General features: G+C 33.6%; 2 protein-coding genes and 1 long non-coding RNA gene across 3 annotated transcripts; 1 reads left to right on the forward strand and 2 right to left on the reverse strand.

Annotated features, from left to right (window-relative positions):
* The first annotated feature begins 17400 nt into the window (after positions 1-17400).
* LOC129941703 (MAPK regulated corepressor interacting protein 2) lies at positions 17401-79896 on the forward strand. Its single transcript, XM_056050405.1, has 5 exons — positions 17401-17520; positions 17716-17797; positions 42979-43094; positions 77030-77098; positions 77165-79896. The coding sequence occupies exons 1-5, from the start codon at positions 17469-17471 to the stop codon at positions 77344-77346; spliced, it is 501 nt and encodes a 166-aa protein (XP_055906380.1). The 5' UTR covers positions 17401-17468; the 3' UTR covers positions 77347-79896.
* LOC129941704 (uncharacterized) lies at positions 17412-18698 on the reverse strand. Its single transcript, XR_008780912.1, has 2 exons — positions 18349-18698; positions 17412-18261 (listed from the first exon to the last, which is right to left on the reverse strand). It is a non-coding gene; the product is annotated as an uncharacterized LOC129941704 (long non-coding RNA).
* Positions 79897-117586: 37690 nt separating the features above from the next.
* On the reverse strand, positions 117587-132848 carry LOC129941721 (mpv17-like protein). Its single transcript, XM_056050421.1, has 4 exons — positions 132368-132848; positions 132183-132274; positions 118735-118847; positions 117587-118363 (listed from the first exon to the last, which is right to left on the reverse strand). The coding sequence occupies exons 1-4, from the start codon at positions 132497-132499 to the stop codon at positions 118056-118058; spliced, it is 645 nt and encodes a 214-aa protein (XP_055906396.1). The 5' UTR covers positions 132500-132848; the 3' UTR covers positions 117587-118055.
* Between the last annotated feature and the right edge of the window lie 11331 nt (positions 132849-144179).

Below are 144179 nucleotides of genomic sequence, written 5' to 3' on the forward strand. Positions count from 1 at the left end.
TTGGTGCAGTTTAGAGGGTCTCCTTTTTTCAGGATCGGGCAAACAATACTGAGGTTCCATTCATCGGGCATGTTTTCTTCCGACCATATCTTACAGATAAGTTGGTGCATGCTCCTAACCAACTTATCTCTAGCTGCTTTAAAGAGCTCGGCATTCAAGCCATTCACTCCAGGGGCTTTATTAGACTTCAGCTTAGATATGAGAATCTTTACTTCGTCTAAGTCGGGAGGACGGGATTGTTGGGTTTCGTAGTCTATGTTGAATGGATCATCCTGCCTGACAGCGGAATTCAGTTCGTCGTCAACAGTCTGCAGAAGTGGTCCTTCCATATCCTCAGCATTGACTGTGGTTCCACTATGATGTTTCCACTTTCGTCTTTGCAGCCTTCGGTTCTAGGTTTATGTACCTGTGAATTTCGTTTCACCTGTTCATAAAACTTTCGAACCTCATTCCTGCTTTTATACTTCTCAACATCTTCGACCGCACGCTTCTCATGCCCTCTCTTTTTCCTTTTGAGAAGTCGACGTTCCTCTTGCCTCTTCTGCTCATAGAGCTCATGAGCAGCTCTCGCCCTTTTATGCAGCACCGTTTTGCGTGCCTGTTGTTTGGCTGCATTTGCCTGCCGACATTCCTCATCAAACCAGGGGTTCCTTGTTCGTGGCTGTTTGAAACCCAGCACATCAGAGGCGGCTTCTCTGATTGCATCTTGACAATGTTGCCACTGATTTTCGATACATTGTGTTGGCGGCAGAGAACTTCGATAGAGGTTACTTGTAACTCGGTCAGAAAAGGATTTGGCGATCTCTGGCGATTGTAGACGTTCGACGTTGTACCTTCTCCCAGCACCTCCCTGTTTTGCCTTGGGTCTGGAAATCCGAAGTGCAACCTTGGCTACAACGAGGTAGTGGTCCGAGTCGATGTTAGCTCCATGATGCTGGAAGCGTGTCTGGCGTCTATTGCAATATGGTCAATCTGGTTGACGGTAGATTGATCTGGAGAAGTCCAAGTTCCTTTGTGGATGTTGAGGTGTGGAAAAAGCGTACTGGCTACCAAGACGTTTCGCCCCGTAGAAAAATCTATGACCCTGAATCCGCTGTCGAAAGTGTTGTCGTGCAGGCTGTTCTTCCCGATTATTCCACCAAAGATGTCTTCCCCTCCTAACTTGGCATTAAAATCGCCCAGGACTATTTTAATATCGTAGCTAGGACACTGCTCATATGTTTTGTCTTGGATCTCAAAGAAAATATCTTTGGTGTTGTCGTCTATCTCTTCTGTGGGGGCGTGCACGCATATCAGGCTAATGTCATGCTTTTTTTAATAGATCTTATTTGTAACGACGACCTTCATGACTGATTTTCTACTACCGTTATCTCTTATTACAATGAAATTATTATTTACGACCGAAGACGCAAACGTTAAAGCTGGTGTAAAATGTACTGGTTTGATATTTGAAGGGGAAGGACTTTGAACACAATGGTTCAAAATTTTCGTTCAGTTGATGCAAAGCCAATATCAATAGAAAAGAATTAAGTTTGTATTATTATTTTTATTCAAGTTTGTTACAAAGTTTTAAGTAATGTGGTAGTTAAACTTATAAATGAGTTAGGAATGGCGGATAGTTTAAAATCATCAAACAATAATATTGTAATATGTATACACTCTTTATCTCTTTTAATATCGTGTTATAGTAGAATAAAATAAGGGGCAACATATAGTGCTTCGTTAAGCATCTAGTGATTAAGAGGAGAACTCGCTTCGTTAAGCATCGAGAAAGATCTAGTAATTAAGAGGAGAACTAACTTCGAGAACATTCAGCGCATACAAGAACCTCGAAGGGGCAACATCTAGTGATTAAGAGGAGAACTAGCTTTGTTAAGCATCGAGAACAACCTAGCAGTTTCTTGAACCGATTTGAGGTATATAAATAGGCGCTCATTAAGGAAGCGGGATGAATTTTGGTTGTGAACTGCGATAAAGTAAAGACTGTTTAAAAAGTAATAATTAAGTAAAGACTGTGTGAGAAAAGTATTAATTGAAAGTGAATAAGTTTGGAACAATTTAAATAAAGTAAAATTGTGTTTTACTTGCAAGTGTGAATATGTTTTAACTGTCGGACCAAGCCGAATATTACAATATAGTACTTGTAATTTAGCACTAAAAATCCGTTGCACCAATATTTTTGGTTAGCCTGTCTTTCTCTAACACAAATAGGTTCGACGGTTTTCTAACACGTAAACATGAAGCATTTGCACATGAAAAAAACATCGATTTTCCAAATGTAAACCACAAATCGACATTGTTTGGCCCCGAGACTAATTTATACATAGTCATGACAAAAGCTAAATGAATTGGAAACTGTAACCTTCTGAAGTGTGTGCTAGAATCTGACGGTATCATTTGAATAAGTGGCAACAGGACCACTTTTCCTTTAAACTTCCCAGTTAAAATAGTAGCTTCAAGAATATTTTTGGTATTATTTTTGATGACCAAACGCTAAACGTTGCATTATTGAGGTGGAATCAAATTAGGCAGGAGAATAATAGGTGAACCAACCTTTAAACGAAGATTATGTGGTGGCATTCCAGGAACATGTATCTAAAGAATTAAAAAAAATCTTTTGGAAAGTTTACATTAACAAGAGTATCGATGGATTTAAAAGACATCATATCGCCTGGTAGCATCTGTTGTATCTGGAAGTTAATTTCGATAACATCAACATTTTGGGCTGCCAAGATAGCCCAATGACTGAGCCAGTTATAATTCAAATAATTACATTGTATATCCCTAAAAATACTCTGCATCAATTCATTTCTTTTTCCTGAAGAACAGTGCAGAAATTGTCTGTCAGTTTAATACATTGCGTATTTGGTTGCAGTTCTATTTACCGTTCTCAATATCTAGTAATTGTTCGGAAAATATTTAAGCTCATGGATCATTTGCAATCGATTTAATTTAAATTGCAATACAATAATATTTCGATCATAAATTGATATAAAAGCTTTCCTATCTTTCGAGTTGGATCAAATTGAACACGGTGTACAAATTTGATTAAATTCGGTTAAACGTCACGCGTAATTTAGATATATTAGACTAATTATAAAGTGTAGAATTTCTGCTTTGGAAAAAGGTGTAATTTATAACTCACGCATAACGTACCAAGTTTGTAACACATGAATTTTAACGAACTAAGTACAATCTTTGTATAATGAAAACCAGGTAATAATAAATTTATTACCTGTGCTCTCATGGTGGAAGTCGAATAGGGCGGCATCTACATATTTTTTGTGGAACGTCTAGCGAAGACATTAATGGTGAAATCGATTGCAGTCGGGAGACTTATAAATGTTATAATTTGCAATAGAGAAAGACTATAGTGAATTAACGAAAGTCTGAGTGCGAGGGGAATACACAGTTGTTTCTTTGTGTTTGAATTTTGGTTTGGTTATATTTTTACATACGCAAAACGGTAGAATTTCTATCCAAAGATGATAAGACAAGCGCAGGTTGAGATATTATATTTTTGATGATTTGAGGATTGTATTAGGGAATTATAAGTTGAACTATTATAGGCAAGTAAATATGTAGTTATTGTGTTGTTATGAAATAACAGATAATAAATATTTTTTTTTAATTTGATCGTGTAAACCTTTGTAACATTTTGTTTTCAAATCGAGTATTAAGAAGTTTAAATCTTCAAAGTCTTAGAACTGTTATGGCCTTTTCAGAATTAAAGATCAATCTTAAGAAATATTAGTTATTTTTATTTGATCTCTCAGTTTTCGAATGAATCTTAAAATTAAAATTATATAATGACAAACTTAGCTTATATATAAAAAAATAAAATTTATTATATTATATATTATACAGAACGATGTTTTTTTTTTAATAAATAAATTTGTGCAATTGAAAAGCTGGTTACACAATTATTGACAACTTATAGTAAAAAAATAATATTATGATGCATGTTAAATTTTGCACACATATAAAAAGATAGTAAACATACCTACCTGTTATCGCATAATTTAAGGAAATTTTAGCTTGGACGTTTTTTAATGGTAGTGAATTTTTTAAATGGGATGAGGAACTTATAACTTCCGGTTAAAAAGTGTTTCAAGGACAAATTTGGAGAAAGTTTTACTTAAGTTCTTATGATATTATGCTATATGTAGTTATTTATTATAATCTATCTAAACGGTGATTTTTTAAGAGCTTGAGAACTTTTTTTAAAAAAAACACGCATAAAATTTCCAAATCTCATCGATTCTTTATTTGAAACGACGCGGCTGCGTCTCAGGTGGTACATTTGGAAAGTCCAATTTTGGGTAACTTTTTCGAGCATTTCGGCCGAAATAGCCCGAATTTCTTCGGAAATGTTGTCTTCCAAAGCTGGAATAGTTGCTGGCTTATTTGTGTAGACTTTAGACTTGACGTAGCCCCACAGTCTAAAGGCGTCAAATCGCATGATCTTGGTGGCCAACTTACCGGTCCATTCCTTGAGATGAATTGTTCTCGGAAGTTTTCCCTCAAAATGGCCATAGAATCGCGAGCTGTGTGGCATGTAGCGCCATCTTGTTGAAACCACATGTCAACCAAGGTCAGTTCTTCCATTTTTGGCAACAAAAAGTTTGTTAGCATTGAACGATAGCAATCGCCATTCACCGTAACGTTGCGTCCAACAGCATCTTTGAAAAAATACGGTCCAATGATTCCACCAGCGTACAAACCACACCAAACAGTGCATTTTTCGGGATGCATGGGCAGTTCTTGAACGGCTTCTGGTTGCTCTTCACTCCAAATGCGGCAATTTTGCTTATTTACGTAGCCATTCAACCAGAAATGAGCCTCATCGCTGAACAAAATTTGTCGATAAAAAAGCGGATTTTCTGCCAACTTTTCTAGGGCCCATTCACTGAAAATTCGAAGTTGTGGCAGATCGTTCGGCTTCAGTTCTTGCACGAGCTGTATTTTATACGGTTTTACACCAAGATCTTTGCGTAAAATCTTCCATGTGGTCGAATAACACAAACCCAATTGCTGCGAACGGCGACGAATCGACATTTCACGGTCTTCAGCAACACTCTCAGAAACAGACGCAATATTCTCTTCTGTACGCACTGTATGCATTCGTGTGGTTGGTTTAATGTCCAATAAAGTAAACTGAGTGCGAAACTTGGTCACAATCGCATTAATTGTTTGCTCACTTGGTCGATTATGTAGACCATAAATCGGACGTAAAGCGCGAAACACATTTCGAACCGAACACTGATTTTGGTAATAAAATTCAATAATTTGCAAGCGTTGCTCGTAGTAAGTCTATTCATGATGAAATGTCAAAGCATACTGAGCATCTTTCTCTTTGACACCATGTCTGAAATCCCGCGTGATCTGTCAAATACTAATGCCTGAAAATCCTAACCTCAAAAAATCACCCTTTACCTTAATAGTATAAGTTATCAAGGATGTAAGGAAATGCTTTCTTTTATTTTAGTAAACCTACCCATGACATTTTTAAACTTACTTAAACTTTGTTTGGATCTTTATTTTTAGAAAAATATTAGACTTTGTAAATTTGGGGTAATTTTTCTATATATTTGAAATAAACATAAAGTTTTACTACTGTTTTAAAATATAGGTACTAATAATAAAATTAAACTCCGAGAGAAATTTACGAAAAAAAAACAAACATTTAATGGTGATATAGATAACCCGAGATAAGTTATGTTGGAAAGGCAGTTTTAAGCTTCAAGTGTCAAAGGTTGTAAACAGAATTGGAGAGAACAATAGCTTGGCCGCAAAGATTTGGTCGGAACCGTTTTTTTTCTCTTCGTGCAGTAGGTAGAGGCAATTTTAGAAAAAAAATCCTATACCTAGACTATTTAAAAATATTTACTATATTTTAGGACTGAATAATATACATACCTGTTGAAAAATTTTGTTTTCAAAAATGTTAATGCCATTTGATTTCTCATAAAAAAGTTTGTAAGTTTTCGTGTTTTGTTAAAAAAGTTATTAGTTGAATTTTAATACAAATTTTAAAATTACCAACATTATTTTGCATATGATGAAATAGTTTAATTTCAAAATATATATTAACGAGAATTGTTACCAATTTTAGTAGCATTTCTTAAAAGTTTTTATTTCTTATTACAAATTATATGAATGAAATTAATTTGAATTCAACATCTTTTATTGTTCACGAGATATCGAGAACCAAACATCAATTTTTACCAAATGTGTGTACTATTATTTTTTTTTATGAAAAAACAGACTGTTGGATTTTTATATAAAAGTTACTGAATATCGAAAACAATATTTTCTGTGAAATAAAATAAGTTTGAAGCCAATATTTTTAATTTTTGAAAAGCTATTTGATCCGAAAGTAAATTTTTACCAAGTTTTAATATTATTTTTTTTAGAGTTTTATTTTTTGTAAAAAAAACTGTCAATTCGATTTTTTTTTTAATTTTATCGAATGTTGAAAACAATATTTCTTATAAGAAAAAATTAATTTGAAGCCTAAATTTCAAATTTTTGAAAAGATATTTGAATCGATATTCAACTTTTACCAACTTTCAGTAATGTTTTTTTTTTTTAAATTTTTATTTCTCATAAAAAAACTGTCAATTTGATTTTTCTCAAAATTTTATGAGATGTCAGAAACATTATTTTTCGTTGCACAAAATTGTTTTGGAGATGAAATCATATTTTAGTCGTAAAATTTTGGAGATGACAATTTTTTTTTCATTTTTTTTTTGATTTATAAAAAAACTGTTAAATGGATTTTTTTCAAAAAATAGACTTCTTTGATATCACGTTACAATATATTATATAAAATTTAATTCAAGTCTTTAGAGTTTTTGGTTCGTAAGATATTTAGGGTTAACCAAAATTTTCACCTTTTTTCAAACTTCTATGGTAAAAAAACCACCAGCGCAATTTTCTTGAGAGCCATTTTTGCATCTTTCTGTCTTATTATCTGTATAACAACATTTATTTGAAATCGATATCTCTTCTGGTTCTTGAGCTATGGACAACGAAAAAAACGTCGCGAACGTACGGACGTACGAACGTACGTAGGTACACACGCACGCACAGACATCTTTCTAAAAATCTTTTATTTCGACTCTAGGGTCCCTAGAAACGTCGAGAAATGTCAAAATTTTCAATTTGACAAATCGGTCCCATTACAATAACTTCCTATGGGAAGTTAAGAAACAAAACAAATTCATCGGCCTTTATATGGAAGCTTTGTATATGAAAACGTATACAAGGATAGACTCAAATAGAATGAAGGAAATTGTGTAGATATTTTGGGTGGGAAAATAATTATCTCCCTTATTCTGCTGGCTGCTTATGGAAATCGAAATAATATATTTCTCTCGCTCCCCCGAAATGTCACCACTTTCGATACTAGCACCAATCGCTCGGCATCCGGTCGTCCTAAAAAATGTTGCTCATGAGAGTACTATAGATTTCATATACAAAGATGCTATTAAATTGTGGCTGATATGAAACGTTTGTAAGTTTGACATAGCGCCATCTATTGAATACTTACTCAATCCAGTCAACAAATATTGCCGTCTTTTGGAGCGAACAGATATTTGTGACTGTCAAAAAATAGGCAAATAATTTGCAATAAAATAATATTGCGATCATAAATTGAGATGTAACCATTGAATAATTACAAATAGAAGTAGACACCGAACATTGCTCAAACGACCATGCGACTTATGAGCACCCAGTGAGTACTATTAGTAGCTTGAATATCATTTTCATGAAACTGGTTTTTGTATATGCTAATTTAAATGCTCAAAAGGTTTTTGTATACAAAGTCAAAAGGGATTAAAAAAGTCCTTTTGGGATCTTTTTTAAAAAGGACACTAATATCAATGTGTACACGTTGAAAAAAACAGTTTTAAGAATAGGCAAGGTATACCTACATCTTTGGAAGAAAAATGAATTATCAATCCAGACATATTATGTATGTTTGTATATGTATTTCATTTGTGTTTATCATATATGTAGATGACTTTTTGTTGTAAGTTTTTGTATTTTATTGAGTGCGGTTTTGTCTAAGGGTAGATTGAAATTTGTACTTAAATTAAAAATGTATTGTGATTATAAGGATTGTTTAAATAAAAAAAGTTCAGGTGTGCCGCGGTTTCGACTGCCACAAAACGAAGGTCTAGCCAAAATTTGGCTAGTAAACTCCGAAAATAGCTATTCCGAAAAGCTAATAAACAATGAGCCAATTTTTATTTGTGCAGACCATTTTAATAAAAGTGAAATATGTTTGAACAGCATAAGATCGCGATTGAATATGGATGCAGTTCCTTATAATTGCAAAACCGCAAATTTGATGGCAATACAACAAAATAAGAAAGTTTATAATGGGAATGTAACGTAAGTTAATTTAAATCACAAAATAAATATTTTCTTGAATATAAAAAAATTGATGTTTTGTTCTCGATATCTCGTGAATAATAAAAGACATTGACTTCAAATCTGTTAATCCCGAGCAGCTAGGAATGACTACTGTCAATAGTGTTGTTCCAGATACCCTCCTTACTGACCTTGAAGTTCCATCACATCAGCCTTTAGATGCTGATAATGTAGACAAAGAATGCCATGATAATAACAATTCTAAAAAAATACGACAGCGTAAACGAAATAAGGGCTTGCCTTATAAATCGAAAGCCGGAAAAGCTATCGGAGGAAGAAAACTAAAGCACTTGTCTTCATGTAGAAACAACTGCAAGGACAAAATTTCCAATGAAAAACAAAAACTCGTTTTTGAAAAATACTGGGCATTTGGGAGCTACAACGCACGAGTTTTATTCATGAACTCAATGATCACCGTAAAAGATAAGGCCTCAACGAAAACCCAGAAACCAAACACTGTTTACAAAAATAGGCAAATTTCTATTGATTATTCAATTGAATTTGCAAAAGAAAAAAGAAAAGTTTGCAAAAAATGTTTCTTGGATTGTTTTGGTGAAACAAATTTATTTATTAGAAGCGTAATTGCAAAAAACATTGTATCGGATGGTCTAAATTTGCTGGACAAAAGAGGTTCATCAACACCTTCTAATAAACTGCCGTTGAGTTTACTTGATGAGATAAGAAATCAAATAAATAGATTTCCAGCTTATGAGAGCCATTACTGCAGGCGCGACACGACCAAGAAATATTTGCAGCCTGGCCTTACTATAACAAAGATGTACGAGCCTTATTGTTCCGAAGTGGACACCCCAGTCAGTTTATCAAAGTACTCTCAGGTTTTTCGAGAACTTAATCTAAAAATAAAGAGTCCTAAACTGGATACCTGTGGAACTTGCGATAGATAGGCTACTATAATATCGATTACCCAGAACCCTGAAGAAAAGAACACCCTAATGGAGCTTCAAACGCTTCATCAAAAAAAAACTGATGCGGCATATAGCTGCAAGAGACAAGACAAAGTTTTGGCCAGAGAAAACCCAAACACAAAAGTGTACGCTTTTGATTTGCAGCAGTGCCTCCCTACACCTTTCCTAAAATCCAACATAGCTTTTTATAAGCGTCAGCTGTGGACATACAATCTCACAGTGCATGATGTTTCAACAAATAAGCCCTTCTGTTATATGTGGCATGAAGGTACAGCAAAAAGAGGAGGAAATGAAATTTCATCTTGCTTATGCGAACATCTTTTAAATGTTCCAATCAATGTTAGCAATCTGATTTTATATATCGATTCTTGTGCGGGGCAGAACAAGAATTTACACGTGAGTGTTATGTTTATGGCAGCTTTAGAAAGAAATCCCAATCTTTTGATAATTGACCATAAGTTTTTAGAACCTGGACACACTCCTTTAGAGTGCGATGTCGATCACTCAGTCATCGAAAGAAAGAAAAAACACACATGTGTCAAAATACACCATCCAAAGGATTGGTAAAATTACTAAAAATTATTCAAAAATGGTTTTCGACTAGAATGTCTCGAAAAACAATGATATTGAGTCCAGAATAATTTTATTTTAGAGTTTTGACACAATGTTGCAACTTAATTTAATGTGGTTTGTAAAAATATTCAATTTACAATTTTTTTTCAAGCAAAACAAAAATTACTTAAAATCTTCAGCTTTACATTCAAAGTATTTAAAGTTGATCAAAACATTGATATACAACATAAATCGGAAAAGGTTCAAGAACATATCTTAGGTATATGTTAGTACCTTACTGTATTGAAAATTATAAGTAGGTATGTAGATAAATATTTCACCAAAAGTCGGTTAACTTTCATAACTTTTTTAGATAGGTACATTTGTAAATTTCATTTAATTAAAACAACTCATCTATAAATATAATTATGTATGTCTTATTCAAGGTTGGCACATCACATTGTTATAAAAATAAAGCGAGGTATAATAAGAAGACAACTTATTTACCACTGACATGTGACTACAAAAACTGCTTAACGTCAAAACTACTTCCATGCAACCGTCACCCTAAAGCAAAACAATATCACAAAAAAATACGTAAAAACAAAAACAAAATAGAAAATTAATTCTTAAAGCCATGTAGGTATATGTAAGTACCTACCACAAAATGTATATAAACAAATTTAACAATGCAAGATGAAATTGTATGTTATTCGTGTACGCACAGTGCACTGGTAAATGGTAACATGATCCAAAATGGCTTTAAGAATCCTTTTTTACTCTACTTCGATTATATCTTTTTTTCTTCACTCCAAAGTTTTTTGCTTTAAAGCAAAGAAATCTGCCAAAAATACTACTAAAATGGTTGAAAAATCTTATAGGTACGCCCCTTACTTCTGTTATATATATATACATATATACCTCCATACATACATATGTATGTTCCTACTAACCTCCATTTGTGCAATTACCTACCTAACATTAGCCTAAACAATATACCTACCTACCTATGCTTATGTATGTACATTGTAGAAAGTATGATTCGTCCACTATCCCTATTTTCAGAAAAAAAAGAAATTTAAAAATAAACCCATCCCAACCCATATCAAACTAACAACGAAATTGAAGAAATACTCACAAAACATCATCATTTTCGTTTTATAAATGAGAACGAAATTTAAAAAAGGAAAACAAACCTTCAAAATACATTTTCTGTAGCGAACGTGATTTGGCCTTGAATGCCACACACATGTATACCTACACAGTTGTTATTGTTGTTTTTTATTCTCTTTCTCGACAACAAATTTTGAGTAAATTTCCCATGAGAACCAAATCTGTTAAATTGGGTGTTGTATTTGATAGACTGAGATACAATAACTCGCCGGCGATACTAGCGACTTATGAGCATTTGAGAAATAAGTGTCGCCATCTAGAGCAGGATTTTCCCGGTGTCCCTTCTATTTGTAATTATTCAATGATGTAACCTATATCAGTGGCCACAAACCATAACCGCCTAAGTCGAGTTATGACGAAAATAAGTTTTGTTCATAATCCTGTTTAAAATATCAAGATCTATACACTCTCAATTTTTTACGTGTGTATCTCTTTTCAAACAGAAGTTATAAGCAAAAAACCTAACAACCTAAGTTACTTTTCAAAAATGTTCATTTGCCCTAACAACTTAACTCAAGAAAAAAAATGTTTTTATAACGTTGGTTTCATAACTCAACTAATGTTCTTTAAGTATCTTATGTTTGCTTTGCCATACAAACTTATCTTTAGATAGGTTAATATTACTTTCTTATTTTCTTAAAAAATGAATAAGGAATAAAAACTTAAGTCAAGATAAGAAAATTATTTTCTGCCCATAATTAAGAACTGCCGTTATTAAATTTTTCTTAAGTCAACATAGGCTGTTATGCCCCAAATAGAAGAAAAATTAAATTTTCTTAACTTAAGATAGGCTGTTATGGAAAATCACGGTTATGATAGTTGTTAGATTTAACTTGATTTAAGCTCTTTTGGCAAACCAGAACACATTTCTTTTAAAATGATAAATCGAGTTTGGCCGTTATGGCATATTTGAATTTCAAAAATCGCACAGTTTACTTAGGCTCCTCTGCCTTTACCAATTTAATATTAATTTCGCGAAAATCCGAGTCATAAGTTGATTTATGTTGTTGTGACTAGTCATATCTGCAGTGAAGAGTAATAAAAAGTTATTTTTAAAGTGAAAAGTTATTGTAAAAGTGCGTGTGAAATGTCTAATAGAGCAGTGAAAATGGTGCAATTAGCGAGGATGCTTTCTGAACGTGCTAAAGCCAAAGGTAAGTTCGTCCTATTTATATTTAGCTGTCATAAATTAATATTCCCGAATTCGAATTTTGTATTGTATAAACATTTATTTCTTTATCTACTAAATTACATTTTTTTGAGCAATGTACTTTTGAACTCTATATAAATAAATCCACGTATATTTTTTTTACCAAAATAGTAGATAATAAGAAAAACGAGCATTTATTCGTAAGATTTTTCCGGAGTAAAGAAAAAGAATAATTGCAGTGGTCCTTTTCTGTTTCAATCTTTCGTTTTTACCAATTGTTCACTTTTAAGTGCATTCTTTATCAATTTTTTAATAAGCAAATGAATAAATTAACGCTTTTAACCTTCTAAGTTCACGTGAGTTTTCTGTCTAAAGTGACATTTTAGAATAAAAATAAAAATTGGAAATTTGTGAGCATGTCATTATTTTGATATTTAAATATTTAGTTAAAAAATAAAATAAAATACCTATGAGCAGTATGTTAAATTACTTTTTCTTTGAAACAATTTATCGGAAACTTTTCTACGATTTTGTATATATTTTTATAATAAATGTATTTGTGACTGAAAATCTAAGGTATGGTGAAAAAATCGTAGAAAACTGTGCGATAGCTATTGTAGAATAAAACCTACCTATTACCTACCTATTAATATGATGTTAGGTATGTATGTATGTATATAATACTTATTACGTTTATAAAATCCATAACAAATTAAACGTCTCATAGAATACCTTAAAAATGCCAGATTTTTCGTTTTTTACCTCAAATATCTTCAAATCCTGACACAAAAACAAATAAAATACACATATGTATATGTATTTACATAGCTGTAGGCAGATCACATTATTTATATTATTGCTAAAATGATGAAGTTCTCACTCTTCCATAACTTTTACTACAATTTGCTTCAGAAAACGTTCGGGGTTTTGAAAATGGAAGATTCCAGGGCGAAACGGAAACGTCTCGTGCAAACAAGAGTAATCAAACATCAACAGAACAATGCACAAGAAATGAAGAGTTGAATTACGACCTATTGCCAAATTTCGAACCGAGCGTACTGAAGGAAACACAATCATCAATAAACGGGCTGTATTTTGATGTTGGCTTGCTCCAAAGTAAGAAAAATAGTAGTTATAGTTACCCTTATTAACGTCTTTTAAGAAACGTTATTTTTTAGAAGAAAAATTATTAGGTATAAAATGTTGAGATATACGTAAACATAATTATTATTTCTATTTAGGTAAATTTAAATTAACTAACAACATTGAAACTGATTCCGAATGTGATGATAATTTTTTGGATAAACCTGAATGGATGAATAATTCTGATGATTCAGTGATAGATCCAGATTTTAACTTATCTAATACGAGTAAAACAAGTGATTCGAAATCTGAGAATGATGAAGAAGTTATTGTTTTGGGAGCTCAATTAGAAGAAGCTTTAGCAACACCAAAATGCAAGAATAAGAAAAAACTTCGTAATAGTGGGCAGTCATATCAATCAGTCAAAGGAAAAACAGTTAAGGCCAGATCCTGCAAGGCGTTTGGTAATTGTCGGAGTAAATGCAATGAGAGAATAGATATTGAAAAAATTAAATTGCTGTTCAAACACTACTGGTCCCTAGGAACTTATGACCAAAGAATTCTATACATTGGATCTATGATAAACATAGGGGATAAGAAATGTGACACCTTGGTTAATGCAACTAACCGAAAGCGAAAACGTGAGCATACTATGAAGTATACGCTGGAAGTCGACGGAAATATTTGGAATGTATGTAAGAAACATTTTGTCCAGTGCTTTGGAGAAACTGATAGCTTCATTAAATCTGTTATAAACAAAAAAATTGGCTGTCCATCAATTCCATTTAAAAATAGGAGAGGAAATCATACTCCTGCTAATAAGTTTGACGTAGCCGTAGAAGAAGAAGTGAGGAATCATATTTTAAGGTTTCCAGCGGATGAAAGTCATTACAGTCGAAGGGACACATGCAAAAAATATTTACCAGCTAGCCTCAATCTCTCATCTATGCACCGCCTCTACAAATCAGAGTCCTCAAATCCGGTAAGTCTGTCCAAATACTCCCAAATTTTCAAAACGATGGGCCTTAAATTTAAAGCACCGAAAGTAGACACGTGTTCTACTTGTGATACGTATGTTTCGAAGATCAAAGTTGCTGAATCTGAAGACGAAAAGTGCATGTTGATTCAACAAAAACAAGAACATCTTAATAAGGCCGAAATGGCATATGAAGCAAAACGCAATGATAAAATAGAGGCAATCAATTCTAATTGCATACAAACTTACGCCTTTGACCTCCAACAATGCCTGCCAACACCATTTTTAAGAAACTCTATAAGCTTTTATAAAAGACAACTATGGACCTTTAATTTAACCGTGCACGATTTAGAGTCAAATTACGCAAAATGTTTCATGTGGCATGAAGCTATGGCCCGTCATGGAGGAAACGAAATTTCATCTTGCATCTTTAAGCTACTGAAAAGTTTACCGGAAGAGACTAAATGCATAACATTCTACAGCGATTCATGCTCTGGCCAGAACAAGAATTCATTTGTCGCTGCAATGTTTATTGCATTTTTATCTAGCTCGGAAAAAATTGATTACGTCGATCACAAATTCCTGGAACCAGGACATACGCACATGGAATGCGACAGCGACCATGCCCTAGTTGAGCGTATGAAAAAGAAAACAAATGTCCAAATTGAAACACCTAGTGATTGGTATCAGTTCGTTAATACAGTTGGATCCAAGATTGAAACAGTTGAGATGAGGAACGAAGATTTTTTTGATTTTTCAAAATTTTCTAAATCTAAATTTTCCTGGAAACGAGTTGATGACGATGGTAATAGATTTAATTGGCATGAAGTTCGGTGGCTGCGATACACAAAACGCAGCAATCAAGTGGAATATAAAAATTCTTTGGATAAAAATGAGTCTTTTAAAATTTTAAAAGTAGGAAAGAGAGGAGCTTCTGTAAATGTCCAAATTTCCAACGCAATAGACTTACCAAGTATTTCTCAAGAAAAAAAAAAGAGATCTTATGAGTTTAAAACAATTCATAAGTCCTGATTTTCATTCCTTTTATGATAATCTTAAAACAAATATGGACGAGCCAGATACCCATCCTGATTTAACGGAGCCTGACAACGCAAATGATTCAAACGAACAGCGATTTTAATCACAAAAATGAAAAAAATTAAATAAAATTTAAAAAAGAAAATGAAATATAAATATAATAATCATATATTTTTCTTAAAATTTAATTTGTTTGTTTATTGAAATGGTACATAATAAGTAACGTTAAAAATTTGTTCCAAAAACAACTATTTCTTGACACGTAAGTTCAAATCTAGGAAAAGTACCTAACTTAAAATATGGTTCCTTATTGGTAAGGAAAAGAACTTAACTCAACATAGAAAATCATATACCACATTGTAACACAAAGATTATCGACCTAAGTTGACTTAAGAAATTTGAATTTTTCTTCCTTAATATGCCAAAATAGCCTAACTCAACTTAAGCTTTTTGCTTTTTTTATCCTAAATATGCCACAAAAGCCTAACTCGAACTAAGATTTTTATTTTTTTCAAGTTCAATAAGCCATAACAGCTTAAGTGTTTTTTTCTTAAATTACTCATTAGTTGTCTTTTATAAAAATAGTTTAATCTTAATTTCTAAAAAAAGTGTTAATTTTCTTCAATTTTGCATTAAATTTTTTTTGAAATTCCCATAAAATTTTTGACAAACACGATCTAAAACTTCAAACTGCTCTCCTGAAAAGTATAAAAAATTGACTTAGGCGGTTATGGCTTATGACCACTGATATTATCTTTCAAGTTGGATCAAACTGAACTAGGCGTACAAATTTGATTAAAGTCGGTTAAGAAGTTTAAGAGTCCATCGCGGACAAACAACGTTACACGTAATTTAGATTTATTAGACTAATTATAAAGTGTAGAATTTTGTATTAAGATCTCCACCAAAAGCTCCTCTATCTTGTCACCGAATTTATTGTTCCCGTAACATAATTCTCATACAAAAATTGTAAACTACGATTTTGTTGAGAAATTCAATTTCATTTAAATTTTGAAGATAATCTTATTTTGCAGTTATTCATATTTCAAATACTAAAATAAAAGTATTATTTTAAATTAGGCTCTTTGGATTTTGTACCAATTTTGTGAGACGTGAATTTTAACGAACTAGGTACAATAAATTCTGTGTAATTCTTAACGTTTTTTAAAATTTCCTATGAAAACTTAAAACTTCATAAATTCAAACTATAGAAAAAATAAAATATCAAATACACAAACCTCATTCCTAAACTCCAACCCATATTGTGTTGCTCAAAGTAGCTCTTTTTGACATAATTCTTATCAGTGACATCACGTTTTTTTTTGTCCCCAAAAACGAACCAAAATGAGAATGAAGTGACATTAAAATGTGACACAACAGCTGTTGCCGGAAAATGTATTTTCAATTCCCATTCATGCTTCGTTATTCCTATTTTTCTTTTAAACTACCCTTCCTAATTTTACACTCTTTTCTCATATCTCTCAATTTTATTCTCTATTTTATTTTTTGCATTTCTTTTTCACTTCACTACTACTAACTTAGAGCAACCTCGTGTACTATGTATTCTATAAGTGCTATGTGCACCGTACACCGTACCCCGGAATAAATCCCATCACTTCAACCGAATACCGAACCGATACCAAATGTCAACATAACAAACCAAATCAAAAGTAGGTATTCTCGAATCCGAACCGAATCCATGAAGTTTTTCATCTTCCTCCGCTCCATTCATTCGTCGTTTAGATTTGGACTGCCGCTGTTCGCCATCGCCATCGCTACCGTTCGTTTAGTCAGTTATCGTCCGGGATTCGATTTTTCGGTTGTTCTGTAAAAAAAATATAGAATTAAAGAAGAAAAAAAAAGCATTTTCCAATCTCTTATTTTTGTGAGTTTCAAAAAACGAAGATTTTCTCCCTCTATACCTCTTCTTCTCTTATCAAATGTCATTGCACCAAATTTTCCACGAATAATTTTGTGTGTGGTAAAAAGTAACAAAATAAAAATCGTTACATTCGGTCAGGTAGAATATTCATAATCAAAGAAAAATCTGCAATTTTAATTTCTCTTTTGAAAAAAAAAACATAACAAATTCAGTGAATATATAAATTAAATAACAAACAAAAAGAAAATGTATACCGTTTCAAAGGGTCCAAGTAAAATTGTTGCAAAAACACGAAGAGGTGAGTTTCATTTTCCTTACTACAAAGTGGGGTGGGTTGGGACTTGAGGGTGGTGAACTTGTTATGTCATAGTGGAAAATGCCAAAATGCAATGCGGTTAATTTTATTATTTTTCCTTTTTATATTGTTGTTGTAATTGATTGTGATTGTTGTTTTCTTTTTTTGATTTTTGAATTTATTTATTTCATTTGACAGGTTTGGCGCAAAATTATGAAAAATTTGAAACAATCAAAGAAAGTGGCAAGAAGTCATCAGATCTTCAAAGTCCGGAAGCCTAGTAAGTCAAATTTCTTCACAAATTTTTGTTGTTTTCGTTCTTCCTCCTATGTACCTATATCGATGGCAGGTATTGGTTATAAATGGGGGTTGCTTTTGAGGTTAGTTTAGCGGGTTATTTCGTAATAATGTGAAATCTTCGTCGACACATTACACAGAATTAAGAAAATAATAAAACAAAAGTCGTTCATCTATTCTTTCGTTTTCATCGTCATCGTCATCTCCATCTTCATCTTCTGTGATGTTATGTGAGCGATGCCAAGACCAAAATGTTAAGTATCTCGTGATTTTTTTCCTTTGCTCTTATTGTTCGTAAAGAATAAAAATTTATTTGTTATGAAGGCAAAGCCATTTTCTCGATTGATTAATCAAACTCAAGTGAGAGATGTGGGGCTTCAGAAGTATACACTTGTACGGTCCTTCGTATGAGATGAGATTCGTTCTAATTTCCATCAACCGAGCAAACTATAAAAGATGCAATGCAAAGTAGCTTAGATATTATTAAACACATGACAGTAGGTTTTAGGTAGAAGATATCATTTGATACCATACATCTTTCTGTGCTAATTGATAAGATGACAAGATGAAGCCTAGAAAAGATAAACTAGTTCGAAACTTGTTGTTCAGTTGATGGCTATGAGCTTATGACTTATGAGTTACTGTAGGAAATGTGCACATGGCAACTTAGAAACGGGTCAGGTTTATTTATGACAGATAAATAGTAAAATAAAATTAAGGTTTGTTTGATTTATTGATAAGGAAAATAGGTGTGTGCAAGGTGTTAGCATTTACTAACTTCTGCAGCTAAGTGAGGTTACTGTTACATGCGAGGTAGATAGGTATTTAACATTATGAAACTGTCAATTATGGATTAGGTATCTACAGTTATCTATTATCTTGGGGGTGAATTTATTCGAATAACGCACGCTTGCGTTTATATTGATTGGAAAATGGAAATGGAGGTGGTCATTAAATTTACTTCATTCAACTTCGTAAAGATACGTCCATCCTGATGAAAGAAAAAGTGAACAGGAAGCACTTGACACATTTGAATAACCTACAATTCATTTACCTTCCTATATAACATTCCTATAGGTTTAAAAGAAAAGAATAAAATGTCACTTTGCATTTACAAAAACAACAATTTGTTTCTATGGTGAATTTTGGTGAATTTTCGATGTTGTTGTTTTTATTTTATTATTTGAAATTGCTTTGTTTCTAATTTAGAAGGAGGAAGTGTGAACTGACCTTTTAAGAAAATACTTTCACATTTTTTTTGGTGAAGTTATTTTAAGCAAGCAAATAATTGGTTTTAATTTGCATAGATACTAAGTGTTGAATCGGTAGCATATGTGAACTTCTGTTTTTGAATAAATAGGTAGGTAAATATCAACTAATTTATTTACTGCTTCGAATTAAAATAACATAGCTTTGAAAAATCTGTTTGAGCAGTCAAACAGGTGAATATTAAAGCACTTATTCATTGAAAATTTGAAACTATGTCTATAGTAAGGAACTTAAGTGTTTACGTAGACTGACAGCATTAGCCAAAATAATAGGAACAACATTAAATAAGTAAAGCAGTAAATCAAAAGTATTAAGAATACATTTTGATGGTAAATGTTTAATTATTTGTGAATTCTTAAAAGTAATATTTGCTGTGAAGATTTTAAATGAAATTTGTATCGTGTTTAATAAAATGCTAATGGTCAAAAAAATAAGAATCTTCAAATAAACACAATATTTGGACAAAAATGACAATTTAATGTTAAGTATTTAGTATTTTGTTGAAACATCTTTAATTTATTAACTTCCCATAGGAAGTTATTGTAATGGGTCCGATTTGTCAAATTGAAAATTTTGACATTTCTCGACGTTTCAAGGTCCCTAGAGTCGAAATAAAAGATTTTTAGAAAGATGTCTGTGCGTGCGTGTGTACGTACGTTCGTACATTCGTACGTCCGTACGTCCGTACGTCCGTACGTCTGTACGTCCGTACGTCTGTACGTCCGTACGTCTGTACGTCCGTACGTATACAGATAATAAGGCAGAAAGATGCAGAAAGGGCTCTCAAGAAAATTGCGTGGGTGGTTTTTTACCATAGCAGTTTTAAAAAAAAGTGAAAATTTTGGTTAACCCTAAATATCTTACGAACCAAAAACGCTAGAAACTTGAATTTAATTTTATATGATTAACTGTAACGTGATCTCAAAGAAATATATTTTTTGAAAAAAATCTATCTAACGGTTTTTTTTCTAAATCAAAAAAACTGAAAAAAAAATTTGTCACCTCCTAAATTTAACGACTTACATATGATTTCATCTTCAAAACAATTTTAAGCAACGGAAAATAATGTTTTTGAAATCTGATAAAATTTTGATAAAAATCGAATTGACAGTTTTTTTTATAAAAAATAAAAATCTAAAAAAAACATTACTTAAAGTTCGTAAAAATTAAATATCGATTCAAATATCTTTTCAAAAACTTAAAATTTAGGCTTCAAACTTATTTTATCTTATAAGAAATATTGTTTTCAACATTCAGTAAAATTTTGAAGAAACAAAAAATAAAAACCTAAAAAAAAAATTAATAAAAGTTGGTAAAAATTGATTTTCGACTCAAATATCTTTTCAAAACTTTGAGATATTGGCTTAAATTTACTTTTATCTTTCAAAAAATATTGTTGTCAACATTCAGTAAAATTTTGAACAAAATCGAATTAACAGTTTTTTTTATAAAAAATTAAAAACCGAACAAAAATTAACAAAAGTTGGTAAAAATTGATTTTCGACTCAAATATCTTTTCAAAAATTGTAGATATTGGCTTTAAACTACTTTTATCTTTCAAAACTATTGTTGTTTACATTCAGTAAAATTTTGAAAAAAATCGAAATGACAGTTTTTTGTACAAAAAATTAAAACCTAAAAACATTAAGCAAAAGTTGGTAAAAATTAATTTTTGACTCAAATATCTTTTCAAAAATTTGAAATATTGACTTCAAAATTATTTTATTTCACAGAAAATATTGTTTTCCATATTCAGTAATTTTTATATAAAAATCTAACAGTCCGTTTTTTCATAAAAAATTAAATCTACATAAAATAGTACGCAAATTTCGTAAAAATTGATAGGAGTACATATAGACAAACTTTTAAGCAAGAAAAATCGACAGACGGGATGGGAAGTTATCAGTGTGGGTCGCATCCCAGCCTCTTTTTAATTTTAATTTAGTTGTATCCCAACACAAAACTAACACGACTTTTTCCTTTTTTTTCTTCTCAAAAATGTTTCACTACTTATTTTGTCAACCTCACTCTTCTAAGCTTCTCTCAAAAGTGCCATATAAATATCGAACTTCCCTCATCCAAAAGGCCACGACAAGTATGCCATCCTACTCTGACCTTTTGTTATGATCTGGTTTTCTCTTTCGGTCTAACTGCGACACCCGGCTTTTTCGCTGGGTTGCATGTCGATTTCAAAAACTAGTCAAACCTTTGTGGTCTCTTTCACATTGGTGATTTGAACACCAACTTTGGCTTAATGGACGAGTTCGGTTCTTATCCGTCGTATCCAATTTTTTGAGAGTTCGCGAATAAAATCCCCCAGCCCAAACCGGCCCAGTTTAATAACTTGAGGAAAGCGTTTTCAACAAAGATTGAGAGGCAGAATCCGATAGTTTGAAATTTAGACTATAAACCCTTAGACTTTCGTGCAGACAATTTTAGGGGAAGGGAAAAACACATGGCAAGGTGACCTTACTTAGTATTAGTATTCCGACACTTTACGCTGGGCATTAAGCCATACTAATTTTAGGTTGGTGTGCAAATTATACAAAGGATGCACACTTTCGTTTTTTTTCCTTGTGTGGACCACCTGTCACACACTCAATAGGCCGTCTTCGTGACTCATCCGTCACACAGTTGTGTATTTTGTGACTGCCCGTCACAAATTTCTACAGTTAATGAAAATGTGGACTCTCTGTCACAAAACCGCATTACAACTAAAACCTATTTTGTTTGCTTTTCCAAAACATAATAAGAGTAGGTCACTGACTGATGGAAAGCAGGATTCTACTGAACTCTTAAAACTCGACGAAAGGAAGGTCAAAAAAGGAAAAAGGATATGAGATAGGCTAGTGAAACTTGTTGTGGTAAATTTTACCGCAACAATACTTTCTTACAAAAATAAAAACCTTAACAAAAACATTAAGCAAAAGTTGGTAAAAATTGATTTTCGACTCAAATATCTTTTCCAAAATTTGAGGTTATGGCTTCAAACTATTTTTGTCTTCTAAAGACAAATTTAAATACAAACTAAATTGATAAAAACAAATAAAACACAAATTCAAAGCAACAGACACTTCAGGTAAATATTGTGTAATATCGCGTAAAATGTTATTGAAAAATGATTTATAATTTTGACCAAGTTAATGTTTATGTTTGATTTGAGAACAATTAAGTGGTGTTTCTCATCGGCTTTGTTGTTCTTTTTGATGATTAAATGAAAACAGTTTTCTTCAGAATACACCTATATTCCAATTAATTGATGCTTTTCAATAAGGAGTTGAAATTCTTCAACATTTTAAAGTAATTGAAAAGCTGTGTGTAGAGCTTATAAATTTTGCCAACTCTGAAAGTAACCGCCAAGTTTTGACATTTGGGTAACGAAAAAACATTCCACGTACATCGGTATATTAGATTATGCAGTGCGTAAATGTCTCTAAGAATGTTTTAAGTGCAGTTATTTGTATTTTAAAACCAACTTAGACAGAATTGCTCGTACTAATAATTCCAAATCTGTAAACTGAGTGACTGTAGTACACTTACCATTAAATCTTAATAAAACATAACTTTTCCATGACGAGTTCGCTTCACTTAAGTAAAAAAAAAAAACAATTTCAAATCGATATTATGAAATGTTCCTATTATTTTGACCATAGCTGTAGGTATTAGATGAAGAATATGAAATATGATTTTTTTTTTGTATCGATAGTTGTCATGTGAAGATAAAATTATTTATGAAAACATGATAAGTACCTTTGTTTAAATTCTAAAATGATGTTATGTATTTATTATTTTATACAAAATCTACATTAAAAGAGTTCTATTTTATTTCTACAAGTCATTTATTGTAATCTACCTATTTTTCCACTTTTGTTATCAGTAATATTCTAAAGAAATCGAAGAGACAAACCTCTTTTAAAACTATCAAAGTAAACAAAATTTCAGGGTTATCTGTTTTCATATGTTTTTGAGATTGAATAAATATCTACATTACATATGTACATAGAATATATTCAAGATTTGTTTATTTATTTCACCAGTAGAATATTTTGTTAAGATACTTTAAAAAAAGGAAGTTTTGTTTGCGTAAGCAGAGATTTGATTTATTAGCTGTCATTTAAGGTGATTTTAAGACCTTAAGATTGGTTGGATGGGTCGGAAACAATCGTGTTAGGCAGAACTAAGAAAAACCATTATTCAAATGAAAAATAACGGTAAAACGATTCAGGAAATCGCTAATGATATAGGACGATCAAAAAAATTGGTTTACAACTATAATGAAATCCATCATACAACCAACCCTATTCAGAGAAAGCCCCCTCCTAAAAAGCCAACACCTGCTGATGATCGTATTATTGCTTCTAATGCCAAAAAAACCCATTTCTTACATCAAAAGGAATTCAAACCAGAGTGATGGAAGACCATGGCATATCAGTGAGTAGCAGAACTATATGCAGAAGGCTAAATGAAAAAGATTTGATTGGATAAGCAAGCCTCTGGTCTCAAAGAAAAATATTAAATGAAGACTTGAGTTTGCTCGAAGCTATGGAACCAAACTTTTTTCATTTGAGAAGACTGTCTTATGAAGTGACGAGTCAAAATTTAATAGACTCGGATCAGATGGCAAGCGTCATGTTTGGTGACCACCAAAGCAAGAACTCAATCCGAGGTACACAGTAAAAACTGTTAAGCACGAAAGTGGTTCCATTATGGTATGGGCATCATTTTCATGGTTCGGTGTGGGACCCATTGTAAAAATAGACCACAGAATGGATCAAATATTTGTATAAGAGCATACTTGAGAACCACATGGAGCCGTTTGCTGATGATAATATTAGTGATCAGTGATCAGCAAATAAATGTTCTTCCCTGGCCAGCGTTGAGCCCTGATCTGAATCCCATAGAGAATCTATGGGGCGATGTGGAACATCAGATTGAGCAATAAAAACGAACATTTTGACAGATCTTAGGGAAACAATCAGAGATGCCAGCGGTTAGTGGAGAATATTCCTCGCCGGTTTCCCAACAAAATATTGAGGAACGAAATTATCTTCCGTTCTTTTTACGTTTTAAAAATTGACAACCTAAATCTTGTGCTAATTATGTGGCTACTCCTAATTAAACATGATCTCCTATTTTGCGAATTTCTATATATTTTTATTAGAAAATAATTGTTTGTTAATGAATTTAATTATGCAAATAAATGAAGTTTCCACAAAGTAAAAAAAGCATGATATCTTTTGTCACATATTTTTGAAGTCTTGTGTGCTATTTCTTTGTCCAACACTGTACGTCCAGTATAATTTTGTGATTTGCATTGAAATTCGTCCTTAAACTATGCGTTTGTTGTTTTGTAAACATCATTTTCCTCTTCCTAGGTTCCTACGCTCGTTGCTAATAACACTCTTTGTGTTACTCTTATGAGAAAGCTAATCTCTTTACTAGGCAGTTCGTGATTCTATGTGTACCATATTTTTCAAGAGTGACAAGAGTCTTTTGAGATTTTAACAAACTTAAAACCGCTGGCCCGGATGGTGTCCCCCCTATTTCGAGGATCAAAAACTTCGTAAGAAGTACCGATTCGCTTCAATAGGTCCACTGAAGATCTCATGATTTTATCTCACCGAACAGTGGAGCAAATCTTTACATCATTTTGGAGAAAATAAGATTATTGCACTTGATATTTCAAAAGCATTTAAAAGGGTTTGTCATGAGGCTCTCCTATTAAAAATTCGTGCTTTAGGTTTTTATGAATCCCTCCTTCATTGGATTAGTAATACTTTTCGGATCGTTCAATACAAGTAGTATTGGATGGATTCAAGTCTGAAAGCCACAAAATAAATGCTGGTGTGCCCCAGGGCTCTGTTCTATCTCCAACACTACTTCTCTTTTTTATTAATGGTTTCCTTTCTGCAACTTCTAATCCAATACATTGTTTCGCTGACGTACTCGTAACTTTTCACCCTCTTCTTCGGATTTGGAACTAAAAAATAAATTAAAATAAATTAGGCGGTGCAACATTCCGTTGAGAACTAGGGCCCAGTGAATTACAACTCTCAACCATTCCAGTGAGCGAGTAATGCTATCAGGGATGGAGGGGAACTACTGTTTTTAAGTCGAATACGAACGGCAAATTTGATAAAGCACTTTTCATGACAAGAATTACTCTTAGAGAACTTGTCACTTCCTCGCAAGAGGCAGTACAAGTGAAAAAACTTTTTAGGTGGCACAGGCGGGGATCGAAACCAAGACCTCTCGCATGACAGTCCAACGCACTTTTTTTTTATAATTAATTTGTATTTCTTAAAACTATCATAAAACTAGCCTAATTAAATATAACTTAGAACTAACTTACTGGTCTCATACGGACACTCCAAGTTAAACAATAACTGTTAATTCTAATGCCTTTCGGCCCTAAGATCTATTTAACTTCAATTCAATTTTATTTATTTTTCTATTCATTGGAAAATTTCGAAAAAAACTAATATCAATATCCTTTTTAATTTTTACTTAAAAACTACTTAAAACTTGAAGCTAACTTAAACTACCTATTCTACCTATAAACTACTTAAAACTAGTACAACCACAGCAGCAAATCTAACTATCTAACATTTTTGTTTTTCATATTTTTTTTTTTTTATTCCATGCTTTTTTTTTTTTTTTAATTTTAATGTTCTTTTTTTTTATTTTTTATTTTTTTTTTTGTATTTTTTGTATTTTTTTTATTGTTTTTTTTTTTTTTCTATTTCTTCTTGTGCCACCATGCCTATTCTACTTAAAACTAAACCCTAAACATAAAACAAGTATGTAAGCCGACCAAGGCTTAAAACCCCATCCCGACTACCCACTATATAGTGCCGATTAAAGCCACCAAAACTGGTTCTCCTTCTCCTGCTTCACCCTATCAGTTCGGTCGCCCTCGGACACAGCCCTACTGATCCGAAGGATCCCGATTGTACAAAAGTCGCCTATCCACGGTTCGTCGTCTGACGTGGTAAATTAATGGAACTGCCAATCTATCCTGTATCTGACCGCATTTGTCTAAAAAGAGGAATGCATCTGGTGGAATAAGGCCGCTCAAGCGTGCACTTTCAAAATACTCGTCGTTCGGATAGAACGCCCCGAAAATTAAATTGTTGGTCGAAGCTCTTGCAATGTGACTTCGAACGAGTTTTATCACAAATTGTCAAATCTGTTGATTCGAGCCCCATTCTATAGGACCTCGTTGGAATAGTAGTGCCCGTAAGAAGATTCGGCTGTTCGATATAAGCCGGTACAGCGTCGTAAACAATGCCGCTCGAACACCCGAAACTTCTCCATCTGGGAAGGGGCAACGCTGAACCAAACAGGACAATCATAAACGATCATCGGCCGAATGAGGGCCATGTAGCAATTTACCTTTAATCTGGGCTCAAGCCGACTGCTAAAAAAACAGTAGTTTCGTCAGAGCGGCATTTATATGTCTGTCAAAATATAAATACTGATCTAACCAGATACCGAGATACTTCACTACACTTTTGCTCGCTAATGGCTGCCCGTGAAGATCAACGAAGACCATTTTGTTTCAATTCTTGCACGTATCCCTCGTGGCCCCAGCCAACGGAGTCCGGAACAGAATTGTCTCCGATTTCTGAACATTTATTTTCAGTTTCCATTCGTCGCAAAATCGCTGAATCTTATCGAAATCACGCTGCAAGAGAATTCTAATAACCTTAACCTTTCGGGCCGTTCTGTACGCAATTAGATTGTCGTCGTACGCAATACCTATCAGATCGCTGGTGTAAATGCTGAAGAGAATCGGCGAATTCACCGCTCCCTGTTAAAGACCATTTCTAATTGCCACTTTTGACAAAAAACTTTGTACCGTTAATCATATCATAAAGTATCTAGAACAAAGGCTTGCTTATGCCAAGCCTGCTCAGTTTTAGGTAAAGACCCTCTAACCATACGGTGTCAAAGGCCTTTTCCAAATCTACCAGAACAGCATCTGTGCATTGTTCTTTTGATTTATCCTATTGGTTATCAGAAACGAGTTTAGACGCAGCATGAATTGTGTCATGACCCGCCTTCAACCCGAACTGTTTATCCGGAATTATTTTGTTGTCCGCAGCCCACTTAGTCAGAGCCCTATTGATTATCTTTTCGAAAACTTTGCTGATGCTCGGAAGAAGACTAATCGACCGAAAATTTGACGGATTGGAGTTGTCCAACGCAGTAACCATCATACCATGCGTACTAAAAACAACGAATGTGGAACTGCATCGTCAAAATATGATAAGGTCATTAAATTCCGTTCTAAACAGAATTGTACTTTGGGAAAAAAAACCGTATGCAATTATATGCTTTGACAACCTTTGGGCTGGTTCTCCTGCAACTTCCTTTAGCCTTTTGGATAGTATTGAACGTAAAACATTTAAATTGGTTGGTGAACATCGTCGTAAAGTTTCTTGTCTAAACCTTTTTACCATTATTTTAACTGTTTATCCTCTAAAGAAATAGCCAGCTGCATTCCTCACCTTAATGGCTGAAACACATACACGCTTCAGCTTCGGCTCCGCCTGCCGTTTACGAATTCAACCATAGCCATTTAATGCATGCTATCACAATGAAGCTTCGACTTCGCGCTTCATTTGACAATCGTAAGAAAATAACGTAATGTTACTCAATGTGACTCCCAACGGAAGCTCTTTGTAAAAGTCATCGTCATTATACAGTGGGGAAAAAACCGTGTGGAATTATATGCTTTGAAAACCTTTGAGCTGATTCTCCTGCAACTTACTTTAGCCTTTTGGATAGTATTGAACATATATATATATATATCATCAAAAGTTCATTTACTTTGCTTGAACACTATCGTAAGGTTACTTGTCTAAATCTTTTTACCGTTATTTATCCTCTAGAGAAATAGCCAGCTGCATTCCTTACCTTAATGGCTGAAACACATACACGCTTCAGCTTCGACTTCGTCTGACGTTTACGAGTTCAACCATAGGAATTCAATGCATGTTATCACAATGAAGCTTCGACCTCATGCTTAATTTGACAATCGTAAGGAAATAACGTAATGTAACTCCAAACGGAAGCTCTGGTTCAATTTTGCTAAACATTTGCTTTGTCTGAAAGCTCAACTGCTGTAAAAAAAATTTCAACAAACAAATTATTTGCTCTTCAGAGGGATGTAATAACAGAAATGTCATTCAAAACAACCTCGAAGCAGGCCCATCGTAACGTAGACGAAACCGAGGCGTGTTTGTGATTCAGCCATAAACAGTTCAACCGTAATACTCGCGCTTCTTATAATACTCATTAGTTTTCCCGCGAGTCCAAATTCTGTCGTACTGTCATATACAGAGATTCGTTCTTTAGCCGTACTACGTGAATATGGAATGCCTTACCACACTCTGTCTTTCCTAGTCTTTGCAATATTTAAGAATTCACATCCAATGAGCAACGACATCTTCTTTCAAACCCTCTTTACATTTCATAGTGTTCGCTTATTATAAAAAATATGCTTAACAGTGTACATACAAAAATTGAAAGAATTTCAAATGACATACAAGTACCCTACCGATATAACAAAAACAATTAAACTTTTACTTCAAACGAACAGTTCTAAATTATTCGAAACATTGAAGGTCGAAATGACATCGTTCATTGAACTATCCCAATTACAGAGGGGTGCAGTTCTGTCAAAATCAATCGAGAGACAGAAGTTCCATATTATTTGTTTTCGTATTATCCTGTTTTCTTATTGTGCATAACAAGTTTTTTTAAAAATGTAGAAGGTGGCGCAAAACTAATCATTCAATTTTTGTTTGTAAAACTTTCCTTTTCAATATATTTTGAGTGTTGAAAATCTTTATCCAGACCTTTGTAATTGTGCCTATTTAGTTTAAAAGATCATAATAATTTGTTGGCTTAAAATCGTCCTTGTCGTTGTGGTTTATGGTTTATGTAGTTTACAAACGTCAAATTTGATTGATGTAAGACGCCATTTGCTATAATAATAAAGAAAACATCTTCTGATAGAGTGATTTATTTTGCGCCACCTTGTGTTACATTACATTTAGAATCTTGACACAAACAAAAACCATGTTGCTAAAAGATCGAACTTTTTCCATGAATAAAATTGATATTCAATTGATTCGTCAATTTGGGTTGCAAAATTGAAGTTTGTTTTCTTTTCAATAAAATTGACACGATTTTTGTTTTGTGTTAATTTAGATGCCTTCATTTATATTTTGTTTTGAACATTTTGTGTTATTGTGTATAATTCTGTTGAATAACTGAATAAAAATGACGTTCGAGGGGCTTGTCTGGCTTTTGTTTTCTTTTCAATTGATTGCTCTTTATATAAATAAATCAGTTTGACCCATTAAAATACCGACTGCGGTATGAGCAAAATCATTTTAGTAACGAAAACAAAATAAGTAAAACAATATTATATTGAAGGGTGATCAAATATTTTTAAAAGGTCAAACACATAACTATTGGGTTTTTATATTTTAAAACCTTTTAACAATTATTTCATTTTATTAACTTCAAATAATGTACATATTTAAAATATTTTCGTCAAAGCCTTTTAAAAGAATTTGCAAACTTTTTAATTCGAAAACGACTAAACTAATACATCTAACAAAATATATCCAACTATTAGGCAAATTTAAAAATATCTAATAAATTAAAATGATCGTGGGTGTATACAAAACTGACACAGCAAAGAACAAAAATAAATGATTAACGACTAACGTTCGACATAAAAAATACTTAATAGAAAACTAGCTGTCAATCTAAATGAGTAAAACTTAGAATAAAGAATTGCTTCATATTGTCTCAGATGAAAATTTAGTATCATGTTGAGTCACTGTTCTTTGTAAAGGGTGATTTATTTGAGGTTAGGATTTTCATGCATTAGTATTTGACAGATCACGCGGGATTTCAGACATGGTGTCAAAGAGAAAGATGCTCAGTATGCTTTGACATTTCATCATGAATAGACTTACTAACGAGCAACGCTTGCAAATCATTGAATTTTATTACCAAAATCAGTGTTCGGTTCGAAATGTGTTTCGCGCTTTACGTCCGATTTATGGTCTACATAATCGACCAAGTGAGCAAACAATTAATGCGATTGTGACCAAGTTTCGCACTCAGTTTACTTTATTGGACATTAAACCAACCACACGAATGCGTACAGTGCGTACAGAAGAGAATATTGCGTCTGTTTCTGAGAGCGTTGCTGAAGACCGTGAAATGTCGATTCGTCGCCGTTCGCAGCAATTGGGTCCACATGCAAGATTTTACGCAAAGATCTTGGTGTAAAACCGTATAAAATACAGCTCGTGCAAGAACTGAAGCCGAACGATCTGCCACAACGTCGAATTTTCAGTGAATGGGCCCTAGAAAAGTTGGCAGAAAATCCGCTTTTTTATCGACAAATTTTGTTCAGCGATGAGGCTCATTTCTGGTAGAATGGCTACGTAAATAAGCAAAATTGCCGCATTTGGAGTGAAGAGCAACCAGAAGCCGTTCAAGAACTGCCCATGCATCCCGAAAAATGCACTGTTTGGTGTGGTTTGTACGCTGGTAGAATCATTGGACCGTATTTTTTCAAAGATGCTGTTGGACGCAACGTTACGGTGAATGGCGATCGCTATCGTTCAATGCTAACAAACTTTTTGTTGCCAAAAATGGAAGAACTGAACTTGGTTGACATGTGGTTTCAACAAGATGGCGCTACGTGCCACACAGCTCGCGATTCTATGGCCATTTTGAGGGAAAACTTCGGAGAACAATTCATCTCAAGGAATGGACTGGTAAGTTGGCCACCAAGATCATACGATTTGACGCCTTTAGACTATTTTTTGTGGGGCTACGTCAAGTCTAAAGTCTACACAAATAAGCCAGCAACTATTCCAGCTTTGGAAGACAACATTTCCGAAGAAATTCGGGCTATTCCGGCCGAAATGCTCGAAAAAGTTACCTAAAATTGGACTTTCCGAATGGACCACCTAAGACGCAGCCGCGGTCAATATTAAAATGAAATTATCTCCAAAAAGTAAATATCATGCACCAATCTAACTTTTCAAATAAAGAATCGATGAGATTTTGCAAATTTTATGTGTTTTTTTTTTAAAGTTCTCAAGCTCTTAAAAAGTCACCGTTTATATGAAGAAGATGGCAACTTTAAAAGTCTTATTATCCTTTTTTTTAAAGAAAAGCTTTTTTGCCATAATTTCTTATCGTATTCACCATGGATGTGTTAAGGGTGTAGGTTTTGTAAGCTTTTAGTGGAAGCTTCAACCAATTCCTAAATCCTTTGTATTCAAAAGCTTTTAAAATTTGCAACATGAGTCTAGAAGAAATTACCTAAATTCAAACAAAGAAACTTAGTTTTGTATACGTAAAATATTAAAAATAAATGACTAACGACCAATTTAAATTTGACATGAAAAATGTTTATAGAAAATAAGCTATCTAATTAATAAGCAAGAAGATAAAGTATTGCTGCATTTTGTCTTCCAATTCATAATTATATTAATTTCTAATTATATTCTCCACGGATGTGTTAAGGGTAAAACATTTTTAGTAGAAGATAAGCTGTCAAATTAATGGGCGAAGACAAATTTAGTATTATGTTGAGTCACTGTTCTATGTAGTTGAAAAAGGTGGTAACTCTAAAAGTCCTAAAAACTTTTTTGTTTTAAAAAATCCTATTGTCATTATTCTTATTTAACTCACCACGAATGTGTTAAGGATTCAACTTTTATTAAATGTTAACATTTTTTTAATTTTTTTATTAAACTTTATTTAGCTAAAACAAGCCACTTTTAACATATATTTTGGTTAGTCTTTTAAATGTATCTATATTTAATTCATTCTTCATTTCATTTGGTAAGCTATTAAAAATAGATAATCCTTTATGCATTAACATATTCTTAGTTCTTTGGTTTCTATAGTTTAATAATCTAAAACCATTTGCATTTCTTAGTTGATAAGAATGGACTTCATTTACAAAAGTTAAATTTTCACATAGATAGTTTGACAAAAGGTTAAACTTCATTTTATAAACAAATAACAAAACATTAAAGATAATTCTTTGGTTAATACTTACTTACTTACTTAAGGTGGCGCTACAGTCCTGTGTGAACTAAGGCCTCACCCAACAAACTTCTCCATCTAGCTCGGTCCCTAGCTAGATGTCTGCAGTTTCGCGCTCCAAGTTGGGTGAGGTCACCTTCCACTTGTGCGCGCCACCTTATTCGCGGTCTTCCTCTACTGCGCTGTCCTGTGGGTGCGGATTCGAAGACTTTCCGGGCCGGGGCATTGGTTTCCATGCGCTCTACGTGACCCAGCCATCTTAGTCGTTGGACTTTTACTCTTCTGGCTAAGTCTATGTCGCTGTACGTACAGCCCGTACAGTTCGTCGTTCCATCTTCTCCTCCACTCCCCTTCGATGCATACGGGACCGTAGATCACACGAAGAACTTTTCTCTCGCACCGACCCAAGGTGCTTTCATCCGCTTTTGTCATGGTCCATGCTTCTGCACCGTATAGCAGGACGGGGATGATAAGGGTCTTATATAGCAACACTTTGGTCTCTCGAGTGAAGACTTTACCACTCAATTGCTTTCTTAGCCCAAAGAAACAGCGGTTAGCAAGAGTTATTCTGCGTTTGAACCCAGCGCTGGTGTTGTTTTCTGGGTTTACAGCGGAGCCTAGGTAGATGAAGTCCTTGACTACCTCAAAGTTACGTCTGTCGATGATGACGATGATGACCAAGACGTCGGTATTGTAGGTATGTCCTTTCTTGACGACATCATGTACTTTGTTTTTCCCTCATTAACAGTTAAACCCATTTTTGCCGCCTCTGCCTTAATACTCACAAAAGCCCTATTGACATCACGCTGAGTTCCTCCGATTATGTCAATGTCATCTGCATATGCTAGTAATTGGACAGACGATGTATATGCGATGTTAAGTAGACTGATTCCTCTATAGTTGGTGCAGTTTAGAGGGTCTCCTTTTTTCAGGATCGGGCAAACAGTACTGAGATTCCATTCTTCGGGCATGCTTTCTTCCGACCATATCTATTTTTTTTTTTTTTTTATATAATTAGCAAACACTAAAAGGGTTTTTTATACCTTTAATATGCCAAAGACACAGTGTGAGCATTAGGAAAAGAGGGAAGGGTTGGATAGGAGGTGTCGGTGTACATCGGTTTTAAATTTCTGAACATTGCAATGACAGGGAAAGATAGAGCGTGGCAAGGCGTTCCACATTCGCGTAGTACGGCTAAAAAAAGAATCTCTGTACTTCATAGTACGTCCGAAGTTGGGCTCAAGGGTAAACTGATGGGCATTCCTAGAAGCGCGGGTATTACGGTTAAATCGTTTAAGGGGAGGAATGCAACTGGCTATTCCAATAGAACACAGTCCGTTAAAATAACGGTAAAAAAGGGTGAGGCAAGAAACCTTGCGTCGATGTTCGAGTGATGTAAACGAGTTGATGATGTTAATGTCACCAATCATTTTAAAAGCTCTTTTTTGAATACTGTCCAAGAGGCTTAAATAAGTTACTGGAGCACCAGCCCAGAGATGAGAGTTATATTCAAGTTTCGGACGTATATAGGTTTTGTAGATTGTAGCCAGATCAGGCGGAGAAAAAAATTTCTTGCAACGTCTCAGAAAACCTAGACATCTTGCGGCATTTTTGGCAACATCGCGTATGTGATCGCTCCACAAAAGGTGGTTGCTGATGCACATTCCGAGGATGTCAAGATTTTCTGTTTCGTTGATGCAAGTGCCACTCATAGATAGTGGCAAAGACGGTTTATCTCGCTTTAACAAAGCAAGACAGCATTGCGTTTTCGAAGCATTAAATTCCACACGATTTTTTATTGTACAATGCTGTGTAGGTCGGAATTTAATGAGCTAATCATATTTTGCCGTTGCAGTTCCACATCCGAAGAGGAGGGTTGTGAGTCTGGAAACGAATATGAAAAGCTAAGAGTGCTATCGTCAGCGAAACAAAGTATTGGATTAGAAGTAGCAGACAGGAGATCATTTATAAAAATGAGGAAGAGGGTCGGAGACAAAAAGGAGCCCTGGGGCATACCAGCGTTTATTTTATGAGTTTCAGACTTGAATCCGTCCAAAACAACTTGTATGAAACGGTTCGAAAGAAAATTTCTAATCCAAAGAAGAAGAGATTCGTCGATACCGAAAGCACGCATTTTCGATAAGAGAGCAAGATGCTAAACTTTATCAAATGCCTTTGAAATATCAAGTGCAATAATCTTACTTTCTCCAAAACGATGTAAAGATCTGTTCCACTATTCGGTGAGATGAACCATGAGATCACCAGTGGACCTATTGCTACGAAAGCCGTATTGCCGGTCATTAAGAAGCTTCCGTTCCTCAAGATATTTCTTAAGATGATAATTAATCAGCGTTTCCATGACCTTAGAAAGAAGGGACGTTAGTGCTATCGGTCGGTAATTTGTGGGAGAAGAAGATTCGCCTTTTTTTGGAATTGGCTGAACAAATGCAGTTTTCAAACTACTCGGAACGAGCCCAGAAGAATAGGATAGATGGAAAAGCTTACGCAGTGGTTTTGCTAGCGTGGAAGAACACCTCTTCAGTTCGAGTACGAAAAAAGATTGGTCCCATAGAATCATTTACGCGTTCAAGAACTGGGGGAGTCATGACACTATCTGGTAAGGTGGAATTTTCGGCGAACTGCCTTGCAAATAAGTTGGCTTTATCAATAGAGCTAACTAAAGGAGTGTCATTGACAACAAGCGTAGGAACCGAGGAAGAGGAAGAATTCCTCATGTTTTTTACAAATGACCAAAAATTCTTACTGCCTTTGGGACATTGCAGTATTTTTCGCCGTAATTTTTGGTCATGTAAAAATTTGGTCCTTCGAATATAGGCGTTGCAGGCCTTCCTGGCTTGCTTAAACTTTTTCCGGTTTTCCTCAGTTGGGTTGGCTTAAAAATACCGGAAGCTCACCTCTTTCTCCTTGATAACCTCTTTGCAGCTCGAATCGAACCATGATTTAACCTTGGGTTTAATACTTTTAACCCTATTCGGGATAAACGTTACCATTCCCAAATGAATCATACTAGAAATCATATCTGCACTGGAGTCTACGTCGCTACCGAGGAAGCATAGCGACCAGTTAAAGATCTATATATAAGATGAGTTGGTGCATGCTCCTAACCAACTTATCTCCAGCTGATTTAAAGAGCTCGGCATTCAAGCTATCCGCTCCAGCGGCTTTATGAGACTTTAGCTTAGATATGGCGATCCTTACTTCGTCTAAGTCGGGAGGACGGGATTGTTGGCTTTCGTAGTCTATGTTGAATGGATCATCCTGCCTGACAGCGGAATTCAGTTCGTCGTCGCCGTTATACAGTGTGGAGAAGTGGTCCTTCCATATCCTCAGCATTGACTGCGGTTCTACTATGATGTTTCCACTTTCGTCTTTGCAGCCTTCGGTTCTAGGTTTATGTACTTGTGAATTTCGTTTCACCTGTTCATAAAACTTTCGAACCTCATTCCTGCTTTTATACCTCTCAACATCTTCGACCGCACGCTTTTCATGCCCTCTCTTTTTCCTTCTGAAAAGTCGGCGTTCCTCTCGCCTCTTCTGCTCATAGAGCTCACGAGCAGCTCTCGTCCTTTTATGCAGCGCCGCTTTGCGTGCCTGTTGTTTGGCTGCATTTGCCTGCCGACATTCCTCATCAAACCAGGGGTTCCTTGTTGGTGGCTGTTTGAAACCCAGCACATCAGAGGCGGTTTCTCTGAGTACAACTTGGCAATGTTGCCACTGGTTTTCGATACATTGTGTTGGCGGCAGAGAACTTCGAGAGAGGTTACTAGTAACTCGGTCGGAAAAGGATTTGGCGATCTCTGGCGATTGTAGCCGTTCGACGTTGTATCTTCTACCAGCACCTCCCTGTCTTGGCCTGGGTCTGGAAATCCGAAGTGCTACCTTGGCTACAACGAGGTAGTGGTCCGAGTCGATGTTAGCTCCTCGGAAAGTTCGTACATCCATAATGCTGGAAGCGTGTCTGGCGTCGATCGCAATATGGTCAATCTGGTTGACGGTAGATTGATCTGGAGAAGTCCAAGTTCCTTTGTGGACGTTGAGGTGTGGAAAACGCGTACTGGCTACCATGACGTTTCGCCCCTCAGCAAAATCTATGAGCCTGAATCCATTGTCGGAAGTGTTGTAGTGCAGGCTGTTCTTCCCGATTATTCCACCAAAGATGTCTTCCCTTCCTAGCTTGGCATTAAAATTGCCCAGGACTATTTTAATATCGTAGCTAGGGAACTGCCCATATGTTTTGTCTAAGAGCTCGAAGAACATATCTTTGGTGTTGTCGTCTTTCTCTTCTGTGGGGGCGTGCGCGCATATCAGGCTAATGTTGCCGAATTTAGCCTTGATGCGTATGGTCATGAGGCGCTCATTGATGCACCTATAGCTCAAGACTTCTTGCCTAAGTCTGGCTCCGATGACGAATCCGCATGTAAATAAGCGCTGTTGGTTTTCGTGGTAGCAGTCACCATAGTAGATATCGCAGTTTTTCATCCTCTTTTTGCCCGGCCCATCCCATCGTATTTCCTGGATGGCGGTGATATCTGCTTTATATCGTTCTAGGGCCTCCGCTAATTCTTCGGCCGCACGTGGTCTGTTAAGGGACCTAACATTCCACGTGCATATCCGAAGTTCGTTGTCCTTTTTCGTTTGCGTTGGTTGTCAACAGTAAATCCGTCCGTATCCGAGGCTTGTTGGTGCTTCGCAACTATGAAAGCTTTTACGTGGCCAGGAAGTCACCCCGACGCACAACCTCCAACCTGGAGGGCCAGATCCTAAGTATAACTCCAAGGATGGGGAGCCGGATAAAACCGCTCCTTACAGGTCTGGGCTTCGAATAAGTCGAAGAAGCCCTATAAGGTGTTCAGTAAGTAGTTCAACCTTACTGGAACTGTAGACGCCACCGTTGATTCCATTTCGGGAATTCCTCCGCTGCCGTCTGGATAAGGAGAGGTGCCTTAGTGGAAACACCTCTCCCCACCTCTCTCGTTTGCTGGCCCCAACAACTTTCCACTGGGGTTGGAACCCAATCTCCAGTTGAGGTACTAGGCACCCAATGTTCACCACGTGGAGGTGAGAGTAGGAGTTGATAGACAGAGGTTGGTTTTAAGAAAAACCTGTGGACGCTTGTGCTCTCTTGAATGCACATGTCTACCATTTGAACATCTCTTTGGTTAATACTGAGCCAATATAATTGGCTTAACATGTCTTCTATGAGCGTCAGTCTATTGCACAACAAAATTACTCTCATTCCTTTATTTTGAAGTTTTTGCAAGCGATTTCAGTTAATTTCAAAAGCTTAGAAGAAAGCGATCCTTCCATTTTTCCAGCTATAATTTCAAATATTTCCAATCCATTTCCATGATATTTTCCAATTTTTCATTTATTTGTCAGCTGTTTCCAAAAATATGACATTTCCTTCCACTAAAACTAATTGTTTTTCTCTGAAAAAAGTATCTTAATGTTTGTAGTTATAGTTTAATATTAATGTTGGTTTCAAGTAAACAAAACTAGTTTTTAATGGATTCCATGAGTTTTTTTTTTTAAATGCAGAAAGAGAAGAAGCAAGAAAAGAAGCTAATTATTTAAATATTCAAAGAAAAGTATTTAGAAGTGGGTCTTCGCCTCTTGATGTTCCCCCCAAAGAGTAAGTATTTAATTATATTTTTCCAAATTGATTTTTTTTAATGATTTTTGTTCAATAAGGTTTATAAAATTGTTTTGGGAAGCATTTGTGTACATTTTTGAAGAAATAAAAGATGATTTCAAACGAGAAAACCTGCCTTCAATACTCAAGCTTGCAGCACCGCTACATTGCGATTTTTAATGAAAGGTTCGTACCAAAAGAGCGTTGGGCAGGGCTACCGAATCGCTATGGCTCAACCAACGGTATCGAAGGGTTTGAGTGAAACTCTGGACATACTGGAGAAGAAACTTTGCCCAAAATACAAACCGTTTTCGTTTTTATTTTTTTTATTTCGTTAAATATTCAACAAAATAAGTAATTGATATCTTTAATTTAATATATTTAAAAAAACACAAATAAAACTTATTTTTGTTTACATTTTGTTGCAATCCGCCACTATCACGCCTGTCGCTTTCAAAACCTACTAGAAGAATGACATTTTATTGGAAAGAACTTTCGCTTTCCAAATGGAAAGCGAATCGCTTTTGAGAATATAAAAACACAAATCCGCCATTAAAAGCGATCCGCCGCGCTTTTTGGAATCGGCCCTCTGGTTTCTAATCTCAGTATTAACTGTTTAATATATCTTTCCAATTAGTTTGTTGATTACTCGAACTATCAATTTTTCTTCTAACAAAGTTGTTTTTGCGGTCTCCAAGGCAGTTTTAAAACGGTTCCTTCTGATCCTGAAAAAAGGAGACCCTCTAAACTGCACCAACTATAGAGGAATAAGTCTACTTAACATCGCCTATAAAATCTTCTCTGCCGTAATATGTGAACGTCTAAAGCCCATCGTCAACAAACTGATAGGTCCTTATCAGTGTGGTTTTAGACCAGGAAAGTCCACAGTTGATCAAATATTCACATTACGGCAGATCCTGGAAAAAACTCAAGAACACCAAATCCACACCCACCATCTTTTCATCGATTTCAAGGCCGCATATGACAGCATCTACAGGGACGAGCTAGTCTAGTTTTGGCATCCCTGACAAACTCGTCCGTTTGTGCAGGATGACCATGGAGAATTCACGCTGCTCCATAAAGGTTGGAAACAACTTAACAGAACCTTTTGATGTCAAAAAAGGCTTTGGACAAGGTGATGCGCTGTCATGCGATTTTTTTAACATCGTGCTTGAAAGAATAGTGCAGAGCTCACACGTCAACACTAGAGGCACTATCTTTCAAAAGTCTGTCCAATTACTGGCATATGCTGATGACATTGACATAATCGGAGAACCCAGCGTGATGTCAATGGGGCTTTTGTGAGTATTGAGGCAGAAGCGGCAAAAATGGGTTTAAAGGTTAATGAGGGCAAAACAAAGTACATGCTGTCGTCTAGAAAGGACATACAACACCGACGTATTGGTCAAAACATCACAATCGACAGACGTAACTTTGAGGTGGTCAAGGACTTCGTCTACCTAGGCTCCGCTGTAAACGCAGAAAACAACACCAGCGCTGAGATCAAACGCAGAATAACTCTTGCCAACCGCTGTTTCTTTGGACTAAGAAAGCAATTGAGTGGTAAAGTCCTCTCTCGAGGGACCAAAGTGTTGCTATATAAGACCCTTATCATCCCCGTCCTGCTATACGATGCAGAAGCATGGACCATGACAAAAGCGGATGAAAGCACCTTGGGTAGCTTCGAGAGAAAAGTTCTTCGTGTGATCTACGGTCCCGTATGCATCGAAGGGGAGTGGAGGAGAAGATGGAACGACGAACTGTACGGGCTGTACAGCGACGTAGACTTAGCCAGAAGAGTAAAAGTTCAACGACTAAGATGGCTGGGTCACGTAGAGGGCATGGAAACCAATGCTCCGGCCCGGAAAGTCTTCGAATCCGCACCCACAGGACAGCGCAGTAGAGGAAGACCGCGGATAAGGTGGCGCGCACAAGTGGAAGGTGACCTCACCCAACTTGGAGCGCGAAACTGGAGACATCTAGCTAGGGACCGAGCTAGATAGAGAAGTTTGTTGGGTGAGGCCCTAGTTCACACAGGACTGTAGCGCCACCTTAAGTAAGTGTAGTTTTCTATTTTATGATTAAATAGCATAAGCATCAACCAATTCTTAAATCCTTTATATTCAAAAGCTTTTAAACTTTTGAAACATGAGTCTAGAAGAAATTAACTAAATTCAAACATAGAAACTTAAACTTTTAAACTTTTGAAACATGAGTCTAGAAGAAATTAACTAAATTCAAACATAGAAACTTAATTTTGAATAGAAAAAATAATAAAAAGAAATTACTAAGGAACAACTTTAATTTGACATGAATAATGGTTAATAGAAATTAAGCTGTCAAATTAATGAGCAAATCCCAAAATGAAGAATTGCTGCATTTTGTCTTACATGAAAATATATTATAATGTTGAGTCACTGTTCTTTGCAGCTGATAAAGATGGCAACTTTAAAAGTCCTAATATCCCTTTTTTCACAAAAGCCTTATGTCATAATTTCTTACTATATTCACCACGGATGTAAGTTTTGTAAGCTTATGGTTGATGTTTAGGCATCAAGCAGTTCCTAAATCCTTTATACACAAAAGCTTTTGCACCTTCCAACATGAGCCTAGAAGAAGTACACTCAATTCAAAACTAGCAATTTTATTTTTTATACAAAAAATAAAAAAATTATAATGGTCAACTACCAACTTAAGTTTAAAATGAAAAATTTTTAGTAGAAGGTAAGCTGTCAAATTAATGAGAACAGGAAAATTTAGTATTATCTTCAGTCACTGTTCTATGTAATTGAAAAAGATGGCAACTCTTAAAGTATATATAATATTTTTTTGTTTTAAAATAATTTACCACGAATGTGTTATGATTCAACTTTTATGAAAATTTAGCATAAGCATCAACCAATTCATAAATCCTTTACATTCAAAAGCTTTTGAACTTTGCAACATGAGTCTAGAAGAAATTAACTAGATTCAAACATAAAAACTTAATTTTGTATACAAAAATAATAAAAAGATATGATTAAGGAACAACCTTAATTTGACATGAAAAATGGTTAGTAGAAAATAAGCTGTCAAAGTAATAAGACAATCCTAAAAGAATGCATTTTGTCTTCCATTAAAATATAATATCATGTTGAGCCATTGTTATTTGTAGATGAAAAAGATGGCAACACTAAAAGTCCTGATATCTTTTTTTTCAAAAGCCTTTTGTCATATTTTCTTTTTGAATTCACCACGGATGTGCTAAGTATGTAAGTTTTAAAAGCTTTTAGCATACAAATCAACCGATTATTGTTAAATTTTGTATATACAAATGCAATAGGTAACACATTGCAACATGAGTCTGGAAAAAAATAACTTAAGATAAGGAACGAAATTTAGATTTTTTGTGCCGAAAACCACACTTGAATCAATAATCCCATTTATGCCAGCCATTTTCAATACCCTACTACAATTTGGTGACTTCATTTATCCAAACTATCAAAACATAGATAAGATACGTAAACATAATGTAGATGCAACATATTCGTCGGAAGGCTTATACATGTTTGAAGTCTAGACGCTTATATAAATATTAAACATCAGGCGTATTTTAAAGGCAATGCAATTAAGTTTAAAATATTTTTAAATGGAATCTTTAGCAATCAAATTAAATTAAGAGGTAATAGTATCATCATATTATATTATGAATAATTACATGTCAAATATTTAGAGACACTGTCAAATCCAACGCACTTTTAAAACATTTTATTTTTAGTTTCCGACAATGAAAATGTTGAAGTGGTCTGTTTTCAAAATCTATTTTTTTTTGCGAATATATAATACAACCTTTAATATTTATTTATGTATTTATATGTTATGCACCTCCTGTGTGTCTGTGACCAATGACAACGGGGCCTGTCATAATTTTAAGTGATTTGTCATTTTCATATGATTATCTAACAAAAATGTATTCATTGTAAAATTCATAAATAAATTTCAAAAATATTTTTTCTAAGAAACAAAAGACAAAAAAAAAATATTTTTTTGTTTTCAAAGATACCGCATGTACATTCATTCGTTTCAAAAATGTGCGAGTTGCTGTCTCAGATAAATAAATCTTGACTAAATCATCATAAATGAGGTGACAGTTCATGACATTTCACAGGCAATGCTCGTATGTTAGCTAAACGTCACTAAAATATCAGATAACAATGATGACCTGCTAGACAAGTTTATAAATAAAATAAATACACAGGATGTGAGGTTATTGAAAAGTCAAGTGATTGATGTTTGAGGGAAATGTTTTTGAAAAAATTTGTAAGTTCTGATTATGTATTTTGTATCAATGTTTTTATGGGATTTCTGAAACCTAAGTTGAATAATTTAGGTCATTAAAGATAATCTTTATAATAAAAAGGATTAAGTCTCAGTCGTTGCTAAGCACAATTATTTTTATATATGTAAATGTTTAAATTTGTATTATTATATGCATAGTAAAATTGATTTTTTTCCAGTGACCAATGAAACACGATTGTAAATAATTTTGTTCGTCAGTGCTTTTGGTGCTAGTGCGTTGACAGCTTTGAAAGTTTTCATTCTTCCCTGATACTATATTATAATGTGCTATATCTGTCACAATATGTCAAACCAAAAATAACGTCATCAAAAATAATCAATCTTTTTGTCCAGTGGAATAAAAAGAGGAAAAAACTGGTGTTTTGACAGATTCAAATGTAAAACAAATTGATTTATTTTATCAATGAAAAACCACATAACAATTTACAATTCAAATATTGATATAAAACATTTTGAGTTGCTAAAAAAAGTTTCATGTCAAACCTATATTTTTAATTTGTTTCAAATTTTTTGTTTTTAATATTTTGAGTAACGAGTAATAAAATTATAATTCCTTATAGATCTTTTATATTTAACTGACACTTAAACAACATTTGTAAAAAAAACCTTAAAATTCGAAACCTGTTTACAACTTTTTGCCATTTAAATAGTTCTGAAGATTCACAATAAATATTAAAAGAGTGCTAACTTACCGTCAAAAAATCCCCAAAGAGAGATGATTTAGAAATATTTTGTATGTGTGTTTTGAAGCTGTCAAAAGTTGTTGTTTTACTATCAATTTCATATATTTTTTTGTATGTTTTCAGTGTGCCCAAAGCGGTGTTTCAAACGTCAAAAAAATCCAACCTGCATAGCATGAAACCAACAGAAGAAGAAGTTCTAACCCCGCAACATGAAGAAATAATTCAATACATAAATGAATGTGAGTAAAGACAGTATTTTTAATTTGCAGCCTTAAATTTATTTACAAAGCAAAAATTTATCCAATTGGTAGGATCTTACAATATTGTCAAAGCTGTCAGTGAAAAACATGGTAACGATGTCTTGAAAATGTGTTTTAATTTTACTGATAGTTTATAGTAAGATCATTGTCTGTAAATTAACTATAAGAAATAATTAACAAATTATTAGCTTACTTACAAATGATTGACAATCACCGTGTAATCATGTGAAAAATTACTATTAGAAATTCTTTCTGACATTGGATAATTTTAAGACGAGAAATTGTAAGATATTTGATAAAAGTGTAAACAAACAATTTTTTGACAGCCATTATAATCTTTAATCTGACGATTTTTGGAAATAAATAAACTGTCAGGTGCGTTTTTCAATTACGATTGTTGTAATTGTCATACAACAAACTAACTGTTTACTCGGTTGGTAGAAAATCTGTCAATCTCTTATAGCCTTATACAAATAAATTGTCACCATAATTCTGACAATACATTTTAAAGAATTGTTAGATTTTCCGCCAACTGTCAAAACACAAAATTGGATTATAGTGCATTGTTAGGTCTGACAATATTTAAGATGTAACAATAGTGTAGACTTAGCTTTATTCTGGTTCATGATGACTTGCTACTTGCTACTTGCTACTTGCTACTTGCTAGTCAAATAAAATCTCTCAAAGCCTAATTTTTTATCGGTTAAAAAGAACTTATCTGATAATAGTGTAAACAAAAAAACTAATTTTTTGACAGCCATGTTAACCTTTATAATTGTCTGACGTTTTTGGAAATAAATAAACTGTCAGATGTGTTTTTCAAACATCAAACGATTTTTAACTTCCCATAGGAAGTTATTGTAATGGGTCCGATTTGTCAAATTGAAAATTTTGACATTTCTCGACGTTTCAAGGTCCCTAGAGTCGAAATAAAAGATTTTTAGAAAGATGTCTGTGCGTGCGTGTGTACGTACGTTTGTACGTCCGTACGTCCGTACGTCCGTACGTCCGTACGTTCGCGACGTTATTTTCGTCGTCCATAGCTCAAGAACCAGAAGAGATATCGACTTCAAATAAATTTTGTTATACAGATAATAAGGCAGAAAGATGAAGAAAGGGCTCTCAAGAAAACTGCGTGGGTGGTTTTTTTACCATAGCAGTTTAAAAAAAAAGGTGAAAATTTTGGTTAACCATAAATATCTTACGAACCAAAAACGCTAGAGACTTGAATTAAATTTTATATAATAGATTGTAACGTGATACCAAACAGGTATATTTTTTGAAAAAAATCAATATAACGGTTTTTTTTTAAATCAATAAAACTGAAAAAAAAAATTTGTCACCTCCAAAATTTTACGACTGAAATATGATTTTATCTCTAAAACAATTTTGTGCAACGAACAATAACGTTTTTGACATCTGATAAAATTTTGAGAAAAATCTAATTGATAGTTTTTTTATAAAAAATAAAAATCTAAAAAAAAACATTACTCAAAGTTCGTAAAAATTTAATATCGATTCAAATATCTTTTCAAAAACTTGAAATTAAGGCTTAAATTTTATTTTATCTTATAAGAAATATTGTTTTCAACATTCTGAAAAATTTTGAGAAAAATCGAATTGACAGTTTTTTTTAAAAAAAATAAAAACCTAAAAAAAAAATTTATAAAAGTTGGTAAAAATTGATTTTCGACTCAAATATCTTTTCAAAACTTTGAGATATTGGCTTTAATTTACTTTTATCTTTCAAAAAATCTTGTTGTCAACATACAATTAAAGTTTGAAAAAAATCGAATTGATAGTTTTTTTAACAAAAAATAAAAACCTTAACAAAAAATGTATAAAAGTTGGTAAAAATTGATTTTCGACTCAAATATCTTTTCAAAACTTTGAGACATTGGCTTTAATTTACTTTTATCTTTCAAAAAATCTTGTTGTCAACATTCAGTTAAAGTTTGAAAAAAATCGAATATACAGTTTTTTTTACAAAAAATAAAAACCTAAAAAAAAATTATAAAAGTTGGTAAAAATTGATTTTCGACTCAAATATCTTTTCAAAACTTTGAGATATTGGCTTTAATTTACTTTTATCTTTCAAAAAATCTTGTTGTCAACATTCGGTTAAAGTTTGAAAAAAATCGGAATGACAGTTTTTTTACATAAAATAAAAACCTAAAAAAAAAATTTATAAAAGTTGTTAAAAATTGATTTTCGACTCAAATATCTTTTCAAAACTTTGAGATATTGGCTTTAATTTACTTTTATCTTTCAAAAAATCTTGTTGTCAACATACAATTAAAGTTTGAAAAAAATCGAATTGACAGTTTTCTTACAAAAAATAAAAACCTAAAAAAAATGTATAAAAGTTGGTAAAAATTGATTTTCGACTCAAATACCTCTTTAAAAATTTTAAGTATTGGCTTTAAATTAATTTTATCTCATAAGAAATATTGTTGGTAAAATTTTAAAAAAATCGAATTGACAGTTTTTTTTTACAAAAAATAAAACTCTAAAATAAAAACAATACTAAAACTTCGTAAAAATTTACTTTCGACTCAAATAGCTTTTCAAAACTTAAAAATATTGGCTTGAAACTTATTTTATTTCACAGAAAATATTGTTTTCGATATTCAGTAATTTTTATATAAAAATCCAACAGTCCGTTTTTTCATATAAAAAATAAAATCTACAAAAAGAGTACGCAAATTTGGTAAAAATTGATACGAGTACATAAAGACAAACTTTTAAGCAAGACAAATCGACAGACGGGATGGGAAGTTATCAGTGTGGGTCGCATCCCAGCCTCTTTTTTAAAATGTCATACAACAAACTGACATTAGTGGTGTATTTACTCGTTTGGTAAAAAATCTGTCAATCTCTAATAGCTTTTTATAAATAAATTGTCACCATACTTCAGACAATACATTTCAAAAGATTGTTAGATTTTCTGCCAACTGTCAAAACACAAAATTGGATTATAGTGCATTGTTAGGTCTGACAATATTTAAGATCTAACAATAGTGTAGACTTAGCTTTATTCTGGTTCATGATGACTTGTTACTTGCTAGTCAAATAAAATCTCTCAAAGCCTAATTTTGTATCTGTTAAAAAGAACCTATCTGATAATAGTGTAAACAAAAATACTAATTTTTTGACAGCCATGTTAACCTTTATAATTGTCTGACGTTTTTGGAAATAAATAAACTGTCAGATGTCTTTTTCAAACATCAAACGATTTTTTAAAATGTCATACAACAAACTGACATTAGTGGTGTATTCACTCGTTTTGGAGAAAATCTGTCAATCTCTAATCGCTTTATACAAATAAATTGTCGCCTTAATTCTGACAATACATTTTAAGAGATTGTTAGATTTTCTGCCAACTGTCAAAACACACAAATTGATTATTATACATTGTTAAGTCTGACATTATTTAAGATCTAACAATAGTGTAAACTTAGCCTTATTCTGGTTCACACTAGATGAAGTGACCTTCGTTAAACCTAACTTCCTGCGTCATGATGACTTGCTACTTGCTAGTCAAATAAAATCTCTCAAAGCCTTATTTTTTATCTGTTAAAAAGAACCGCCAAAATTACACAAAACTGTATAAATATACATTTGATGTCTGCTTGAGAACTTACATATGTACATGCTTATGTGCCTTCCTATAATTATTATTTCTGCTATCAATTTAGGTTGCCATTGCCATAACGTCACAGCGACAACAGCGCGGTGGATGGCGTTACGTATAATCTGTTTACTACCAGCATGCAAGCATAGGATTGTTGTTGACGTAAAAATTTGCTTTTCCCCCCAGCTGATCACATGATAGCGCGAGATTCTGTCAAATTTGCTATTTCATCTGGTGGTGTATTATGGTAATGTAAAGTGACGTGCATATTTCAACTCTTTTCACTCTCTGTTGGGGAATTTTTGAGGAATTCATTTTTAGCGATTTTAAAATCAAAACAACACAAGAGGCATCATCATGAATATAAAATGAAAACAAGAAAATATAATGTGGCCATGGCGCTGCGCTGTGGTTGTCTACCTCTGCTAGCTGACGCGATGACGGACAGCGACAACCGGGTGAAAATGACATTTATTCCTTTAGGATTTAAATTTTGTTGTCGCCACCTCTATTTCATTCTGTGATTAAATCTCAGTATATTTTTTCTTGATTGGTTTTTAATTAAGAAGTGATTTTTGGTTTAGTTTTAAGACTTCATTACATTAGGGGTCTTCTCTTTTTTGCATTGAAGCTTGAAGTCGCCACTTTGACTGTCACTAATGGATGTAAGTGCACGATATGACATCTGGTATGTTCGTTTTTTGTTTTTGGCACAATGACAGCACTTAGAGCAGCTGCAATTATTGTCATCATGTGGTAGACGCATAGTTTAATGTCTTTCAGCATCATGCAATATTTAGAATTCAATGTGAAATAATCAGATATAACTTAGTTTCGTGTAGATCAATTACAAGATATACTCATAAGTATGGAAAATTGTGATTTATAACGAATTTTATGCCACTTAATAAACCACAGAATTTTTGTATATCTACCGAGTGCCGACCTCCCTTTATATGTTTATACTATTACATTAGCTGGAGCGTAATAATAATGATTAAGCGGCTATTTTTATAATTTGTAAATTATTAAGTACATTTTTGTCATAGGTACCTAAGTTAATGCACTTATTATTATTTTCAATAACAACCACACGCGGCCTTAAGTGACAGCAGTCAGCACGAGTTCCTTTTTAGTAAGTTAATAACAACAATTGTCAAGAGGGGCCATTGACAATTGAAAAATAAATTGGTTAGCTAATCAATAGAGAAAAGCAAAACATGCTATACAAAGTATATGAGCAGCTATTACGAGTATTATTGTTAATATGTTGGGTTCTTACGATTTGATTATAATAAACAAAGGTTTATAGTTGAGTGTTTTAGAACATAGTAAATACAAAGCAATTTAAAAATGGCCCTCTAATCGCTATTTGTTCACCTGTCACTTTTTAGGCTGTCATCATTTGACATTTGAAAAATAAAAAGTAAACCATTACTAAAAATGAAATTACATAGATATATACCTATATAGAGAGATTTCAGAAACTTGCCAAGCATAACATATTCATAGTATTTTTCGAGACCAGATAAAACTTATTAAAATTTAGTATCGCAATATTTTTGACAGCAATTGTTAAGAATTTAACTTCAATCCTTAATATATAAATAAAATGTAATGTATAAAATTGTAACTAAGATTAATCATTTAACAGTTTGTAAACCAAGACTAAGTCAGCCATGTTTCGTAGATAAAGTGTAAAATTTTATTAAAAAAAAACTAAATTTCTTCAAGTTGACGTTTATTAAAATAAACCAGCGACCTAGATGATTGCGAAACTTAGTGAAAAATTGCGAAGTGTACACAATTGATATATCTTACAATATTTGTTACCCTAATCCGATAACATCATTGGTAGATATGTAATTGTTTGACAGTAAAAATGTTGTGATGCATGATAATAAACACATCTGTCAAATTTCGGAAACGTTAAACGACAAAAATTAACAGTTCTGACGATATATCTTGTTTGTACAGGATACCTTATACCTTACAATTTGTTCTCTAACAATTAATCATTGTCAGATATGTACATTTTTTGACAGGTTTAATTATAAGATTTTCATGGTTGTAAGACATAGGCAAATTAAGTCGAATTAAATTGAAGGTAACCCAAGTTTCTAGTATGTGATTGGTTAGCTGTCAAAAAAGTTACCTTGTTCAATCAAGGCAACTTTTTAGGAAATACAAATCTGCTTTAGCATAGAATCAAGTCTAACTTATTTTTAAATGTCAGCTGATAATGTTTCTTTCTTCAGCTGAAAGTTGAGCTTTATACCCCTTTGTTTTTTTTTGTTTTGTTTCATGTACCTTGTTATATTGGAATTTAGTTGTTACAATGAAAAAAAAAAACAATTTAAATGGAATTGTATCTTATGTAAGAAGTTTTTTTTTGACAATAATGTTGAAGGTAGTTTCTATGTCGGCTTATTGCGAAAAGTCATTAAGTAACATTTTATTGATTTGGAGATAATCGAATTTTCATTTTTTAAATATTAAAGATTAGTTAAACAACTACTTGGGTAGCAGTTTTGTTATTTAATTTATGTTTTTTGGATTTATATATATGTCTTATACCTCAGACAGTTATGTTTAAAATTGAAAATATTATTTTAAATATAAAAAAACATAAAAACTAGAACCAGGACGCACTTAGTGACTTTTTGCACTCTTTATTTTTTGAAAAACAACATTTTTGTATACGCTTGTAAGGAAAGTATTAAACGAAACAATTGAGAGAAATCGTTAATTTTTGAGTTGTTTTTATTATTTTATTAACATTAGGTACTAAAGGATTACAAATTAAAAATTATTCTTTCATGATTTCATCTTCATCATCGTCAACTCCAGGTTCTGGCATGCAGTCCCTTTTGTTGGAAGCTTCCGAAAGGGATTTATACCACGGATGAAGCTCCTGTGGAATAATCCCTTTTTCGCAAAGCTTCACAAGATCTTTTTTCTTTTCTTTGCTTAAAGGCAGCAACGTCTTGTAACAAGGCTGAATTATTTCCTTTGTTATTCGTGGTTGCCGACCTCTCGATGATGTATGAATTTTTTTGTAGTTTTTTCGTCATAGTCATAGCTGAATTATATAACTGACGGCATAGATTTGAAAATTTGAGCATTTTTATGCGAAGCCAATTTACCTTCTCCCCGTTCTCATCTTTAATTCTATTTGAAATTAGTTTGGCAGACAAGGCTTTCAAATCGTAAAAATCAGTATAACGTAACTGCTTAACATGGTAAGGGTTAACATCCTTCCTTTTTCGAGAGCTTCTGGCGGATCTCATGATGTTCATCCAATCCGTAACAGTGTAACATGATCTATATTTTTTTTTCATTTTCTATTGCTGAGTGCATGCTGTCGACCTCCATTTGAGAATGTCCGGACTCGAGGTATTTCTGTTCAATTACATGTAAATCCGTCGTCTGCACCATAAATTGAAACAGAGCTGCAAGGTGCTGATTTCTGTTCTGACCCGCACATGTGTCAGAAAATAATGACAAATGAGTAACTGTTTTTGGCAACTCATCAATCCACTTTTTATGGCCGACCCGACTTCACAACTACCTCTTGTGCCATCCAACTCTGTCTACATAAAGCAGTAGGCCTCATTTGGTAACTTCGACTCGTAAATAGTTAAGTTGTAGACGCATAATTTACGAGTATAATAAAGCAAGGACTCTTCTCCTGATGGTAATTGCAAAACACTTTGCAAGTCGACGGTGGCTGATAGGAACCCGGGATCAGTATTTGATCTAATTTTGTCCACTTCTTTTGCATTCTGAGCGTCAGTCTTCCTGTTGATGTGGTCTTCAAATGTTTTTGTAGTTTCCATAGTTAAGGTTCCATTTTTTTTAAGCTCGTTAAACTTGTTGAACAATGCACATTGGACCTTCCGTGGAACGAAAAAAGACAAATTATATTCCTTACAAAAAACGCTTCTATAAACCGCTGACGAAACTGTATTAATGTTGTTTTCTGCACATTGAATTTCATATACATAGCTGAAACATTTTCATTATGCTTAGTTTTGAATCCAAGTATTTCCTGTTATTTTCTTTTCTGCAGTAGTGGGACTCCACTGCAGGAAATGTTTCAATATGAGATCTGACAAATTTCAAGTCATCTTCTTTGGTTTTATTGTGAGGAGTTTTTTTTCCTCTTTTATCACATCCTGTGAACACTCCATCAGAGCTGCATGAAAAAGCCAAATTTATCGGTCCATTACTAATGCATAACGGTTTTTCGAAAAATGCCTGACAAACTCTTATTTCAAAATCGTCCTTTTGAAAATGATACGATCTGCTTATTTTCCTTCTTTTGGATTCTACATCGCATTTTCTTCTCCGAGGATCATTTTGCTTCACGTATTTTAAAATAAAGTCTTTTTGTCTTTGATAGTTCGCCAAACTCCAGTACCGAATGCAAATAGCTGTTCTTTCTTCTTCAGAAAAATTGTCGCTGCATTTAAAGCGACATTTACTGCAGTCTATGGGTTTTGTATTTTTGATTAATTCATGGCCGCTTTTAGTTGTATAAGGAACACAATCGTAACGACGTTTTTTAATGACATTTCTCTCCCAATTGCCCTCATCTCGGATGCCCCACCTTGAGTTCTTTCCCCTTTTATTTCTCTGTATTGAAGAAGGTCCTGAAATTTCCATTCCTTCAGGAACATGGTGCTCTTGCACTTCTATATCAGCCGTCATTGATGTCGAGGAAGTCATACGAGGTTCGCCTTCGAGGTCTGATTCAGAGTTGCTGGATTCATTATGATGTTCAGGATTCCAAGTTTCATCCAAGGATTCTTGGTTTTCTGTTGCATACGAAACGTCTTCAGCAAAAAATTACAGGAAGACTCATAATATCAAATGATGGACTCAAGTCAATTATCTGGTAAGCTTTTTCGTTAGATTCCGCATGTACAGTAATGTTATTATTTTCCTCCAGGATATTATTGTCGTTATTTTGTTTTATTTCATCTTTAACTTTATCCAGGTTCTTTGTAATCTAAAAATAAATACACCTACTTAGGCTGATTGGCAGAGAATTTTCTCTTGCAAATCTACACCGGTCAAATTGTATGATTAGAAAAGGTAACTCATCTCTGAGTATACTAAAAAGTTGGTGCATCTTTATTCGTAATACTTTTATTTTAACTAATATCTCGACAACGATTCATCATCCTTATAGTAAAAATATTTGACAGGCATATTTTTGCATTAAAAAAGAGCTTTTTTTTATCTCGGCTGACTGGCCTAATAATAACACTAGGCAACTAATTTTGGCATTGATATTGTGGTGACCAAATTAACTCATATAACATTTATTATAATATTCACTTAGTTTAAAGTTAATTCAGTTTTCTCATAGACCTCGATGTACTTATAACAAAAATTTCGCAATATCTCAAGACAATCTGAAGTTTAAAATACCTACAATGTACCTATGTTTAGTTGCCCAGTGTACTAGATACCTTACATGTACATACATTATTTTACAATATCGAATAGGTACTATTTATTCTTTTATATTAATACAAAATAATAGCTTTGATAATCATGGTAACTTATTGTAGCCTTATTTTGTTGTTGTTTCTCAAAAAGATCCAAGATTTCTGACCTCTACTTGATTTTCTTTCCATGATTTATTCTATTTATAAAATTAATAATGAATTAATTATTTTTGTTTTACACAACACAATACAACAAGTATGCCGAACCTTTTACATTAAAATTTCACCACTTAATCTATAAGAAACTGCTAAGAACTTCCGAATGTGACTAAGTTTACCGACAATTGCAACAATCTTGCTTTGAATTCGAATAGAATACGTATTTATTGACAGTTATCCAACGGGGTTTTAGTTTTTTTAAGCAAACACATGTCTCATGGCCAACTTTTTCAGTGCAAAAAATCATTAAATGCCACTTAGTGAGTTTTCGCACTATGTAATAATCGGGATTTTATTGCAAAAAGCCACTAAGTAACTTAATGACTTTTTGCACTATAAAATCATTACATTTTGTACTTAATGAAACCATTTTTTACAATTTAAAAGGATTTCTGTTGTTCTGATGCTTTTTTAGCGTATTTAATCGATAGCTATGATTGAAACTCACAACTTTGCATTTTTAGATTAAAATCCATCAAAAGGGTACTTAGTGACTTTTCGCAATAAACTGATGAAAATAAAGTTTCAGGTTTGTAATCTTTGGTGTAATATTGCGTTTAAGAAATGTAGTTAACTACACACGAACTGCTCATTGTTTTTATTTGTTCATTTCACTGACTTGAGCGACGATGTGTGAATGGGGTTTTCCATTGGTAAAATAAATCTATTTTTTTCTTGATCTAGATCTGTCAAAACACATACTCGTATTTCCCTTGATTTTGCATCACATGATTTTTATTTACAATCAAATCCGCCGATCTGGATTGTTCGGCAGATTAAAGGGCCTTGTACATGAGAGCGAACAAGAAATGAACGAATGGACAAACAAACGTGATTTTCAACATTTCAAAAAGTCAATTTCAAACAAAAACTCATTGGAATTATATGAATCCAATTGACACTCATGTTAGGATACTAAAATTTGCATTTTGTTCTCTAAAACAAGACAATTTTGTAAAAACAATTTGGTAGTAACGAATTGCAGTGTGGTTGATACGAACTGTCAAACTCTATTCGCGTTCCACATACCATCCACACTGCAACGAATAAATTGCTCGCGCTCAACTTCACCTCAAACTTATACCCCTCTTATTTTGTTCGTGAAAAGGGTAATTATAAATTGACATTTCGTCGCGGTGTACGAATAGAAATAAAACTCATGTAAAAGAAGAGTCAAAATATGCGAACATCCACAGTTTGCAGTTCGTAGCTCATGCGCAAGATGCTTAACCCCTCTTTGCACCGAAACTAGTGCAATATTTAAAAAATGCATATCTGGGAATTTGACAGCACTCGTTAACACGTACACGAAGTTAGATCTATAAAATGACAAAAAGAAACAATTCCAATCGTATTCCATGCGTCACGACAAAAATCAAATCAATTTTTGAATTAAACCTCAATTCATCAATGGAAAACCCCATAAGTTACGTAAGAGGTATCTTACTTTTTGTAATATAACTTATTGGTTTAGTTTTAAACGTCATTTTATTATTCCATATTCCAGGAACATTTTATTTTTATTTTACTCTTTTGACTTAAGTATTATTTCTTGGTATAAACTAGTATAAAAAAAATTGCAACAAGGTTTTTTTTTAAATAAGTCTGTTACAATTTAAATAGTTTTGCTGAAAATAAGAAGAATTATAAAGACTTCCAGTAAATTCTTATATTTAGAACAAAAGTTTCATGACATAACTTATTCTTGAAACACTTGTCAAATCTCCCTTTGTCGGTCCAAGGAATAAATTAAATCCAGGCTTCTGTCAAAAAATAATTTTTTTTCGCAATAAAGCGAACTGACAGCTATTGAAACCAAGCATTGGCATTGTTTTGACAGATTAGTTATAACATTGAAAATAACAAAAAATATGTCATTCAGTGAATCTAAAATCATATCCTAATTGGAAACAAGAATTTGAGGCTAGAGTTAATCATTGAAAATGAAAGTGACAGATGGGAAAACAAGGAAAATGAAACAAACAAGTTCTTTGTATATATATTTAAGTTTATATACAAGGACAAGTTTATGTTCTTAATGTATAATCATGAATCAGCTGTTCATTGAAAACGATTTTTTCATCATTGCAATATTAAAAATTCAAGTAAAGCCCTGGTTTGAATAATACATTTTTTTGTAGTAGAAACAATCGACAACTCATCAACTTTATTTTGACACAAAACATAACAAATTTGACTATCTTAATCGCTTTTAACACATAACACATCCGAGTACAAAACCACTTAAGACTCTTTGCCTGGCTGCTGCCATTCTTTACCAATCTAAATAAGCCATTTTTTATTTTATGTTGGCACAACATGCTGGAACCGAGAAACAGCCATATTGTTTTTCTATATTTTTCGGGATTTTTCGGATGAAAAGACAACACCGACACATACATACGTATAAAGAAATTTAATATTTTAAGTTGTAAAATTAAACGAACATGTAAGCCAACTAAAATACAATAAAGTTTGTTTGAGCTTAAATTGCGTTAGTATTTAATTTCTTGACATAGCCCCTTAGATTTAACCAAGGTTAAAATTAATATTGTGTTTTATTTCGTTGATTGCTCTCATGTGAATAGACCTTTACTATTTCGCTATGGCATTGATTCTATTACTGACGAAACAAAACATTATTGGTTTACATCGTCAAACATGTTTGACATATCGGTTTGATTGACTCGAAATTTGAATTTGAAAATGTAAAAGCAAGGAAATCAAAATATTTTCGAAACTTTCCAGTCAATCGAATATATTTCCAATTGTTCAATTATGGTCTTAACTTTTACTATGAAAAGTGTAACGTTTGAATTTAAGCCTATCCCTGACACCGGCCGCCATAACGTCATGTTTACACGTCAAAGATTCTCATCTACTTTTTCAGATGCATGTTCGAAAGTAAATAACATTCTTACGGATGCTTTACATCCGCACGTTTACATGAAATAAATCTTTTCTTATTCTTATTTTTAGAATCTTTTTCTAGAAATTCATTTCAAATGAATTAATTTTCTCTTAGACACAATTTTAACCATGACATTGTGTCCAAGGCATTTTTATTTTAACGATAAATTGTTTTATTTTTAGTGTCTTATTTAACATTGGATTTCAATCAGAAAAAAAACATTAATTTTTACAGGCACGTGTTTGAAGTTTTACATCCGAATTATAGTAAATATCGTTGTAGACCTATGATTTTAAATAGCTTGTATTTATTTTCTATGTTATGTATGTTATATACATAATGGGGGTCAATTAAATTTACTGATAAGATTTTTTATAGACAATCATTTTATGATTAAACACTTCAAGTGTAAATGAATGAGTTCGATTGTTGCTAATGGGAATTTTATGAAAGGCCTATTTAAAAATTATACATATTTGTTTTTAGGGAAGGCTTGAGTTATTAACTGAACAAATATTATGTCCATCCATATTCTGTAGGTAAACAGGTTGATTTTATATATTTTTCTATTTTTTGATAAGAAACCAAACGCGTTATAGTTTGCGAAGTATAGTTTTAAACTTTTGAAAGTTGTTACAAAACATTTTATAGAAATGATAGTTCCATTCTATTTCAAAAATTTAATTTTCTTGTAAGTTTATTAACTTCCCACAGAAAGTTCTTGTAATCGGTTTTATTTGTTGAATTGAAAATGTTGACATTTCTTGAGGTTTTAAGGTTCCTATAGTCTAAATCAAAGATTTTTAGACAGATGTTGGTGTGGCGTGCGTGTGTTCGTCGTCTGTATCTCAAAAAGCAGTACAGATATCGACTTCAAATAACTTTTGTTTCACAGATTATAACATCGCAAGAGAAAAAGGATTTTGAAAATAATGAATAATAAATCATACTAGCGACTTCAATTAAGTTTTATAATATAAAATATGACGTGATATTAAATCATTTTAATTTTTTTATAAATCAATCAACGGCTTTTTATAAATTAAAATTAAAATTTTACGACTAAAAAATTATATATCTTACATACTTAATTTAGTGGGCACTACAACACATCGTGCTCCTGTGCCTCATGTAATAGATCCCGCCAACTTACTCGATCGAGATCTAATTTGCTTTCTTTAGTTTCTAATACCAAGCAGACGTGTATCGACCTCAACTTGATCTCTGCACCGGAGATGAGGTCTGCCTCTGCTTCTGGTTCCCTCAGGCTTAGCGTTTGATACCCTACGAGCTGGAGCTTTGATATTCATGCGCCAAGTCCTAGACGTTTAATCGTTGAACAAGTAGTTCAAAAGACCAATGGCAAGTATCTGTACGTACCGCTCATACAGTTCGTGATTGTATCGTCTCCGCCAGATATTATTTTGCCTGTCGGCACAAACAGGTTCAAATATCGTACCTAGAACCTTCCTCTCGAAGATATCAAGCTTCTTCAACCACCTGGGAAAGAGAATACGCTTTTGTATCATTCAGTAAGACTGCGATGATCAAGGTTTTGTACAGTGTCGCGATATGGCCTTATTCCGCAATTGCTTACTTAGGCGAAAGAAACAGCGATTAGCAAGAATTATTCTACGTTTGATTTCAGCGCTGATGCCATTTGCAGCAGTGCCCCGATAGATAAATACATTTACCACTTAGGAGTTGCATATATGCTCACTTTCTGACCGAGTTTACGATGGGAATGGACTCAATTCGATGACGGTAAATACTTCTTTTTGCCCTCGTTAATCAAAAGATACATTTTGATCGATTTCGATTCAATACCGGAGAAGGCACCCGCAACTGCTTCTTTGGTTCTTTCCATAATGTCGAAGTTATTTTGTGGATTTTTGAAATATTGTGCATTTGGTAATGACTTAAGTGTTTCGCACCACTCTCTCACGAACAATATTGAAGCGACAGTGCATCGCCTTGTCGAAGTCCTCTAGTGGTTTCGAAGGTTTCGATTGAGTCTCTACCAATTTTGACGCAGCACCGAGAATTCTTCAACGTCATCCTTATAAGTCGAATCAGTTTCGCATTGATACCAAAACTCGACATGGTATTGTATAGTTCGTTTTTGTTGACACTGTCATAAGCTGCTTTGAAATCGATGAAAAGATGATGCGTATCGATGTTTTATTCTGAGGTCTTCTCCAGGATCTGGCGTAGAGTGAAAATTTGATCAATGGTATATTTTCCAGGCTTAAAGACACACTGATACTGTCCTATCAGTTTATATGTTAGTGGCTTCCGCAGTTCACATAATACGCTAGACAGGATCTCGTAGGTGATAACAGGCTGATGCCTCTGTAGTTGTTGCAGGGAATTAAGGCGGTCACCTTTCTAATGGATCGGACAGTGCCTAAATTCCACTCGTCGAACATACTTTCTTCCTACCAGATTTCGGTTATGAGTTGGTGCATGTTCATTACTAGATCAACTCCCGCGTGCTTAAAAAGCTCCGCCTGTAAATCTTCATCAGTGACAGCTTTGTTCGACTTTAGCCTGGTGAATTCCAGATCATAAACCAAATGGATTTGTCGAGGCTGTTCGTTGGCGGGATCGTTGGCTTCATCTTTATTAAGGAACTGGGCAAAATGATACTTCCAAATGTTTAGCATCAGCTGAGTCTCCACTAAAGTATTTTTATTCTTATATTTGCATTCTCTAGGGCATCTAGTGAATCCCTTTGACTCGTCTATAAGAACTTCGCCATTGTTTCCTACTAAAGTATGCTTTGATTTTCTCGACTTCACACTGCTCATGAGTCCTTTTCATTTTTCTTAACAAGAGGTTCTCATCCCATCTTTTATCGATATTGAGCTGACGGGAGGTCGATGTACTCCTTTTAAAGTTAAATCTTACAGATTAATTTTAACTACATATTAATTAATTTATCATTTAAATATTGCTTAATAATTAGGCTTATATCTAAATATAATTCAAATTCATTAAATGACTTCATGCATCTAGAAATTGGTTCATTTAAATCATAATTAATTCTATGATATGGTATATAAAACAATTGTCTTGATCTTATATATCTTTAAGGAACATACAAATTTAATAGATTAAGCAAATCGAAGCATTTTATGTCTTAAGGCAATATAAGTCATGAACAAACATTACACAATTAACAATTCGCCGATTTTCTTAAGAGTTCAGACCAATTAAAGCACATCTTGCAGAATAACAAGGCATTGAATCTAAATTCCATTTAAGTTGTCGAACTACAAATTTTGTAAAACGATTTTTTGAAACTGTATAATGAGGATCCCATACAAGTATACAACTAAAGCATATTCCAAATGAAGACGTAAAAAATATATATAGACGGATTTTATTGCATATGGATTCGAAAATTCGGCACAATTTCTTTTAAGAAAGCCCAACATTGAATCTGCTTTAGCAATAACAAAATCATCCATATGCCCAGAGAAATTTAATTTGTCATTGAATATTACACCGAGGTCCTTAATCTTCGAAACTCTACATATAAGACAATGTTTGAAATATTATAATTATAAATAATAATAGTATGACATCGAAAAAAAGACATACAACTACATTTATTGATGTTAAGCAAAAGATGATTGCTTTGAAACTAATCGTTTATAGTATCAATATCATTCTGTATCAATACACAATCATTGATACTTTTAACAGTTGCAAATATTTTAAAATCATCCGCAAATAATGGACCATTTGTAAAATTCAAGTAAAATGGTAATACATTCATGAAAATCAAAAACAACAATGGACCAAGATGGCTCCCTTGTGGAACACCAGATGATCATATATTGTTTTTGTTGAAAGCGAGTTCAAAATGTTCACAACTTGTTTTCTATTAACCAAATAGCTTGAAATCCAGTTAAGAAAAGTTGAAGGAAAACCGAATCTATTGAGTTTTAGAACAAGAAGTGGTAAACAAATACTATCAAATGCTTTCCAAAAATGAGTACAAATTACATCAACCTGAAAACCAGATTCCAAGGCATTTGACAAACGTTAAGTAAAAAACGACAAATTAGTCGTAGAAGGAAAAACATTCTTTAATTAAATAGGATGGAATACCATCCGGACCTGGAGTTATACTTGAATTAATATTTAAAATCCCTTCTTAAACATCTTCTAATGACAAAAAAGGTGTCCTAAATCCAAGATGGAAACAGATTAAGGATAATTTAGACTGTCTGGAATAATTACAGGTGAATGATCCACATAAACATTCTCAAAAAATGACGCGAATAAATCACATGTTGTATTTAAATCTGAAGAATATTGATCATTATACTCCTTATTATTAAAAATAACCGAGTTCTTCTTCTTAGAATCTATGAAAGCCCAAAATGATTTTGGGTCTCTTGATATCTTTGATTGTGTATTCCAGATATATTGTATGTATAAAAATGTATTTAAGAATTCGTACTCGCGTCCCATCTGGTTGGTTTTCTAAAACTTTTTAAAAGTTTTATTTTTATATTTTTAATATTATGGAGTCTTTTGTTACTCCAAGTTAATCTTGAATTACATCTATTTTTGTTGTTTTTTTTTTTGGAATAAATCGACAAAATCCATCAAATAGACATTCTAATTTTTTTTTTTTAAATATCATCCAAATTTGTTCCAAAAAGATATAATGACCAATCTATTGATAAAAAGTAATCATTCAAGTTATCATATTCTCCTTTTAAAAAATTGAAAATATTACAACGGAATTGTTTAATTGAACTAATAACAGCATTATTATACATTCTTAAACTTTAGCATATCGCTTTATGATGAATAATATTTTTCACAATTGGAAATAAAGATTCTTTAACTTCTTAAGCTAGGTTTTTATACAAAAATCCAGATATCTTTGGATATAATTGCTCATACAATTTACTTGAATTAAGTTAAGAGACAAAATCGAATCAATAAGTAAAATTTCAAAATCTTTTTTAACATTATAAGGAATCAAGAATTTATCATCTCCGAAATAGTTCCATTGAATATCACATAAATTAAAATCTTTCCAAAAAAAATTCAATGTTATTTAAATGCATTTCATAAATGCTGCCACAGTCTGTATGCTTCCGTCTTGGCTTTATTTACCTTAGCACATTCAGAGTTAAGGCTTTCATTGGTAACAGCTCATCCGTTGTGGGGTTCGTTGCAAACTCCAAGGATATTTTGTCGGCAAAGGCATTGGCAATGTAGAAGAATAAAGGTTTTGACATCTGATGTCATTTTTTAGAAAGATCGAATAAACAGTACTAAAGGTTGGTAAAAATAAATTTTCAACTAGAATATCTTTTCAAAAATTCAAGAAATTGGCTTCAAACAATTTTTATTTGATTTTTGAAATACATTGAAAAAAAATTTAAAATAATGTTGAAGTTCTTAGAGCAACATATTTCATAACTTGATGTAGCAAACAAATTAAAAGGCCCGATTACAGCTCAGACCAATTTAATCTCTTAAAAAAGTACCTATTTTTTTGTTTGTTGGACAGGAAACTCTTAATCTTGCGAATTTTAAAAGAAAGTATATTCTTACAGCGTATAAGAATTGTATGAATAAATAAACTGAATTTAACTAAAATGTAGTTCATATTGCAAATATTGTAGCAACTTTATATCCCAGACTATACACGTGACTTATCATAGATTTCATTCGAACAACCGGTAAAAAAATAATAAAACTTTTCATAATAATAGCATAAGGTGATAAGTTATAAAGTACAAATCTAAAAATATAGCAAACACTTATTTAATTGAAATTTAATGTTTTTTTGTGTATAAAATGATAAAGAAAAATCTGTTTTCTTATTTCTTCCCATTAACAACTAATCATTAAGGGCTAATTGCCGTGAATACGTAATTAGACTTATGTAGTTACGGTATAGGTGTTTGTCATGAGTTGAATGTCTAATGAATAAATACGTCAATAGAGCGTCATCAAATTTTCGTTCAGAACACAAAAGTTCTACCGACACACAACGACAAAATACAAGGTAAACGTTTTCAAAATGACGATGACGAAAGTGAATCTGAAAATTATAATGAAACAAATAGTGACGTTACGAAATAAACTGGACTTTGATCTTCACCCATAATAAATATCTTGTATTTGTAGCTGAGAAAAATACCTGTAATTTGTAACCACTTTTCTGAGAAGCATTTGTCATAGTAGCGCCTTCCCTTGTACAAACATTAATGAATAAATTAATTAATAATGTAAGAAAGGTTTTGAGAAGGAGGCATACAATGTGTAAATTGAAGAATCTTAATGTTAGAATGTAAAACAAACAAAAATTAAAAATAGATACAAAATGAGATGGCAGATACATACTCGTAACTATTGATCCAAATATAATTTGTGTCAACAAATAAACAAACAATTTGAAATTTATATTTTAAAGAAGATATGTCGTGTAAGAAGGGTGTTTTTTTAGAGCTTGAAAATTTTAAAAACATTGTGGAAATAATTTTGTTGTTTTTATAACCTATAAGATTATTTCATGGCAATTATACCCGTGTTTGTTGGCATTCTATAAATAGTATAGCAGAAAACCCATCGGAAGTAGACAGATTTTTGTTTTTAAAAATTAAAATTTAAAATTAACTTCAGCAAAAAAAAAATAACTAAGACTAATAAAATTGACAATTTTTAAAAAGATATGCTAAGAAAACATCTAGAAATTGAGATTCTATAAAAAATAAGGAGTTTGTTTGTAGTCTGCTACATTAACATGTGGTGTTAAAGTGAGCTTGAAGCTTGCCTCAATTCCTTATATACCCGAATCGAGTTGAAATAAGCCGATTCCGGGCGGCGATCAGATTGGAATCAACATTTTTGAAGAAAAACCTGTTGAGAAGTTGGTTTTACAGATAATGCATTATGGTCTATTTATATGCATGTTTTCTTATATGGTGCTGAACTATTCAGTTCTTCATTGTTTAATACGAATTAAACTATCTCACTTGCACTTCATAAGAAACATCGAAACACCTTTTAACCATTTTTAAATCTTCTTGTGCCGTGGAAAAACAAAAAAGATTTATATAATCTAAGCTGAGATAACCCTTTGGTGGAAACCTAGCAAAACTTAATTATCTTTTCTATTGATTTCTCTTGCAAAATAAGCCCAGTTTGTAAATTTTCATTAACAAAACTAAATAATAACAGATTGATTTTCTCCCCCAATGGAAAACACATAATTCCAAATGCACAACTACTCAACGAACACAGCCATCGAGACCCAAATGCAATATCAATCGTTCCAATATTTGAGAACGAAATCACAGAAGATCCATTCGAGATTCGTATAAATGTCAAAAAACCATCCGTAGTTAAATTCTACTTTAACTTTTATCGGCAGTATTCATAATGCGGATATTGTTTTTGTTATTCGTGTAAAATCCTACTATACTATTGATAAATTTTCAAACAAAACACGGGTTATGTTATAAATATGATTTCCAGAAAATGATAACCACGGAATCGTTCAATCGGAAAAAAATGAATAACAGTTGGTAAAAATTGATTTTCGACTCAAATATCTTTTTAAAACTTTGAGTTATTGGATTTAATTTACTTTTATCTTCCAAAAAATATTGTTTTTAACATTCAGTAACATTTTGAAAAAAATCGAACTGACAGTTTTTTACAAAAAAACTGGAAACCGAATTAAAATTAACGAAAGTTGGTAAAAATGGATTTTCAACTCAAATATCTTTTCAAAAAATTTATATAATAGCTTGTAATTAATTTTTTCTTATAAGAAATATTGTTTTCAACATTAGGACAAATTTTGAGAAAATTAGAATAGACAGTTTTTTTTACAAAAAATAAAAACCTAAAAAAAAATTTATAAAAGTTGGTACAAATTGATTTTCGACTAAAATATCTTTTCAAAAATTGTAGATATTGGCTTTAAACTACTTTTATCTTTCAAAAAATATTGTTGTTAATATTCAGTAAAATTTTGAAAAAAATCTAAATGAGAGTTTTTTGTACAAAAAATTAAAAACCTAAAAACACATTAAACAAAAGTTGGTAAAAATTGATTTTCGACTCAAATATCTTTTCAAAAATTTTAAATATTGACTTCAAACTTATTTAACTTATTAAATATTGTTTTCGCTATTCAGTAATTTTTATGTAAAAATCCATTAGTCCGTTTTTTCATAAAAAATTAAATCTACATAAAATAGTACGCAAATTTAGTAAAAATTGATACGAATACATATAGACAAACTTTTAAGCAAGACAAATCGACAGACGGGATGGGAAGTTATCAGTGTGGGTCGCATCCCAGCCTCTTTTTTTGTAAAATATTCGAGGTTACAATTTTTTTCAGTTTTTTTGATTTATTAAAAAAATCCGTAGTTGAATTTTGTCTTCAAAATTTTATAAGTTTTCTATCACGTCACAAAATATAGCATTCAAGTCGCTAGCAATATTGGTTCGTGAGATATTTTGGGTAAGCCAAAATGTTTACTTTTTTTAAATTGTTATGGGTTACAAAATGTATTTAAAGTAGAAAACTCTTGCTTAAAAGTTTGTAGGTTTTCGTGTTCGGTTAAAAAACTTTCAGTTGAATTATTTTTAAGAATTACCAACAATATTTTTCATATCAAGAAATAGTTTAGTTTGAAAATCTAGTTTCGTGAAATAGATTTTTGGTCGAAAACATTTTTTTACCAATTTTAGTAGCATTTCTTAAATTCTTACAAATTGGAAAGAATGAAATTAATTTGAGAGATATCAAGAACCAAACATCAATTTTTACCAAATTTTACGTACTATTTTTTGTAGATTGTATTTTTTTATGAAAAAACGGAGTGTTGCATTAAAAAAAAAACTACTGAATATCGAAAACAATATTTTCTATGAAATAAAAAGAGTTTGAAGACAATATTTTTAATTTTTAAAAGCTTATTGATTCGTTAGTAAATTTTTACCAAGTCTTAATATTGTTTTTTTTTAGGTTTTTATTTTTTGTAAAAAAAAACTATCAATTAGATTTTCCTCAAAATTAAACTGAGTGTTGACAACAATATTTTTAAAACATAAAAGTAGTGTAAAGCTTATATCTCAAAGTTTTAAAAAGATATTTGAGTCGAAAATAAATGTTTAATAACGCATATTTTCTCGAATAAATAAAGATCCCATATAATATGAGCTAAATAGGTACAATTTATCTTCTCTGAAGACTTGTAGCAACCATATAATTCACAGTAGCTCTATGTAGCTCATATTATATGGAATCTCGATTTATTCGAGAAAATATGCATCAAGACATGGAGTAATGGTCATCTTCTGATGAGCCCAACCATTGCATCGGGGCGAAACGCATATATGAACACCATGCTGGTTTTTCAATAAGGACGGGTCGATGATGAAAATGTCAATCGTGACATTTGCTGTGTGGCACGTAGCGCCGGCCGCCCTGCTGGGACTACATGGTTCAGTTTGGGAAACAAGAAATTAGTTATCAGCGTTATGAGGCGCTCGTTGTTGATGATGCATGCCTCACTAACTTTGCTTCCAAAAAAGTACGGACCAATTGTGCCGCCGGCCCAGAATTCACACCAAACGGTAACGTTTTAAGGATGTATTATCACCTGTTGAACCTCGCGTGAGTTGGTGTCGTCCCATATATGGCAATTTTGCTTGTTAACACTGCCATTTATCCAAAAATGCGACTCGTCACTGAAGATGATTTTTCGGCAAAAATTTGGGTCCTCTTCAAACCGAACAAAAACATGTTAATGAACAACCGGTGGCGGCAGCGTTGCCTATGGTCATAAACTTTGAGCTTCTGGGTATGTTGGATCTTGTATACGGGTGTAGGCCCAAGTCGACTCTAAGTTGAAGTCTGCGAAAGGCCGAGTTCTTGTGCACGGTGAGGAATAGACTGCTTCCTGTTTTGGTGTACACTTTCACGGAACGCTGCGCTGTTCTCGGTCGATCTTGCACTCCTTGAAAGTACGGGTGTTTACTGCTTGTTAACCGTCACAAATTTGGCCACCAAACGTTGAAGAGTCGACTTTACGGTAGACGTGGGTCATCACCAAATGGGCGCAATGCGAAAACTTTTGCTTTAACAAACACTCGTTTTTATAATAAAGTTTTATAATTTGAATGGGCTGTTCAATCATATTTGACAAATGTCACCAAAACAAAATGGACGCCATGGGGCGCCAAAATCTACTCACGCCAATTTAAAACCCTTTATAATCCACATCAGTTTATAATGAAGTCAATATCAATCTAAATCTTAAGCATCTTGAGATCAATGGCATAATAAAAACACTTCGAAATCATTAATGAAAATAACAAAGAGGGTTGGCCCAAAATGGCTACCTTGTGGTACACCAAAAAGTTTTTTATTTCAGTTGATAATATACAAATACATTACCATTTTAACGTAGTGCCAACTTCCAATCAAATAACTTTTAATCTAATCAAGAAGATTAAAGTGAAACCCAAGAAAATCAAATTTATTCGTCAGCATAGAGCAAAACTTTGATGAGGGTTCCCGCAAAGATAACACCACTCGGTAAAATATCAGGAATATCATCAATAAACAGAACGAATGTCATAGGGAACTCCTGCCGTTGTTTCAAACCACTCTGACAGTTTAGATCCATCCCATACAGCTGCGTTTGAAGATTTCAGAAATTGAAAATACAGCATCAAAAATTTTAGTGATGCTCCTATATTTTAGAGCTTATAAAGCAAAGCCTGTCTGTTTACTGTGTCGAATCCAGCTTTGAAATCAACGAAACAAACATAAAGTTTTTTGCTTTTTTCAATCTGATTTCTAGCTAAGGTAATCAACGCAAATATGTGATCTATAGTGGTGAACCCAGAATCTTGAAATATGCTGAGAAGTTCTTTCAGTTCAGCTAAATAATCTTTCATAAAGAGTTCTAGCAAATACCTTTCTAAGCGAGTTGAGAATGGATATTCCCTTGTAGTTCTCAGGATGATTAGAATCTTCTTTCTTAAATATTGTGAAAATGAGAGCTTTAGCAAAAATTTGAAGGAACACAAGCATTCTCATAGAGGCGGTTGAAGAAATCCAGAATGTAGGCCTTTAAGCTGTTGTTCGAATTTTTGAAAAACTCTACTGGTATTCCATCGCTTCCAGGTGTTTTGTTGTTTTTAATTTTCGTGAGAGTTACTTCCAATTCACTTTATGCTATTGAGCAGTCCAGGTCTAAAACACATGTATCCCGATACGCAAAGCTGAAAGTATGAAGATTCTCTTTAGCCGACAACAGAGAAGAACTTTGTACCCGTCAGCTTTGTTCTGTATCCATTTTAGTTTCTGGAACTCTCTGAAACACTTTGTTGTGCTCGTTCTTCGAAGTCTGTTTCAACAATTGGCAAGTGAGCCGAGAAATTGGCCAGTAGCACCTTAAAATATCTTATTACATTGCCCCATTCTCCAAACGTTGCACATAGGTCAATAACTGATTTTCCGTGACAGCTGATACATGTAAATTCACCATATTCATTACCTTTTGTCACCCCATTCAGCACAAAAAATCAGAAAAATTCAGATAGTAGTTTGCCGTTCCTATTAAGTGTACCAGACTTGGAATTTCTGGTACTTTCGAAAATAAGTTGATTTTGTAAGAAGTGCACAGATGAATTCTGATAGTTACCAATTTGAGCATTGAAATCCACAATTGTCATAGTATTTTCCAAGAAATAATTGGTCATGAAGTTACACCAGTTATTGCAGTTTAAATATACCGGAATAATATGGTCTTTTGTAGCATTAAAAAATCGTTGAAAACATTTAGAATTTTGTATACTGGACTTGAAAAAAGACACAATTTTAAACCAAAGTACTGGACTTATATTATTAATAAATTCAACACTTATATCCTTTAAAATACAAAGTATACAAAATCATAAAAACACTTAGAAACTGGCATTAAAAAGATCCACCCAGTGAGTAACTTCTGATGATGAAACGCTTTAAGCTAAAATCATATCATATTAAATTTTTCATAACTTTCTTCTTCTTTGTTTCTCGATTAACTTTCTTTTGAATTCTTCATGAGAGCAGACAAGAAAAATAAAATAAACATCAATAAATTCCACTCAGTGGTCAAGGAAATTTCATAAAAATTCTCCGCCGTTTTTATCATCCCACAATGCAGTAACAGAATCAACAATGCAAACACCTTCTCCCACATTAACCCTACATCCATCCAAGTTTTCACTTAAACATCAAAATTTCATAATGTAATGTTTTTTCTATTTTTTCTTATTTCCTCTTCCTTGGTTTTTTCCCTATTTGGTGTCTCTCATCCTTGCTATGCCATCATTATTATTATGATCATAATCTTTTCTTTGTGTCCTTGGAATAACAAACCATCATCAGACACAAAATATTCAACCATAGAGGAAGCCAAAAACAAAAAAAGGACTTAACTTCTTCATGCGTTTATGTACCTACATGTAAAAAGCTTGACTTTTTTGTGTTATTACAGGACCTCGGTTGTTGTTTTTGTTGTTCAAGTAAGAAAGTCCTTCTTTAACTAAACTGGCTATGAATAGACCGAACAATAGCCATACACTATCCTCTACACAATCTGGTCCTTCCGCACTGTACTATACTCGTACAACTGCAAGTAGTCAACAAAATAAAACTATAATACATTCGCCATCTTTTGTTCTTATTAAGGACTTCCGAGTGAGTGATTCAAAATGGCTGCCACTGGATCACATATCCATATACTACCTACCTACTATATTCTTTCAGTAATATAAATTCCTACTCTTCGCCAAAGAAGCGAAAAAAATTACAACAAGAAAAATTAAAAACAAAAAGAAATCTCCAAACGATAACGCTGAACAAATAAATTAAAAATATTTTCTATACTCCGATGAACATTGAAAAGAAGGTCCTTAAAAACGGAGCAAAAGCGTCTTAAGGGCGTTTTTCACAAAAAAAAAACTCAACTTAACTCACAAGGAAAAAAGATTGAAATTATTAAAATTGTAATTATATTTCCCTTTTCCACAAGAAGTAATCATTTCATATCCTTATCCATATCCATCCATCCTTTCCCTTTAAAAAAGGACCTACCAAAGAAAATTCAAGAAATTAAAGAAATAGAAAAAAAGAAACAACACCCAGACTATTTTTTTTTCTAAATGGGATTTTAAAATCTTAGTAACCTTTGATTGTGGAGTGTACTTAAGGTACGTTTCCATTTCCATTTCCTTTCTATTTTAATTTTTATTCCAACCCAAGCTAAAGCCCAAGCCCAAGAAAATATAGAGTTTTAATCCTCAAAATCTTAACTCATTTAATTCCGGTTACAAAAACGAACGACGAAAGACGAAACTAAGAAGAAACAAACTTCAAAAACAAAACAAAACTTGATGCTGAATGAAGAAGATTTGTTCATTTGGAAGAGATTCACTTAAGTAATGACTAATCCGTTCGTTTCTCAAATTGAAATTGAAATAAGGTGGCAACCCTCACATCTGTCAGTTTCATTGACAGACACTCCACTCAGGGGTGTGTTTGTAAAGTTTTTAAGCTTTATTAACGTTTCAATGGCAACGCATATGATGTAAAGTTTTTAATAAATTGACTAAGGTTTTTCTTTTTATTCTTTTCGTTTGTTTTTTCTTTGTCTATTTGTGTGATGCGAGGCGAGAAGTGTGTGAGTTTTCTAAAAAAGGACGAATGCTACTGAGAATAACTCTGTGTGTTTTTATTGCAGTTTTAATACTTTTCCATTATCAACTTAACTCTGGGTGTCCCATTCTTGCAATCTTTGTAGCTCTGGATGGTTGTTGGAAGCTGAAGGAAGTTCGGAGCTGAGTATAGTAGCTCTGGAAAACACCATCTAGCTTCAGAATATGTGAGAAGAGAAAGGATATTGGATCTCTGTAATTTTGTTTTTTTTTTTGTTCTCTAAAGTGATTTTGCTCCTACAACTCGATGTGAGTTTTAAAAGCATTAAATGTTTTCACTCCTTTTTCGTCCTTACATCAGATGAGAGATGATAAGTGAACATCTGTTAGAATTCCCAAATATTTCATTTCATATGATGATGTGTAGAGAAAATGTAGAAAACCATGCTTTGTGATGTTCTTACACACAAAAACAAAAGGAAGTTAGTTTCCCTTTTTTATATATTTTACTTTATTTTGCTTTATTGTTTTTGTTGTCTTAAAATTCTTCTTATGGTGGTTTTGTGAGTATGGTGGAAGTGAGAGTGAGAGATTACAAAACAAAAATATAGAAAAGTTTTCACTTATATACGAGTTGGATTTTACTAGGATTTTCATGTCTCCTATACTTGCAAAAGCAAAAGGATATATTTTATTTGATTTAAGCTAACTCCTTTAAACCAGAGGTGTGAGTTGTCGATTCAGAGTTTGAATGACTCAAGGGAAAAAGTACTATGTAGTTGAAGAATTGTCTGAGACTAAATTTTGTCCTTACATTAAATTAAACGAGCTCACTTAAAGGTGATAAAATTACTAAGTATTTGAGCTAGTTAGCTTAGAAGATGGTTATTGAGAAGAGGTTTGGGTCCAACCTATGAAAATGCGTATTTTTTAAAGTTCAGAGCAAAGAACTGAGCTGTCAGAAAATAGATATGGGTTCCTTTTTTTAGCTCAGACATGATCAAAGCTAGATCGATGTTAGCTCCAAGGACACCCTATTTAAAGACAGGAAACCCATCTATCATTCTGGTTTGCCTACAAACTGAAACGTCTACTACTATGCTAATATCAATTCACCACAGCTAAAGTCAATTCACCACGAATTGATAAGAAAATACGAAAAATGAATTGTATAGTGCGTACCCGACCTAAAATAGACAATTTTGTTGCAACATTAGTTGATAAGGAAAAATGTATTCAGAATATAGGGATAATAAATAAAATCGGATGGGCTGAAGAATTAAATTATGTTGGCGAAGAATTTCGGACATAGTTACAGTTACCATACGTTTTAAAAAAATACTTTTTTATCGTAAAATAACTTTACAAGCTAACTTCTTTCTGAAACAAAAATGCTAAGAAACAAGAGATGGCGTTTTAAAACTAAATCAAATTTGTTTAACCGAACCAAAATTACATATAGTATTCTCCGCTTAATTGCACTGAACATTTTGTCAGATTTTTCGGTCAATTATCCGAGTGGTTCAACTAGAGAAACCCGGCTTAATTGACATATCTGTTCAATTAAGCGTATAATTGCACTAAAAAATAAAATATTCATTCCAGAAATTCACTCTATGAACTTTTCAGTGTCGACTTAATTTCGGCGTCTCTTAGTTCGCCAAAACATAATACGTTATGTCATCACATGCGAAATAAGCATTGAACTCTGGTCCTCAAGGACGTTATCTATGATCACGAGATCATTTTCCGGCTGCTCTTCTTCTTGGATGAAGAAGATCTTGCAACTGTAGATTTAGTTAGTAAAATATTTCCGATATTACCTTTCTAAAACAATAAGGTGAAGGTGTTTTAAGCCACACACTTTGAAAGACTTAGAAAACTAAGAACATTATTCAATATTCTGTAAATTGTTTCCTTATTATATAAGGTGATTTTTTAGCTATTATCTTTTTGGCAGCACTGGTTTGAACAGCTGACGCATGTTTTGTATTTTGTTTTACTGTCAAACATCTTCAATTTGGTCTATAATCTACCCATGAATCGTCTAACCAGAAAAACGAACAAAGCTTGCAAATTATTAACTTTCCATAGGAAGTTATTGTAATGGGTCCGATTTGTCAAATTGAAAATTTTGACATTTCTCGACGTTTCAAGGTCCCTAGAATCGAAATTAAAGATTTTTGGTCGTCCATAGCTCAAGATCCAAAAGTGCTATCGACTTTAAATACATTTTTTTATACAGATACTAAGGCAGAAAGATGCAGAAAGGGCTCTAAAGAAAATTAAGTGGTTGTTTTTTTTTACCATAGCAGTTTGAAAAAAGGTACAAATTTCTGTTAACCCTAAATATCTTATTTTATGCAACGAAGAATGATGTTTTTGACATCTGATAAAATTTTTAGAAAAATGGAATTGATAGTTTTTTTTATAAAAAATAAAAATCTAAAAAAAACATTACTCAAAGTTGGTAAAAATTGAATATCGATTCAAATATTTTTTAAAAAACTTCAAGCTTTTTCATCTTTTAAGAAATATAGTCTTCAACATTCTGAAAAATGTTTTACAAAAAATAAAAACCTAAAAAAAAATGTATAAAAGTTGGTAAAAATTGATTTTCGACTCAAATATCTCTTCAAAAATTTTAAATATTGGCTTCAAACTATTTTTATCTTATAAGAAATATAGTTTTTAACATAAGGACAAATTTTGAGAAAAATCGAATTAACAGTTTTTTTTACAAAAAATAAAAACCTAAAAAGAAAAATGTATAAAAGTCGGTAAAAATTGATTTTCGACTCAAATATCTTTTCAAAAATTGTAGATATTGGCTTTAAACTACTTTTATCTTTCAAAAAATATTGTTGTTTATATTTAGTAAAATTTTGAAAAAATCGAATTGACAGTTTTTGTACAAAAAATTAAAAACTTAAAAAAAATTAACAAAAAATGGTAAAAATTGAGTTTCGACTAAAATATATTTTCAAAAATTTGAAATATTGTCTTCAAACTAATTTTATCTAATAAGAAATATTGTTTTCAACATTCGATAAAATTTAAAAAAAATCGAATTGACAATTTTTTTACAAAAAATAAAACTTTAAAAATAACAATACTAAAACTTGGTAAAAATTTACTTTCGACTCAAATAGCTTTTCAAAAATTAAAAATATTGGCTTCAAACTTATTTTATTTCACAGAAAATATTGTTTTCGATATTCAGTATTTGTATATAAAAATCCAAAAGTCCTTTTTTTCATTAAAAACAAATCTACAAAAAATAGTACGCAAATTTGGTAAAAATTGGTACGAGTACATATAGACAAACTTTGAAGCAAGACAAATCGACAGACGGGATGGGAAGTTATCAGTGTGGGTCGCATCCCAGCCTCTTTTTTGGAAAATGTTTTCAATTGCTTCTTCCAGTCGCCGATACTCACATACAACTTGGAATGGTCGCTTAGCCAACGTACTTACCTCAACAAAATTGGACCAATTTGAGGACACCGCAACAAAATATCTCCTGGTAAATTACTGAAATAGAACTACGAAAACATCTACTATATAAATAAAAAAAATGTTATTTACCTTTTGGTCAATTGTTTTGGATTGTTCGATGAAAAAAATAAAATATTTTTTTTACAAAATATATTATAAATGACTAAAGACATTTTTTCTCTAAAACACGTTTGAACACAGGAAAACAAAACTCTAAACAAAAATAACGGCATTTTAAACCTGGGATAACAAAAAAAACAACATCTTCCAAAACAAGTAAATTCACAACCGCATCGAATTTTTGTTAGATTTCACATTTTTCATGGTCCTTATGTCAAAATAACAAATACAACAACGTAAGCAAGTGGGTGGTAAAGGGTGAAACTTACGAAAGATTACGGTCTTTATATGGAGCGTCTTTGGTGCATTCTATTAGCTCTAAATAATTAGACTGACCTATTGGAGTAAAAAGCTGAGAGTGGCTAACTTAACGACTGTTTCGTGAGGAATGACGACAGAGACGATTGTCAAATTCTAAAATGTTTGACAATTCAATTCTTCAGTTCTCTAGTTTGTTTCTTAAAAAAGCCGGAGGGTCTTCTCAAATCCTACTCGATGTGTGTCGTCAGGCTCTGCTCCATAGTCTACTCAGAAGTAAAAAAAAGCAGGTTCCCAGCTAAATCAAAATAGGATATCAAGAGCAGTTTTCTATACTCATTTTCAACTTGTCTTCAAGTCCCTAAAAAACTTTTAACTGATTTGAATAATTTGTTACAAATTGGAAATATTCGCTTTTTATAACAAATAGTTGGTCAAATACAAGTTTCTTTTTAAAAATTGAATAAAATTGTCCGGCTGGCTTTGTAGTAGGACATTCTGTTATTTTAATTTTCTTAAAGACCTTTTTATTCGTTTGGAAGCTCAAAGATGTTTTCAGTGATAATTGTATGAACATACCTTAAGTGCTTGTCATTTGACGTTGATGAACTGTGTTGTATGGCGGCGTTTCATATTGCCTTTAAGAGATTCATGATTCATGCCCTCAATTTTGGTACACAAAGTTGTAACCGAGTTTACATTTGAAAGGAAAATTATCCAATCGTATTTCTGGAGGAATGTTATCAGTACCTACCTATTCCCCTCGAGCCCAACTTCGGTCGTTCTTTCAAGTACAAGGATTTGTTCTTAAGCCGTAATATGCGGATGTGAGGCAAGGAACCTCAATGTGCAGACTTTGAAAGTCTTAACCTGTAAACCATATCGTTAATGTCTCATTTCAAAAACAAATTCCAATACTTGGAATCTTTTCGTACTTAGGTTAGTTTAAAGTGGCTGTCCATGATGGAGTAGGACTCAATTAGGCCAGTTTAATGGCTCATTGTGATACCACATGTATCTAGAGACTTTCTAATAAGTTCAATGAAACCAGTTTGAGTCTCTTGCGAAACTTGAGAGGCTGATTATGTTGATATAATTTAGATCGTTTAGACAGTTATAGTAGAATACTCCTAGGCAATTCTTGTATTTTTGAGCTTTGGCAAGGCATATATTGAAGAGGTGAAGAACTGCTTCCTTCTCTAATTCATTCATTCAGCTTCTTGAAAAGTCATTTGAGAATACGCCTAGCCGCGTGGACTGCTTTCCTATCAGACAATGCCCGGTTATGACACCGATTATCGAGCTTATATGCGATCTACCTAGAGAAGCAAGCACCTTGATAGCTTTAAATCTAATGTAGGCCAGATGTTTTTTGTGACCTGACATGTGGTGATGTTATTCCACCTGATGATTGCCTTCTTCATTAGCAATAGTTTACGTGTACCGTTGGGTATGCCAGTATCAGCCAAACGTAGTAGAACGGATTGTACTGTACCATTTATGACGAGTTCATCTGCCTTATGATTTCCTGGAATGTCTAGGCACAGCAAAGGTGAATAATAAACTATTGTACAATGTCCATTAGAGATGATCGACAGTTACGGACTGTTCTAGAGTTTGAAGAGACAAAGTCCAGAGAATTGATAGCGGCCTGACTATCTCAGAAAATATGGATATCAGATGTTGATATCACGTTTTCTTTAAGACAAGACAAGTCTTCTTTTGTCACCAAAAATTCCGCCAGATACATGCTAAAATGATTGGGAAGGCGAAATCAGTGGTTTAAATTTAGTCGTTCAGAGTAGAAACCTCCAACAAGCCCTTTATTTCTGTTTGATCCATCTGTTTTAGAGTGGACTGACTCATCTTCAAAGAATGTCCTGTTCTCCCAGAAAAATCTATTTAATTTTTCATAGACTACTCCCCATCAGTGTTAAGGGACTGTGCCCAAGAAAGTTGTTGGTAGCCGGTGAAAACTATTGATATCTGCTGAAAACCGTGATACTTAGCGAAAGCTGCAGATAGAAGGCGACAACATTTAATAACCGATGTTTGAGGGAATACATTAGTTTATGCAACCCAACAACGAAATAAAAGAAACAATAAACACAATTTGTTTTAAGATACAATTTATTTCTGATACATGTTTACTTCGTGAAGGTCGGACGGCAATTGAAATGTGAATTTTAAAAATTGGATACTAAAAGAGACTCCACAATCCTACTGAATTGAGGAGTCTATACCAAGAAAAGACTTTAATGACAAAATTAAATGTAAATATGAAGCCAGCGATTGCGCTTCCCACAATATCTGCTGTTCTTAGATTCATTTCTTAGAATTGAATCATAATGTTTTTTTTCAACCAATTATATTGTAGTAAAAAATAGAACAAATAGGAAATGCGATACAGAAAGTATGCATAATGATATGACACTTTGGAATGCCAATTTATCTTTTTTTTATAAATGATACTGAAAATGATACTGAACACAAAATGTGCTGAGTTGAATAAGAGAATAAAACAAATAAGTGTTTGAGTTAAACATGATCTAAACGTATTGAGTTAAACAACCGAAAAAAGTCCTTGGTAGCTGGTGAACACCGTTATAGACAGTTCAAGCTGTTGGTAACCAGTAAAACCGTCAAAGGCTAAGGGAAAAACAAAGAACAATAGTGGAGGTTACCGGCAAGAGCATTTAAAAAGCCGCAACCAGATTCAGGGACCGAGAAGACGAACCTAAAATAGGAATTACTTCCAACAAGGGAGTTATGTACCTGAGTTTTCATCAAAGGGTACATTGTATAGTCAATCCTATAAATACTACCTTGTATAAATACCACCTTGCGGTGTCCTTCTTCTAACGAATCTTCTAGCAAAAGAGTCGTCCAGCTTTGCTTTAATTGTTCTGCTTATTAGCATGAAATAAATTAACAAGACAGAAAGTCTTGTATCAATACTTATGGATATCAATCAATTATTTAAAGGTCTTTAGAAGGAATGATGATAGACTTATAGTTCGTAGATCGTACTTTTTTTCAAAAAGTTTCTTCGGGACATAGTTCAAAAAGTATTTTATTAAATGCAGAAAAAAAGAACACTTGATTTATTTCTTAGAAGCTCTTTGAACTCTTAACTCAAAAATTTTCAGTTGAAATCAACTTGGAGTTAAGAAAGTAATCATACTAGTAAATTATGTTGACATTGGTTAAGAAAGAAAAAGTATTACATTTCTTTTCTCGACGGCACTGGTAAAATCGTTAAAATTTCGATTCCTTTATCCAAAACCGACTCACACCCGTTAAATAGTGTCTATGATCTCCAAAGTGTTTGTTATTTGATTGCAAAATCTTTATTTTCCTTCTTTTTCGTCTAAGTAATACGTTATCCTTTTGTGCACAATTGATTCTTTCTCATATGATTCCAATTTCCAACCGGATGTCAGCCAAATGGTTCTTCATTTCGTTGAAGTGCGACTTTTCCCGGAAATACAATCCATTCACTCCCGCATCAACCACCATCATCATCTAATATGACTGACTCGATGTTAGTTTGATCCTTGTTTTTAAGTCCTTTGCAGTGCACATTTGAGATTTAATTTACTATTTGTTTTTTTTTCTTTTGTTCTTTCTTCGAAAAAGAGAAATAGATTGTAATCCTATATCTACCTAGCTGCTTCTTATCTTTTACTTTAAGTGTGTAAAGCACATACAAATAAGGATTCACAAGGATTCTCTTCATTCATTCATTCAATTTCTGGTTACAGAAAAGTAAAGACAGAAAATCGGGGGAAAAACAGAGCTCTAAACATGTGAAATAATAAAAACCCTTTTAATTTTTAAAAAGCACACATTTGACAGAAAACCAGCTGCTACTTGTTTCCACTGTTTGGACAAGGACACACATAAAAATAAGGATTTCCCTAACCATAAGAGGATTTCTTTTCTTTTTTTGTTTCAATATTTGAAAGTGTATATTCTCTTAAGTGCAGTTTTTAAAACATTCGAAAGAAATCTACGAATTTTAAACCCCCACTAAGTCTTATTTATGTATGAATTATTTATTTAATTTTCCAAAAAATAATCCTTATTTTTTTATTTTTATTTTTAGCGTGGAATAATATAATAGTGGCAGATAACCCTTACGACACAAATTCAACTGATTCAAACAATTATTCTGGTAAGTTATTATTGTTGTTTGTTTATAATTTGTTTATTAAGTTAAATTGTTGTGTTTTGTTTATAGCGCCATCATCTGCCTTGTCATCGGTGGCGTCCTCAGCGTCTTCGTCACCTTTAACGCCTTCCTCACCTACACCAGTTTACTGTGTCGAACCACCAAGTCCAGTACTAAGTGACTTCAAGCCTTTCGATTTGGAATCATGGTGGGGTAGACGTTTGTTCCAGAACATCACAAAGAACCTGTGAATGATTTCTTTAAGAAAAACTCATTATTATCATTAATATTAGCGCAATATTATATACATCATCTAAACGGCATCTCATCTTTTTATTTTTAAATTATAAAAATAAAATATTGTTAAAAAATAAAAACAAAATAAAAGAGAAAATAAACAAAAAAGAAGAAAAATAAAAATCAAGCGCAGCGATTAAGAAACCGAAAACGACGACAAAATATAAAAGAAACATTCTGTTTTTAGAAAATAAGTAAAATTAAATAAAATTGGTTGAGAATTTAAAAAAATAAAACTGATTATAACAAAATAAGCTTAAAATTTAAAACTATCTAAAAGATTTAAGTTAATATCAGTCATAAAGGAGCTTTGAAACAAATAATATATCAAAAGTTAAAAGTTTCTTTAAAAATTCCTCTAAAAGTTAGGCCCTAAAAAATTGCCATTGAATAATAATTTTGAATTTTTGTTGGCTATTAATAAATTCATGATAGAAAAATATCAAACGTTCCTTTTAATTGTCTATAAATATGAGTCATTAATTTTCTGGGCCTATTTCGGAATTCAAAAACTCAACATACAGTGCCACACAAAAGTTTGCGTACAACGTAACGTAATGTGAACCGTAAGTGATATAGCAAGTTCAGTTCAACATAAATTCGATATGTTTATTTTTATTTAAACAATCAACAAGAAAACTAAAATAGTTTTAAAATTTTTTCTACAAAAGTTTGCGTACGTCTAAAGGAAGAACTTTATAAGAATAAATTGCACTTTATTACTTTTGGTATCAATATTTTCTCGGACATACTTAAAACTTCGTTACTTCTTTTAAAAGGGTTGTTTCATTCGAGTATTAAAGCGTCTTTAATTTAGGCTTTAATTCGAATATCATGGGTGAATATTTTTATCGAGCTCATCCCAAATATGATGGACTGGGTTTATGTCTGGGCTTTGTGGTGGGATTCTTAGTTTGTGCGGTGTATTATATAAGAGTCACAAACGCCTGTTATGTGCGGTTTGTTTGAGGTAATTGTCTTGATGCAGGGAGAAGTCGTTGGAAAGACCCAGCTTGTCGGAACTTAATTCAATTTTTTTTTAGGATATCAATGAACACAAACTGATTCATATCATCAACGACTGCTTCCAGCTTAAATATCCCTGAAGATACCATAAAACCCCACACCATAAGACCTCCACCACCATTCTTCACAGTCTTTACAGAGCATTTTAGATTAGGGTCAACATTTGGCCTTCTCCACGCAATACGGCAGCGACCGTCAGACCCAAAAATGTTAAACGTAGGCGTGCCAAGGGAACTCCTTGTCCAAGTCGTCTCTGCCTGTTTACTTTGTTCACTAATGGATTTTTTCTGGATGTGCACGACTTAAATTCATTTCTAACTATGATCCTTCAAACCGTTATTGCCCATGTTTTGCATTTCACTTCTTGTAAACACACTTTACGGAAGTGGATTTGGGTGTTCCACAATTCGTTATTGTGAATTCGAACTTGCAAATAGATGTTCTGTATTTCGGTTTCTTCCATTTTTTAACGTATTCAAATCAAATTTTGTATTTCTGTGAATTGATCTTTGATAGCTTCCTTCAGCTGGAATCGGAATATTGCAGCAAGTTTTCGAATTGAAGGAATCGATTAAGGTATAATAAAATGTTCTATTTCCCTTAGAACATATAAAAAAGCGTCTTTGCCTAATCTTTAAGATTTACAGTGAAATCCTAAAAGAGGAAACCAAGAATTTACTTCATTCATCAAAACAATTCTACATAAGTTTCACACAATCGAAATCGAATAATATATTTGATTTGTCTAGCAAAATTCGTCTTCTTATTTTTTCTCTTGAATTCTGCTTGCTTTTTTCACTTAAAATTGACAATAATATTGCACCCATCTTTAAAACAGCAAACATTTTACTTTAGAAACAAGGAAGGAAGGATGATCCTTCAGTTCTGAAAGTTCGAAGCAATTTCAAAGTTTTCGAAATCGATCGAATTGAAGAACAAGCAATTTCGTTTAACTTCAAATTGAAAAGTGATTTCAATTCACTTTCGATCGAAATTCGGAACATGAGCGTTTGTGAACTTTAGAATTGTGATGCGTTTCTACTTCCAAGCTGATCATCTGCCCTGAGCCTGCCCTAAGCTACTTAAGTGATCTATGGTTCTTTGGATCATTGATCGACTTCTGCAAGTTTTTTTTTCGAAATTTCGCATTCGTATTACATTCGATGTTTCACCGAAAGATTAATTATCCACGCAATTTCACTCACGCTTAACTTTTTTTTTTTCGCACAGGGTGTCACTTAAACTTTTCATAATCTGTACGCAAACTTTTGAGAATGAAAATTACAACATTTTTATTTTTTTTTTATATGTTGAATCAAAAATAAAATTATTGAATTTGATTTTCAACTTAATTTGTCCTGTTTTTTCGCTGTACGCAAACTTTTTTGTAGCACTGTAGAGTAAAATAAAATAAATAACAAAAACTACTTGTATTATCAAAACGGCAGTTAAAAAAGAATAAAATACATTAAAACTTATTTGATAAAATATTTAATTATTATTATACTTAAAAAAACATAAAAAGCTCACAACTTATGTGCTTGCCTAGTTCTTCCATTAAAATTTGTATAGGCTGTCCAAAGAGAAGAACAGAAGAAAGTTGTATATTTTATTTGAAGGAAAATGCAATGTATCTCCTTTGTTCAGTTTATAAAGAAAAAGGATTAAGGATATGAACAAAAATACTCCATATTTATGAAGATACTAATTGATAGCCTTGTTTGCCTGCAAGTGTATTGTTTTGCCTGCAAGTGAACTCCAAAGCAACTGTTTTAGGAGTTCATTCTTTGTGATAGTAAAAATCTCTATGTTTGCGTGAAAAAACTAAAAATGTTTTTTGGCATTCACAACTTTTCATCAACGTTACCAATAACAAAGACATAAACTAGGTGGCGCAACAGTTCATAGAGAAAATGGGCTTAGTGGTTTACAACTCCCAACCCATTCATTCCTTTGTGTTTGTCATGTCAGGGAGACTACATTATTGAACTGGACTTAATACGGATGTAGGTGTGAATCCAAATGCAAAATAAGCCATAATGTGCCGTAAGACAGTACAAATTCCTGAGAACGACAAGGAATCGATTTATTAGGGTCTTCGGCAACACTTTCACTTACAACAGCGATATTTTCAGTGGTACGAGAAACGATGATGCACAGGCTTTACAATATCTGTAACCAATTCAGTCTCTTCAAATTTCTTCACAATTTTGACAATTGCTTTCGTTGTTGCATGATTATTTAAACCATAATCTCCTCTTAAAGCACGATATGTGGCTGTGGCAGAGTCACAATTTTTGTAGTAGATTTTATTTTAAGCCATCCATTTTCGTAAATGTCGGACTTTTAACTTAAAAATAAAACAAATTAGTTTAACAACTTTGTTTGACGGATGTCAAATTCCAGCCCTATCCTTCAAATTCCAGGCCGCAAATTGGATAACCCATAAAATGCCCATAGGTTTTCTATGTGCTGCTGTATTCTTCTGGCAGCGAATTCTGAAGATCATGATGTTGCATATGTGATTGAATCGTCGGCATAATGGTTCGTCTTTGTCCCAGAAACGTTAACTGGTTGGCCAGCGGTGTAAATGTTGAACAGAAGAGATCCTAGCTTAGATCCTCGTGGTGCTGCAGCACAGATTCTTCTGGTTGATAATTCTTCCTTGGAGACCTGTACATACAAAATATTAAAAGTATTAGTTTTAGTTAATGATTCGATAGTCCTAGCTCCGACAGTTTGAATATAAGTCCTTTTATCTAAACACTATCAAAATCTTTTTCGATGTCTAGCAAGCACGCTAACGCTATTGTTTTTTCCTTTATGCTAAGACCTCGAGTAACGTCACTTTGAAGTCCCAGCAGTGGATGTACAGTGGAGATTTTATTTTGAAAGCTTACTGAAAGTTTGGTATGATATTTCTTTCCCTGCAGAATACCATGAGTTTTTTTCAAAATAAGTGTCTCTAGAACTTTGCTCACTACAGGATAGGATAGAGAAATTGGTCGGTAAACCTCCACGTTTGAGCGGTTGGTGAATGGAAAATGCTTCAGGTTTTTCAACAGGATTTGTTGATAGGTTTTGTCCGTGATGAATGGTTTCTGGTAAGGAGTTAGATTTTCCAACAATTTTGTTCAATTTTTAAAATGTGTCAGGGTCGGGTTTTAAGCTCCTTCCTGAATGTCTTTTCCTGATGATGTTTAGTCATGTCAGGGATGAAGGTGACCTACAGTTTATATGCAAAATCAAAACGACTAATTTCCCTTGGAGAATTTAGAAGTCTTTGGCAAGATGCAGTACTCCTAGAAGAAAACCTTATGTGGAACAGGCGGGGATTGACCCAAGGCCTCTGTCTTGACAGTCCTACGCACTAATCATCACGCTACGGGTATTACTACAGGGTGATACTGCCAATTTCCAATTGTATGACAAGAAAAACTTTGTTGCGACACGGTATATTTTTGCCTTCCTAGAAAATCGTATCGACCAGGAAACTTCCTCCAAGTTAATTTAGTTTTAACACCGATGTCAAATATCGAGGTGTTAAACGAATTTCGAAAAAAATTATCTCGAACAGCTGTTAGAAAAAATACTCCGAAGTAAAAATCCTCCACTTAAACTCCATTACAATCCGTTTAAATTTTTTGGCAAATCAATTCGAAAAATGCGTGCATATTTTAATGTCATTTTTAAGAGGTCTTGAGTCCAATCCCTGTTTGTGTTACCTGAAGTCTTTTTCACGGGTATTGTCTCTTGCGAGGAATTGACAATTAATGCTTCAAGAGTAGTTCTTGCCATGAAAAGTGTTTTCTCAAATTATCTGTTTGTGTTTGGCAGAAAAAGTGTAGGTTATCTCCATTCCTGAAATTACTCGCACACAAGAATCGTTGAGAGTTGTAAGTTACTAGACCCTGGTTCACTATGAGCTTTTAGGTCGCCAACTTTATATCATTCTCTTTTTGGATAGGAATACAATTTTTATACCGATCCATTTGAAATAACTCGAAATTTTTTAATTGTATGGTCATTTATCCTAAAAATTTTCGGAGGAAGCTTTCTGAACACCTGATTCTATTTTATCAGAAAGTCGAACGAATCATTTCATTGTTTAGTTTTTTAGTTTGATACAACTCTTGTGAGAGATTTCTGACAGGAAATTTTTCTCATTGACCGACATTTTCAATTCTCACTAGAAAACACATGAAACATGACAAAAAATTCGCTTTCAATGATAAATGTAATTGGCGTATATATGGACTGTTTAAAAACAGTTTAAGACGTATAACTAAAAGCCTTAAGTAAAATTATTCATTGTTAAACATTTTTAAGTGAATGTGAATTATTCGGGGACTAAAATTGTAGTAGTTTTCAGGTTCTTTCCATTTTTTGTATACAAATTTTCAGTGGAAATGACAATGAAAAACTTGAACGTATAGAAAGGAGATTACATCATTGCTTACTTTTACGTTAAGTGCGAAACGCACTTTTTATTTAACAAAAATAATCCGTTTTTTGACTATTCGGTATTCTAAACCACAATAATTAGAAAAAATCTTATACAACTAAGAAATTTATTAAATATTCTTCTCTTTGGTCAACTTATTTTAATAGTGTAAACAAAATATGCCTTTAGATGTTAAATATGTTACAAAAAACAAATTAATAGTTTCACCAATATTACTTTAAAAATTAAACAAATAAATAAACAAAATAAAATTAAAAATAATTGCTTCCTTAAAACCTAACCTAAGGAGACAGTAATAATTGTCATTGATCAATCCGAAAAAAGAAATTAAAGCAAATCGTTGCACTGGTTTAATTTTCAATTTTTCAATTGACAGCCGAAAGATATTAGCCGACCTGTCAACTATTTGAATTATAGCTATATTATGGTCTCATCATTCAAGTTATTGGTTTAACATTTAAAAGCCATTGAAAGAGCTAAATTAGTTATATTTGACGTCAAAATGAAGCTGATGAGTTCTTAACCAAAAAATACTTTATTTAAGCCAAAACTCTTCTCGTTTCCAAATCGTTTTTATTGAACAGCTGATTGTTGATTTGACATTTGGGAACAAAATCTTTTCACTTTTTCCACCTGTCAGTGCTTGATTTCACTCAGAAAAGTCCAGAACTATCACATACATTTTCAATTATAGTTATAAAAAGTTCCAATGATTGGTTACAATGATCAAAATCAATGACAGCTATAACTGGCCCCTAAAAATTAATTCCTTATGAAAAAATGTTCCATTTCCAAAAACAATTTTGTTCCTATTCTGTTATATAAATTCTGAATATTTTAATCAATTTAAATACATTTACTTACAAATAACAAAATAGAATTAATATCTTGTTACCAAAATATCGTTAAACAATAAATAAAACTAAAATTCTAGCAATATACATAATAAAGAAAAACCGTCAAAATAAAAACAGAACAAAGCTTTAGTACTGATTATTTGAATTATATAGAAATTAAAAAAAAAAAAAACAATAAAAGAAAAACTACAAAGAAATATAATCAACACGTGGTTTCATTTTGTATCATTCTTACATTTTATTTTATTAGCATCTATGTACTTTGGAAATGGGTTATCCATTTTGGTTGTTTCAAAAGTATATGGCTGGAATTTGACATCTGTCAAACTAAGTTTGAAATTTACGAAAATGCATCGCTTAACTACCGCACAACGCATAACAAATAGGCAGTTTCAGCTAACATTAGGGGCTTCATTTACATTCTTTGAATGCAAATTTTGACCAAGGCAACCAACGATAGATTTCCAAGTGTTTTCAATCTTTAAACTCGGAACTTTACTTGATCGTGCAAAAACTACCAAAAATTAACGTTTTCTTTTCCAATTTGACAAGAAACCTTTATACATAAAACATCAAATAGAATGTTGTAGAAATAAATAAATCACAGAGGAATAAAGTTCAGCTTTCAGTTGAATCCATTATTATGATTAGCTGCCTTTTTGACATTAGTGGAATTGACTTAATAGTTAGAGAGATTTCACTTGACAAACTTTCCAGTCAACTTTCCAATAAAGTTACCTTAATTGGAAGGCAAAGTTTTGGCAGCTTGCCAATCAGATACTAGAAACTTGCCTTACTTTCAAGTCCCTTATATAGCCTTAGCCTGCGCAATGTTAAAACTTACTACAAAAATGGTGATTCTGCCACAACCATATATCGTGCTTAAGAGGAGATTATGGTTTTCATAATTGTCCAACTACGGAAGAAATTGGTAAAATTGTGAAAAAATTTGAAGAAATTGGATCGGTTACTGATATTATAAGGCTTGTGCAGAATCGTTTTGCTATCGTTGCTGTCAAAGAAAAGCCGAAGACCCTAATGTGTCGATTCCTCCTCGTTCCCAGAAATTAGGACTGTCTTACATCATTATGGTGTACTTTGCATTTGGATCTACACTTATGTAAATCCATATAAAGTCCAGCTCACAACTGAAGCCAACTGACCATTCACAACGTAGCGTCGCACAGTGGCCCGTTTATGCAAAACTGCTAGCAATTATCATTTTTCGAGTGGATCTATAATGCAAAACTTTTTAGTTCACTGGATTCACAAATATTTGAAGCTCGAGTAATCGAAAAAATTATTTAGCCTTACAAGAAGGCAATATCTTCTGCAAAAGAGCCAAGGAAAGCATTTACTTGGATTTGGGACTCTTAAAAGAAAAATATAAAATCCTGAGAACACAACATAGATGCCTTGCCATCCTACAATATGATTACAGTTACGAAAAAAGAAGCAGTTCCCGAAAATTTCAAAGTCACGGAAATATTAGCTGGAGTGAAACTTCAACACAGGATGGGATCATACAGCAATGCGGCTAATAAAAAGCAAAACGGAGGATCAAATATTTGCACTTCCAAGAAGTCTAAGTTACAAAGTAAATGGGGCTGCGATGGATCACCTGGACAAAGTGCCTACAAGCACAAAATAAATACAACAGATGCTGAAACAGACGCACACATGTTCATGGCATCAGTTGTCCCACTTCGACTCAAAAGTACAAATGGTGAACATTGGAGAGTATCATTTATATGTCTGTCGAAATATAAATACTGATAGCTAATGGCTGCACGTGATGATCAATGATGACCATCTTGCGCCAATTCTTGCACCCTCGTGGCTCAAGCCAACGGAGTCCGGAACAGGATTTTCTCCGATTTGGACATTTATTTTTAGTTTCCAGTCGTCGCAATATCGTTGAATCTTGTCGAAACCACGCTGCAAGAGAATTCTAATAACCTCAACCTTTCGGGCCGTTCTGTACGCAATAAGATCGTCGGAGTATGCAGTTGCCTCTGTAAGACTATCTATCAGATCGCTGGAGTAAATGCTGAAGAGAATCGGCGAATTCACCGCTCCTATTGAAGACCATTTTTAATTGTGGTAGAAGTTATATTGCCCCTTTTGACAACAAACTTTCTACCGTTCAGCATGTCATAAAGTATGTACAACAATGGCTTGCTTATGCCAAGCCTGCTTAGTTTTAGGTAGAGACCCTCTAACCATACGGTGTTAAAGGCCTTTTCCAAATCAACAGCAGCCAGTCCGCAGTGATCACTGTCGTACTCGACTGTCTGTAAGGAGTTTCGAGGGTGATTACCCACTTTGTCTGTAACTGTCAGTCTGGTGTCGTACAGCAAAATATCCAGAAAGGAGCCGCTTCTTGGATACGATGGCTTTTCACTAGCCAGCAGGTTATCAAGTTAAAAAGATGATTAATTCTGGGATTACTATGTTGATTTCCTCAATCTTCATGTTTTGCGTTCAAATCATCGGCAAAGATGAAATAATTTTCTTCCAAGCTCAATTTCAGTTCCCTAAAAAGAATCTCGAGTTCTGAAGCAAAATAAGTAACCTGCGGAGCTCCAGCCGCATAAGCCGCAATCATATACATCCGCTTTCCTTGAGCGAGAGACATGCATACAACGCAAACTTCTAGCGTCTTGAGCTTTCACAATTCATTGTTGTATATATGACTTTATAATTAATACCTTTTCATATAAAGAGAGCGACACCGCCCCCTTGAATGGAGTCGGGCCGGTCTCTTCTTACGATATTGTAATTTTTATGAGTCAATTTGTGTTTATGGTTTAGCTTAGTTTCGCTAGCCCTAAACACATCGGGACTGTAGTTTGTCAACAGTTTGGCTCTTCGTTCAATCCTAATCAGTGAATTTACATTCACAGCTAGGACCTTAAGGCGCGTCTCCGGCAGCGCGCCCATTATGGTCTAAATTGCGCCAGGCCAGGCAAAAAAAAATAAAGAGATGATCTACCCTTTCGCCTTGCTCCTTTATCTGACTTTACAGCCCTGTTAGTTGACCTTGAATGATCAACAACAAGGCTACAATGTCAGGCTGCACCTCTGGTACCCTAGGCACAGAGGTCTTTGGGGCAACCATAGGTGGAGACTGTCTCGTGCTCCCATTCCCTGATACCATTTGGGCGTAGGAATATTTGGGATCCACGAATTTTTGTGTTGGACCCTGTCGAACTGTTCGACTTCTTTCGGCTTTTTGGCTGGCCTGTTTTTGCTTCATTTCTTGGACCTTAGGGCAACCCCTATAGCTAGCCAGGTGCCCTTGGTTTCCACAAAGGACACACTTGAGCAGGGTGAAATCCTCAACCCGCTCCTTCCCCAGCTTGCATTCTCCTTCTTTGTGGGTTTCTCCGCACCTCACACAACGCAACTGCATATTGCAATTGGCATTGGCAGTAAGTACATTGTAAAATGTCGTCGCGCCTTTTTAATGTCTCCCAGTGTGCAGTTTGATAGTCGAGAGATTTGATTTTCTTCACACTCTCAAAACTGCTTTGGGGCGATAATGTTACGAGGAACATTGGCAGCCTATAACCCCCTCGCCTGGACTTCAACATATTGAAAGGCTTGACCCCGATAAAATTGAGATCGCCAGTGGCTTTTTGACGGATTTTAGCTAAGAGCGCCTCCAGTTCCGTGCAGGAACTTATTCCCTTCAGAAGAACCGTCTTAAATGTCTGCTTTTGTTTTAGTTGCAGTTGCCGTTGCGCTGCCTCTTGCTGTCGGCGCGCTTCCTGCTTTAGCTTAAGTTGGCTGAGGAGTGGCTCCATTTCCTCCTTTAGTTTTTTCAGGCTGTCTTCAAATTTACTGATGGCGGCCTGTTTACTTTGCAGTGCCTCCATCAGTAGATTCTCTTCTTGGAGGATTTGGTCCACTTTCCCCTCCAACGATTGTTTTGTTGGCGGTTCTGGCTCCGATAGGGTCTTGTTCCTTTATTTTACAGACATTAACTGCCCTTTTCTACGCTCTGAGACGTAATCTGGGCTCCCAGAGTCGTCATTCTCTAATGCTTCGTGTTCTGACGTCACACCATTGGTTTTTTCTTCCATTTTTTTCTTATTAACGTTACGCTGCTTTCCATTTGCTTTTTTTCCCAACCTATAAAATCTACGATTTCACGATTGTGAAAAGAACTGTCAGAAGAAGCCCAGGAATGCAAAAATAAAGACTGCAAGAAATATCGATACCAGAATACGTGTAAGGTTTCAAGGATTCGGCAAAATGAGGAACTATTTAACATGCTTGCAACCTCTTCGAATCCACTTATTTCATTCTTAAGGCATGAAAGAACGTTTTCTTTACCGGACTTAGATGATAATTTTCAAGAAATTTAGTGTTGTTACGTTGGTGTTGCGTTTCCAATGAGAACACAAATGTTTGCGTGAGTGTGTGTGTGTGATGAAAGTGATGCTGAAGCTATAATATGTAAGCGAGTGGAGCGAGTGATGATTAAAAGCAGAACCAAGCGGCCAAGAAATTTTGTTCAGCTTGTCTACTGATGCTACTCAGATTACTTAAAAAAATGATTTTGTCGATTGCATATTAAAATACCGCTATGTTTATGCCCTTTGTTAAAACTTCTTGTTTTAACACAAATATCTCAAACACCCTATAAACTGTTTTCTTTGAAAGTCACAATTTGTATAGCCTTGAAAATTTCCTTTAAGATTAAAAAAATGTTAGCAATATCTTTATTCGTTTAGGAGATATAGTATTTGCAACTAAAAAAATCAAAACGGGCCACTGTGCGTCGTCGTGGATACGTCGAATGAGTGTTTCAACAACAGGCAGTGGACGGCGATTTTTCAAAACAAAATGTTCTTTGTTTGTAGTTTTAAGAACCCTCAATTAATTAAAGAATGAAGAAAGGCCATTACTTCCACAAAAAGTCACTGTTAGGTGCGTGCTTTGATCCGGAGGTCTGATTGGATCTTACTTCTTCGAAAACGACGCCAATTCGGAGCGTTATGGTCATATGATAACCGGCTTTCTTTTGCCTCCTATTGAAGAATACGACTTGGAAAATATGTGCTTTCAACAAGACGGTGCCTCATGCCATCCAAATCTAGCGGATATGGGGCCGTAATTTCTCGTCGTGGCGATATAAACCGGCCACCATGCGATTTGACACCACTGCACTTTTTTGCGAGGTTAGGCGAAAGACTGTGCTTATACAGATAAACCTTTAACTCTTGACCACTTAAAAATCAACATTCGTCAAGTTATGGCTGAAAAACCGCCCAACATGTGTCAAAATGTGGTAAAAAATTACCTCAAAAGAATCGATGGTTGCAACAATTCACGTGGTGGTCATTTTAAAAATGAAGTATTTGACACATAATGTCAACGTTTAAACTTAATATTAAAAAAGAAATATCACGAAATAAAACATTTTGTATGTGTTTTATTTACGTTTACTTTTGAAAAAGGATAAGCGTGTAATTAAAGAAAAACTGTTCTTGAAAACGACTATCTGTTGCTTTATTTTGTTTTCTTATTTTTGAAACATTAAAATTCCACTTCTACAAAAAGTTGTTAAAACAAAAATATAAATAGCAACATTGCAATATTATGTGATAATGAAAAACATGTTATACTCTCTCACTTCTCATCTCAAGACCGACGCTCCAGAACTTCAACTCCAACTCCAACCAAGAAAGATTTATGATCCTTTGATGTGAAACAGTTAATTTTTAATTGTCCAGCAAGAAGAAAAGTGATTAAAAAAGTTCTTTTTCTTGTTGTTTTTGTTGTATTCTTCAACGAATCCTTGTTGTATTTTGTAAATAATACCAAAAGATTGTTGCGCTTTGCCGTTTTTGTAATAAAGGACATGATGATGGTTCCTAATACTTTTTTTTTGATATAGGTACTCGACTCGTAAACACTTCTTTTCTTCTTTTTTGAGAATTTGTCTTGTAAGAAGTGTTCAATGGTCTTTTTAGTCTCTTGCTTTATTTTTTGAGTATTTACTTTTAGATTTGTTACAAGGAGCAGTCGTTTTTGGCGATAAGGGGATACTTAATGAGTTAATAAAGATGAAAGAAGAAATCATAGCTTTTAAGTCCGGGAGTCATTTAATTAAATACTTTTTGAAGGAAGATTACAAGTATATTGGTTTTTGGTGTTTTTGAAGAATATACAACAACTATGTAACTTTCTGTTTTTATTTTAGGACTTTCAAGTTGGTTGCTATTATGAGGGCTTGAGGGCTTATAATATTGTTTAAATTGTTTATTGTTCTTTTGAAAGGTGATTGTGATAAATGCTTTTATTGCTCATTTATAATAAACGATCCCGGAAATGTGCGAAGGAATTCACTTTGTATGATTTGTTTTTGCTTTTAAAGGAAGGCTAAATAAATTTAATGGTTGATTTATTTATTGTCTTAAATAAAGCTCGAAGTATCTTTGTTCTGAAACAATTTAACATCATAGGTATTTTGAGAAATTAAAGAAATTTTAGGATGACAATACTATTACGAAGGAATTGAAGAAGAAACTACCTTTACTTCAATGAGAACGTTTTAATGGAGTTTATACGATTTAGAAGGACGAGGATTGGCCTCTTTTACAAGAGAAGGTTTCGTCCGTACGGTTAAAATCCGTACGGTTTTTATCCGTGAGCTATTAATAGTAGTACCCGTATCATGATGGTTAGTGCGTTGGGCTGTCATGAGAGAGGTCTTGGCTTCAATCCTTGCCTGTGCCACATAAAGTTTTTTTCACGGGTACTGCCTGTTGCGAGGAATTGACAAATTCTCCAAGAGCAATTCTTGTCATGAAAAGTGCTTTCTCAAATTTGCCGTTCGGATTCGGCTTAAAACTATAGGTCCCTTCCATCCCTGACAACAGTTCTCGCACACAGGAATGGTTGAGAGTTGTCAGTCACTAGGCCCTAGTTCTATCAAAACGGCGCACTATAGCGATAATTGGATCTCAGGCTAGGTTGCATTGAGATCGCCATTTCTACCAAGGCCCTAGTTCTCAAACGGACTGTTGAGCCACCTAATTTATTAATAGTAAACTCATAAAATTAACTAAGGTTTTCACACTGAACGAAGACGGTTTTTTTACGTGGGGACGATTAAAAATAGCCGTCTCAACGACTGAAATTTACGGCGACCGTGCTGTCGCCTTCTTATCAGTGTCATACGTGACTTCGCGAACGCATTTTCAAAACGATTTTTAATCGTCTGCCGTCCGTTTTTGTGGTCACTTGTACTTAAGAAAAATATCTAAAATATAACTAAATGTAGACGATTCACGGAGAAAAAACGTTATGTGTAAAAACAAATAGTACGGATTTTAACCGTACGGACGGAACCGTCTCGTGTGAAGGAGGTCATACTCTTAACTACAACAAAGCACTATTAACATGAGCACGACCAACGTCGATTTTGACATTTCTTTCACATGAGAGTTTTTAATTTGTCACGAATAAAGTTTGACTTTGAAAATTGATTTTTTTTGTTTATCATCCGAAGCGTTATATGTTTAAAAAAAAGTTATTGGTGTCCTTTTTAATAAACAAAACAAGAAAAAGATTTCATATGCATCCATTTAATGCAAATCGGAAAATTGAAGGTGAATATGTTTCCATAATTAGGTTGCCGGAAAAATATCCAGAAAAGTTCTTTACATGTTTTAGGATGTCAAAGGAAAAATTTGACTACATTTTGAGCTTGGTAAAGAAAAACTTGGTTGCGAAACTTACTAGCTATAGAAACGACTTTATTTGCGCCAAGGAAAAGTTAGTAATTACTTTGAGGAAAGAGCTATTGTCCATATACGATATATAGTTGTTTCATTTTTTAATTTTCCTAGATTCCTAGCTACTGGTGCAAGCTTTGTGGACCTTGCTTACAGATTTCGAATGGGAGTGTCCACCGTAAAAAAGCAATAGATACTACCCTTGAGGCTATCAACGCCAATCGCTTAGAAATTACCACACCCAGTTCGCTTTCAAAAGACGATTGGAAACAAATTTCTTTAGAATTTTTTGAGCGCTGGAACTTTCAGAACTGCCTAGGTACTGTAGACAGCAAACATGTTTTAAAGTTTGCTCTAAAGAAGAGTGGAAGATTTTATTTCAATTATAAACAAATATTTTCGTACAATATCAGTTGTCGATGCAAAATATCGATTTTTAATGGTTGACATAGGATCGTGGATTTGACAGTTTTCAGTTGCAGTCCTTTTGGCAACGCTTGGCTCAATAGTCCTACAGAACTGAATTTTTCAGAGGATTCACCTCTTTCTGGGACAAACACAAAATTCCCCTATGTTATCATTATATATCATTGGAGATGAAGGCTTTACACTGAAGTCAACAATCTTGAGACATTTTTCTGGCCGAAATCTCTCGCATAGGGAAATTTTTTTTATTTTTTTGTGCAATACTAAAAAATTTACACTTTTAATTTGATTTACCTTTTTCTTTTACAGAAAATCCAGAGCTAGTAGAGTGGTTGAAAATGCGTTTGGCATCATGGCCAATACTTGGGGAATCGTCCTGAAACGCTTATAGAAGTTGGCAAAGAATCAGGTAATCGAATAATTCTAAGCTGTTGCAACCTTCACAATTTTCTCAGACAAAAAAACAATAGACACATGTTTAAACAAGAGAATCCTATCCAGAATTCAGAAAGTTCATATTCCCAAAAGTTCTCGAGAAAAAATAACACACACAAACATTAACTAACTAAACTATTTTAAAATTGTATCCATATTTTTTCAAGCTGCCACAGCCAAACACCGTTCACCACCATAACCAAAACAAGAGTGATTTTTTTAAGGTTAAGTACGCGCGATTTTTTATTCGTTGCAAAGGAAATCAAGACATTTTACTGAAACTTGTACAATACTTTTTGCGCACAGACAAGTAACTTGTGTAACATCGTCCTTGAAAGAATAGTATAGTGATTGAACGTCACGCTAAGGAGATACCTTTCAAAATTCGGTTGACATACATATATACATATAATCGAAAGAAGTAAGATGTCAATGGAGCATTTTTGAGTATTGAGTCATATGCGGCCAATATTGGATTAACGGTTATTGAGAGAAATTATTGACGTTTATGCGACACCATCGACTGACGTAGCTTTGATGTAGTTAAGAACTGTGTCTATTTGAGCTGCGCTATGAACACAGAAAGTATAACACCGACTGGGACAAAAAGAAGAATAAAGCTTGGTAACCGCCTTTTCTTTGGACTTAAAAAGCAATCTCAATGTCAATGGACTTTTATTCGTTTAACGAGGTCGTTGTCGCTGTACTGCCCACTCTTCATCTTTAAGGCCGGGACCAAAGATCACTCGAAGAATTTATTGTTGAAGCATCCTTAAAGACGTTCTCATTTTTCTTTGAAAGGCCTCAGCGCGACGAACGAGAACCGGGTGAAGTGTGTTTTATAGATGGTGGTTTTAGATGCTCAAGAAAGGACTTTACTTCTCAATTGCCTTCTTAGTCCGAAGAAGAATTGATTTGCAAGACTTATTCTTCGTTTGATTTAAGCGCTGGTGTCGTTATCTGTATTTATAGCAGTGCATAGGTAGACAAAGTCTTTAACTACCTCGAAGCTATAGTTGCCCATGTTGACGTTTTGTCCAAATGTCGTCATTCAATGTCCTTTTTTGATGACTACATATACTTGGTCTTGCCTTTATTGACCACTAAACCCATCTTTGCAATGCTCAAAAAGGCTCCACTAACATCACGCTTTGATCTTCAAATTATGTCAATATCATCTGCGTTTCCGAGTAATTAGATGGACCTTTGGAAGATTGTGCCTCTAGTGTTGACGGTTGAGTTTTGCACAATTCTTTACAGAACGATGTTGAAGAAGTCGCTGACAGTGCATGGCCTTGTCTTTTTTGACATCAAATGCTTCGGTGAGATATTTTCCGACGTTGATAGAGCAGCGTGCATTCTCTATTGTAGTTCAACGCAAACGGATAAGTTTGACAGGGTTGCCAAAACTAGACAATGCTCTGTAGAGATCTTCCCTATAGATGATGTCATACACGGCTTTAAAATCGATAAAAAGATGGTGGATATCGATTTGAAGTTCCTGGGTTTTCTCCAAGATCTGCCGTAGTGTGAATATTTGGTCGTTAGTGCACTTTCCTGGTCTGACGAATGGCTTCAGACATTCACATGATACGATAGAAAGGATTTCGTATGAAATATTCAGGAGACAAATCCCTCTGTAGCTAACGCAATTTAGAGGGTATCCTTTCTTGCGTATTTTGCAAACTATATGCTGAGATTCCACTTATCGGGCATGCTTTCTGCCGACCATATTTTGGAGATGAGATGTTGCATGCTCCCTACCAAGTCACCGCCTGCTGCTTTGAACAGTTTGGCAGCAATGCTGTCAGCTCCAGCAGCTTTGTTGGACTTCAGTTAAGATAAGCTTTCTTCACTTCTCCGAGTTCGGGTATGTGGAATTGTTGGTCTGCGTCACCTGGGTTGAGTGGTTCTATCTACCTTACAGTGTAATTCGGTTAGTCATTGCCGGTATATAAATTGGAGAAGTGGTCTTTCCATATTCTTAACATATACTGTGGTTCTACTACGATGTTCCCCTGATCGTATTTACAGGCTTCGGTTCGTGGCTAATACCCTTAAGAGCTTTTTTTACCTTTCGGTAAAATTTACGAACCTTATTAATGTTGTGACATCCCTCTATCTCCTCGATCGCGCGCTTCTCATGATCTCATTTTTTCCGTCTAAGAAGCCGGTGTTCCTCTCTCCTTTTCTGCTTGTAGAGCTCACGAGCAGCTCTGATCCTTCTGTGCAGCGGCGTTTTGTATGCCTGTTGTTTAGCTGCATGCGCTTGCTTGCATTCGTTTTTAAACCAGGGGTTTGTTGGCAGTGTGAAACCTAGCCATGCAGAGGTGGCACCTCTGAAAGCTCCAAGACAATGTTACCACTGGCTTTTGGCTTTATTGGGGATATTCGTGGCCGTACCTTAACTACAATATTGACCCGACCGAATGTTCGGACAACCTGTATACTGGAGAAGTGTCATGCATCGATCGAAATGCGGTCAATCTGGTTAACAGTTGATTGATCAGGAGATTTCCATGTCCCCTTGTTGATATAAAGACGGTAGAACTGCATAGACTTTTTGCTTAAGTCTACAGTCACCGTACTGTACATCGCAGTCTTTAAGTTTTCATTTTCATCGTACTTAGTAGATGGCGGTAAAAGTTGCCTTGCAGCAGTTTAGGGCTTCCAGTATCTGTTTGGCTGCACGTGGTCTATTAAGGGACCTAACATTCCACGTACAGATCCAAAGTTCATTGTAATTATTTCGTTTGCTTGATTCGTCATCAGTTAATCCATCCGTATCCGAGGCCTGTTGGTGCTTTGCACCTAAGATATTTTTACGTGGTCAGGATATCACCACGACGAACGGCACAGCCCTCAACCTAGAACGCCAGATCCCTAGCGTAACTCCAAGGACGGGGATAAACCGCTCCTTAAATTATATATTCTACAAATATGTCGTAGAAGGGTTATAAGGTGTTCACTAAGTAGTTCCACATTACTGTTACTGTATATGCCACCGTTGGTCGAGTTGAGGAATTCCTCCACTGCTGTCTGTATAAGGAAAGGTATTAGAACTCAATCTCCAGTTGCACCTGATGATTTTCACCGAGGGGAGGGGACAGAGGTGGGTTGTGAGAAAAATCTGTACGCGATTTTGTCCTCTTGAATGCATCACATGTCAAAAATTTGAACTTGGTTTTATTTAGAGAAGAGGTTCATAATTAAATTTTTTTTTGTCAAATTGTATCCTTCAATGAATTGCATGAAATTGTTTTTACATTCGTGAAGTTCAGCTATAGAAATAATCTCTATTTTAATAGTACAGACAGACAAATGTACATTAAAGATACGATTAATTGAGGTAGAATTAGACCGATTTGGTACGTTTAAAAAAAAACTGTATCTACTTATCATTTTAAACAACTTAAGTTTTCTCTAAAAAAAGGACCTGACATATTTTGAAATATTTTTTAATTCACCATGAACTAAGTGGTTCATTATTATGGCAATATTTTTAACTATCACTAAAGGCCTCTGTGATAATCTTTTTTTCTATTTTACATCACAACTTTAACTTGTCTCAAGATGTATTTAAAACACTATCGTAAATTGGGTTCCCTTTAAAAAAGTTATTTCCATGCATTTATTATATCCTCATCATGAATATCCATTGAAATAAAATTCCCTTTGACAATAATCCAATAAAAACAACATTTAACGATACCGGCTTATTCCAAAAGAATATTGTAAGTATCATTTACGAGTTCTTTCCCAATAATCAAGAGAGGGAATATTTCGAGAGAACAAGTTACTAATAATACCACTTTTTACAGAACTTGGAGCTCACATTTTTTGCTTTCAAAAAAATTCGAATACATTCTACATTCTTGTTGTGTAGGTTAAAAAAAAATATCAGTGCTTAGAGGAGGTTCCTAGTGGAACTATTCTAGAGTCAAATGCAAAAAGGGGATTCAATTTCATTCAAACTTCAAAAAGAATTCTACTAGGCAAAAGCTTAAAAAAACTATAACTCGATTGGACATCAAGCTTTGAATGTTGTATATATCCATAAAATTATTAACCTCGTAAATTCTCAAAGAATATCCAAATCCTTTTTGATTTAAAAAAAACGTGTAAAATCTTAAATTTCCACTAAAATACTAACATATACTCGTACCTTTAAACTTCAAACCTCAATTCAACTAAACCCGATACTCATATTCCCACTTTAAATCAACGAAGCCTGATCTCCTTTTTCTTAGCCATAAGTAGCCCCATTTACTCTCATCACTTTTGTTCTAAAGAAGAATCTTTAAATCATTCTTTGAGCATAAAAACCTAAAGCCTTATACGCTCTTAAAAATCCTACCTAACCCACAAAAGAAGAAAAGAAAACAAGTACAAACCCTCATCGAGGAGTGAGGTTTGCACAATTATAATTGCCCTCCATTTCAAACATACTCAAACATTCATGAAAAAACTTAAATTTTCCAACAAACGCAACTCAATTATATCACTAACACACAGGCACACAAGTACCTATACACTTGTATTTATATGCATTGCATATGCATATAGAAATTTTCAATTTGGAACAATCTTCCACATGAAGTGAACTTAAAAGCAAAAGAAAAAAAAGAAAATGGGGAAAATGCTTCTTCTTTCCATTTAAACCGAACCATCAAGGCGCGCATTCTGCTTCAGCAGGAGGGAATCATCAACTCACATAAAACATACAACATACATCTCCATACACCATACACGGCCACACAAACGCGTATAGATATGACGAAGATAGGCATAAGAGCACATTTCCACTCTTTTCTTCAAATGGCTTTAGGGTGCAGTATATAGCAGTTTCATGTTCGTCGGTACGGCAGCGGGCATATCTTTCGTTGGGCGCCATCTAAGAAAACTAAAAGACCGAAATCAGGCCAAGATGAAGCCAGCCTTTCCTCCGAAACTGCGAATTAATTTTGCTTCAAAAGTTTTCGAGAAAGTCACTTTTTCGTATACTTTAATGATTTTTCATAGAAATTCGGTGAGAAAGAAAAATATTTTTACCGCATGACTTTTTCACCGTGTTCATGTTCGCCGATAAGGAAGTGTATACATTTCGAACTGACTACAGTCAACTGTAGGTAAAACGAAGATAGAAGAAGATCAACCTTGACTGAAGATGTATTGAACCTAAACTCGAGGATAAAGGCATCAGGGTATTGCTGGAGCTGCTGGCTTATGGGACATGAACCTGGTAATTATTCTAAATGGTAATTCGATGTTATTGAAAGATGGGATGCTTCTACTTTTACTACACATCCAAATGCATGAATGGAATATCTCTAGAAGGTCGTGGCTTTAATATGGATGGAAATAGATAATGTAGAATGGATGGTATCAAGGACACATCCTCCGTTTAACCTGATTGTGGCTTCTCCTTTCTCTATCTCTGATGGGGCTATGATGGGCCACAACATTGACCGAGTCTACCTCAATGGTATCTTCATTCAGCACTCTGTACTTCAGCACTTCTGCAGGGAGTGCAATTTGAGAAGTGTATTCATGGATGCTTCTGTAATGAGTGAATGGGGAGGGGGAAGGGGAGGGGAAAGACAGAGAGTTATGGAACCAATCGAATTGACATCGAAACAGAGAAAATCCAGGGCAGGACGAGGATGCTTGCCCTAAATGGACCAACGAACCGAAGCAAAATAATTGCAATAATGAAGTGGGGTTGTGCGGTGTAAAAGGGGGTTGATGGTAGGGGGTTCAGATGACGGGCGGGTTAAAAAGATGAAAATGATTTGAAAGCGCTTCATCTATGATTGGATTGAATGCATGAAGGAAGCTTTATAGGTAGACGAAGTATAGTTGTAGCCAGGACAAGGTTGAGATAATGATGGAGGATGATGATGGTATGGTAGCGCGGTGGTAAAGATGGCGGTGGCGGTGGTGTCGGTCTGTGTCGGTAGTATGGTAGCTGTAGTGCAGTTGCAGTTTCTGTGATGGTGGTTGATTATTCGCCATTGTAAAATGTGCAGAACTATAAAATGGGAGCATTGTGTGGTTGCTAATGTTTTCTCTTTTGTGATAATATTTTCCCTGGAATGCTGATGTTTAAAAAAAAGGAATGTCGGAAAGTATACATTGGTGTTGAGGGCATGAGGCATAAGGCAGAAACAGAAGCATCAGTATAGAAAGACATAACACAATGGTAGTATTTTTTGAACCATTCTCATGTTAAGACCTTGAATTTGATGCTGGGGATTTTCAACAATGCATTACATAAACGGTGACTGGATCACAGTTTCATTTTTTTTTTCTTTAATCATTTATCCTTAAATTGTATTTCAAGGTATCTTAATTTTGATTTGAATGTAGGTCGTGGCAATGGAAGTTACATATTACAGAAAAAAGTACATACCTGTGTACATATCTCTGCCAAATTTTGAGTATTCCAAAATTATTGTGAGGTAGAATTGAAATGAGATTGTTTGATAGTGCTTCATCTAATTTTAAAGATTTTTAGGAGGTTTTATAATAAACATAGTGGGACCCATCACTCGCAGTGAAAAATTCTCAATTGATGCCTATTCGGAAATTGAATATTGCTAAAGAATGCCGGGATGCTCTGAAGAAACACACGAGAAGTCAACACTCTCGAATAAATTTACTTTATTAAAGAAATTGTGTCGTATGCAGCTTCAGAAAGGAAAAACAATGGAAGATCACATTTGTGAAATGCTGGACATTGTGGATCGTCTAACCAACTAAGGCGAGCAATTAGAAGATCTTCGTGTGGTTGCGTTTCTCTTAGGAAGTTTGCCAGAATACTAAAATTCTTTGGTGACTGCTCTTGAAGTCAGAAGAGAGGAAGATTTAACACTCGAATTAGTCAAAGAAAAGCTGATTCAAGAATATAAGCATACAAATGAAGAATCATCGAAAGGACCATTAGAAGATGCTGCATTGAAGACTCAAAACTTTAAGTTTAAATGCTATTCTTGTGGAAGAACATTACATTTAAAAAAGAACTGCCCAAATAAGATGCAAGAACAAAGAAAACCCAATTACAAAGCCGAGAAAACCGTTGAAACTTCGATGTCTAGTATGGTTGAGTGCTTTTTCAGAATAAGGCAATTCCTGTCAAGAATGTTCTTTGTGTTCCTGAGCTAGATAGAAATTTGCTTTCAGTTAGAAAACTTGTAAAAAGTGTTTGGTAAGTTCAATTTAAAGATTAGATTTGTGAACACATCATGGTAAAATATATGCCAAGGCTAGTTTATATAAAAACCTTTATAGGCTAAATGAAGAGTTTTATGCAAAGGGGTTAAATGAAGAAATGAATACCAGCTTAGACAAATTACCTGATGTGACAAAATATGAAGATGACTCTACTTTTGAAATACTCTACTTAACAAATAATACGATTGAAAATTGAGAAATTGTTGAAGATGAAAACAATGTAGATTTTGAAGAACAGTTATCAGAAGATGGAAGTACATACTATTCTGAAGAGGATGGCATTGATTCTGAAGATCATGTTAGAAAATCAACAAGAACCAACAAAGGCGTAGTTCCTAAAAGATAAGGCTATAAAACAGCTTACCCGGATTAACCTACAACTTATGAAGAAGCATGTGCCATGGCAGAAGAACTCCAGACTATGCAAGAAAACAATGGTTGGGAGTTTATGGAGTTACCGAAAGGTAGAAAGGCTATAAGCTGCAAATGGATATTCAAGATCAAAACATTAGCTGATGAATCAAAAAGGTACAAGGCAAGACTTGTGGCGAAAGGTTTCTCGCAGAAACATGGTCAGGACTACGAAGAAGTGTTTGTTCCAGTGGTGAAGCAGACGACTCTTCGAACCCTTTTAGCGATTGCATCAATGAATGACATGACAGTACAACACATAGATGTTAAAACTGCATTTTTGAATGGTAACCTAGAAAATGAAATTTATTTGAAACAACCCCCAGGATTTTTACAAAACCGAAAAGAAATTGCGAAGAAGTATTATGTGGTCTCAAAAAATCAGAAAGATGTTGAAATTAAAAGTTTATTCTTTTCTTTATTTTACATACAATAGGGAAGAATACCTCGAATCTCGAAAGAATGAAAATTTACTGTTCTTTTCGACTTCTACTTTAAGAGTGCCAGTCGTTATTTAATTTTTGTATCAATTACAATGAGCTATCTTATTGGGAGATAGAATGAGCAATCTCATTGGTTGAATAGGTCAAGTTCTGTTTGACAGCTCGAAACGAAAAATAATAGGACATTTACATTTTACATGAGTCAATTTTCATTATTTAATTATTATGGTATTACAAAAGATACATTTGATCCCAATTAACTTTGGATTAATGGTTATTTCAAAAGAACAGAATTTAATTTTAGAGACAATTACAGAAATTAGAAAACATTTAGAAATTTCTGACATGGGAAATTTGAAGTTGTGTCTTGGAATTCAAATTGAAAAGACTTTTATTTATTTATTTAGCTTAATACAAGCTATCATAACTTAACTTAACTTAAAACTAGCTTAACATTTTTTTTTTTTTTTGCAGTTCTTGTTATCAGTTTTCAACATTAATTCATGTGGGCCCTAAGGCCCACATCAAAGCTCTTTAATGTACAAGAACTTACAATTTTGATTTTACTTAACTTAAAATTACAGGGGACAGGGGATTCGGACTCAAAAAGGGAAAAAGTAAAGGGTATCTTTCAGATGGGATTTGGAAATGTTGAAATCGAAAACTACCATAGCAGCGTTGCAGTGACGAAGAATTCTGGACATTGGTTCAAAGTGCCCGTAATTAGTGCGGTGATGAGGGATATAGAAAAGGGAAACAGATCGCAGATTCCGAGGGTTAGTGTTAAGATGAATATCACTCAGGAGTGCCGGGGAATCTATATTGCCCATTAACAATTGGTGAGCAAACAATATATCAGCGTTTTTGCGTCTAATATATAACGGCTGCAAGCCTATCAGTTTTAGTCGATCAGCATAAGGAGGCAAGTTGGATGTATCATCCCAGGGGAGGCCACGTAAGGCAAATCGAACGAAACGTCTTTGAACATTTTCAATTCTGAGTGAATGGTTTTCATAAAAGGGAGACCATACTTGGCATGCATATTCAAGATGAGGACGGACTAGGGAAATGTAAAGCGCTTTAGTAACATAGTTGGAAAATTCTTTTGACCATCTCTTAATAAAACCGAGAGATCTATTAGCTTTATTAATAATTTGGTCAAAATGAGAATGGAAATTCAGGTGTTTGTCACACATAATACCAAGATCTCTAATAGAATCGACTACGTTGACGGCGTCATTAAGGAAGTAGTATACTCTATGAGATGGAATTTGTTTGCGCGAAAAGGTCATTTGTTTACATTTACCTACATTTAACTCTAGGAAATTATGCATGCACCAAACAAAAAAGATATTAAGATCATTTTGTAAAAGTAAGGAATCAGATGGAGTAGAGATAATCTTAAAAATTTTCTTATCATCCGCAAACATTAGGATATCTGAGTTTTTTAATTTAAGACAGACATCGTTAACAGATAAGACGAAGAGAAGGGGGCCAAGGTGACTACCTTGTGGGACTCCAGAAGTTGCATGTATAGGACTGGAGACGGAGTTACGGAAAAGGACTCTATAAGTTCTATTCGCAAGATAGGAGCTTATCCAGTTTATAAATATAGATGGAAAGCCTAGAGCTCTTAGTTTGAGATAAATTATGTTATGGGATATTTTATCAAAGGCTTTGCTGTAATCAGTGTATACGACATCAACTTCTTTGCCATTCTCAAGGGCTGACAAAACTTTGGATATAAATTCAATTAAGTTAGTCGTAGTGGATCTACCTTTAAGAAAACCATGTTGAGCGGGGGAGAATAAAGGCTTGCAATGGAAATAAACGGAATCATAAACTAAGCTTTCAAAAAGTTTTGGAATGCATGAAAGTTTAGCAATAGGTCTATAATTGTTAATTTCAGTTTTATTGCCTTGTTTATGAATGGGAAATATAAATGAATCTTTCCATATATGAGGAAACACACCTTGGGAAAGAGAGAGTTCAAAGAGTGCAGTTAGAGGCTTTGACAGAGAATGCATACATTTTTTAAGAACAACTGATGGGACGCCATCAGGACCAGGGCTAAAGTTTTCTTTGAGGCTTACGATTTTGGCAAGTACCATTTCTTCAGTTATTGTAAACGATGAAAGGGAGGTTTGAGTGCAACCATCTAAATAACTAATGTAGTGTGGATCAGGATCATGCAGATGTTCAGTATACGATTTGCTAAAGTAATTAGCAAATAGATTTGATATGGTTGTTGGATCAGAGGATATTATGTTGGAGAAACTCATTGAAGGTGGAAACCCATCAGATTTTCGTTTGACATTTATAAACTTGAAAAATTTCCTTGCATCAGAAAGAAGGTTATTTTCCATTTGGTTAAGAAATTGGTTATAAAGGGATTCCCTTAATTCAGAGAAAGAATTATAGGCGAGAAGATAGTTGTTGTGATCAGTATCAGATTTGGACTGTAAAAAGATCTTCCAAAGCTTGTTACGGGTATTTCTTAGGCCACGGAGCTCTCTGTTGTACCAAGGGGGAGCAGAGGTGAAATCTTTTCTACGAGAGAAAGGTACTGATTCTTCAATACAGTACGAAAGAATCAAATAAAACCAATTTGTAAGGGACTCAACTGTTAATTGGAGGGAACTTAATTCAAAATCGGCTGAGCTAAGAAGATTGTTAAGTTTGGAGAAATCAGCCCTACGAAAATCATAACAGTAATTTTCCATTTCAAAAAAGTTGTCTTCAAATTCAATGGGGAAGGAGAGATTAAGGGGTGGATGATAGCGATCCAAGGTTGAGAGAAGATGAGGGCTCGGGGAGACAACACAGTTATCGCAATCAGATGAGAATATGAGATCGAGGTGTCTCCCCATAAAGTTTCCTACTCCATTTAGTTGAAAAAGACCACAATCAGACAGACGATCAATGAACAGCGATTCAGATTCAGAAGAGATGTTAGTTGGAAAGAAGGATGTCTGATCATCTGAGGTGGACCAATTGAGATGGGGAAGATTAAAGTCACCTAGAACGATGATTAAATCATTAGGTTGCACTAGTTCAAGCAGATAATCAATGGCATTAACAGCGGCTTGGTATGCTTTAATTTGTTGGGCTGGCCGAATGTAACAACAAAAGACAAAAAGACAAAACTTAGGGAGTGTAACCTTAGCTGATACACCTTCAAATTCGATTGAAGTGGGAATACAGAGTAATGAACTTTCAAAATTATTAGCGATAGCTAAAAGCACACAACGACCGTGTGTATTACTCGCACATTCCAAGACATCCATTCGATAGATGGAATAGTCGTTAGTGAAGAGTTCAGTACTAAGGATATCAGGTGTGAGGTTGGTTTCGGTAAGGGCAAAGATGTCATAAGGAAGGTTTTGGGAGTTATTAAAGACGGCAGAAGTTTTAGACCTTAACCCTCTTACATTTTGATAGTAAAGGCTAAGACATTTAGGTTTAGTGGTCTTTAGGTTAGGAGCGATAGTATTTCTTCATATCTGCACGGGATTTTTGGATATGAGATAGTCGTTTTGAAGAGATAAAAGACGCAAAAGAGGTAAGGTCTTCTCTCACTTTTTGAGGAGAAATTTCAAGGCCATCATGAAATTTCAAGAAAATTTCCATAAGTGCATCACGTTTGGTAGGGAGAAATGGAAAGTATTATATGCACCAAGAAAAACACATAAAGAAAATACTTGGTACCTTCAATATGTCAGATGCTTTGGATACTGGATATTTCAAAAACCCTACAACGGATGATGAGCTTTTAGACGACAGGGAAATAATCGAGAAGCTATTGGTTTACTTCTTCACTTATCAGGAAATACAAGGCCAGACATAGCAGCAGCTGTTTCAATTCTCAACAGAAAAGTATTCTGTCCCACTCAGCGAAGTTAAACACATTTTAAGGTGCATGAAAGGAACTCAACAGCTACAGCTTTGTATTGGATGTAATAAAAATTCAAAACTTGTTGGATATGCCGATGCAGATTGGGCTGCAGAAGTTGAAGGACGAAAATCCACAAGTGGATAGGTATTTATTTAAATTTGAAGAAGCTACAATCAGTTATGCAAGTAAAAAGCAAGGAATGATTGCACTTTCATCAACTGAAGCAGAGCTTGTCGCTTTACCAGAAGCAACTCAAGAACTCATTTGGCTGAGAACTTTATTTCAAGATCTACAAGTTAATTAAGAAGATATATCTAACAATATTTGAAGACAATCAAAGTTGTTTAAAGCTACTGGATTCAGGAGAGATGAATCCTCGAATTAAACCTATAGATGTGAAGTACTACTTTCTTCGTGACATTAAGGAATCTAAAGAAGTTAAATTCATTTACTGTCCAACTGAATAAATGGTTGCAGACATTCTTACGAAATCATTACAGAATATTATACAATTAAGATTCAGACTCCTGGCTGGTCTAACTAAGAACGATGAAGACTTTACTTAAGAAGGGGTGTTAGTATATATATAATTAACTATTTGTATATACATAATTACTTTATTTTACTACACTTATCATATTAATATTTATATTTTTAATATCGAACAATATTGAAGTTCGATATTTTTCAGTTTATTATTAATCGATTATATATTCTTATACAATAAACATCTTGTTTAATTATGTTGAATTAAATTGTATTCTGAATTATAAAATTGGACTTCCTAAATAGCCGTTCTAATAGTTACCGTAATAAAAAGTGATACATTTCTTAGCGCCTTTTTAAACACAAAGAAAGGTTGAAATATTTAACAAGAATAAACTTACAAATACAAGACATCTTTGGTGGAATAATCGGGAAGAACAGCCTGCACGACAACACTTCCGACACTGGATTCAGGCTCATAGATTTTGCTGCGGGACGAAACGTCATGGTAGCCAGTACGCGTTTTCCACACCTCAACATCCACAAAGGAACTTGGACCTCTCCAGCTCAATCTACCGTCAACCAGATTGACCATATTGCGATTGACGCCAGAAACGCTTCCAGCATTATGGATGTACGAACTTTCCGAGGAGCTAACATCGACTCGGCGACTACCTCGTTGTAGCCAAGGTAGCACTTCGGATTTCCAGACCCAAGGCAAAACAGGGAGGTGCTGGGAGAAGGTACAACGTCGAACGGCTACAATCGCCAGAGATCGCCAAATCCTTTTCCGACCGAGTTACAAGTAACCTCTCTCGAAGTTCTCTGCCGCCAACACAATGTTTTCGAAAACCAGTGGCAACATTGCCAAGATGCACTCAGAGAAGCCGCCTCTGATGTAATGGGTTTCAAACAGCCACCAACAAGGAACCCCTGGTTTGATGAGGAATGTCGGCAGGCAAATGCAGCCAAACAACAGGCACGCAAAGCGGCGCTGCATAAAAGGACGAGAGCTGCCCGTGAGCTCTATGAGCAGAAGAGGCAAGAGGAACGCCGACTTCTCAGAAGGAAAAAAAGAGGGCATGAGAAGCGTGCGGTCGAAGATGTTGAGAGGTATAAAAGCAGGAATGAGGTTCGAAAGTTTTATGAACAGGTAAAACGAAATTCACAGGTACATAAACCTAGAACCGAAGGCTGCAAAGACGAAAGTGGAAACATCATAATGAAACCGCAGTCAATGCTGAGGATATGGAAGGACCACTTCTGCAGACTGTAAAACGGCGACGAAGAACAGAATTCCGCTGTCAGGCAGGATGATCCATTCAATATAGATGACGAAAGCCAACAATCCCGTCTTCCCGACTTAGACGAAGTAAAGATTGCCATATCTAAGCTGAAGTCTAATAAAGCCGCTGGAGCGGATGGCTTGAATGCCGAGCTCTTTAAAGCAGCTATAGAAAAGTTGGCTAGAAACATGCACCAACTTATCTGTAAGATTTGGTCGGAATAAAGGATGCCCGATGAATGGAACCTCAGTATTGTTTGCCCGATCCTGAAAAAAGGAGACCCTCTAAACTGCACCAAATATAGAGGAATAAGTCTCCTTAACATCGCCTATAAAATCTTCTCTGCCGTAATATGTCAACGTCGAAAGCCCATCGTCAACAACCTGATAGGTCCTTATCAGTGTGGTTTTATACCAGGAAAGTCCACAGTTGATAAAATATTCACATTACGGCAGATCCTGAAAAAAACTCAAGAACACCAAATCGACACCAACCATCTTTTCATCGATTTCAAGGCCGCATATGACAGCATCTACAGGGACGAGCTGTATAGAGCCATGTCTAGTTTTGGCATCCCTGCCAAACTCGTCCGTTTGTGCAGAATGACCATGGAGAATTCACGCTCCTCCATAAAGGTTGGAAACAACTTAACAGAACCTTTCGATGTCAAAAATGGTTTAAGACAAGGTGATGCGCTGTCATGTGATTTTTGTAACATCGTACTTGAAAGAATAGTGCAGAGCTCACACGTCAACACTAGAGGTACTATCTTTCAAAAGTCTGACCAATAACTGGCATATGCTGATGACATTGACATAATCGGAAGAACTCAGCGTGATGTCAATGGGGCTTTTGTGAGTATTGAGGCAGAAGCGGCAAAAATGGGTTTAACGGTTAATGAGGGCAAAACAAAGTATATGCTGTCGTCTAGAAAGGACATACAACATCGACGTTTTGGTCAAAAGATCACAATCGACAGACGTAACTTTGAGGTAGTCAAGGACTTCGTCTACCTAGGCTCCGCTGTAAACGCAGAAAACAACACCAGCGCTGAGATCAAACGCAGAATAACTCTTGCTAACCGCTGTTTCTTTGGACTAAGAAAGCAAAAGTGGTAAAGTCCTCTCTCGAGGGACCAAAGTGTTGCTATATAAGACCCTTATCATCCCCGTCCTGCTATACTGTGCAGAAGCATGGACCATGACAAAAGCGGATGAAAGCACCTTGGGTCGCTTCGAGAGAAAAGTTCTTCGTGTGATCTACGGTCCCGTATGCATCGAAGGGGAGTGGAGGAGAAGATGGAACGACGAACTGTACGGGCTGTACAGCGACGTAGACTTAGCCAGAAGAGTAAAAGTCCAACGACTAAGATGGCTGGGTCACGTAGAGCGCATAGAAACCAATGCTCTGGCCCGGAAAGTCTTCGAATCCGCACCATCAGGACAGCGCAGTAGAGGAAGACCGCGGATAAGGTGGCGCGCACAAGTGGAGCGCGAAACTGGGACATCTAGCTAGGGACAGAGCTAGACGGAGAAGTTTGTTGGGTGAGGCCATAGTTCACACAGGACTTTAGCGCCACCTTAAGTAAGTTAGTAAACTTACAAATAGGTCCCCAAAAAAGGTTGTTTCTTAAAATTCCTGGAAATTTAAATAAAATGGTACTGAGAAGTGACGAACTCTTTGCGCACTTAAATCACCGGTTGACCAGGACCAATCTATGAAATTCATAATTTACTGAAGAAAAAGTTTAAGGTTTTTCTTGATGTCCGAACATTGTCTTCAACATTTAAAACAGACTCCATTCCTTATATGGTATGACTTAACATTCGCTGATTGTGTGAAAAAGCGTGATTTTAACCACTTCTGTAGTCAATTCAATTTGAAGTAAGGTACTTCTTTACTGTTAAAAGAAATTGGAAACTTGTTTAGGTCTTTGTTTGCTTTTATGCGTTAATTTTGTTTCGTTTAGTTTGATACTACGGTTTTGAGTCCAATCACCAACTTTGTTAAAATTTATGAATAGCCTTGGAAACGAAATTATCCGACATCAATACTGCAATTGCAATATCAACAGCAAAGGTGGCCATGATAGCCTTGATGTTGACTGTAATATACATTATATGAAAAGAGTACAAAGTTGGGCACAGGGCACATCCTTGTGGTACACTGACTTCAATTCTTTAGTTGCTAGTAATTTTGTTCTTACCGTACTTTTAAAAATCGGTTCTCAACATAGATATGATTTCAGTATTTTGTAGTGTTTTTGGAAATTTCATGTTTTTTTAAAGATTTTTGAAGCCATTTTTTTCACCAAGCAGTTATAAAAAATAACCCCACTAAAAATAGTCTAAGGGCGTTAAATCGCACGATCTAGGGGGCCAACTGACTAGTCCCGAACGTAAAATAAAATGCTGTGTGGCATGTAGCACCGTTTTGTTGAACCCACATGTACTTGGGCAAAATAAGTTGAATATCATTTCACGGTAGAGCTCACCATTCAAATTACGATTCGCATCCTCTTTAAAGAAGAACGGTCCACTGATGCCCACCAGCCCCTAAAACCGCAACAAACTATGATTTTCTCTAGATGCATTGGTAGCTCTTGCAATGCTTCTGGCTGATATTCACTCTTAAATGGACAATCCTGCTTATTTACGTACCCATTGAGACAGCTTCGTCGCTGAACACAATTTTTCGGTAAAGAAGAGCACGATGAACTTTCTTAACAGAGCACGCATTTTGATAATAAAATTTAATAATTTGCAAGCGTTGTTCGTTTGTAAGACGAGTCTAGGTTAAATCATAGACCAAACTGAAGATATTTGACAGTGAAACAAAACGTGAAACTGTTTAACCAGTGTTGCCAAAAATAAAATAGTTAAAAAATCACTCTTTGCTTGAGATTTTTCTTTTCATATGAAATTATTTGGCGAAAACGTTCGTCTTCAGACTTTTCAGGAATCTAAATACTTATTGAATCATTTTTAATTCAAAGATTTTCTGATTTAGTTTGTTATTAAGAAAGTTAAAGAAAACTGGCTTATCATTATTGGTAATAGCATTGAGAAGTGTCATAATAGTTAATTTGACAGATGAGACTCGTTAAAATAAAATTAAATGTGAAGTTAATAATTTTTACTAAGGAATTTTGTTCCTGTTTCCTTAGCTTTTCTGTTGAATTCTATTAACCTAGATTTTCTAAAAATAAAAGCTTACTTTAAATTTCCACTCTTCCTTCATCTTAAAAATGCAACAAGAGCCTAAAAACATATTAAAAATAAAATCCAAGATGAAGGACTCACCAAATTTAGAGTATTATAAAATATCAAAGCATATGTTTTGTATTAAATAAGGTAGTTAACTTGCCAATTCAAGTTTAAGGTAAGGCCAGAATGTAAATGAGATGTAACAGTAACTATAGTCAGAAGAAAGTAAATGTGTGGGGTGCCTCTGGGTTTAAACTTTAGTCCCACACTGTTTATTTATGAGTAAAAACATTCCAGGAATTGATTTTTGTTACATACTTTAAGGGAATACTCTTAAAAAATGTTCCCACACCTAAGTTTATTTATTACTCTGGGTAAAGCTGAGAGTTCATAAACATGCCCTGAGGTATATCAAATTAATTAACAGAACAAAATATTGATACCAAAATACACATAAATACAATTACAAACAGATACTAGATTAATTATAACCATATTCCAAATCAAAACAATGATTCTAATGAGAAACCTTCTGCCATAACTATGCAATCATCCGAATAAATAATAATATCTACATTTATACTCTCTTCAATAAATGTCACATCAAAAACACTTCATTTACACCAACCAAACCGAAGCCCCTATAACTCTGCGAAAGCCTACTATATTGTCATTTGACTCTATTTCATGTCCTTCTTAAAATCCTTACATACTCGTAGGAGTATACGTATAGGTACTTCTTAGATCTTATATATTATAGGTAGAGTAGTTCTTATTAGACAGGTAGATTTACAAGCTTTCAATTAAACTTAATTCAAACAAAAAGCCTTTCAGTCAAAATTGATTCCTATCCTATTCAAATTTCACAAATAACTCAGCTTACAGACAGTGCTGTTGATGCTGATGCCGATGCTGATGCTGATGCTGTAGCAACCTTAACCTAGCTGATGTTCTATATTAGACATCAACTCAGCACAAATAGGACGAACTTAATAATACTTTTGTCTGCTCTGTGGAATTCGAAATGAAGTGCTAGTCGTGTTTCCCTTGGGATAAGAAGGATGTGTAAATATGTATACCATTATAAACACAAACCATTTATACATCCATGGTCAAAATAATAGGAACATCTCATACTTTTCAGTTTAACTTATTTTATTGACACAAAAGTCAGCAGGACGTGTACTGTAACTTTAAATCTAAAAATATAAAAGATAAAACATAAAAGAGAAAGCCATCTGTCAAAACGAATATTTGGACAACTGTCACTAAAGTGTGCTATGTGACAACTTGTCAAGAAAGTTGTCATTATTAAATTGGTTCTAAGGATATATAAAAAATATGCTCTATAAACAAGACAAATTGACACTATTTCAAGAAGTTTAAATAAAGTGGTTTTATTATTACCTCCATAGCTGTATGTACTTAAATATGATTCTACCAGAATCTACAGCAATGTCCAAACTTACCCGTATATAACTTCAAACAATTATCAAACAATTGTTTTGGGTAATTTATTTATCTATGAACCATGACATGGCATATAGGACAACAAAACATTGTAAGCCATCTGTCAGATATGCTGCAGGATTTAGGATTGAGGATTGTGTGAGTGTGTGAGTTTAGATGTTAACATTTGAAACAAAAGAACTGCATAATTACTGTTACTCTGTCTTCTTTAGGGATATTTACTATAAGTTAGAAATGCAATTATGTGTGCATATACAAGAGAATTGACTATATTGACGCATGAGATTATTTGAGAAGCAAATTAATTGACAGCTCATCTTATGTATAGAATATAGAATCTTCATCTGTCAATAAAATGTGCAAATGTCAAAAGTGTTTCTTGAATTCTTAAGATCATATATTTGCGAGGACTGTGTTATGTGCAATACAGAAGCGTGTGTCAACTGTGTGACGAACACGAGAACAATGAATTGTATTTGACATTTGCAATTAAGTCCACAAAAAGAGCGATTTATTTCAACTAAGTTTGTGAACGCAGTCTCTGAAAATGGATAATGTAATAATAGATTGAAGTTTGCATTTAATTTTATAATCTTTAAACAATTAAATATTAGCTTTTTCAAATATTATGAAATATTTAAATTTTATTGATTTATTGAGTTTTGGAGCATTATTTTGATCAAGCTCAATTTGTTTACATAAAACTGTTTTTTAGGTTTCTAAAACTGATCCAAATAGAAAGCCAGGATCAAAAATTGTAGTTATATTAAGTGTTAAAATATAACCAATCGATGGAAAAACACATCTATTGTTGTCAGAAGTTGACAGATATATAAAGCATGTGTAACAGAACGTATTACAAAGAAGTTATATTTAACCCCTTTCACACTATGAAACTCGATTTCCAGTAACTTTAGGCGTCATTCTCAAAACAAAGCACTGAGCAGAGCCTGAGCAAGTTGTAATTTGAGTACTCTTTAAGCACATTTTGATCTGATCCTTCTGATTAATTGGTAGTTGGTAAATTTAACTGAATCTGTTTCTATCAAACCACATAAAACAAACGTGAAGTTAGCCTCGTTTTACATTTAAGTCCATTAGCTCGGTCGTTTTGTGCACCTAAAAAAAAACATACTCTAATCACCATTAACTTTTTTTGATACCTCAGTTCTGCTCTGAGTTTAAAAAGAAAAACAAAATGACTGTTAAGTTTGAAAACGTGAGAAAAGGAACTGAATGAAAATAAAATGGTCAAATGTTATGTTTCCTTTTCCTTTCACTCCTTTACAAATTAAAGTAAATGGCCAGGTTCAGGCAGCATTAGGGCCTTCATTTGAAGTCATCGCATTCTTTGAACGTAAAATAAGACCAAGGCAGGAAGGTAACTTTTCAGATGTCATTAATTTTAATTTTAAACTTGGAACTTTACTTGAGTATCTTTTACCTGTACAAAGTACCAACAACATTTTTATCTTAAGTTGTTTTTTGTTTGTTAAGACAGTCTTTATTCCATTTTCAATAAAATAATCTTACACGAAATATTAAATGGAATTGTGTCGAAAATCAACTAACCATACAGTAATAAAGTTCACCTTTCAATTGAATGAAAAAACATGATCAACTGTCATTTTGACTTGATAGTTAGGGAGATTTTTCTACTACCTTAACAGTCAAAATAAAGTTGAGTTAATTGGAAGACAATTATTTGGCAGCTAGCCAATCGGATACTAGCAACTTGCATCATTTTCAAGTCCTTTATAGCGTCTGAATCTGCCCATTTTCTTAAGGTTTGACAAGAAACAGCTTTTGTATGCATGTAGGTATGTCAAATCAACAAACTTTTTGGCAGCTGTTTCGATATGTACTGTACATTCTTTCCACCAGTAAAATACTATTTTTTTTGCTCGGCAAAAATCCTCGTTTCAAACCCTCCTAGTGGGTGCCGGGTGGTAATGATCACCACAGTTGTCTTGCACGTTGTCCAGATGGGGATCAGCTAAGGTCAGGTTGAATTGCTGAAGTTTCCTACTCCTTAATAGTAGCAAGCCTTAGCAATGCAATTTGACCTTAGATACGGGCTAATTTCAGTGGTGGTGTGAGCGTCTTACATAATCCGTGCCGAAGAATGAAAGGCTGGGGGGCAAACCAGTCGCTAACGAGCTCATTCGGTTGCCTTGGCAGGGTCCGTCTTATTTTCTGCCTTACCCCGGTATATCGGTTCTGCCGGGGCTGAACTCTTTTTTTTTCGACCTACTCGTGGGACCAACATTCAACAAACTTTAACAAAATGGACGAACTAGACATGTCAAACGTAGAACCATCCACGGACTTGGAGGATGAACTCTTGGCCTCCAGCCAGGAAACCCTAAAAGAGGAGCTCATTTAACGCTGGTATTGCACTTGTGAGCAACCCAAAACCACAGTAAGTATAGACAGTGCTGTTCATAGCACTCCTAAACTTCCTAAACCGTATACAAAACCGAAACCCTCGAGTAGCAGTGCAACTCGAGGAACAAAAAAACCATCGGAAGGCGCTCTTCTCAGGAACCGCTTCAAAACGGCCTCTCACATTCTTGTCAAGATTGCCAAAAATGAAGAGACCCTACCCTAGTTTTGACTCTAGCGAGATGCTCAGGGGTGTGCGGACAGGTCTTTCAGGGATTTCCTTAGTGAAACCATTGCTAAGGTTAGCAATGACTGGGAGGGCTTTAAGCTCAAACTTATCCCAGCTAAGGACATCCCTAGACAACCGAAGGCTCGCATTTGGTTGCCGCTCATGACCATAAAGCCAAGCGGACAGGACCTGATCCCCGGTCTTCAGAGACAAAATCCGCTGGTCCCCATGCACGATTGGGCTGTAGTTAACGCAGAAGAACCGCAGAAGACCAGCGCCTCTTACCTTCTGAGGATTAGCGAAAAAAGTCTAGGGGCTCTTGAAAAGGCCGAGTACAAACTTAGTTTTGGCATAAGGAATTCCAAAACTAACTAACGGGGAACAGACACCAACAAAGCTGATGACAACGTCAAGGTTGTTGTTGTTAGCGGAGTCGAGGTCCCCAGCTCTGCAGCTAAAAATAATTTAAAAAACGCGTTGAAGGTCATGCAGATTAATCTGAAGCACTCTTAGTGTGCTTCAGATAATCTGCGAGTTTTCCTTAGGGAGGAAAACTTCGACATTGGCGTTATCCAAGATCCGTTTATAAACGGCCTGAAGGTGCGAGGCCTCCAAGACAACCAATACGACCTCTTTTATAAAATCGCAGATCAAGATCAAGGTAATCCCAGAACTTGTATTTTTGCTAAGAAACATTTAAAAGGTTTTTTATGTCCAAATTTTAGCACTCCCGATCTGACAGTTGTCAGATTTGAAGGTAAGAATACACAGGGTTTGCTGTTGGCCTGTTTTTACTCTGCCCATAATGCACCATCACATCCGGTGTGCAAAATCATAACCGAAGCTAACATCAAAAAGGCAAACCTTCTGATCGGAGGCGACGCAAATGCTCGGCATACAGTTTGGGGAAGTTCTGTGATCAATGAACGAGGTGAGCCACTTTTTGATTTTATTATTGAAAATAATATGACCATTTGTAAAAGAGGCAATACTCCCACTTTCTTCTTCTCGAGCTCGGAGAATTATGATGGATGGGAGGATGTGCTTGATGTTACTTTGGTAAGCAACCTTAATTTATTAGTGGAGAATTGGAGAGTATCCCCTTTGAATTCGTTTTCGGATCACAAGTGGATTCTTTTTCAAATTAATTTCGAGTCGAAAAAACCTCCGCCTTATAGAAATCCTAAAAGAACTGACTAAACGAAATTCAGTCAAACTGCTAATTCCGAACTAAGCAACTTACCCAATCTCACTGAATCAATAGGAGACCTTGAATCAAAGGTGAAAACCTTTGAAACTTCTACAGGTAAAGCTTTTAGAGTCCCTTTCCCAGTTAAATATAGCCGTAAAACCGTTCCTTCTTGGTGGAATGAAGAACTGTCGAGTCTTAGGAAAATGACGAGGACAATTTTCAATATCTGCCACAAATATAAGTTTTACCAACCGTATAACGACTTAAAATTTAAAAGCAAGCCCTGTTATCAGCCAAAAGACAAGGCTGGAGAGAATACTGCCAATCAATCGAAGACATAAGTGCTAAGTTTTATCGAAGGAACATTGTAATACTTCATTTCTAAAAAATCCTGTTGGAACCTGGACAGACTCTCCAGCCGAATCTCTTGAGCAACTGCTGAAGACGCACTTTCCGGGTTACGAGAGTGATAATCCCGAACCGCTTGAAACCACAGAGCTAAACGTAGCTCATGTGGAGCAAGTCAATTCCGTTATAACTAGAGAAAATATTTTGTTGGCCATCAATACTTTTTCTCCATATAAATCCCCAGGCATGGATGGCGTACTGCCAGTTATGCTTCAAAAGTTGGATGATGTGGCAGCTCCATGGCTGGAACAAATTTTCAAAGGATGCCTCCTTCTCAAACATGTGCCCATGTCGTGGAGACAGGTCAAAGTAGTTTTTATCCCGAGAGTAGGTAGGCGTGGTCACGAATCCGCGAAGGATTTCAGACTATTAAGCTTAATATCTTTTGTGCTTAAAAACTTGGAGCGCATTCTTGATTACTATATTAGGAAAATCTTAGTTGGACGAAAAAAACGTCACTTACGTACGTACACGCGCACGCACAGACATCTTTCTAAAAATCTTTTGTTTCGACTGTAGGGACCTTGAAACGTCGAGAAATGACAACATTTTCAATTTGACAAATCGAACCCATTGCAATAACTTCCTATGGGAAGTTAATAAAAAACTTCGTCTTCTAAGTTTTTAAAATGGTTAGAATCTTATCTCGAGGGTCATGTTCAATTTGTTTGCATTGACGAAGTTCTCTCAAAACTTATTTTGGCATCATCTTTTGTGCCCAAAGGTAGCCATCATGGACCCCTTCTTTTAATAATTATTATAAATGATTCACCGATGACTTAAAGTTTTTTTCATCTCTTACAAGATAAAATTTCGAAATTATCCCAATGGTGCTAGAAAAACCAATTATATTTAAATGTCGCTAAATGTCAATGCAACTTTTGTGAAATTATCTTTGAATACAAAATTAAGTATCAAGTTCTAGAAAGTATAAGGGAGAACTAAGATCTTGGTGTAGTTTTTGACTCTAAGCTTAACTTTGTTAAGCACATTGAAGTTAGTGTATCCAATGCAAATTCCATGCTCGGTTTTATCAAACGCAATAGCATAGACTTTAAAGATTCCTTGTCTTTAATAAATTTGTATGCTCCATCGCGACAACTTCGAATACGTTGTTTGTTTAGAGAAGGTTCACACAGAGTTAATTAAGCGAAAAATTAACCAATAACCCGCTGTGTCAAAGAAACAAACATAATTTTCAACATTTATGAAAAAAATTGTGTCCGCTGAATTAAACCCTCTTGAAACTCATTTTGAAGTCGATAATTTCCAACGTCACTTCTTTATTCCATTAAAAAAATGGAAACGAGGTATAATAAAAAGATGGCAACGCATGCGTGGCTGCGTTCAACCAATATAATAATTTTTGTTAAGTGTTTTATATATAAAAGAACAGCTGATCCAGAACAAGTGGGCGCTCAAAAAAGAAATTCAAAGCTTTAGAAGAATTTCTGACACATTTGGCTATTTGAGAGAACCACTGAATCAACATATTGTTGAATTTAAATTGATTTCAAATTTTTATATATTAAAACCTGTCTCCAGCAGCGGGCGTTACTTGCATGCTTTATTTTGGAACAAATGTTGGAATGAGTCAACTTTAAAAGATAGATATATACTGTCACAGACTTTTTCTTTAAGAACTAATAAAGTGAAAAAATTCTGTCATATATTGCAAAAATTTAACAGCTTCTTCCCTTAAAACGATTTTCAAAAATTCTTTATCGCTGTATTAAACTTAGCGTGATTTTATATAGCCTATGTTCTTTCTCAATAAATGGGCTATCTAACTATTACAAAAATTTCAAGTCAGACTATTAGTTCCTGAGATTGGAGTGTTCAAACAAACAAACAAACAGACAAACAAACCCTTCAGCTTTATAATATTAGTATAAATTGTTAAAAAGCTGTTGAATTTAGGGTTGCAGCAATTTTCAATATCTAAATCTAATAAATGTTTGTCTGCTTTTTGTGAGCAGCTGAAACAATTTTGCTTTCCAAAACGCTCAATGAGGTTCATAATATTAAAATTCATTTATCCAGAATAGTTCAACTCGGAATTAAATACAGCAAATGAGTCGCATCAAAATAGGACCTTGTCAGTGTGTCTTTAATAATAAACTATTTGATTTAACAATTGATATAAAACATAAATTCTTAATCTTTATTTATTTTGAAAAATTAGCAAATTTAAATTGGAACTAATTAAACTTGTTTTTTTATTTTGCTATTTTCGAGGGTGGTATGGCAACTCTGTCCCTTTTGATGATTCATTTGCTAAGACAAAGCATTAACCAGAATTCAAATAAGAACATGGATTGTAATTCCACTCAAGTATCAAGCCTCAGCTTTCTAAGAAAATTTTCTAATTAAATATTGAAATTTAAGCTGATTTTCAAAAGAAATTGATTGATTAGCATCCTTCAATAATAACACAGTAACAAAGCCCAAATCAAATCCTTCATTACAAATTATTTCAGGAATTCCAAGAATATAAGGTTCCTTTCTCGAAATTCCTTTGCCAGCGAATAACTGTAAAAATCCAAATCCTTTTGTTGTCGATGCCAAAAAATAAGAGAACAAACCAATCTTTCGTTTTTAACTTCTTGAATACATATTTATTTTACAAAGTCCACTTAATTTTTGCTAACCTACAATAAGCAATGGCGGCCAACATTATAATGGGCACAGATTTATGTGATATACAAAAGAAATACAATACAAAAATAAAAAAAACTTGGAATGTCCTTGCAAAATAAGGATAACAATTTAAAAAAAAAATAAAAAGAATATTCCTATCACTTAAATATATATCTGTATATAAAAATTTATCTATAAAAGTATCTATATAAAAATAGCATTTAGCCTTAATCCAAGAGAGTATCCTTTTGCAAGCCAAATCCTTCGTCCATTGTTCAATGGGCCATCAACATCGATTTATCTTGGCCGCACTCACAAAAACACAGTATACATGTTCCTATATAAAGCTGAATAGCGAACAGCGAGCGAGAGGAGCAGGCTAAGGCAAAGGCAAAATCAGCATCTGGTAGGATGGCAATTTATTCGGAATTGTCCTCCTCCACCGCCAGCCTTGTCGTCCTTCCTGTTGCGATTGCTGGCGTTGCTGATGGGACATCTACGCCCGCTGCCGCCAACACCGTCACTTGTTGTCGTTTTATCCAGCAAAGGATATTGACCCACATGAATCCACAGACTCCCATGTAGATTACTCGAAACCTTGGTGGTATCATGATGAAGTTCGCCGTCTGTACCGGTAGCCAGAAAATACACGAGCGTACAAAAGTTGGCAGGAATTTCTCTCGCAATTCCATGAACGGGTCATCTGCATTCTCCATTAAGGACATTCCTAGGAACGCCACATTATTGCCGAGAAAGAAAAAAAAGAACCAACGTAAATAAAGGAAGGTTTCAGATTAAGAATGAAGAGGACAATAAGGAAACTAATATCGAACTGCCACCCACAGGAGCAAGAGCCAACTTAACAACCATCAGCGACATCCACCTCCATCCAGCACCATCCAGCTATACATAGCACAGCAGTCATCGTTTTGCTATTGCTATCCTTTGCCAAGTTGTTAAGTCTTTTGTTGTTAATTTATGAAGGAAGAAGATGGGAGCATCAGGAAAGGATTGCAAGGCAAAGGATACCCACTCTCTACCCATTGGATGGAGTTAAGTGACTCTATTACCAGCTGATGTCTGCTTGTGCCTGCTTACCTGTATAGAAAACTGTCAAAAGGAATGGCGTCAGGACAAATTGATCGATAAGCAATTTCTTAACGATGATCGATTTGGCAGTGCCTGGGAATGTACGGTCCAGCCATTTGTACCTTAATCGTGCAATGGAAAGAATATTGAATTATATTATAAATAAATGAATTATTGATAAGTATCTTTAATAATATAATATTGATACAGCTATTTTAACTATTATTATTAATTATTCCATTACATTTGCTGCTTTGTGTTTTGTGTGTTGTGCTAATTGTGCAAAGGAAGAAGAAATAAAAAACAATACAAGAAGAGAAAAACTGAAATAAAGATTTATATTAATTTTATTAATATTTTGTGCGTAAGTGAGGAGATATTTATTAAATATTTATAAATATTGGTGCTATTTTATAAACTGAAACACTCATACAATTAAAAGTGCAAAAGGTCACCTTTTGTGCGGAAAAGAATGTGCTACAGTTTTTTTTTCGTGAATAATTACATTTTCAAAATTTTAATATCTTTGAACGCTTGAATTTGATATTATATTAAAATGGAACCAAATTTGACTGTTCTAATAACAGAAATTGGGTAAGATAATTTACTTCTTATAGGAAGTTATTGTAACTTTTCCGATTTTTCAAATTAAAAACTTAGACTTTACTCGATGTTTTAAGTTACTTAGGATTTCAATCATAGGTTATCAAAGTAATGTATCTGTGTCCGTATTTAAGTACGCCCGTTTAGCTTTTTTGTCAACTATATCTCAAGAACCAGCATAGATATTGACTTAAAAAAAATGTTTAATCCCAGAAAGTAACCGCAAAAACTGCAGAAAAGGCTTTAAAACAAATATGAATGGATGTTTTTTTTTTACTATAATAGTTTTAAAAAAAATTTGACCCAAACTATCTCGAAATCATAACTTTAGTTTTTTTTTGACAGGAGGAGATCTTCAAAAGACATCTTGGCAGTATTCGACACCAAGTAGTGTGGGACTTTTAAATACTAAAACCACCTCTTCATCAAGACCAATCTTGAAGGATCGACTTCCGATTTTTCTTTCTTAATTTTGTACAATCACTTTGGGGGAAGTTTAAACTTTTAATACTTTCCCATGTTTTTTAGACCATAAGCTCATGAGGCTTGGTTCTTCTTAATCTCCGAACATGGTTTCTTATATTCAAGACGGACTCCATTTCAGAGTTAGTATGACTTTGCAGTCTCTGGTTGTGCGCTACAGCGTATTTTTTAACAACTCCTGTAACCATTTCTATTTGTAAGTCACGATGAAGATCGGTATTTCTTATGTACCAAGGTGTGCATTAACTATTCCACGAAGGACTTTGTTTTGGAATTTTTGGATGATTTCGGTATTTGTTTTCTTTGTACAGCCCCATAATTGGATTCCATAGGTCCAAACAGACTTTAGTTTTTGATTATACAGCATTATTTTGTTTTGGATTGATAAATCAGAGTTGTTACCAAGCAACCAGTACATTTTTCTATATTTCAAGTTTAGTTCTTCTCTTTTCTTTTTGATGTGCTCTTTCCACTTAAGCTTTGCATCCAAAGTAATTCCAAGGTATTTGGCCGTATTGGCGTAAGGTACAGCTTGATTATTAATGATTATTGGAATATTGTTTATCTTTTTATTTGTAAAGTTTATATGTGAAGATTTTGTTTCATTGAGTTTGATACGCCATTTTCCGGTCCAAGCTCTCACTGTGTTGACGGCATTTTTTAGTTTTACTGCTATCTTAGAGACACATTTGTCGGGTACCAAAATTACGCTATCATCTGTAAAAGTAGCCATTATGGTGTGATTACCAACTGGAATATCCCTTGCGTATAGTAAATACAGTGTAGGACCTAGGACAGTTCCTTGTGGTACACCGGTTTCTATTTTCTTCAATTCCGAGTATTCTTGATCGTACCTTACTCTAAACAAGCGGTCTGAGATGTACGATTTTATTATTTCAAAGTACTGCCTGGGAAGATCCCTTTGCAGTTTGTACTCAAGTCCCTCATGCCAAACCTTATTAAAAGCTTGAGCAACATCTAAGAAAATAGCTGAACAAACCTGTTTTTCTTCTAATGCTTTTTCTATTACATCCGATATTCTATGAACTTGGTCTATCGTGGAATGTTTATTTCTAAAGCCAAACTGATGGTTTGGGATTAACCTTCTTTCTTCTATGATTTTGCTAAGTCTCTTCAGAAGCAGTTTTTCAAAAACTTTTGCCATAATTGGTATAAGCGATATTGGTCTGTAAGCCGTAACTTCTGTAGGTGGTTGGTAATTGGTATGACAATTACTTCAGCAATTTTCCAATGGTGCGGGACATACCGGTGCTTAAGGCATGCATTTATTATATATTGGAGTTTTATGAAGGCTTTCAATGGCATTTCTTTCATAACCTGAGCAGTAATTAGATCGTAACCTGGTGATTTTTTATTTGGTAGTTGCTGTAAACACATACTTTTTATTTCTTTAGGTCTCACAATTGGTATTTCACTTTCATCTATCTTATCAACAACGCGTTTGATGAGTATGGCTTAAAAACATTCGCAAGATGTTCATCGAAATGGGAAGCTTTTTCTTTCGGGTTACCGATCCATTTCATTTCCCAGCGAGTTTTGTAATTGCGGCCTTTTCAGGCGCTTGGCTGCTTTCCATAGCGAAAAATCGGATGAAGCATCAGTCGTTAAATTCCTTAGGAATGTACTGAGTGAATCATTTTTAAATTTGTAAATTTGTTTTTTAAGATTGTTGCTTATACGGTTAAACATTGTTTTATCATCTGGAAATCCAGTATTTTGCCATTTTCTTCAAGCTCTTCTTTTCTCTATTATCAACAATCTTATATTTTATTTCATTTTGTCTTCTATTAGAAAATGTTGGAGTACTTTCTTCAGTGGCCTGTTGCACATCAGCAATAAATTGTTCCACTTCATGGTCAATTTGCTCGATTGTATCCATAGGAGTTCTTAAATTTATAAAACTTAAAAGCTTTTCTCTAAAATCACTCCAGTTTGTTTTCTTATTTACAAGCTTTGGATTACTTTTTTCTAGTACTTCCGATTCACTTAGTGATAGAATCACTGGAGTATAATCTGATGACAGGTCATAATTACCTTCGACACTAATGTGATTTCGTTTGATTCCTTTAGCTATGAAAAAGTCAATAAGGTTTGTTATTTTGTTAGTATCGGAAGGCCAGTAAGTTGGCGACCTGGAGGAATAGAATTCGCAATTGTATTTACGGCCTGCTTGGAAAAGTCTTTTGCCTTTTGTTGATATAAGTCTTGAACCCCAATGGGTGTGTTTCGCATTGAAGTCTCCGCCAACAAGAAAGTTATGCCCAAGAAGATTAAATAGATCTGTATAGTCATCTTCTGTCAGGAAGCGCCTTGGTGGGTAGTATATAGCTGCTATCTTAAACTCTTTCTTTTTCATACCAATACTAATAGTTGTTACTTGCATATTTTCACTAGTAAACTTGGCTCCTTCATAATGTTTTAAGCTTTCTTTTATAAGAATCGCCGATCCACCTCTTGCCTTGTCAGCTGGATGTGGAGCGTGGTAACATCCAGACATTGCCCATTGAAGAAATGAGTTTTGGACACCAGGCAAATATCGATATGTTCTAGATCTAAAAAGAGTTTTAATTCGGATGAATGTTGTATAAGACCGTTTGCATTCCATATAGCGATTTTAAGTGTTCTGTCCATCATTGTTTTTTAAGAGCGACTTTTTCGCTTAGTAGTTTGATATTCAAATCCTGTTTATCAATTCTTTTAAGAATAAGTTGTAGCATTTCTTTTTTGGAAATCTCTTCACTCTTCCGCACATCAACTTTAGTGACTTCAATTATATTATACATTAAACACTTGAAAAAAAACTAGCAATTGGTGAAAATAGGTTTTAAGGAAAGATATAATCAGAATGTATAAACGAAACTACAGAAAATTTATTAAAATTGATTTTTGACTCAGAATTCTTAGGAACAAAGAAAGATGTTCAGTAGAATGTTTTATAATAAGTTTATTATTTTGTATTTATTTATTTTTGTTAAAACTGTAGAAAAAATACAATTAAAAGTAAAATAAATACAAAAAAACAATGAAGTATTAAACTAGATGTTTTGACTGAAATATCTTGAAAGATATGTACCTATTGCAAATAATAATTCAGTTATTACAAGAAAAAGCATTTCCTGGGCTGTTAATACTTTCTCTCCAGTTAAATCTCCATGTTTGGATGGCATGTGAGTAGAGGAACTCCCTAAGGAGGTGTTTTCTCTCTGCTCTTTTAATAAAATCGCCACAAAGCTAAAAAGCTGTGGAGTGGAGGCGGAAGCTTATTCCGATGATTTGGTTTAAGTGGTGTCGGAAAAGTTCGTCACCGTAGCTCTGAAGAAAGTTAGCAGCTGGGCTAGGTGTTAATCAGAGCAAAACTGAACTAAGACCTACCTTCACCCTACCCCAATTGAACGATCAAATTCTGTCTTCATTCTCGAGCGCGAAATATCTAGGATTAAATTTATATCCAAAACTACGTCCTTATTGTGATACCTGGAATTTAAAATTATTCTGTTTAAGACTCCACTGTATGGAACCTCAAGGGATACAAAAAATATCAGGAAAAATCTAGTGATCGTTGGACCAACTCGACAGCCACTGGCGAATAGGAGTGTAGTAAAGTACCTTGGCATCTGGTTGGATCAGTACTCGTATTTCGACAGAAATATTAGGTTTCACTAATCTACTACGTCAGCTGTAAAACTGTAGATGGGCGACTCCTTTACAGTCAAGACGTCCTCGCACTGGACGGAGCCGAGTGCCTCGGTTCAGTAGGACTGTTTCCGACAGGGACCGAAGAGATAGGGTGAAGCAGGAGTACCAGTTTGTGACTTCAAATTGAGAATGTCATTTAAAGTTGTCTAGGGCGTTTGGTCTTGGCAGGATTAGGTTAGGGACAGTTAGGGTGGCATCAAACAAAAATTATAAAAAAAACACACAATAAAAAACGATTTCTGGGGTTGTTTTATTTTTTAAGTAGTTTTAAGCATTTTTAAGTAATATTATATTGGTTTTGGTTAGTTTAAAGAAACTTAAGTATTATAATGGGTTTCGGTTTTTTTAATTTAGTTTTAAGATTTATATAAAACAAAAAATAATAATACCAAGTTTTTTTTTAAATTTTTTTGGTTTTAGATTAAGTTCTTGTTATTAACTTCCCATAGGAAGTTATTGTAATGGGTCCGATTTGTCAAATTGAAAATTTTGACATTTCTCGACGTTTCGAGGTCCCTAGAGTCGAAATAAAAGATTTTTAGAAAGATGTCTGTGCGTGCGTGTGTACGTACGTTTGTACGTCCGTACGTCCGTACGTTCGCGACGTTTTTTTTCGTCGTCCATAGCTCAAGAACCAGATGAGATATCAACTTCAAATAAATTTTGTTATCTAGATAATAAGGCAGAAAGATGCAGAAAGGGCTCTCAAGAAAATTGCGTGGGTGGTTTTTTTACCATAGCAGTTTGAAAAAAAGGTGACAATTTTGGTTAACCCTAAATATCTTACGAACCAAAAACGCTAGAGACTTGAATTAAATTGTATATAATATATTGTAACGTGATACCAAACAGCTATATTTTTTTGAAAAAAAAAAACAATGTAACGGTTTTTTTTTAAATCAATAAAACTGAAAAAAAAAATTTGCCACCTCCAAAATTTTACGACTGAAATACGATTTCATCTCTAAAACAATTTTGTGCAACGAAGAATAATGTTTTTGACATCTGATAAAATTTTGAGAAAAATCGAATTGACAGTTTTTTTAATAAAAAATAAAAACCTAAAAAAAAACATTGCTCAAAGTTGGTAAAAATTGAATATCGATTCAAATATCTTTTCAAAATCTTGAAATTTAGGCTTCAAACTTATTTTATCTTATAAGAAATATTGTTTTCAACATTTTGAAAAATGTAGAGAAAAATCGAATCGACAGTTTTTTTTACAAATAAATAAAAACCTAAAAAAAAATTTATAAAAGTTGGTAAAAATTGATTTTCGACTCGAATATCTTTTCAAAACTTTGAGATATTGGCTTTTATCTTTCAAAAAATTTTGTTGTCAACATACAATTAAAGTTTGAAAAAAATCGAATTGATAGTTTTTTTACAAAAAAAAAAAACAAATTTATAAAAGTTGGTAAACATTGATTTTCGACTCAAATATCTCTTTAAAAATTTTAAATATTGGCTTCAAAGTAATTTTATCTCATAAGAAATATTGTTTTCAACATTTGGTAAAATTTTTAAAAATCGAATTGACAGTTTTTTTAAAAAAAATAAAACTCTAAAAAAAAGCAATACTAAAACTTCGTAAACATTTACTTTCGGCTCAATTAGCTTTTCAAAACTTAAAAATATTGGCTTCAAACTTATTTTATTTCACAGAAAATATTGTTTTCGATATTCAGTAATTTTTTTATAAAAATCCAACAGTCCGTTTTTTCATAAAAAATAAAATCTACAAAAATAGTACGCAAATTTGGTAAAAATTGATACGAGTACATATAGACAAACTTTTATGCAAGACAAATCGACAGACGGGATGGGAAGTTATCAGTGTGGGTCGCATCCCAGCCTCTTTTATAATTTAAAGACAGAAACTATTGAGTAAAGTGTAAAGTGTATCATTTTTAGCAATATAAAAGATAATCTTCTAAATACTTCTTGATATCGCTTAACATTTTTCTAAAGTTTAAATCACAGTTTTTAGCAATTTGCTGTATCCATATAACATCGGTTCATCTAATCACATAACAGTGGATGGAATTCTGCAGTCTAGAGTTGAAAATTCTAATAATAGGTGCTATTAAGCTTATTTGCTTTTCATCAAATCCTTGAGATTAGCAAAAACAGTAAAAAAATTGAACTTATTAATTAATTTAACAAAGAAACTTAATGGAATAATTTTTCTGCCAAGACCAGGAGGTTCCTAAAATCTTACTATATTTCATCATCAACTTTCTCCTTCAATCCAAAAATCTTCATCTTACTGTAAAATACTTTGGCATCAAATTTTCCAATTTTTGTTATTTGGTTATACATTTAAAAATACTTTATTGCAAATATTGATAATTTACCAAATGAGTAATTTCAATCCAACAAAAGTTCAACGGAACGTTTATCATAGAAATGCTAAGTTCTTCTAAAACCTAAGCCTAAGGCATTGCGAAAAAAGAGCAAAATCCAAACTATCAATATCAAATAATCTAACCTAGTTTGCAAATTCTTATCATCAAAAGAAAGTTCGCAAATATATTCTATCGTATATTATTTGCAATCAGTTTTATCAAAAGAAAAAAAGTTTACGGTTTTCAGAGTGGCCGACTGCAGATATAAAAGTTTTTTTATAACGTAATTATATTTATTAGTAAATTTAAACCAACCAATTCAATTTGATTAAACTTATAGCTTTTGAAAGATAAAAAAACTAGTTGTTTATTATCTTATAAAAAACAACAAAAACCCTTCATATAATTTTTCTAGGTTAACTACAAATTGAAAAGGGGTACTTGTAGAAAGGAAATATATAATTGTAATAACAACTTGCGATACAAATAATAATAAATTAGGAACAGTTTACACAATTCCCTAAAGTACACGTACTATAAAATGTACAAAATAATACACTTAAGTAGAATAAATAAAATAAGGTATTTTGTTTGTTTATTTAACTCTTTTAAGGGATTAAAAAATGGTAATTTAAAATAAATAAGGGTTAAGTGAAAATACGTACATATACAAATCTTTGTTAACAATAAGCAACTTATATTTTTATATTTAAAAGTTAAATTTACTATACAAATTCAGTGAAGATTTATGGGACTGCCAAATGATTGACGAAATATTAACTAGTTCAGAATTTGTAGGAAGAAATGACAGAACATACGTAGCAACAATTGAAACGAAATTTGTTCCAAATAACTTTAGTTCAAAATTCTTTTTCAAACAGTTTATTTAATTGGATTCTCTTTTAATCTTGTGGTAGGATAACTTCAGAAGAAATTTTTTAGGGTAGAGGCTCAAAACGGAATTCAGGTCTGTTTGGAATTTTGAAAATTCCTAAACATTAATTGATTGGTTTCAAAAATATCATCAATGTTTGAAGCATGATTGCCAAGTTTCGAGTTTGAATTTGAAGGGGTCTTCAGATTTTTTAAAGCAGATTCGAGTGTGTAAAGATCAAAATTAACAGTAGTCCCTATACAAATATTTTGGCAAAAACAAACATTTAAATGGACCCAAAAAGGAATCGATAAAGTTTTTAAAAATATTGTCCAGCATTTTTTTTTTTTTGGCTTCTGTCAAAAAGATGCCCCATATAACACTAATTATAGTTTTAAATTTTTTTTGTTAAAAATATTTAATGATGACTTTAAAGAAACTATTAATTTTATTGTTTCCAAAATTAAATATCACCAAAACGTTTCAAATACTTTTTGAAAAATCAAATGTAAAACGTATAATAACATTTACTAAATAACAGCATTATAAAAAAAACGGTATTACAATTAAAAAAAAAAAAAAAACGAAAAATGTATGTTTTTTGTGTAACCTAATGGCTTTTAAATTTTTGAAACTAAACATATTTTGAAGTTATATTTTTAAATTTAATACTATGGGCATTATTTTTCATCATTTTCTTAATAAATTTGAGTATCTTAAAAATATGATCTGGAAATTTGAAGTGAACTAGACAAATACTGAACTGGTGTAAGTAATTAAATAATTAATTTTACTCAAATCGAGTCTAACCCTTTAAAACTTTTTTTTTCAAAACTATAACTCGAAAGTCCCTATGTGTTTAAATAAAATGAATAAACTTTTAGAAAACCTAGATAGACAATTTTCGATCACATTTTGCCGTATGGACCAGTATGGGGCGTACTTTTTATTCAAAGGCGTCAATCCTCTCGGGATTATCTGCGCAGACAAGTGCCTTCATATAGCCTCACAACAAATTGCACGAGCTTGCAAGTTACGTCTAATGCCCACGATGCGACGTAATGCGTTCACCAAAAGTTACCTTGTAGGACTTTTTGTTCAGGTATAAGTCTATTACTTATAAAGTGGCAAAACCAAACTAAGCATGAATCAGGTAACAGCTGTCTAAGGGACAAACTTCAAAAAAAGTATTTAAAGATTTAAAAACGTGTGTCCGGCGTCTGGTGCATCCGTCCGTCAACTGTCTGTCCATACTAGCTCTTGCAGCGTTAATTAAGTTTAAATATGGAAAGTTGGATTTATGTTGCTTTAAATAAGACGCCATAATGTTTTCAAAATGATTACATTTTTTTTTGGTCAAAATTCGAATTTTTACTTGGATTCTTTCAATACAAAAATACGGCCACCGCCAATGAACTGGACTAATGAAATTACATATATTTTTTTCTGAATAAGCTCTTTTCTTGTCTTAAATTATTTAATTAACTAAGTTTTGAAGATAAACTTAAGTTTTGAGTAAACATTGAATTTACTAGTTTCCTAGTTTTGGGATATAGCTTTTTGTGCTGATTTTTAGTGCGTATTCAAAAACTTGATATAATAGTTTGACGATGGATTACAAGAACAAAAATTAATGTTCACTAGTATTTGCTTGTTTCTTTTTGAACCGTTTTAGCAAAAATGGTTCAATGGTGAAGTCTAAGAACTTATGAAGATGTTTTGAGTTGTATAAAATACTATAATAATACTACGCCATACGAAATTAATATTAATTTACAAAAGTGGCTTTTATGCTACCCACACTGATAACTTCCCATTCCGTCTGGTTTAAAAAAGTTGTCAGTTTTACCAACAATATTTTTCATATCAAGAAAAAGTTTAGCTTGAAAGTCTAGTTTTGTTGAATAGATTTTTATTCGAAAAAAAATTTGTACCAATGAATAGATGAATGAAATTAATTTGAGAGATATCAAGAACCCACATCAATTTTAACCAAATCTGCGTACAATTTTTTGTAGATTTTAACGGACTGTTGGATTTTTATAAAAAAAAAACTACTGAATATCGAAAACAATATTTTCTGTGAAATAAAAAAAAAGTTTGAACACAATATTTTTAATTTTTAAAAAGCTATTTGAATCACAAGTAACATTTTACTAAGGTTTAGTACTGTTTTTTGTGATAGGTTATTATATTTTGTAAAAAAAACTACCAATTCGATTTTTCTCAAAATTTTACTGAATGTTGACAACAATATTTTTGTAAAAGATAAAATTAGCATAAAGCCAAATTTTTATCTCAAATTTTTGAAAAGATATTTGAGTCGAAATTCAATTTTTACCAACTTTTAGTAAATGTTTTTTTAGGTTTTTATTTTTTATAAAAAATATTGTGAATTCGATTTTCCTCAAAATTTTACCAGATGTTAAAAAGGTTTTTTTTTTTTGCACAAAACTGTTTTGAAGATAAAATCATTTTGCGTTCGTAAAATTTTAGAGGTGGCAAATTTTTTTTTAGTTTTTTTGATCTATAAAAAAACCCTTGATTAGATTTTTTTTTACAAAAATATACTGATTTGGAATAACGTTACAATATATAATAAAAAATTTAATTCAAGTCTATAGCATCATTGGTAAGTAACCAAAATTTTCAACTTTGTTTTAAACGGCTATGGTAACAACCAGCCACGCAATTTTCTTGAGAGCCCTTTCTGTATCTTTCTGCCTATCTGCACAACAAAATTTTTAAAACAGTTGTACTCAAAATTTGAGTTTAAAAAAAATTGTAAAAAAATAGGCTGGGATGCGACCCACACTGATAACTTCCCATCCCGTCTGTCGATTTGTCTTGCTTCAAAGTTTGTCTATTTTTACCAAATTTGCGTACTATTTTTTGTAGATTTTTTTTTTAATGAAAAAACGGACTGTTGGATTTTTATATACAAATTACTGAATATCGAAAAGAATATTTTCTGTGAAATAAAATAAGTTTGAAGCCAATATTTAAAATTTTTGAAAAGATATTTGAGTCGAAAATCAATGTTTACCAACTTTTATACATTGTTTTTAGGTTTTTAATTTTTTGTAAAAAAACTGTCAATTTGATTTTTCTCAAAATTTGTCCTAATGTTGAAAACAATATTTCTTATAAGCAAAATTATTTAGAATTTATTATCTCAAATTTTTGAAAAGATATTTGTCTTGAAAATCAATTTTTAACAACTTTTATTAATTTTTTTCTAGGTTTTTATTTTTTGTAAAAAACTGTCAACTCGATTTTTTTCAACATTTTTCAGAATGTTAAAACTAATATTTATTATAAGATTAAATAATTTTGAAGTCTAAATTTAAAGTTTTTGAAAAAATATTTGAATCGAAATTCAATTTTTACCAACTTTGAGTTTTTTACATTTTTATTTTTTGTAAAACAACTTTCAATTCGATTTTTCTCAAAATTTTATCAGATGTCAAAAACATTATTCTTCGTTGCACAAAATTGTTTTAGAGATGAAATCATATTTTATTCGTACAATTTTGGAGGTGACAAATTTTTTTTTTAGTTGTTTTGATTTTTAAAAAAACCCGTTAAATGTTTTTTTTTTTCAAAAAATATAGTTCTTTGATATTACATTACAATGTATTATATAAGATTTAATTCAAGTCTCTTTTGGTTCGTAAGATATTTAGGGTTAACCAAAATGTTCACCTTTTTTTCAAACTGCTGTGGTAAAAAAACCACCCAACGCAATTTTTTTGAGAGCCCTTTCTGCCTTATTATCTGTACAACAAAATTTATTTGAAATCGATATCTCTTCTGTTTCTTGAGCTATGGACGACGTAAAAAACGTCGCGAACGTACGGACTTACGAACGTACGTACACACGCACGCACAGACATCTTTCTAAAAATCTTTTATTTCGACTCTAGGGACCTTGAAACATCGTGAAATTTCAAAATTTTCAATTTGACAAATCGGACCTATTACAATAACTTCCTATGGAAAGTTAATAACGTTTGTTCAAAAACGTGATTTTACACATTTCAAAAAGTCAATTTCAAACAAAAATAAATTTTAATTATAAAAAATAAATTGACATTTATGTTAGGATAATAAAATTTGAATTTTTTTCTCTAAAATTTTGTAAAAACAATTTGGTAGTAATGAATTGCACTGTGGTTGCTACGAACTGTCAAACGTTCCACATACCATCCACACTGCAAAGAATAAATTGTTAGCGCTCAACTTAACATCAAAATTATACTACTCTTGTTTTGTGTTTTGTGTGAAAGGTTATGGACGAGAAAAATATGGAGACATAATTGACAATTCGTCGCTGTCTGCGAATAGAAATAAGGCTCATGTGAAGGAAAAATCAAAACATGCGAAAATCCACAGTTTGCATAGTTCGTAGCTCATGTGCAAGATGCTTTAAACTTTAATTTTTAATATCATTTCAAATAAATATCAGTTGCTTTCTAGCTAATTTTTTTATTTTAAAACAGTTGTATCAAACGGTTTCTTGTTTACCAAAATGCTACAAAACGTCATTTAGTAAAAACATTATTTTGTAAAGTAGGCTCAAGGAACAAAACCTTAACCCACTGCTATTCCTTGTTTATTACTTTCTTGTAAGTAAATTATACAAAATTATGCCTTTTTGATTCTCAAAACAAACAAAGCTCTAATAAATGCCTTATGTGGTATTTCAGATTGAAATATTTATAATTATGATAATTAAATTCATAAAAGAACTTATTTGTCACTATGACTTTGTGTTTAACTTCACTTTTTAAATACACAAAGAAATAGGTTACAAAAATTAAAATGTGAATTGCCTTCTAACCCCTTAAGTCCGCATAATCATAAAACATCAACTTGAGTTTTTGAACTACATTTTACAATCAAGTTTCTCACAAAGAGCTTTTTCATTGCGAATTTCCGCACAAATATTTTATTCGAGTATAGAAGAAAGAAAGAACTGTACCTGACAACAAACAATCAAGATAAACAAACCCCAGCATATTTATGTACTTTACCTCAATTAGTTTAAAAAAGAAGCTTTTTATGTCGTTGTTGTGCTCACATTCACTTTTTCTAGTCATGCGTGCATCGAAACGTCAAAAAATGCATTCACCTACATTACGTCTTTCTGCCGTTAAATTGCACCTTGTTTTTCTATCATAAACATAAACAAACCTCCGCTCTCCAATTCAAATTCAACCAAAAAAAGGCTCACCCACTACGTTTAGAAAATGTGTAAGTGCCATTAATCTAATGGTGCACTTAAGGGTGCGTCAAAACCAACAAAACCAAAAACACAAACAGAAAAATTAAAACCAAAGCTTTTTTCAACGGTAAACAAAAACACTCGTCATTTGAATAATAAAAACATAAAAATTTAAACAAATAAAATCAAAAACAAAAAAACAAACCATGTGTAGAGTGTTGGTGAATAGACAAATGTCCCCATAACGGCATACCGACCTATGGTTGGATAATCAATATCCTTTTTCTGGTTCTTGTCCTGCAAAGACGTCAGATGCGTCAGTGTCAAAAAAGAACTCAACAAATCACAAGAAAATTATGCAATTGAATTTAAAAAACAAAAATGGTTTACCACAAAAACACGTTTCGTTAAAAACTGCTGCGAATATTCCGCACCCACATAAAGACTTCCGTAAATGACGCTGTTTGTGACAAAAGGATGCTTCTTAAAAGCCAATCGAGCTGCCGAAAGTAGTTTTGACATAATCTTTCACTTAAGGAATCAGTTACATTCAATAGTGCACCAAATTGACACGAGTATAGTTTACACGGGAAGAAAATTGAGGGGAAGACCAAGAGAAAAATCACAGACAAACTATTCGATACTGAACCCGGGAACAAACTGATGCTTTGAAAACTGACGTCCATGGAGATAGCACAGAAATGGCTTAGAAGTTTCGTTGTCAGTTCCTGACTATTTCGCTGTAGTTTTGGCCTCCTATCTGAGTCAAACTTGAACTATTTCAATTGCATGAACGTTAAACGTGCCGTCAGACATGTCACTCCACCGACCGACTGTCCATATGTTCTAGACGTCTGACTGTCGTCGCGTCCGTCCACCGTTAGTTGCTGAAGTAGATTGAAAGTTTTGTTTATTTAATTTTTGATTTCTTGAAGTTCATTGTTTTCGCGTCATATCAAAGATGGAAATTCATTGAACTTGTGATGGGGCTTAAGTAATAATTTCAGTGCGCAAATTTTGTTATTTATTTTGTATCTTATGGTAAAAGCTTTTTTCGCAACGAGAAAGCTTTTTATTTCCGACAACACTTTGCAATAGTTTTAAATTAATTTATTTATCCACGATAGAATGGGGAATAACAGTTTTATTAGTTTCAATTTTAAGAGACACTCAATCGCACGTGTAGACTTAGACAAGTCTGACTGTGAGAAATAGAAAAAGGGGTGTATCTCTAGGGTACACCGCAGCTTCTAGCACCGTTTAGGTAAATCAGAAATTCAAATTGCTCACAGTGATGTTGCATTTTTCATTTCTCGTTAAAAATCTGATGTACGAGTGGAATATGCAATTATAACTCTTCTCGAGAAGAAGTGAATGTCATTGATGATGCAATTTAAAATGAAATTAAAATCATAATACGAAAACATGAATCAACAGATGCGTTGTGTGTAATTGCTGAAAGTAGGTATGAAAATTATTCTTTGAATTATTTTTAACTACATATATGAAGAGTTCAAATTTTGAAGACGCATAAAATATTTAAGATATCCTCCGGCTAATGGTAACTTTTCAAATTAGTACACTCAAGGTCAATTGATTAATGCCACTTTAATTTTCTTTTGCAAAACATTCCATGAGTATTTTTTAATAAAAAAGCATTCGTTAAAATACAAAGAAATACATTTTGCATTCAAAACAAATTATAAAAAGAGGCTGGGATGCGTCCCACATTGATAACTTCCCATCCCGTTTGACGATTTGTCTTCCTCAAAAGGTTTGTAGGTTTTCGTGTTTTGTTAAAAAGTTGTAAGTTGAATAGTTTTTAAAAATTAAAATTTTTCAGAAATATTTTGCATATAATGAAATAGTTTGCTTTAAAAATCTATTTTTGTTAACGAAATTTTTAGTCGAAAACAAGTTTTTACCAAATTTAGTAGCATTTCGTAAAAGTTTTTGTTAAGTAATATAAATTGGATCAATCAAATTAATTAAAAGTCAATATTTTCTATTGTTCACGAGGTTCGAGAACCACACAATTTTAACAATTTTTTTTTGAGGATTTTATAATTATTTTATGAAATAACGGAGTATTGGATTTTTATACAAAATTCTCCAAAAACGTTTTATTTAGACTATAGGGAACTTTGAATAAGCTCAAATTTACTTAGTAAAGTTTTGTCTAAGGCTGTTTTCAAAATTTAATTAATTTTTGGAAATGTTTTAAAACATCATTTTCAAAAGACTTTTTTCTTGCATAAATTGTGTCTTATCAGTTTTTGGGTGAAACAAATTGTATGTTTTCTACTGTTTGTGTTCAAAGCTCATTTTTTGTTAAAGGAATTTGAAAATTTATTAAATTTAATTAATTATTTTAAAACATCGTTTTCAAAAAGACTTTTCTCTTGTATAAGAGGGATATTCAGTACAAATTTCGAATTTTTTAAGAAATAAAATTGCAATTAAAGAAAATATTCTTATATCTTTCAATTCAATTTTTCTAATGCACACTCTGGCGTATACGTCCTTTTTTGTATCTATTTTTGTATGTATTTTAAGTGTGTGTTAAAATTCTTTTTTAACTGTTAAAATTGTTGAGGTTGCGTAAAATATTTTTAATAAATTCAAAACTTAAACTTTTTAAATTAATACACTTGACTCCAATTGATTAAAGCGCTACTAATTTTGCGTTGCAAAAGATTCAAAGAGTATTTAAACAAATCCGTGCAAAGATAAACTATAATATTTTGTATTCAAGACAAAATAAATGTTATGATAGCAGGAATTGTATTAAATTGAATAACGATTCACTTGAATATTTTAAAACAAATTATAAAAATTCATCAAAATAGAAGTATAGAGTGGTTGTTCGAGAGACATGAGAAGTTTCTATGGTTTTTGCCCGTGGTTTAATAGTTGAAAGTTTGAAATTTCTGGATTCAGACTTTAAATCAAAAAAAGGGGGGGGGGGGGTTACATACTAAACATAAGGATACGTTTTTAAGCACCTCTTAAAATGTGTATATTTTACATATTTCAAGGGTTAGTTGACAACTATAATTATAGGATAAATCTAGAACACTGGTTGTCTATATATGCTATGTTTAAAAGCTTAATTACAATAGTTTAGAGGGTTACAAATTGTGCTGATAATAATATATTCTGCTCTTGTTAGTATTTTTTTATATGCGAAAACGATAAAAAATATAGATGAAAAATGAGAGCTGGTGAAGACAAATTCTAAAAAAATAATTTTTCAGCTTGAACCCTTTGAAAACATTTTGATTTTCAAGGAGCCAACAAAACCTACAAAATGTAGAGTGTGGCGTTCACAAAGTACGCGTTGCAGAATTTCTTTTCACTTCAGTTCTCAAGAAGCTTTTATAACAAATTAATAGATATGAAACATTCATCATGTTTTGGAATTAGTCATCAATTTAAATTTTTTGCCGTTTTTGGGACATTTTTATTCTTGAGATTCACATCAAATATATAATAATATCAAATTGCCGATATCTTAATCAAGCTTTTTCTTTAAGACCAAGCATATTTGCCCTTTCTTAAAAAAGTATCTTATGAAAATAAATTAAATCATTACTAATTTTTTTTTTTTTAAATTGTGTGGAAACAAAGATTTTAATTGTTTTTAACATCAAATTGATTTTTGGTGAATGTAGTAAACTACTAACAAATCTTTAGACTAAATCTTTACTTATACAACTTAACTGTATACGATTTATGGCTCATGTGACTCCACTTTCTGGATCTTTTATTGGTAAAAAGATGATTATGTTCTTGATCATATAACTAAATTGAAGAATAATTATTAAAATACTTTAAAAAAAGCTGGGATACGACCCACACTTATAGCTTCCCATTAAGTCTGTCGATTTGTCTTGCTTAAAAGTTACTATGTTCTCGTGTTGTTTTAAAAAAGTTTTCAATTGAATTATTCTCAAAAATTTCAACTAGATTTTTAGTCGAAAATCAATTTTTACCAATTTTAGTAATTTTTTAGATTTTATTTTTTGTAAAAAAAACTATCAGTTCGATTTTTCTCAAAATTTCATCGAATGTTGAAAACAAAACTTATTATAAGATATATTAATTCAATTTTTTGCCAATATCTCAAATTTTCGGAAAGATATTTGAGTCGAAAATCAATTTATATCAACTTTGAGTAATGATTTTTTTAGGTTTTTATTTTTTATAAAAAAATGTCAATTTGTTTTTGTTAATTTTTTTGCTTAATAAAATATCAAAGGTTAAGAAATAACCAGTCTTAAAAACTGGTTAAAAATACATACTTAAAATTTTAAATAATCAGGGTAATAAACTGTAGAAATTATATTGAGTACAGAATGTTCGCAGTTGACTTAAAGCTTCAGGAAAACAAGTTGACTATATGACTAATAACAAGCAAGTAAGAAAATTTTATTTATGAAGAAAAATATACAAATCCAATGAATATATGACTGAATAAGTTCTTAAACATAAAGTAGAATTATGCAAAGTAGTTAAATTGAGATGATATACTTAAAGGTAAGTGTTGCATTAAATAATTCATTTTAACATACCTCCTCAACACTTAACAATTAAAACATAAATTTAAATTTAAGACAGTTTGGTTTCTATTAATTTTAAGCTAATATTATTTCAAAATTCTTAAAATGTTCACAATGTTTAGCAAAAGACAAATTTTTAGTTAATGGATCAGCTAACATATATTCGGTTGATAAGTATTTAAGAACAACTGTTCCTTCTGATATGGCTTCACGGATGTAGTGGTATCTTATATGTAGATGCTTGGTTCGCGAACGTCTTCCTTTAAAGTTCGCAATATATTGTGCAATTTGACTATCGGTGGATATGGTAATCGGTTCATTAGCACAATGTAGATGAAGTTCAACAAGTAAAAGCTTGAAGTACTTGGCTCGTTTTGCAGCTATAGTTAATGTGACATACTCTGCTTCTGCGCTGGACAAAGTAACTATGGGCTGTTTGCGAGATTCCCAATCAATTGGTGCACCACAAAGTATAAAAATCTCCAGATTGCGACTTTCGGTCATTTTCGTCTTCACTATAACTTGAGTCAGCATATGCTACAATTGGCTTTCCAGTTCTGCAATAGAAAAGTTTTGTGTTAGGAGTACCTTTCAAATATCTTAGAACTGAAATAGCTGAATTCCAATGTTGAACTCTTGGGTCTTGATTAAACTGTGAAAGAGTATTCACTGTATCTGGTCTACTGTACGTAGAAAGATGAAGTAAGCTGCCAATGAGTTCTTGATATGACTTTTGGTTCATAGGTTTAGTTTGTCCCTCTATTTCAGGTTCTTTTTGGAGTTTTGTTTTAGGTGGTAACGGTAATATTAGTGGTTTGCAGTTCGTGAGATCATGTTTTGAAATTAAGCTCTTGGTATAATTTGACTGGCTGATCGATAAAGTTCCTTTTGTACGATCTCTTGAAATCTCCAGTCCTATGGTTAAGGTGGGTTCACCCATGTCCCTAATTTCAAAAAATTGTTTAAGATGCCGTTTGAAATTTATAAAATCGGATTGGCTATTTGTTGCCACAATTAAGTCATCAACGTATGCAGTAATTAAAGTAAAAATACCGTTTTGTTTTTTGAAATAAATGCATTGGTCATTGTTGGAATTTATATAGCCGATTTCTTGAAGTTTGCTATCAAGTTTGTTGTTCCATTGATGGCCAGATTGTTTTAATCCATAATATACAATGACTTACTTAGAGATAATAATCCAATCACGTTTGTATCCTTGGGACGATCTACAATCTTCCAGGTTTCATTTTTATGTAAAAAATCTATTTCGATTTTCATGGCTTCCTTCCATTCGTCAATATTTGAAGAATTTTCAACTCGTTTTAGGGTTTTAGGATCATCGTCTTTTGATTTGTCTAACAAATATGATTTCTCTTTATAGTTATGAATAGGAACGTTACGTTTGGGTCTGGGGTTTGATGTAGTGGGCTTAAGTTCTTTTCCCTTTTTGGAGTTTGGAATTTCTTCAACATCGAATTTGTTTACATCTTGGTCATCTAGGGCTTTCTCAAAGTTTTCAGAGTCTGAAGTTTCTTCTTGCCTATCATTTTGTATTGGCACCTCTGTCATTTTTTCATTTTCATTCTCTTCAGCTCCATCGGTTCCTTCTTCATCAGCTCCACCATCATCATCAGGCAAATCTGACTTTTTCTCAGGCTTCTTAGCTTCTGTCGATAGTGATTCTTCGTTTATCCATTCAAAATCAACGAATTTTGACAACTTTTTGTTTTCTTTATTTTCGATAAAAACAACGTCTCTACTTATAATCACCGATCTTGTACCCCTTTTCCAAAGCCTATACGCTTTCGCATCGTGACAATATCCTATCAAAACAAATTCATCACTTCTTACATCGAACTTGCTTTGGTTTCCAGATTTATTTAAAACGAATGCGCGTGAACCTATCTCTTTAAAGTACGAAGCATCGGGAATCTTCGATGACCATAACTCTTCTGGGGTTCTGTTGTGATTTGCTGTAGTTGGGCAACGATGTGAGCTGAGGTTACAACTAGTTCAGCCCATAAAAAATATGGCAAATTCGCTTTGATTTTCAAACACCTAGCCATTTCGACAAGTGTGCGGTTGGCACGTTCAGCAACACCATTTTGCTGTGGTGTATACGGTGAACTAAATTCTTGTTTGATGCCATTCGATTCACACAACTCTCTAAAAACACGACTATTGTATTCTGATCCATTATCAGATCTTATTCGCTTAATTTTGGAATTTAATTGATTTTCGACAAGTTTTTTAAATAAAATAAATTTGTCTATCATTTCGAACTTTTTTCGAAATGTATAAATGAATATTTTTCTAGAAAAATCATCTATGAAAGTTACGAAATACAATGACTTACTCAGAGATTCTGTTTTCATAGGTCCGCAAATGTCCGAATGTATTAGTTCCAAACAAGATGATGTTGATTTTCCATATTTCTTATCAAATGGTAGACGTGTTTGCTTACCTCTGATGCATGCGTCACACTCGAGTTCATAGTTCGTTAACTCTGGAAGTCCTCTTACAAGATTTTCATGTTGCATACGCTTTAAAGATGCTGCATTTAGATGTCCCATCCTGTTGTGCCAAATTTTGAAATCTCCTGCTGATTTTACATTGCCATTCCCAGTTTTTGAACTTAAACAAGCTTCTTCTTTATATGGATAGACAAAATAAAGTCCCTCTGACTTTTTCGCGCTCAACAGATGTTTTCCACTCTTGCTCACAAGAAGCGTTGTCGGCTTCAAAATAAACTTTCACACCATTCATGGTGGCTTTGTTCATGGAAATTAAGTTTTCTTTAAGGTCTGGAACAAGAAGTGTATTAAAGAGCGAACAGAAAAGAGTTTTGCCATTAACTTTGCTGACTATATCAACAGTACCAATACCCATGATCTTTATTTGTTTATCATTTGCAAGTTTAACATACCCAACGTGACGTTTCGATAAAGATGAAAAAAATGTATCCAAGCACCAACGAGAACTTTTGTTGTATTTAAGACTGTCTGATACCTCGAGTGCTCTTGTGGGAGAAAGCTCTAAGGACTCCTGCATCATAAAACCAGTTTCGGAATACGAGTCATCAACTTTTCTTGCCACTTCATCATTAGATCGGCAATTACTTGCCTTATGCCCTCTGCGTCCACAACGTCGACAATTGTAGTTGCAATACCTTGAACCAAATGAACTTGTACCGGATGTTTGTTGTGTTGATTGACCAAATTTCTTGGGTTTGTTGGAATAAGATGTTTAATTTACCTCTTACTTTTAGTGCATTATCATTTGATAATTTCGGTTTTGAATCACCAACTTCCATCAACCTTATGCGGACTGTTTCTAATGAAGGGAACTCTTTTTGCGCTGCGAATGCTGCTTGAACATCTTTATAACTTTCGTCGAGACTATCAAGAAGTAGGACCACGAGAAGATCATCGAGTTTTGCTTCTAGTTCCGTCAAACGACTGATTATACTACAGAATTCCCGCAGATATTCGTCCATAGTTTGAGTTCTTTCCATACGAATGTTCAATAATTTTTTGAATTCTTCAGCCTTTTGCCGTACACTTTTCCTATCATAGCTTGAAGCCAAGAAATCCCAGATCTCTTTAGATGTTTGAAAGTTCTTGACAAGAGCTACTACGTGTGCTTCCATGGCGAGTAATAGTTCACTTCTTGCATCCAAATCCTTGTCATTCCATTTTAGTCTGAAAAAGTAACCTGGATAAAAAATATTATTGTTTATTAAAAAGCCAAATTTAAAAATAACTAAGTATAAGATAAAAATATCTTTTATTTATTGCAACTTTTTTTTACTTAAACAATTAATATATATTAACTTCCCATAGAAAGTTATTGTTATGGGTCCAATTTGTCAAATTGAAAATTTTGACAGTTCTCGACGTTTCAAGGTCCGTAGAGTCGAAATAAAATATTTTTAGAAAGATGTGTGTGCGTGCGTCCGCACGTTCGCGACGTTTTTTTCGTTGTCCATAGCGTGGGTGGTTTTTTTACCATAGCCGTTTGAAAAAAAGGTGAACATTTTGGTTAACCCTAGGTTAGGTTATAGTGGCTGTCCAAGAAGAAAACGGACACACTTAGGCCAATTTAATGGCCCATTGTGATACCACATGAATCTTGAGGCTTCCTCCTAAGCTCAATGGAACCAGTTAGAGTCCCTTACGAAACGTGAGAACCTGATTATACTGATATGATTTAGATCGTTTAGATCGTTAAAGAAGAATTCTCCTAGGTAATTCTTGCGTTTTCGAGCTAGAGCAGGGCATGTGCAGAGAAGATGAAGAACCGTTTCTTCCTCTTCCTCGTCCATACAGCTTCTGCAAAAGTCATTTGAGAATACGCCTAGTCTCGTGGCGTGCTTTCCTATTAGACAGTGTCCGGTTATGACACCTATTATCGAGCTTATATGCGATCTGCTTAGAGAGAGCAAGCACCTTGAACGTTTTAAATCCAGTGTTGGCCAGATGTTTTTTGTGGCTTGACACGTGGTGATGTTGGTCCACCTGGTGCCTGCCCTCCTCGCAGCGTCTTGTATTAGCAGCAGTTTACAAGTAGCGATTGGTATGCCAGTACTTGCCAAACGTGGTAGGATGGGCTGTACTGTTCCGTTCCTGGCGAGTTCATCTGCCTTACAGTTACCTGGAATGTCTCTATGGCCCGGCACCCAGCAAAGGTGAATATTAAACTGTTGCGCCATCTCCATTAGAGATGATCGACAGTTATGGACTGTTATAGAGTTTGTAGAGACTGAGTCCAGAGATTTGATAGCGGCCTGGCTGTCGGAGAAAATACGGATATCAGATGTTGATATCACGTTTTCTTTGAGCCAAGACAAGACTTCCTTAATCGCCAAAAGTTCCGCCTGGAACACGCTACAATGATTGGGAAGGCGGAATGAGAGACTTAATTTCAGTCGTTCAGAGTACGCACCACCACCAACCCCTTCTTTGGTCTTTGAGCCATCTGTGTAAAAGTGGATTGACTCATCCTCTAAGAATGTCCTATCCTCCCAAAAAGATCTGGTAGGTATAGAAATCTGGAAATTCCTGTCGCATTGTAGTTGGGGGATGGTGTAGTCTGTGTGCTTTGGAATCGATTCTAAGTACCTTAGAATTACGGAGTGGCCAATGTTGTTGTTAGTCCACTGCGACGATGCATTGAGGCGAATAGCCGAGCTTGCAGCTATTTGTTTGCTAAATATGTCAAGAGGTGTAAGGTAGAGCAAGGTGTCCACTGTCCAGTGCTGCAGACGGGGTCGTGCGAAGCGATCCGCTTATACATAGGCAGGCTGAACGTTGGACTTTATTTAACTTGTCCCTGTTTATACCTTTCTCTAAAGCAGTCCACCATACTGCCACACCGTACGTTAAAATCGGTCTGATTACCGATGTGTATAGCCAATGCGTGATTCTGGGCTGTAAACCCCATTTATTACCAATAGCTTTTTTGCAAGAAAAGAGAGCTACAGTAGCTTTTTTGACTCTTTCCTGTACGTTGCGTTTCCAATTTAGTTTTTTGTCTAAGACAAGACCTATGTATTTAGCCTCGTCTGAGAATTTTAATTGGATTCCTTTAATATAGGGAGGGTTGACAAATGGAATTTTGTACTTTTTTAAGACCAGATCGGTTTTGTGTGGGTTAACACCCAGTCCCCACCAATCAGCAAAAAGTATTGGTCTGTCCAAGGCATTTCGTAAGAGTTCTTTTAGGATATTAAGATGCTTTCCTGAAACTGCTATAGCAACGTCGTCCGCATAGGCTATCACTCTGAAACCCTCCGCATCCAGACTAGTTAGGATTTCATTCACCACTAGGTTCCAGAGGAGAGGGGATAGAACAAACCCTAAATATCTTACGAACCAAAAACGCTAGAGACTTAAATTAAATTTTATATAATATATTGTAACGTGATATGAGAGAAGTATATTTTATTTGAAAAAAAAAATCCATTTACCGTTTTTCTTTTTATAAATCAAAAAAACTGAAAAAAAAAATTGGTCACCTCCAAAATTTTACGACTAAAATATGATTTCATCTCCAAAACAATTTTGTGCAATGAAGAATAATGTTTTTGACATCTGATAAAATTTTGAGAAAAATTAAACAGACAGTTTTTTTTATAAAAATAAAAATCTAAAAAAACATTACTCAAAGTTGGTAAAAATTGAATATCGATTCAAATATCTTTTCAAAAGCTTGAAATTTAGGCTTCAAACTTATTTTATGTTGTAAGAAATATTGTTTTTAATATTCTGAAAAATGTTGAGAAAAATCGAATTAACAGTTTTTTTTACAAAAAATAAAAACTTTAAAATAAAATTAATAAAAGTTGGTAAAAACTGATTTTCGACTGAAATATCTTTTCAAAAATTTGAGATATTGGCTTTAGTTTACTTTTATCTTTGAAAAAATATTGTTGTTCATAAAGTGAAATTTTGAAAAAAAATCGAATTGACAGTTTTTTTTACAAAAAATAAAACTCTAAAAAAACAATACTAAAACTTGCTAAAAATTTACATTCGACTCAAATAGCTTTTCAAAAATTAAAATATTGGCTTAACAGAAAATATTGTTTTCGATATTCAGTAATTTTTATATAAAAATCCAGCAGTCCGTTTTTTCATAAAAAATAAAATCTAGACAAACTTGTAAGCAATACAAATCGACAGACGCGATGGGAAGTTATCAGTGTGGGTCGCATCACAGCCTCTTTTTTTAATTTTAAATTAGGTTTTTGTTCTGAAAAGGCTATAATTCAAAATAATGTCTCAAAAATGAGTCAAAATTTTTAAAAAAAGTTTAAATATAAGACGTTTATTCATAAACTCTTAATACCTGCATGCCAAAAGTATTTCATGCTTAATTTCGATACAAATTTAATTATTTGAAGTTTTGTTTGGGAAACTTTCTGTATACAGAAATGCTTCTGTCTTAAAATTCCTGCTACAAAATCGTGCTTTTTATTTTGAACGAATAGTGGCTGATTAGCGTTTTTGCGATGACATGACGTTTCTTTTTAAATTACGAGAAGAGCGGTCGGGTTAGTGGATCAACTGATACCATTTTGTTGCATCACGATAACGCCCGACCTCACACATCAAATGCAATAAGTACCGCTCTCAAACAGTTGAAATTCGAGGTTCTTCAACATCCACCGTATTCACCAGATTTGGCACCTAGTGATTTCCACTTCTTTCCAGACCTTAAGAGAGACCTCAAATGCACCCATTTCACGTCGGACGACAAAGTCAAGGAAGCAGTGAAGTCTTGGATAAAAGAGAGACCAGCTTCATACTTCAGTGACGGTATGAAGAAACTTATGACTCGTTGGTAAAACTGTATATCTGTAAATGGTGATTATATTGGAAATAAAGGTGTTAATTTCTAGCTAAAAAAGTGTATTTTTTTCATTTTAATTATCTCTCTTCATTTCACGATTGTGCATTACTTTCATTTTTCATTCGTATATAAAGTAACATCCACTTATAGCCTTAGAAGTTCGTAAACTTTTTGGAATATACTAGTTTTTGGCCAAATGGCTCACATGTAAAAAGGAAAGTCAACAAAATTGTCAGATAATTGTTAATACCAAGTATAAACAAATCTATACTTCCAAAGAGAAAGCA

This window comes from Eupeodes corollae, chromosome 1, assembly GCF_945859685.1.
Source record: "Eupeodes corollae chromosome 1, idEupCoro1.1, whole genome shotgun sequence".
Classification (NCBI taxonomy): Eukaryota; Metazoa; Arthropoda; class Insecta; order Diptera; family Syrphidae; genus Eupeodes; species Eupeodes corollae.

Excerpts from the sequence above, each read along its gene's own strand:
- LOC129941721 (XM_056050421.1), bottom strand. The coding sequence starts at position 132,499 with ATGTCAAAACTACTTTCGGCAGCTCGATTGGCTTTTAAGAAGCATCCT. Across the intron at positions 132,275-132,367 it reads TAACGAAACGTGTTTTTGTG|GACAAGAACCAGAAAAAGGA; the intron begins GTAAACCATTTT and ends ACGTCTTTGCAG. Across the intron at positions 118,848-132,182 it reads TCACCAACACTCTACACATG|GTACAAATGGCTGGACCGTA; the intron begins GTTTGTTTTTTT and ends TGCACGATTAAG.
- LOC129941703 (XM_056050405.1), top strand. The coding sequence starts at position 17,469 with ATGTATACCGTTTCAAAGGGTCCAAGTAAAATTGTTGCAAAAACACGA. Across the intron at positions 43,095-77,029 it reads AATTCAATACATAAATGAAT|CGTGGAATAATATAATAGTG; the intron begins GTGAGTAAAGAC and ends TTTTATTTTTAG. Across the intron at positions 77,099-77,164 it reads TGATTCAAACAATTATTCTG|CGCCATCATCTGCCTTGTCA; the intron begins GTAAGTTATTAT and ends TTTTGTTTATAG.